The 144,179-nt window shown below is 34.1% G+C and overlaps 11 protein-coding genes and 7 pseudogenes across 20 annotated transcripts; 11 read left to right on the forward strand and 7 right to left on the reverse strand.

Annotated features, from left to right (window-relative positions):
• Positions 1-8,329: 8,329 nt before the first annotated feature.
• On the forward strand, positions 8,330-19,601 carry LOC120218934 (protein ENHANCED DISEASE RESISTANCE 2-like). The gene is made up of 22 exons (XM_039215817.1): positions 8,330-8,694; positions 9,202-9,276; positions 9,537-9,590; positions 10,382-10,447; positions 10,566-10,624; positions 10,899-10,975; positions 11,545-11,670; positions 12,095-12,129; positions 12,436-12,536; positions 12,617-12,712; positions 13,039-13,103; positions 13,203-13,274; positions 13,636-13,806; positions 14,720-14,892; positions 15,053-15,119; positions 15,267-15,448; positions 16,064-16,165; positions 17,198-17,245; positions 17,770-17,913; positions 18,005-18,095; positions 18,555-18,661; positions 19,183-19,601. Exons 1-22 carry the CDS (start codon positions 8,428-8,430, stop codon positions 19,273-19,275), a joined length of 2,271 nt encoding a protein of 756 aa, XP_039071748.1. The 5' UTR covers positions 8,330-8,427; the 3' UTR covers positions 19,276-19,601.
• Positions 19,602-38,500: 18,899 nt separating this feature from the next.
• Positions 38,501-55,237, forward strand: LOC120218695 (leucine-rich repeat receptor-like protein kinase TDR). 2 transcript variants are annotated; one of them, XM_039215594.1, is made up of 3 exons: positions 38,501-41,156; positions 41,261-41,805; positions 55,224-55,237. In XM_039215594.1, exons 1-2 carry the CDS (start codon positions 38,636-38,638, stop codon positions 41,572-41,574), a joined length of 2,835 nt encoding a protein of 944 aa, XP_039071525.1. In that variant the 5' UTR covers positions 38,501-38,635; the 3' UTR covers positions 41,575-41,805; positions 55,224-55,237. The 2 variants fall into 2 exon arrangements, with proteins under 2 accessions (XP_039071525.1, XP_039071526.1); XM_039215595.1 differs by having other exon boundaries at positions 38,502-41,156; positions 41,264-41,805.
• On the reverse strand, positions 41,960-45,843 carry LOC120218884 (annotated as a pseudogene).
• Positions 47,957-48,665, reverse strand: LOC120218698 (60S ribosomal protein L39). The gene is made up of 3 exons (XM_039215596.1): positions 48,554-48,665; positions 48,291-48,394; positions 47,957-48,185 (listed from the first exon to the last, which is right to left on the reverse strand). Exons 1-3 carry the CDS (start codon positions 48,554-48,556, stop codon positions 48,137-48,139), a joined length of 156 nt encoding a protein of 51 aa, XP_039071527.1. The 5' UTR covers positions 48,557-48,665; the 3' UTR covers positions 47,957-48,136.
• Positions 51,098-54,546, forward strand: LOC120218697 (annotated as a pseudogene).
• A 9,536-nt stretch (positions 55,238-64,773) lies between the features above and the next one.
• On the forward strand, positions 64,774-68,036 carry LOC120218699. 4 transcript variants are annotated; one of them, XM_039215597.1, is made up of 9 exons: positions 64,774-64,945; positions 65,046-65,096; positions 65,491-65,512; positions 65,878-65,992; positions 66,148-66,180; positions 66,540-66,665; positions 66,991-67,097; positions 67,174-67,245; positions 67,513-68,036. In XM_039215597.1, exons 1-9 carry the CDS (start codon positions 64,802-64,804, stop codon positions 67,869-67,871), a joined length of 1,029 nt encoding a protein of 342 aa, XP_039071528.1. In that variant the 5' UTR covers positions 64,774-64,801; the 3' UTR covers positions 67,872-68,036. The 4 variants fall into 4 exon arrangements, with proteins under 4 accessions (XP_039071528.1, XP_039071530.1, XP_039071531.1 ...); XM_039215599.1 differs by having other exon boundaries at positions 64,869-64,945; positions 65,491-65,607; XM_039215600.1 differs by lacking the exons at positions 64,774-64,945; positions 65,046-65,096; positions 65,491-65,512 and having other exon boundaries at positions 65,903-65,992; positions 66,148-66,302; positions 67,513-68,033.
• A 2,088-nt stretch (positions 68,037-70,124) lies between these two features.
• On the forward strand, positions 70,125-71,631 carry LOC120218885 (annotated as a pseudogene).
• Positions 71,632-77,586: 5,955 nt separating this feature from the next.
• LOC120218700 lies at positions 77,587-81,092 on the forward strand (annotated as a pseudogene).
• Positions 81,079-82,070, reverse strand: LOC120218706 (annotated as a pseudogene).
• Positions 82,071-82,834: 764 nt separating this feature from the next.
• On the reverse strand, positions 82,835-83,819 carry LOC120218886 (lysosomal Pro-X carboxypeptidase-like). The gene is made up of 4 exons (XM_039215784.1): positions 83,637-83,819; positions 83,371-83,528; positions 83,016-83,168; positions 82,835-82,897 (listed from the first exon to the last, which is right to left on the reverse strand). The coding sequence occupies exons 1-4, from the start codon at positions 83,815-83,817 to the stop codon at positions 82,835-82,837; spliced, it is 555 nt and encodes a 184-aa protein (XP_039071715.1). The 5' UTR covers positions 83,818-83,819.
• Positions 83,820-83,924: 105 nt separating this feature from the next.
• Positions 83,925-85,284, reverse strand: LOC120218887 (lysosomal Pro-X carboxypeptidase-like). The gene is made up of 4 exons (XM_039215785.1): positions 84,880-85,284; positions 84,454-84,634; positions 84,153-84,286; positions 83,925-84,041 (listed from the first exon to the last, which is right to left on the reverse strand). The coding sequence occupies exons 1-4, from the start codon at positions 85,255-85,257 to the stop codon at positions 83,925-83,927; spliced, it is 810 nt and encodes a 269-aa protein (XP_039071716.1). The 5' UTR covers positions 85,258-85,284.
• A 2,313-nt stretch (positions 85,285-87,597) lies between these two features.
• On the forward strand, positions 87,598-88,398 carry LOC120218705 (temperature-induced lipocalin-1-like). Its single transcript, XM_039215606.1, has 2 exons — positions 87,598-88,042; positions 88,125-88,398. Exons 1-2 carry the CDS (start codon positions 87,671-87,673, stop codon positions 88,293-88,295), a joined length of 543 nt encoding a protein of 180 aa, XP_039071537.1. The 5' UTR covers positions 87,598-87,670; the 3' UTR covers positions 88,296-88,398.
• A 3,399-nt stretch (positions 88,399-91,797) lies between these two features.
• Positions 91,798-95,956, forward strand: LOC120218703 (trafficking protein particle complex subunit 5-like). 2 transcript variants are annotated; one of them, XM_039215605.1, is made up of 9 exons: positions 91,798-91,835; positions 93,129-93,203; positions 93,508-93,596; positions 93,767-93,830; positions 94,197-94,274; positions 94,469-94,545; positions 94,647-94,713; positions 94,797-94,904; positions 95,723-95,956. In XM_039215605.1, exons 2-9 carry the CDS (start codon positions 93,132-93,134, stop codon positions 95,750-95,752), a joined length of 585 nt encoding a protein of 194 aa, XP_039071536.1. In that variant the 5' UTR covers positions 91,798-91,835; positions 93,129-93,131; the 3' UTR covers positions 95,753-95,956. The 2 variants fall into 2 exon arrangements, with proteins under 2 accessions (XP_039071536.1, XP_039071535.1); XM_039215604.1 differs by having other exon boundaries at positions 91,814-91,835; positions 93,085-93,203.
• Positions 95,957-96,494: 538 nt separating this feature from the next.
• Positions 96,495-98,156, forward strand: LOC120218707 (40S ribosomal protein S12-like). Of its 2 annotated transcripts, none has more exons than XM_039215607.1 (5): positions 96,495-96,617; positions 96,726-96,762; positions 97,239-97,527; positions 97,698-97,763; positions 97,923-98,156. In XM_039215607.1, exons 2-5 carry the CDS (start codon positions 96,755-96,757, stop codon positions 97,974-97,976), a joined length of 417 nt encoding a protein of 138 aa, XP_039071538.1. In that variant the 5' UTR covers positions 96,495-96,617; positions 96,726-96,754; the 3' UTR covers positions 97,977-98,156. The 2 variants fall into 2 exon arrangements, with proteins under 2 accessions (XP_039071538.1, XP_039071539.1); XM_039215608.1 differs by having other exon boundaries at positions 96,496-96,607; positions 96,723-96,762.
• A 1,535-nt stretch (positions 98,157-99,691) lies between these two features.
• Positions 99,692-102,153, forward strand: LOC120218701 (NADP-dependent glyceraldehyde-3-phosphate dehydrogenase). Its single transcript, XM_039215603.1, has 9 exons — positions 99,692-99,928; positions 100,021-100,214; positions 100,300-100,428; positions 100,524-100,643; positions 100,735-100,871; positions 100,962-101,117; positions 101,201-101,579; positions 101,663-101,779; positions 101,868-102,153. Exons 1-9 carry the CDS (start codon positions 99,784-99,786, stop codon positions 101,979-101,981), a joined length of 1,491 nt encoding a protein of 496 aa, XP_039071534.1. The 5' UTR covers positions 99,692-99,783; the 3' UTR covers positions 101,982-102,153.
• A 2,548-nt stretch (positions 102,154-104,701) lies between these two features.
• On the forward strand, positions 104,702-107,314 carry LOC120218702 (annotated as a pseudogene).
• Positions 107,315-110,112: 2,798 nt separating this feature from the next.
• Positions 110,113-122,626, reverse strand: LOC120218708 (cytochrome c oxidase assembly factor 6-like). Of its 4 annotated transcripts, none has more exons than XM_039215612.1 (4): positions 122,445-122,625; positions 112,300-112,437; positions 112,097-112,172; positions 110,113-110,334 (listed from the first exon to the last, which is right to left on the reverse strand). In XM_039215612.1, exons 1-4 carry the CDS (start codon positions 122,526-122,528, stop codon positions 110,324-110,326), a joined length of 309 nt encoding a protein of 102 aa, XP_039071543.1. In that variant the 5' UTR covers positions 122,529-122,625; the 3' UTR covers positions 110,113-110,323. The 4 variants fall into 4 exon arrangements, with proteins under 4 accessions (XP_039071543.1, XP_039071544.1, XP_039071541.1 ...); XM_039215613.1 differs by lacking the exon at positions 110,113-110,334 and adding an exon at positions 111,170-111,701 and having other exon boundaries at positions 122,445-122,624; XM_039215610.1 differs by lacking the exon at positions 110,113-110,334 and adding an exon at positions 111,877-111,971 and having other exon boundaries at positions 112,004-112,172; positions 122,445-122,626.
• Positions 122,627-138,106: 15,480 nt separating this feature from the next.
• On the reverse strand, positions 138,107-139,835 carry LOC120218714 (annotated as a pseudogene).
• Between the last annotated feature and the right edge of the window lie 4,344 nt (positions 139,836-144,179).

Here is a 144,179-nt window from a genome sequence, read left to right on the forward strand (position 1 = left end):
TATGGAAAAAGAATACATAACTCATAAGGAGCTGAATGATTTATAAGACTCTGAGCATCTGTTTCTAAAATATAAAGAAAAAATTCAGTGGATTAAAGAAGGTGATAAATGCTCTAAACTTTTCCATTTTGCCATTGCTTCTAAAAATAAAAGAGATTGTAACACCCCCAACCCGTATTCGAACCGGATCCGAGTCCGAAGTGTCACATTGACTTTTCCAAAACTGTTACTTGTATAAAATAATGAGAAATTTAAAATTTATTAATACATATAACTTATTCAAAACCTTTACCGAACTATTCAGAGCTTATACAATATATTATTTTGAATATATACCAACTAGAACTTTATGTATTAAAATACATATTATTCACCTTTCTTCTGATCTGACCTTTGGTAAGGAGAACTGACCTGTCTTGCTTCACATTTCTCTTTACTCTTCTCACTTCGGTAACCTACGTGTGAAACAATCACACGCTAAGTCTATGACTTAGTGAGGCAATAAACATAAAATATAAAATCATAGCTTGTAATCACGCACGAACAATTACTACTATTACTCATACTCTTACTCATGTAACAAATCCCTATAACACATATACAATATATCATTACATATAAAAACATATATTCATCACTCATCATGTCCATCATTAGCCTTATTTCATTATCAATATTATTATCGTTTATATCACTTAATACATATCCTCTTATACCTAGCATTTTAACCAATATTTGACTCATTTAATCATACAATCCATATATCATCATATAAATCATATAATACCATTCACAGCACAAAAACATACAAGTCATATGTAATATATTTGTTGTTATTTCTTTATTAGCCCATGTACACATGTGAGAACTATAGATATGTGATTCTATAGAGGTTGTGCACTAATGTTATCACCACAGCTCGTATAAATGCACCGAAGTGCCACGTAGAATTACACCGTAGTGCCGCGTATAAATGCACCGAAGTACCATATAAGGTTGTCCCTAAGGACCACGTAGAAAATTCCTTAAGAATCATATACCTATGCCAAGGATCAAGTATGTGTCTCAAAAGACCTCACACATGTTCCAAAGAATACATATATGTCCCGAAGGAACGCGTAGACCCTCGACTCTTAGCATGCCAACTATACTCTAGCTCTCATGACACATAACATGGGCATCATCATTTATGTCATTTCACATTTTCACATAAACACGTAGTTCACTTTCACATAGCACGTAGATTATGTCACATAAGTTGAATCACATATACGTATAAACACGTAAATCACTTTCACATATCACGTAGCTCATATCCACTTTTCATACTATTTCACATTTCTTGTCACATTGCTTATATCTTATTGTCATATCTTATCATATATATATATATATTCACATGTTCATATAATCCATCATTTCATCATCTAAATGTGTATTCATATAATTCATCTTCCTATATATATATATATAATTTTTCTTATACTTGTATTCACATCATTTATATTCTCCTTCTCATAATCTCATATGTCCTGATTAATAGCTTATATCATATATGTATAAAATAATTCATATCATATCATATAGCTTATACCTCATTCTATAATATTCACATAGATCATATCACCTCTGTCATACTCATAAACATATATCACTTTTATTATTTCATTTATATACTAATCTAATTTATTTACCTAATTCAATTCATATAGTACCTATAACTTTCTAATATGACTACGTAGATTTCCATCATACAATCCCATATATCATAATTTTATTTAAGCATATGTATCTTTCCCATCTAGCTCATCTTATATGTTCCTATTATCACTTATGTTCAAGTCTCCTATTTGATCTACTGTTCTCATATCATCATATAGGTCAATATTATCTATCTTGTTTCCATTCTCATTCAATGATATAATTCTATTTTACTATTTCACATAAATGTTCATACCACTATTCACTTGCTCAACCCACATTCTTATTATTTATATAACCTTTACCCTTGATTACTTCATTCCTATCATTTCTTCTAAACTCGCTTTTTACCATATTCCCATATTATTACCTAATTTATCCCATATCATGTATTCGTGTAATCATATATTCCATTTCTATATATCTCAAAGATCTTATCACATAACTTCTCTTTTATATTCATATAATTTATTATCATATCATATCGTTTATATCATCATAACATAGCATATATTCACATCAACCATGAGATACATAAACAATAACATGTCAACACATACCATAATATATAACTCAGACACTCATAACAAACACATGTTCATGTTCATACTTCATGCACAATACTATAGAAAATAGACTTGTCGCAAGTCTTATTTCCCATTAAACATCATATATAAAATAATGCGCACTCACCTTGGCCTCACTAAGTTCCAATCCATTTTTATAATTTCCTCTCTTACGATCAAATCATAACTTGATAATCGTTCCGGGACTTGTTCGTGCTCGATATATATATAATCATACATTGATACATATTAGTATCCAATTGATATACACTAATCTATCATTTCTTAGACCAAAAGAAAGGTATAATTCTATTTCCTTTGAAGTGCATCGATGCACTACCCATGCATCGATACACAAATCACCTTCGATGTTTTCATTTTAAGTGGGTGCATCGATGCACTAATTGCATTCGATGTTTCCATTTTTAATGGGTGCAACGATGCACTTCCTGTGCATCGATACACACTGAACAATTTCTGAAAATTTACCCTTGATGCATCGGTACACATTGAATGTGCATCGATGCACATAGCCCAGAATTCCAATTTATGCCGAAAATCCACTCTTTTCAGCTTAATTACTTCATATATCATCCCTTTTCTTATTCTTAACTTACATACTCATATTCAAGCTCATTTCTATTCATTAATCACCTTTTTAACATCAAAATCCTACTCTCCATATGTAATTCAAGATTTACACTAAATTTTCAACATGATCCAAATCCACTTCTAACACTTCATATTCCTTAATTTAACCATTGACAAGTCAAATTCAACTTCAAAATCTATTAACTCCTTCTATTTCACTAATTCACTTAAAAACTCTTCATATTTAATCCTTCATAACTCATCCATTTTGAAGTTTCAACATACTTTAATCTCTAAATAATCTTTCTTAGCACCCCAAAGAATCAAAACTAAGCTTAAAAATCAAGAATTAACCAACTGAAATTAAACTTACATTTGCCATGGAGCTTACGGGAAGAGAAGAGGAAGGAGATAACCCAAACTCCAGACTTTTCTTTCCTTCTCACCCTTTCCACGTGTTTTTATAACCTTAAAGAAAAATAAAAATCTTTATGGTCAAATGACCATTTTACCCTTTATTTCCTTTAATAATTATTAAATAACCTTCATCATATTTCTAATAAATCATTGAACTATTCAATTATCCTACTTTAATCACCAATTTTTAAAACTTTACAATTTGGTCACTAACCCAGTATTGAGGATGTTACAGAGATACTATTAGTGTAACATCCTCAATACCGGGTTAGTGACTAAATTGGAAAGTTTCAGATTTTGGTGATTAAAATATAATGAATGAATAGTATAAAGATATATATATAAATGATTGTTTAGGATTGAATTGAAAAGAATAAGGAATAGAAGGGCAAAAGAGTCATTTGTAAGGAAAATTAGTTAAAGAAAGGATATAGATGAGTACACGTGGGTTGAAAAGGAGAGAACACCACAGGCTTTCAGAGTTCTCTTCTTCTTTCTTTCTTTCTTGTACGTGTAAAGCAAAACAAATGTGAGTTTTCTGATTATTGAGTTTCTTGTTAAATTTAAGATTGGGTTTTGATTATTAGATGATAACTAAGCTTAAGGAAAGCTTAGGTTATCTTAAAATCAAAAGATGATGGAGTTATAAGAGATTAAAGATTAGAGGTTCTTGAATGAAATTTTAGAATATAGTTCATATATAGAATTAGAAGTTAAATTTGACTTGTCATCAATCTAGTTAAGACATATTAAGGGTTAGAAGTTGAATTAAATCATGTTGCAAAGTTGGTATAATTATTGGAATTCACAAAGAGGATAGGATTCAGAGGTTTAAGATGAAATAAATGAGTATAGATTGGTTTAAGTATGTATACTGGAGTTAAGAATATAAAAGGGGATGAAACATGAAAGATTTAAGCTGAAATGGATGAGTTTTCGGGTTCAAGATATGAATTCTGGGCAGAGTGCATCGGTGCACATTCAAAGTGTACCTATGCATCAAGAAAAAAATCCCAGAATTTGTTGAAGGTGCATCGATGTACTCATTTAAATTAATGAACATCAAATGCCATTAATGCATCGATGCATAAGGAGTGCATCGATGCACATGTTTAAAATACAAACATCGAATAGGATTTATGCACCGATGCATGGGTAGTGCATCGATGCACCTGTCAAGGGATGCATCGATACATGGGGTAGTGCATCGATGCATACCTTCAATAAGAAATGGAAATAGCTTTCTTTTAGCCTAAGAATTAATAGTTTGAAATATATCAATTCGTATGTTGATAAGTATCAATGTATTACTATGTAGATTTAGAGTGTAATCTTATTCCAAAACAATCGAAGGATTAGAATCGAGTCAAAGCAAGGCTAAGGTAAGTACATATTAGAAGTATGGTACAATGGAATAAGACTTGTGATAAGTCTAATTCCTATGTTGATTTTCATATCACAATAGTTATGAACATGCATACATGATAATTATTATGATACATGCATAAAGTATATATGTTCATATGATTTGATAAATGATATATGTGAATAGATTTAAATGCACATGTGACATGGTAAGTGATATGAGTTATATGATCACAAGAGAAATGACATGAATACATGAACATATGAAATATAAGAATAATGCCCATGATATACGATATGAGAGCTATAGGTATAGTTGGCATGCCAAGAGTCGAGGGTTCTACGTGGTCCTTCGGGACATATATGTATCATTTGAAACATTTACAGTGTCTTTTGAGACAAATTTGATCCACTGGAATATGTATATGGTTCTTAAGGAGTGGTCATTCGGAACAAATACAGTACATAGGTCATTCGGGACAAAATTTTATAGCCCCTAGTGGGACCCATACGAGTTGTGGTGATAGCATAGTGCACAACCTCAATGTACTCGAATACATTGAGTTCTAAAAAATGTACATGGGCCTATAAAAGGTTATCAAATGTAATTACATTGTTATAGTTATATGTTACCATATTATTATTATTTACATTGAATTGTATACGACAGGATTGAATGGATAGATTGCATGTTCGTATTCATACTGAATGCATTATTATTATATTTATATGCCTCACTAAGTCTATGACTTAGCGTGTAAGTGATTTACACGTAGGTACCAAGAATTAGGAAGAGCAGAAATAGGGTGGCAAGAACAGCAGCACTGCTAGAAGATCAGATCAGAAGTAACGGATAAAGTATGTCTTTTGTCGTGTATAGTGTTAGCATGTAAGAAAAGTGTCTGTTACAAATGCTCTGATCAGTTTTGTCTTGTTTTGGTTAACTTGTGTAAAGTAATAATGTTATTTTAATGAAAGTTTTAAATTTCCTTGATTTTTCGTCAATAGTCAAAGTTTGAAAAGTTAATGTGACACCTCAGACTCGTATCCAGATCGGGTACGGGTTGAGGGTGTTACACAGAAATCTTGTTAACAATGAAGGTAAAAGGCTAGAGTCTTATGATGATTTGACTTCTGAAATCATTGATTTTTTTAAACTTCAACTAGGTTCTTCTTATCCTAAGGTTCTTTTCTCTGAACATGCTTACCTAAAGAGCCTTCTGAACTTCAACTTACCTAATGAAGCTGCTTCTGACCTTATCAAAACTGTCACAAATGAAGAGATCAAAAAGTCTTGATTTAATCAAAGCCTCTGGCCCTGATGGTTATACCCCACTGTTTTTCAAGAAATCATGGTTTATGGTTGGTGAAGATGTTACTAATTGGTGAAGATGTTACTAATGCTGTCAAATTTTTCTTCCAAGAGTCTCACATTACTCCAACTTTCAACTCCACTATAATAGCCTTAATTCCAAAAATTAAAACCCCCAGCAAAATCAAGGATTATAAACCTATCTCTTGTTGTTCTGAGGTGTACAAAACTATCACAAAAATTCTTGTCAAACGATTAACTGTTGTGCTGCCAAATCTTATATCCCTTAACCAAACAACTTTTGTGAAGGGAAGGTTCATTATTGATAACACCTTACTTGCACAAGAATTGGTGAAAGGCTATGGTAGGAAAATTATTTCTCCAAGATGTGCTCTTAAGATTGACCTTCAAAAAGCCTTTGACTCTCTCCATTGGGATTTCTTATCTACTGTTCTTCAAGCAATAGGACTGCCAATCACCTTCTTAAAGTGGACTGAAGCTTGTTTTAGAAAAGCTAGATACTCCATATCCTTTAATGGAAGTTTGATAGGATATTTTAAAGGTCAGAGATGTATTAGACAAGGAGATCCATTATCACCAATTTTATTTGTGATAACAATGAATATTCTTTCAAAATTACTCAACATTGTTGCTGCTAGAGAAATATTTTGGTACCATCCTAAATGTAAAAAAATTGGCATTACCCATTTATCTTTCGCGGATGACCTTTTAATTTTAAGCAAAGACAATATGGAATCTATATTTGGAGTCATGACTGTGCTTAATCATTTTTATGATTTGTCTGGTCTTAAGCTAAATGTTAGCAAGACAAAATTGTATTATTCTGGCTCTTCTAGAAATCTGGAACTTATTAAATATGCTACTGGGTTCAAGCAAGGTTTCTTACATGTTAGATATCTTGGTGTTCCTCTTGTTACTAGGAAGTTAACTAAAAAATATTGTTTGCCACTTATTGACAACATTAAGCATAGGCTTCATCATTGGACTGGGAAATTCTTGAGCTATGCATGAAGACTAGAGCTTATTAAAACAATTTTATACAGTGTTGTTAACTTCAAGTGTAGGCAATTTATCCTTCCCCAGAAAGTTGTTAAACGACTTGATCAACTCTGCTCTAGGTTTCTTTGGAAATGTTCTGATAAGGCAGCATCAGGTGCAAGGATCAGTTGGGATAAAATATGATGTCCCAAATCTGAAGGTGAACTAGGTTTAAAAGATATTAGCTTTTGGAACAAAACTTGCATGGTTCATTTTATTCGGAAATTACTTGATGGTCAGGGATATATTTGGGTTGCATGGATCCACTGCTATGTTATTAAAAGCAGTAACTTCACTGACATTAGTGAATGTTCATCTTATAGCTGGTGTTTCAAGAAACTTATTAGATTAAGGAGTGAAGCCCTTCCCTTTCTTAATTATGGTATATCGAAGACAATAGATTTATGGGAGGAACTGAGAGTTCACAAAACTAAGGTTCCTTGGCACAGAATTATCTGGTTTCCACTCCATATTCCTAAGCTCAGTATTATTTCATGGATGGTCATACTTAACAGACTTTCAACACGGGATAGGCTTGCTAGAATGGGGATTATTTCTGATGAGTTATGTATTTTATGTAACGAGTCTCTTGAAACAAGAAATCATCTGTTTGTTAACTGCTCATATGCTACTTCATTGTGGAATTCTATCTTGAGTATTTCTTTATTGAGTAACATGCACAACACTTGGGAAACAAGGATTGATTGGGCTGCTATGGAATGGAAGGGTAAATCCCTGCTTATCACCATATTTAAATTAGCATGGACTACTTTTATCTATTCGATATGGGAAAAAAGGAACAGAAGAATATTCACAGGAGAGTCAAGATCGTCTGATCAAGTTCTAAAGATCATAAAAGACTTTGTTCGAATCAAATTTAATGACAGGAATTTTAATAGAATTGACAGAGTTAACATTAATCTTTGTAATTATTGGGATATAAATTAACATTTTTGTTGTAAATAGTGTTTATACTCCCATTTGAGACATATTGTTGATGTACTTCTTCTTTGGATAATAAATTATGCTTATAAAAAAAACGTCGCCAACAGATATCGCCACGTTAAAGAAAATCAACGGTATGCCAAGATCGTTTCTCATGTGACCCAACGTTCGAGAGAGAGGTTCCGAATTTTCTTGGCTACGTTGACCACTTTGGAACTTCTTATTTTCTTTTTGTTCTTGTTAGAAGAAGAATTGACCCCCAATAAAATAACCGTTAAAATGGACCCCACATTCCCAATGTCTATAAATGGAAAAAATAAATGGGCTAAAACGAAAATATTCCTTCCTTCCCGCCCAACCACTCACAGTCAAATCATAATCAAATTCCTTTTTATAATTCTTGGGGGATAGCCTATGAATCTAATCGATCTACGATAATTTGAATTTGTAATTGGAACAGGAAATTTAGAAATGGATTCGAAGGCGGGATCAGGCGAGGGAGGAACCGAGTCGGAACTTAGCCGTGACAACAGCTTTAACCGTAGCGGCAGTAAACATAGGTATAGACGCAGCATGAGCTACGGCGAGGACGAGAAGGCGCTTTTGGTATTTTCGGGGTGGGTGTACCATGTAGGAGTCAACTCGATCGGCCATGAGTATTGCCATCATCGATTCCTCTATATAAGAGGAAAATACGTTGAGATGTATAGAAGAGATCCTCAAGAAAACCCCGGCTCTGTACGTAACGTCATTTTCCTTTTCCTTATTTGGTTTCAGTTTATTGCAGACTGTGATTATGTATCCGTCTGAATATTTTGTTCTTATTCCGTTTTTAAGGATCAAATACGGCGAAATTTTGATATATTTCTTATTGAAGGTTGAAACTGATTTAGGTATTTGCAATTCTTAGAAAGACAAATGCATTGGAGTTTGAAATTTGTAGGAAGCTGATTAAAACTGTAAATAACATTAAACAGGATGCACCTAATGTATCAAATGATTGCAGTTTCTTATAGAGTTTAACTTGCCGTTACATGGTTATGAAATTTGGCTTTCTAAAATGGCCTCTTAACTAAACTTTGGGGCCTTTGACAGTACAACTGAAAGAGAGTCCTTGGAATAAACTATTATATGTGTTTTTTAAAGCATGTTCTTGCATTTCTTCATTGATCGCTCTTGCCAATGTGAACGAAGAAACAATTACTTAATTGTTTTTTATGGTTGCTAACATGTTTCCTCGTCCAGAAACCTATTAGGAAGGGTATCATAGGACCCACACTAATGGTGGAGGAGACAGGGGTTCGAAAAGTTGGCAATGAGGTAAACCTGTGTTAGTTACTATCATTTTTTACGTTCATATTTATTATTCACAATTTTTTTCCTTCAAAACTTTGCTCTCAGGCAGTACAATGTGGCTCTTTTTCCCCCACTTTCTGGTGTTTGTTTGTGTAAACTATTTGATTTAGTTGAATCACTTGGCTTGCAGCTCGACCGGATAATCAAATGTTTGTATGGTTAATCAATAGTGAAGCTCAATCATGTGATTGACAGTGTTCTTTTTTTCTGTTAACAATTTGTAGGAATACTACACTATACAGTTTTACAGTCGATTGGATGAGACCAAGAAAGGAGAAGTAAGTTTGTTTCATTTCACACAATCCAATTGACAAGGATTGCTAGATCCTAGCTTTTATCATGCATGACATGACATTCTGTTGCTATGTATAATTCTTCGAGTTTGTTGACTTATTGAATATTACCTTTCAGGTTATACAAATGTTTGGGTCATAGTATGCTTGTGTTGGCCCACTTTTAAACTTCTCCCAATTATTAATTTTGAAATATGTCAAAAGATATTAAATGCTTCGGTAGACCTGACCTAATATTTCTATGGGTTTTCTCGTAAAATTGTAACTGGTTGACTTTATCTTTACCTTTTTGGTTGGCTTTATTTTTATCTTTTAGAGTTCAACTGGATCACCTAGAAAGTTTACGTTACTGGTTAAAGCTGACTTTGTTCTTTTTGACTTTTTCAACTTCAAACTATCACGAGTGTGGCAATAATCCATCTTTAAACCATGCTGATCAGAGAGAGATAATTGTCCCCAGTCCCCTACAATAGTCAAAAGGAAAATCTCTTCTACCATGCTGCTCTAAAATCATGGTTACCTTTCTCGCATAGTTGTCATTGTTTCAGTAATCTAAACCATAACTTTTTTTTGGATGAAAATCCTTCTTGCCTTCAGTGAATGATGATGCACTTTGTTGGTTCTCCAATGACGTGTCCTCCATAGCATCTCGCAAATGCCAACTTTCCATTTTTGTATATAGACGATTAACTCTTTGAATCACTTATCTTATTGATGGACATATAGTCTTGTGCTTTGAAGTGGGTCATGACTAACTTAGATTTTCCTGCTTCAAGATTGCTTGTACCACGGCTGAAGAATCGAAAAAATGGATTGAGGCATTTGACTATGCCAAGAACCAGGTACAAAGAAGTCGCATAAAATAGTTTGACTATTATAATTTGGTTGCTTTCTTAGAAGATTTGAACTTCTTTTACTCTTTCTGATTTTTTCTTATTCGCTTGCTACCTATTTTGACAGGCTGAATATGAGCTTTCAAGAGGAGGAGGTGCCAGAAACAAATTAAGCATGGAGGCGGAGTAAGCAATTCTCCTCGACTATCTTTATATAGTAGCCTTGATTTTACTAACTGAGCATCAATTTTAGACAAATTTATGTATAACCGGTCAAGGAGAAAGTTCCATTGATAGGTTTGAGAAGAGACTATGAATGGAAGGATACTTATCTGTGAGAGGAATAAAATGAAGTTGCTACCCGTCACAAAATCAAGTTGATCTCTACATGCCTGTCTTTGTTTTATCGACATTTCCTTCTTTCCTGATCCAAATATATATATCTCATTTTTTTCTGAAGCATTGATTTGGAAGGCCATCGACCTCGAGTAAGGCGATATGCATCTGGATTAAAAAAGCTTATAAGAATTGGCCAAGGTGAATTGGAATTTATCTTCATTATGGTTTTGGTCATTTCTTCTTTTAAGGTTCTAAAGGAGAAGTTTGGTTCGTCAGTTCTTCGAAATTCTTAATTTTCAAAGAATATTATTTTGTGTCCACTTTGTGGCATAATTATGAAAAGCATTTGAAATGCAATTGACTGCAAGAACCTTTCCGCTATTACCAATAAAAGTAATGTTGAATTATAGTAAGTTAACACTTCATGGGTATTCCTAGTCAATTGGATAGCTATGAGAAACTTAACTTTGTGACATCGAAAATCTTGAACATACCTTTTGGAGAAATTTGATAATTTTGAGTAATCCAAAAAAATTATGTTACTTTTAAGAAAAAAAAGTGTTGGGATATTTGAATTTAAATTAAGGAATGAACTTATATGAAGGGCCTTTCCTTTCCAAAATCATTTTTCCACTTGTTCTTTCTATTTATTTTAATATATAACCTTTATGATTATAATAGTACATAGTAATGATTTCTCAACTTACTGTGATTAGTTTATAGTGCATATAAGATTTACAATTTTCTTTTATTTCTGCTGTTCATAGGTGGTCCAGATATGCTTTCGCGGCAAGGCTCAAGCTTGGGTAATAGTGGATCATTTGGGGACTTTGAAGGGGAGTTTGGAGATGCAATTGAAGCACATGAATGGAAATGTGTTCGTACGATCAATGGTATACTTCTTATACTTTTATTTTTTTTTGGGGGGGGGGCGGTGGTAAATGAAATGGATTAATCCAAAAGAAAATGGCAAGCTAAAAAAGCATAAAGAGTACCACTGGAATTGAACTTTTTAGCTTGGAGAAATGATAAATAAAAGCAACACAGACAATAATCCATGCATAACTGGAAAACTTGGAATGGTTGATTAGACTCAAATCCATCCTTTAAGCAATCCTTTTTGTCAGAATATCTCTAGCTTTATCATGCATCGGTTTCTGAGCATGTCAGAATAAGATTTGAAATTTTCCTCTCTTTAAGTTAAGTAAATGAAAGAATTCATTGTTTGTAAAGGTATGTTAAGAGTCTCTCAATATGAACAGAATGGTCCTAATGGAAAAGGTTATATAACCAAATAATTGTTCACTTTGGTTTCAGGTGTTAGAATCCTTGAGGATGTGTCTGATTCAAAGGTATTTATGCCATTATACTTGTTGTTTCTTTCCTTTTTTTATTTTTTTTAAATATAGGACAAGCATAATGATAGAATTTTCCATGTAACTGGAACTTTTGCCGTATCTCGTTCTCTTTGCTGTCAAATATATGTACAGAAATATTTAAAATATCTAAATCCTGTGCCCCTGCAGCTTTCTTTCACCTTAAATTATTACAGAAGTCAATTTTCCTCAAATTACCTAACAGCATCAAAGTTTTGCAATTTCTCTTCATCAGATGAATTACTCAAGCTCTTCCCTAAATGTTCTTTAAATTATCTGTAGAGTGGAAAAGCTTCTCTTGTAAAGGCTGTCGCTCTTGTAGATGCAAGTGTAGATACTGTTCTAGAAGTAATCTTAAACACGGACCGCCAAAGGAGATACGAGTAAGTTGTTCCGCCTATGTTCCATGATTTCATATTTCCTAGTAATGGAAGTTTGGTTTCCCTACTAACTATCTTCACAGGTGGGATATGCTGACAGGTGACTTGGAGCTAGTAGATTCTTATGATGGAAATTATGATGTTGTCTATGGAACATATGATCCTAAATATCTTACTCGGTATGTTTTTCAGAACGGATTACTTGTACTCTTTGAGGAACCATTCCCCGACAATGTGTAGTGCATATATCGTAAAAGATATCAAGTGGATTTCATCGTGCACTTCCAAAATTTTCACTTTGCTTTAATTTCTCCTCGTAATTATTCTCATTAAACGGATAATTAGAGGTCGATGTATCCTCGTAATTTGTTTTTCTCATTGGAAGGATAATTAAAAGTTGAACAGTATTAGGTTCCTCAGTCAGACATCAGCTAGTTAAATTAGATCGAGTATGTCTTTTTTTTGTCATTGTCCTGCATTCACTTTTCATGTTACATGTTTGTAGATGGCAATCCAAGAAAGATTTTGTCTTCTCTAGGCAATGGTTTCAAGGGCAGGATGGAGCATATAGTAAGAGAACCTGCAAATAATAATTTTAATTTATTTATATGGAAACTAACATTTTTCTTGCCTCCATTTCACTCACATTTGACAAGTATTTATCGCCAGCAATTTTGCAGTTTCCTGCTGTACATAAGAAGCGTCCTCCAAGAAATGGATACCAACGTACAACAATTAAACGTAAGGATCTATACTGCTAGTTGGAATAAGCATTTTCGTCTGAAGCATTTATAACATCTATAGCTTGAATGCATTGGACCTTTAACATAAGAGGCAATGCCACTATATTTCTTCCGTAGACTCCACACGTTCCCTAGGTACTTCAATTTTTTTTAAGGGAGTTGATCGTAAGTATTTCTATATTCTCTAGTTGTAGCAAATGCTCTGCTTTTAGAGGACAAGTTTCCATTCTGTGGAACTTTAATTTTTCATACGGTAGTGATTGTCACTAAACGATTTCATATGTTTCTTATGGGACCTTTTGATATAAATACTTTTTATATCCGTTCATAATTTGCATGTTTATTTCCATGGATTGCAGCATCTACTTGGGAGGTTAGAAGTTTAAATGGACCCGACGGTTCAAACACTGAAAAATGCCTTGTAACACATATGTTGGAGATTCATAATGCTGGATGGGGTAAATGGAAGAAAAATAACTACTCAAAGTTTGAAAAGACCATTCCGTATGCATTATTATCCCAAGTGGCAGGTTGAGTTATCTAATGAAGTCTTTATTATCTGTCTTTTGATCTGATGCTAACAGTTAATGTCTCAGAAAATCAGAGCTGGTATCCCTGTTAGATAGGTGGGATTTCATATATTTTGTGCTTATTAGAGACTTGATGAACTAAGACAAATTAACTTCACTGATCTCCAAAATGCACTGCTGTCCTTTCCTATCCATAGGACTTTCATGATCAAGGGATGATAGACCTCTTTTATTTATCTTTGCACTGGCAGTAATAGGTTCTTTCGGACAGGATTGATTTTTTTCTCAGCCACTTTCAGGTTTATTCTGGGTTTACATTTCTTGATTTTCTGAGAATGTGACTAGAATATAGAACTTTCCCGTCCTCAGATTTCACACAGACACAGATACTAGCAACAATAAGAAAATAAATGCCTACTTTTCAGGAAATATTTAAACTGGATCAAAACCTGCAGGGTTTTGTCATTGATATCATATGTGCCAGTCACTTCATTTTGTCATGTCAGTAATGTTTCCTTGATCTGCTGAAACAACCTAACTTCACTGATATCCAACATCTGTATCTTCTCTTTCATATGATCATATACTCAGGACTTTCATGCTCAAGGCAGGATGGACCTATTTCGTTTACCTCGGCAGTGATAGATTCTATTGGACAGGATTAATTTTGTCTCAGCCACTTTTAGGTTTATGCTGAATATACATTGTTTGAGTTTCTGACAGTGTCAATATAAAGGAGTACTTCCACATATTTCATACAGACTGAGACGTTTGTAACAATGAGAACATACATGACATTTTCAAGAAATATTTAAAGCCGAATCAAAACCTGCAGGCTTCTCTTGCTGATATTATTTACTTTATGCCACAATCACTGCAGTGTCAGTTATGTTTTCTTGTTAATGTGTTTCAGGTTTAAAGGAATATATCGGTGCAAATCCATCACTCAAATGTGAATCTTCCTCCATGGGTGGGCATTCAAAACATCCTGATGGCGAGCTGCCAGATGAATTCTATGATGCAATTTCCGGTGCCTCATCTTCAACCACAGAAGACGAAGAGAGTGATGATGAACCAGAAAAGGAGGTATCCTTTCCTCTTCACCTCATTGAAAAACACAAGTGCCTTCCTCTCCTCCAAAAGAAGACTTAAAATTTATTGCTCTATTTGTGAATTGATGTAACCTACTTGTTAATCGTTTTCTTGAAAAATTCTATTGTCGATGATTAGCTCTCAACTTTAGCAGGAAAAGCCAGTTAAGGAGAAGCATGCATCTTCGGCCCTCTCAAGCTCATCTTTGAAGCAAACTTTAGGTTATTTCTTTTATTAAATCTATATTTGGAAAGATTAACCTGCTTTTACTTTAATTTGTAAAAGTGTAAAGACTTTATCCAGGAAATATATATATTTTAATATTTATGCATTCTTTGTTCATTTTGTTTTTGTTTACGTCACTGCAGATGCAACTCAAGATGCAAATAAGGAACTAGATCCCAGCGTACCCCCTATCCATGTTGATGCAAGTCAATTCAATGGTTCCCTCCACAAGGGAAAGGATGATGCTGATACAAATTGTTGGACTTCTCCTGGTGGCGCGGGGTTTATGATTAGAGGAAAGACTTACTTAAAAAATAGTGCCAAGGTGAGATTTTCCTTTTCATTGTTTTATTTGTTCCGAGTGCACTCTTCTCATCATCTTATATCATCAAAGCATGAAATTAAATTGGCTTATTATAATGGAAAAAGAGATACAAATTGGAATGACAGCTGTTGTCTGCTTGGTGTATCTATTGATACATATGCTTTTGTTGGCCAGTTATTAATTCTGTTAGCAATTCGTTTGATGCAGTTTCATTACCTAATCTTGCCAGGTCTGGTTTATAAAATTGATTAATTAACTGAAATTGACTTTATGTTTGCATGCATTAGTGGGACAACTATAGCTTCAAATACTGTGATTGAAAAACTGAAACTCCAGCATCAAAATGAAAAAAACTTTTATAATATTTTTAAATTTTGAATGATTTTTCCGATGCTTTTAACTGCACTTGCTTAATGAGTTTTCAGCTTGCACAACAACAGGTTCAAATATAAAAACCGAGGAAGCATGGTTTTTCCTGTGATGAAAATTTCCCTTTTATAGTTGACATCCTCTTCCTATGTTTTTTTAGTATATCTGTAATTTTTGCTTCGCATTCCTTGTTCTTGCCGATATTCTGCAAGGAATCAATTGAGTAACCCACAAGCTTTTTTGCAGATAACTGGTGGAGAACCCCTTCTCAAACTCATAGCTGTTGACTGGTTCAAAGTCGATAAAGCCACAGATAAAATTGCACTGCATCCAAAGTCTCAAGTTCAGGTATTGTACTAGGTTTCATACTTTGTTCCCATTTCCTTTCAAGTGTGGAGTGTGTATGAAAGTCATGTGAAAGTTGCTTCATTCATAGCAAATTTGCTGCTTTGATTGGATTCTTTTGGTTTTTATTTTTTTTCAAACACTTTCAGCAATCGTTGCGTAGATTAGTAAAACTACTATAAGTTTATGGAATCCTTCTCGATATGTGCATTTTACATTCTGAACTTTTTAGTGCTAAAATCTATAAGATGAACTAGTGGCTTTCCAGGTTTCACAATTTTTCATGCTATGCCAAAGCATTCTTATGCTAAAAGAATACTCTTTTATATATATTATATGCAAAATCTAATGTATTTTCTTGGTTTTGCTTATCATATGTACTATTATTCCTAGAAAATCATCTTTAGCCTTGCTTATGTAGCAGGAAGTCAATTTGTATGCTTGTTTTTTTTTCTCTGTACATTTACTTTATGACAGTTCTGATCTGGAATTAAAAGATGCATTCAGTTGAGTTTTTATTAATTTTTCCTAACTTGATTAGCATTTTAAACTGATGAATCAACCATTGAACCTACAATGGAAAGTTTCGAAGTCTTGAGTTTTTACGGTGATCTCAATAGTGTGTAGTTTCTTCAATTTCTATTTTCTCAAACCATTTATGTTTTTTTGTCTAACAATAAGAAACAACTAAAAGTTTCAAAGTTTTTTTCTGGTGATGTAGACGGTATTTAGTTTTTTCAATTCCTATTTTCTCAAACCATTTATATTTCTCTGTCTAACAATAAGAAACAAGGCCCTTACCAAATTTCAGCACATCTCCCTCCCCTTGTCCTTGAAATCAGTAACCCCATTTTCCCCTGTTTCTTGTCCGGTCTTTTCTGGTATACTCACACAGCCATTGCAACATCCTCATCTCAACTGCAAACATCTTTTGTGTATCATGAGACTAATTCGAGAATATTGGAGGCATTCTGCGTTATTTTGCCTGATTGAAAAACAGCTTTATGAGACCTAACTGCTATTTTTCATTTTCAGTCTGATGCCGGGAAAAAACTTCCGTTTGTCCTTGTGATTAATCTCGAGGTACGCATGTGGACGAATTTCTACCTACTTTATTAGCACGTGTTTTTTGAACAAACCTGTCAGAGACTGGAAATTTTTACAGTTGCAGAAAGTTGGTTATGAAAATTGTTTTCCTTTTTAAAAGCTTAAGCCGGCAGAAGCCTTACTATTAAAAGCTGAAAGATGCTTGCTTGGGACATATAGTTTTGAGATCATTAATGGTAATGTTTTATTTCTGAACACAAAATGATGTGATCATAGAAAGAAATTCTAATCCTGAAATACGCATGTATATAGTGGATGATATGAAGACTAAAGTTGTAAATTTTGAACAAATTTTGTTGTTGTCGATGGTCAATGAAGATCATGCTCTGACCTTAAATTCACTTCCAGTTTCTACTTTTCTCCGAAGAATACCGACTTTGGTGGTTAGTAACGGGAATAATTGCAGGGGGGGAGAGTTTTTATGGAATTAGTTTTCACTTTGCAACAACTTTTACTTTGGTCTTTCAAAGAGGATATATGTTTTGGTGCCTTTCTTTCAGATTCCTGCAAAACCGAACTATAGTTTGGTCCTCTACTATGCTGCTGACAGGCCTGTGAATAAAGATTCTTTGCTGGAAAAGTTTGTGGAAGGAACAGATGCATTTCGTGATGCAAGATTTAAACTGATACCAAGCATTGTTGAGGTATGGAATGTTATATTGTAAACATATCAACTGGTTTTTATCTACTGTTCTAATGCCAGTGAAAAGCTTAGTTGTTGCTAAATGCACACAGGGGTATTGGATGGTCAAGCGTGCTGTTGGAACAAAAGCTTGCCTACTTGGGAAAGCTGTTGCTTGCAAATATTTCAGGCAAGACAATTTTTGGAGGTAATGCAATCTAAGATTTTTTTTCTATTTTCTTTGCCTCGGTAGGCAAGCTAGTATTGTTGAATCTACAATTTATTTTAGGTATGATATTGATGCACTTTGCCCAGAAACTACAAATATACGAAAACAGAGAATTTCATGGTTTATCTAAGCATGCATTATGGGATCAAGTGGGAGCTTGAATCTGTTTTATTCCTTATACCGGAAAACCAAGTCAAGGAATTTATTGCAATCTTTGAAGCCCACATATTATCAGGATCAAAAGTCTTTTGATATCTCTATAATTTTAGTTCCACGGCAGTGATATATGCTTCAATGATCTTTAACATATTTAAGTTATTAATGCCTCTTCTTGTAATTTTCAAAGTTGACAAGCAATTCTAGACTGGTATGAAGTTTTATTGATTTGTTAGATGAGGTCTTTCTGATCCCAACTGTTGCTGAATCTTCCATTATGCAGATTGACGTGGACATCGGGTCATCATCAGTAGCAAGAAGTGTTATTGGCCTTGTCCTTGGATATGTCACTAGTTTAGTAGTAGATCTTGCAATTCTAATGGAGGTTTGTGCCCTGTTGTACTGTTCATCTGAGTAATTACGGTCTTCTAAAATGCGGGTCTGGTTTTGCATTAGAACTGAGCTAGTTAATGGTAGGGACTTTTAACGGTTATTATCATGCAATGTCAAGTGAATTGTATGCGGAATTAGCTGGGAAACTTTTGGGCATGATTGAGAACTATCTGTTGAATGTTCTCTTCTCAATATTCAAGATTGTGTTCTGGGAACAAAAAAGAAAAACACAAAAGGCAGTCCTATAGTAATGAAGAGTAGCTATTTAAAGTCTCTCGGACTCTAATTTTCTTGAGGTACCCGTGTCCGACACACGACTATGGGAATATTAACCTCTAAGCATCCTCCAATACATGGAAAACTTTAGAAAAGTCTATCTATACCCATGTCCTATACATCCATATCCGACACTCACACTCAAGTAACATAGATTTAAAGTGCATTGTAAGTTTGAATTGTCCCCTTAACAATCCACATCTTAAGCCTGGATACTTATACTTTCTCCTGCCGCAGGCAAACGTGGAGGAAGAATTGCCCGAGTACATACTAGGCAGTGTTCGACTGAATCGTGTGAGGCTTGAATCTGCCATTCCACTGGATGGGTGAGGATTTCCACTTCTACTCTGCCTGCCTTTAAGCATCTTGTGCTCCAAGGTTGCTACAACTATGAGTAACCTCGAGTTTTAAGCATTTCATGTGGTGCAGTACAAGACTTATTCGATGAGTTGGCTTCCAAAAAATTTGGTGACATTTTCTATCCCAAATTCTGTATCTTTTAAGTATGTAGTCTTGCTTGTTTCGAGAAGACCAGCATTTGGTAAAATCAGTGGCTAAAGAAGCCACCTGTATTTACGTTTGAACAATATCATTTTTTTTCCTTCGAAAGCTTGAACAATATTATATTATTTTGTACAAAAAAAAAATCCCACATACAGTGAAATTCTTTTCAATGCCGTTTGGGTTCATTGTAATTCTTTAATCCAAACTCATTTGCTACAATATTTTGTTGAGAAAGAGTTGTATTTTTCTAGGATTTGAATTGGAATACGATTGTTTGTTCATTTTGCCAAAAGCTAAGGAGATTGAATTGGTGAAACATGAGTTCTTTTCTCTTAGAAAACAAATGACTATACTATTCACATCTTTCTCTTTACCGAACTTATATTTGTTACATATTTTATTTAAAATAATTATTTGATATATTAATAATAATATATCATAACTCGAAAATTGAGAAGAAGATTGTATACATTAATAACGCAGTTTGTTTTCTTGTTGAATGTTTATCCGTTGTGTTGCCTCATTTGTTTCAGCACCACCTAATTTTTTTTTATTTTTGACCAAATGTTCCCCAAGCTTTCTCTTTAAGGAAACCATGGAAATTCAAAATTACCCCTCATTCAAACCAACGCCATGCCCCAACTCAAGGCTAGCCAATGGTCATATTTCAATTACATGGGTAACCCTGAAATTGCCCTACCGTTGAGATAAGCAGAGATGCGCTATTAATTGGTAAACATGTTTAGTTGTACTTTACATTAAGATATCAAATCAAATCAAACATGAACCTAACTATGCTCCTTTCTTTGACTACTTGAGTGGGAATCTAATTCATTTCAACTTCAATACTTTCTTTTACCCTAAAAAGATGTGTTCTTTTTCCACATCCCACGGCCATGCATGCAGTAGGTGCAGGGTCTTTTTCAATCCTGTCAGGGTGAAAACTATTTGTTCTTTTTTTACATCAAACTTTGACTACTAATCATGGTTTATAGCTATTTCATACACAGTAGTTGATTATCCCCTCGTGTGAGTTAAATGTCATCTTTAAGAAATCATCAGTTAAAACTAGTATTATCTAATTCCCTCCCATCCTACGAATTTTATTTAAATTTATTCGTTTTAACTTAAAGTTCGTTCGCATTCTAATTCTTTAAAAAACACATGTTAAAACTTAAAAGGATTAAATTAACGTGCCAAATATTTTTTTTTGGATAAGTAGAATTTTAATACCCAAATAGAAATGGTTCATCATATAACTGTCATCCCAATTGGGAGTATAAACACATATTTACAAGAAGTTAGTCTATACCCCAGTAATTACAAAGTCTAGAATTAACATAGTCTAGTCTATTAAACCCCTTGTCACTGATTTTGATTCGAACAAACTCCTTTATAGCCTTGAGTAGTTGGTCTGCTGTTCTTGTTCCTCTATTGAAAATTCTTCTGTTTCTCTCATCCCAAATGAAGTATATGAAAGTAGTCCAGGCGATCCGCATTACAGTAGAAAGTAGAGACTTGCCCTTCCATGTTTGAGTAGCCCATTGAAGCCTTGAATCCCGAGACATGTGAGTATCTCTCATGCTAGATAGATTCATAATAGAATTCCATAGTGAAGTAGAATAAATACAGTCAACAAACAAATGATTTCTAGATTCATGGTCCTCATTGCACATAATACAAAGACTTTCAGACGCAATACCCATTCTAATAAGCCTATCTCGAGTAGGAAGACGATCCAGAATTGCCATCCATGAGATAATGCTTAGCTTTGGGATGTGAAGTGGAAACCAAATCACCTTTTGCCAGTAAACCTTATCTCTATGAACTCTTATATTTTCCTATAGTTCTTTAGTATTCGTGGCACCAATAGCTAAAATTGAAAAGGCTTCACTCTTTATTTTCATTAGTTTTCTGATGGTCCATGTAACACCCCAACCCGTACTCTACCCGGATATGAGTACGAGGTGTCACATTGACTTTTCAAAACCTTTACTTGTACAAAATAGTGAATAATTTTAAAACTTTTTCTGAATACAACTGACTAATTTGAATAAATTATAATCCTATGAGTTTACAAAAACTCAATTAGAGCATATCGAATTTAAATCTTTATTTACATGCCAACCATAATTTGTATTACAAAAATACATACTATTAATTCTTTTCTGATCTGATCTTCGGTAAGGAGAACTGACATGTCTTGCTCCTCTCAGCTCCTTAATCTTTTCAGAACCTACGTGTGAAACACTCACACGCAAGTCTATGACTTAGTGAGGCATTAAACTTATAAAAGAACTCTAACTATATAAACATGTATGAACATATCCTCTCATGACGCTACATCGAAACAATACCACATTATATGCAATGTAATATACACATATACATATCACACCCTAATTTCATCTCTAACCTTATTTCACTATCAATATTTTTATCATTTATATATATTCTTTTAATCAACATATGATTCATTTAACCAATCAATACACACATCATCATATAAATCATATAACATCATTCATCTCACAAAAGAATATACATTACATGTGATATATTTATTGTTATCTCTTTGTTAGCCCATGTACATATGTGAGAACTATAGATATGTGAGTCTATAGAGGTTGTGCACTAATGCTGTCACCACAACTCGTATAAATGCACCGAAGTGCCACGTAGAATTGCACCGTAGTGCCGCGTAGAAATGCACTGAAGTGCCATATAAGATGTCTGTAAGGACCACATAGAAAATTCCTTTAGATCCATATACATATTCCAATGACCAAGTATGTGTCTCAAAAGACCTCATAGATGTTCCAAAGGATACATATATGTCCCGAAGGACCGCGTAGACCCTCAACTCTTGGCATGCCAACTATACCCCTAGCTCTCATGACACATATCATAGGCATTATCTTTTATATCTTTTTTCATATTCATGTAAACATATCACATATTCATATAAACTCGTAGCTTCATTCACATATACATGTAATCACGTAGTTCATGTAATACATTTAACTTATACACTTTCTCATATGTTCACATAGGTCACATCATATGAATCATATATTTTCATATAATTTATGTTTTATTCTCTTATGTTCACATACATGTAATACATATCAGGCATGGTTACACAACTCATTTCTATATAACTTGCATATACTTATATTCTTTTTCATATGATCACATAGTCATATAATATTTCATATGATCTTATAGGTTATATCATATAGATACATATTCAATACTCATAGTCACATATCTTATCTTTTGTTCTAATAAGTTCATATTTATCATTTAACACATAGATTCTTATTGCATATTTTATATCATATTCTTATACCACTAATTCATAATATAGTTTAGGTTAATGTCGCTTAACTTATTTTGCTCTTTCACTTATTCATATAATTTCATTACACCAATTTCTATAATTTATTACAATATTATGTACTCATTTTCCTATAATTGATACATTAATGCCATATAATTTATATTTCTAATTCCTATAACATCCTCACGTGATTTCAAGTACTTTGGTACTATACTTCATATAATATAAAAACCTAACATTTTTAGGTCATAGTTCATTTAACATATCGACCTCCCTCTATTACTTATCTAACATATTCATATACTCATATCACATAATAATTTCACCTGACTATATCTTATGTTCATTTCATGCTTAAATTGTATAATATCTAAGTCACCTATATATATAGTTTACGTTACATATTCAAATAATCTTATTTGAATCTTATTTAAATCTTATAGGTAATTGCTACTTATCTTATCTCATTTCCCTTTTACCAACTTACATGATTTATTACACTAACCTTTACAATAACATATGAATTATATTACTTATCTCACAATATTTAAATACTAGATTATTCTATTTATTTAATTCAATTTCATATAACTCTTATAATCTTTATCACATTGTTTATATTATTTCTCATGTTCTTATGTAAGCACATATGTCATGTCTTGTTTACTTATGTTCATATATATATCATATAGCTTATGTGACATATATGTCACTTATATCAATTCCTATGTTTTATCACACTAACATATATTCATACAAATCATATCACACATACAATAACATATAACTCATAACAAACATATGCTCATGTTCATGAATCCATACATAATATTATAGGAAATAGACTTGTCGCAAGTCTTATTTCCATTAAATATTATATACTATCTAATATGCACTCACCTTGGCCTTACTTGCTATCAATCACTCCTATGGCTTTCTTTCTCTTCTGGATCAATTCTAATCTTTCAATCATTCCGGAACTTTCTCTCTATCAATATCTACACAATCATATATTTATACTATCAGTATCCAATTGATATACTATAATCTATCACTTCTTAGACTAAGAGAAAAGCTAATTTCATCTTTTAATGAAGGCATGCATCGATGCACTCTACAATGTATGGATGCATTCCTTAACGGGTGCATCGATGCATTCCTTAACGGGTGCACCGATGCACTACCTGTGCATAGGTACACAAATCTCATTCGATATTTGTATTTTAAACGGGGTGCATCGATGTACTCCTTATGTATCGATGCACTATTGACATTCGATGTTCAATATTTGAGAGTGCATCGATACACATTCAAGATGCATCGATGCACACAACCCAGAATTTACATTTTAAGCACGAAATCCACTCTCTTTCAGCTTAACTCTTCATCTTTCACCTCCTTTAATATTCCTAACTTTCATATACATACTTAAACTCATTTCTACTCCATAATCACTTCTTTAAACTCAAAATTCTATCTTCCATATGAAATCCAAGAATCATACTAAATTTTCTACTTGTTCTAAATTCAATTCCATCACTTCATATCCCTTAATTAAGTTGATGACAAGTCAAATTTATCAACTTATCAACTCTTTTCCAGAAATTCATCTAAAAACTTCTTCTCTTTAATTTCTTCTATATCTTTCATCTTGTTGTTTTAGAACAAATTAAGCTTTCCTTAAGCTTAATTATCATCTAATGATCATAGCCCAACCTTAAAATCAATAATTAATCAACAAACAAACAAACTCACATTTGAGTCAAGCCTTCACGTATGAAGAAGGAAGAAGAGAATAGAAGAGAACTCTGGAACCTTTTTTTCTCTTCCCACGTGATTTCCTTATCTTATAAGGAAAATAAAAATCTTCCTTGTCAAATGACCCTTTTGCCCTTCAATTCATCTTATAATTACTAACAACTTTTATGATTTATTTCCAAATAAATCATTGAACTAATCCATGGTTCTACTCTAGTCACCAAATTCTAAAACTTTACAATTTGATCACTAACTCGGTATTGAGGATGTTACAAATCTCGCCTCCTTTAAAGAAAATTCATCATCGAATTTTCACTGAACATATTAATAAGAACATATCTTCTAATGTTCTCATGTTGCCTCCTATACTTAACATTTTCTTCCTTTAGTTCTTCAAATTCTTTTTTCCTTTATACATTTATTTACTGTCACTTATTATATACACAGTAACCAGTAACCTCAATCCATTCATGTCTTTTCTATCCTTCGATGCTGCATTTTCCTCTGACATTTCTAAACTTCCATATAATGTCACTTATCACGTAGACAATAACATCCATATCTAATTACCTTATAACCATAACCAAACTCTTTTTCCATCATTATTTAACCAAGAACACGACCTTAAATCTTCTTTAAATACGATTCAACATACACTTTTAAGAATCTTTTCGCATCACCTTGCACACTTTTCTTACTTCTATATCAAAATTATCGTCTATTTTTCCATATAACCTTTATCGTATCTGATCCTTTAAACTCAATCATTTTCATTATTTATTCCCTTATTTCTTTATTCATTCATAATCGAAATCTCTTTATACACAAATCGTATCTTTCCTTTCATGTTCACATATTCTTTTTTGTTGAGTTAATCGATTGACGAATATGGCCAAGAGGGGGGTGAATTGGCAATTAAAATTTTGGTCGAAGCTTTTGCAGAAAATTAAAAGAAATTTGCACAGCGATTTAGAGTGGTTTGACTTTCTCAACCAAAGTCTACGTCCACTACCTTAGCTATCCACACTAAGGATTTTCCACAAATTCACTAATTTATATTTCTTTTGAGGACAAAGAGTAACCTTACAAACCCTCAAGAATTATACCCCAAATTCTTGATAACACTATCTCCCAAAGAGAACAATACAAATTTACAAACTTACAAGGAAATCCTCACACGATAAATTGTTTGCACAATTCTAGAACAAAGAAAAGAACACTCAAGAATGAATACAATTGAGCACAATAAGTGTTCTTGAAAGCAAAATGAATATTGAATGAAAAATAGGCTTGAAATGCTCAAACTTGAGGTTTGATGCTTTCTCTTTGATTCTCTCTTGATTCTAGTTGCTTGACGTTTCTTGTTATTGATCACTGGCTTCTAAGCTTGCTTAAATACACTTTGAATCACTTTTGAATGTTGGGGATGATTAGTGGGGTCAATAGAGCCGTTTAAGTGTGAAAACAATTAATAAAATTAGTTAGGAGCGTCTCATGCATCGATGCATACCCTAGGTGCATCGGTGCATCAAGTGTAAAATTCAAATATTTTGACCGTTGGACTCTCAGTGCATCGGTGCACTAAGAGTGCATCGATGCATATAATGCATTCGATGTTTTGAAAAAGCCTGAGTGCATCGATGCATGGTATGTGCATCGATGCATCAAATGTATTCGATGTTTAATTAAATCATCGGTGCAGCGATGCATAGTTTGATGCATCGTTGCATGCCTTTGAATAATTGAATTTAAGGCTTGATTTTGGTTCAAAATACTTTGTGAAAGTTGTTTCAAAAATATATTAAGTATAAAACACAATTTTACACATTTAGTAAGGTTTAAAATTGATCTTGAAAGATTTGGAGTAATAATTTGATATTCGATTAATTGAATCAAATATACTTAGAAAATCATTTGTAAAAGCTTAAAATTCATTTAAACTTAATTTTTTATATCGAAACATCAAAATGTTTTCAACAATCTCCCCCTTTTTGATATAACAAAACATTTGTGTTATTTTAAGATTTTCTAAAATTTGAAATCAATTTTGAAAAATAATTACTACCCCTTACTATAACACTTCTCCCCTTTAAAAACATTTCAACACTTAACATTTCTCCCCCTTTTTGTTAAATCAAAAAGCTTCATATTAAAAATATAGCCAATTGATTAAAAATATATGTATATATAGCTTAAGCTGCTAAGATCACAATCAAAAGAGAGATTAACCATTAGTTTCATAATTAATATTCATAATAAAATGTGAAATTGTAAATTGGTCGTATTTCAACTAAAAAGTAAATGATGCATATATTGAAACAAACCAAAATATATATGAAATAAAATTTCAAATATCCATCAAACAAACATCCAACAATCAAAGAAAGACAATCCAAAATGTTTTAACAATTAAAATTAAAGTTCAAAGACGATCCTAAACCAAAACAAAATCTACTCGTCCATAGAAGGATCGGGAGGAGGCGGAGGAAAACGGGCTTGCATCTCAAGCGAGAGAGTATCCATGCGTGCAAGCATCTCCCTTTGAAACTCCATCTGTCGAGCTTCCAAAGTGTCTAAGCGTTGATTTACTGCTTCGTGAGTAGCAGTCAAGTGTGATTCGATGGAAGCATATCGTAGATCAAATGTCTCCAAGAACGATTGAAAATATGGAGGCATTTGATCCTCTTGTGGAGCTGGTTCTGGTGCAGGCTCGTCATCGGGTACGTGATCATCGATGTCTTGCATAAACTGTTGAAATTCAGGATCATCTTCATCAGCTGGAGCCGGAGGAGGAGGAACACGAGAGGAGCTAGGAGCAGTTCGTGAGGAACTAGCTCTCGGAGTTTGCTTGCCGGGTCTAAAAACCCATTGACCGGTTACCGCGTCTTGTTTCCAATCCGCTTTCTTCAAAGATGTGAGATTGATTGGGTTTTGGAGAGGAATAGGATTGTCAAGAGAGACATCCAGACCGATTTTGATAAAAAGATTGCTAAGAATACCACCATAAACTAGTGTTTCAACGTGTTTGGATGGGATAATGTTTACGGTATCGACTAGCACACTAAAGATAATATGTGGAAGATTTATTTTGATCTTATTCTTAATACAATACATCCACCATAAATCCCTAGCCCGAAGAGTGAAGTACCTACCCGCGGATGGTCGAAACCACCACGAGATCATTAAGTGAAGAAAACGATCGTGATGAGATCGGAGGGTAATAACCCTAGCATTTGGGAGATATGGATATTCCACAGTTTCTTTTCCGTCATAAACACCATCGTCATCTAATCCAAATTTTGAAGCTATAGTTGTGGAATCAACAAAAATATATTGTCCTAGAAGATAGGATCTAATTCCTATAGTTCCACATTGAGTTTCGTTTTGAATACAGACCACATTAGAATAGAAAATGCGGACTAATTGATGGAAAATGACAGGTTGAAGACGAAACAAATTATCAAACTTCCAAGATTGAAGAATCGAAAGGTATTCAAAATCAATACCTATCATGGCTTGAAGTGAGGGAATACGTTCTTCCCGAATTCTATTGGATTGGAAAGAATTTTTGTACCTAGAGTACAGTTCGTCTCTACGACGCTCAGACATATTAAAACAAGATCCTAATAGACTAGTTGGTGGAGGAGGAACAGGATTTTGCGGTTGGTTTGAACGAGATCGACTAGACGAAGTTCTAGGGCGTTTGGGATTAGACATGATTAAAGGAAATCAGAATAAGGAATATCACCTGCAATTTGAAACACATGTATGCATAATCAATCCCAAAACTCAAATGAGTCCTCAATAATTCAAGGTTCTCTAAACTATATCCTAATGGGCATGTTTTGAAAACTATTTAAAAATAATATTTGATAATCATAATATAGTTTTCATGAAAACAAAACAATTAAATCAAAAATATTACTAATTTTCGAAATCATAATTTTTTTTAATTTCGAAATTCAAAGAAAAATCTTGAAAAATTGTTTGTTTTTGACAAAATTGGTAGTAAAATCTAGTTTAGAACCAACAAACAATCAATGCCCAACATAATGTACATTCTAGAACTAATTAAAACTAGTTCTAAAATCAAAAATTAGTAAAATATAAGTTTTTAGAAAAATGCCTTGAAAATTCGGATTGAGATGGATGAGTAGTTGTTTTGCACGATTTAATGATTGAAGCAGGTTTCCAAGTTGAAAAGCTTGAAGATTCCGACGAAAAATCGTTGATTTTTTAGCAAGAGGAGGATTTAGAGAGAGAGAGGGATGAACGTCGGGAGAGTTTTAGTTTTAGGTTTTGAGAAAATGAAGAAAATGAGGCATTTTAACCCAAAACCCGACGGATGCATCGATGCATAACCCTGTGCATCGATGCACATTCAAGGCGTGCATCGGTGCATCAACATGATGAATAGATACACATTCAAAGGGATGCATCGATGCATTGTTAAGTGCATCGGTGCATGAAGCAAAAGTCAAAAATTCGTTTTAAAAACTTAAAATGCTAAATTAATTAGCTCTAGTGGTATTAGTAACTCATATATTAAAAATTAATCATGTTCAATCAATCAATTAATATTTATTTGAACATAAAATTAATTTTCATCAAGAATTATAAACTCCCCCTAACTAATAGTAATGAATGTAATCAGAAATTACTATTATAAGCATTTTTTTTATTTAATCTTAAAAGTGCTAAAATTATTTTAAACACTAAGTGAAGATAGGTCAGTTAAACCTAATTCTCTCCTAAGTGTCCAAAAAAATGTTCCTTGTCTAAAGGTTTTGTAAAGATATCCGCTAATTGATGCAAAGTATCAACAAATTCTAGAACTACATCTTCCTTAGTGACATAGTCTCTAATGAAGTGATGTCTTATTTCAATGTGCTTAGTTCTAGAGTGTTGGATGGGAGTTTTAGTGAGAAAAATAGCACTAGTATTGTCACACTTGATAGGAATGGTACCTACTTCAATTCTATAATCAAAAAGTTGTTGTTTCATCCATAAAACTTGTGCACAACAACTACCAGCTGAAATGTATTCGGCTTCAGTGGTAGATAATGCAACACAATTTTGTTTCTTTGAAAACCAAGAAATTAGCATATTTCCAAGGAATTGGCAAGTACCGGAGGTGCTTTTCCTATCTAATTTGTATCCTCCATAATCCGCATCAGAAAAGGCATGCAAGCTAAAGCTAGAGTCTCTAGGATACCAAAGTCCTAAACTAGGAGTGTCCTTAAGGTATATAAAGATTCTCTTAACAGCTAGTAAATGTGATTCCTTAGGGCATGATTGAAATCTAGCACATAAGCAAACACTAAACATAATGTCAGGTCTACTTGCAGTTAGATAAAGTAGAGATCCAATCATTGACCTATATAATTTAACATCTACACATTTACCTCCTTCATCTAAGTCAAGCTTTGTTGAAGAGCTCATTGGAGTGTCATGAGGTTTGCCATTTTCCAGTCCAAACTTCTTGAGCATATCTTTGACGTACTTAGCTTGATTGATGAAGATGTCATCTTTTCTTTGCTTGATTTGGAGTCCCAAGAAAAATGAGAGCTCCCCCATCATGCTCATGTCAAACTCACTTTGCATTAGCTTAGAAAATTCTTGGCAAATAACATCATTAGTAGAACCAAATATTATATCATCAACATAAATTTGAACTACTAATAAATCTTTACCTTTATGCTTTAAAAAAAATGTAGTGTCAACATTCCCATTTGAAAAACCTTTTTCAATTAAAAAGTTTGACAATCTTTCATACCAAGCTCTAGGAGCTTGTTTTAAACCATAAAGCGCTTTTGTCAATTTAAGAACATGATCCAGAAATTTTGAATCTTCAAAAGCTGGAGGTTGTTCCACATACACTTCTTCCTTTATAAAACCATTTAAAATGCACTTTTAACATCCATTTGATATAATTTAAATTCATGAAAACATGCAAATGCTAATAACATTCTAATTGCTTCCATCCTAGCTACGGGAGCGTATGTTTCATCATAGTCTATGCCCTCTTCTTGAGTATACCCTTGAGCAACAAGTCTATCCTTGTTTCTCACTATATTACCACTCTCATCAAGCTTATTTCTAAATACCCATCTAGTACCTACAGTAGATTTATTACTAGGTCTTTCAACTAATGTTCATACTTTACTTCTCTCAAATTGATTTAATTCTTTTTGCATAGCCATAATCCAATGTTCATCTTTTAATGCTTCTTTAATATTCTTAGGCTCTATGCATGAAATAAATGCAACATAATTACAAATATTTCTAAGAGAATATCGAGTTGTTACCCCTTTGGATGGACCACCTATAATCTCACCATCCTTGACATAGTTGTACTCTCTTGGATAAGATACTTCCCTTTCTTCAATGGTTGGATTCTCAAGAGGATCATGAGTTACCTCATATTTTGTTTCTTCCTTTGATGATGGTTCTTCAACGTCACGTCTAACTTCATTTGTATTTATAATACCTACATCATCATTCACACAAGAATCCTTCCTCGGAAGGGGATTATCATCGAAAATAACATGTATAGACTCTTCTACAACTAAAGTTCTTTTATTAAATACTCGATAAGCTTTAGAATTTAAGAAATAACCCAGAAAAATTCCTTCATCACTTTTAGCATCAAATTTGCCAAGGTTTTCTTTATCGTTGTTCAAAACAAAATATTTACATCCAAAAGGATGAAAAAAAGCTAATGTTAGGCTTTTTATTTTTGAAAATTTCATATGGAGTTTTATTTAAAATTGGCCTAATCATTACACGATTTACAACATAACAAGCGGTATTTGTGGCTTCCGCCCAAAAATATTTTGGCAAATTATTTTCACAAAGCATGGATCTAGCCATTTCTTCTAAAGTTCAATTTTTCCTCTCAACAACTCCATTTTGTTGAGGGGTTCTAGGTGCTGAAAATTATGACTACTACCATTAGAATTACAAAACTCAGTAAATCCAAGATTTTCAAATTCAGTGACATGATCACTCCTAACAATAGTTATAGAGTAACCTTTATTGTAACACCCTCAACCCGTACCCGACCCGGATACGAGTCTGAGGTGTCACATTGACTTTTCAAACTTTGACTCTTGACAAAATTCAAAGAAAATTTAAATCTTTCATTAAAGTAAAAGCGGTTTAGTTACATAAATTGAACACAATACCCAAAATCAATCAGAGCATAACTAATTCAACCAATTAGTACATGCCAACTATACTCAAAATAACCAAAAACATTTAAATCCTCTATTTTCTGATCTGAAATTTTGTAAGGGAGGTGTTGACCTGTCTTACTCTTCTTCTCTTCTCTTCTCGCTTCTGTAACCTACGTGCGAAACAATCACACGCTAAGTCGATGACTTAGTGAGGCATAAAAAACACATATAATGAAATTCATACCCACTAATCAAGCATGACTGTTTTATGCTATCAAATCATATAGCTCATTTACATATACATCAACATATATATACACTTGTACCATGTCACGAGAAACACATATATTATATCAAAACATACATATTTATGTACAATCATTTCTATTATTATCAATTTGTACATTAGTCCCTTATAATTTTTTACTTATCCATAATATCCTTAATTATCACATCATAACATATATCAGTTCACAACGAAATAAACATATAATCATACCAAGTTATTTATCTTATTATTTTTATTAGCCCATGACACATGTGAGAACTATAAATATGTGAGTCTATAGAGGTTGTGCACTAATGCTGTCACCACAGCTCGTATAAATGCACCGAAGTGCCACGTAGAATTGCACCGTAGTGCCGCGTAGAAATGCACCGTAGTGCCGCGTAGAAATGACCGAAGTGCCATATAATAATGTCCATAATGACTACATATCATTCCTTAAGAATCATATACATATACTAGGGATCAAGTATGTGTCTCACAAGACTTCACACATGTTCCAAAGAATATATATATATGTCCCGAAAGACCGCGTAGACCCTCGACTCTTGGGATGCCAACTATACCCCTAGCTCTCATGACACATAACATGGGCATTATCATTTATGTCATTTCACATGTTCACATATTCATATTACCTGGGCACGTAGTCTCGTAATTTTGAACATAGCATTATCACATTTCATATAATCACATAGTCACATAGTTCACTTACGTAGATCATTTCCATATAATTCACATGTTATATATCTCAGGTTCTTGTATTCATATAACATATAATCACATAGTTTACTTTCACATATACATGTTCTCGTATAGTTTTTATCATTTCTCACACAATCACATTTATTCATGTTTAGTATTTCATCTAAACCGTAATAATGGCATATACTCATATCACCGAATAAATTCACCTGAATATATCTTTTGTTCATTTCAATGCTTAAAATCATATAACATAAGTTTTCCTTATGTCATTTATGCTACTTATTCATATAATCTTATGTTATCTCCTAAGTAAATGCTACCTAACTTATCTCATTTCCATTTATACCAGTTTAATCTATTTATTTAGTTAAATTTTACTTAAATCTATATCATAATTCTCTTTAAATATACTTCTCTCTATAACACTATCTTATAGTTTGGCATCATCATTTTTACTCAATTCCCTTCACTAATATATTATTCTCATTATTCTATAGTCTAATCTTATTTAACTCATCACCCTTCTCTTGTAATCATATAAATCTATTATATTGATTCTTATAATGATCACATGTACTATGTAACATGTGGTCACCTATCACTCACCTGGCCTCACTAGTCAATTCCAATCTCTTATCTTTCCCCTTGATCGATCTTACTTGTCAATGATTCTGGAACTTGATTAGGCTCTGAATCTACATAATTATACATTTTAAGACAATTATTAGATACCTATACCTTGTAATTTAATACTAACAACTTAAATAACTTATTAAACAATATTCACAATTTTCCTTTAGGGGGAATCGGTTCCCTACTATGGGGGTATCGATTCCCTCATGTCATTCTGGAAATTTTTATTCGTTTGAAGGGGTATCGGTTCCCCTTGAATGGGTACCGATTCCCCTTGCCCAGAAATCATATTTTTAGCTCGAAAATCACTTCATTTTCAGATCAACACTTCATACTTCACTCCCTTTAATATTTCTAACTTTCATACACATACTTAAACTCATTTCTACTCCATAATCACTTCTTTAAACTCAAAATCTATTTTACATGGCATTCAAGAATCACACTAAATTTTCAACATGTTCTAAAACCCATTCTATCACTTCATATCTCTTTTAACCCTTGACAAGTCAAATTAAACTTCAAATCTATTAACTCCTTCTATTTCAAAAAATTCACTTAAAAACTCATTTTCTTAATTTCTCATAACTTGCTAATCTTTGAGTTTTTAAGCCACCTAAAGCTTGCTTAATCTTTCTTAGCATCCCAAGAATCAAAACAAGCTTTAAAACGAAAGAATTAACCAACTGAAGATCCACTTACCTTATACAAGGCTTCACGGTGGAGAGGAGGAAAAAGAAGACTAGAGAATACTCTGGAGAAATTATCATTTCCCAAATTTTTACTTAAAAAGAGAATAAAAAAAATCTTCTCTTGGAAAAGACCATAATACCCTTGTTATTTCCAAACTTTACTATTAAATCTAACATCAACTTTCCTCAATTAAATCCATGAACTTTTAACTTTACTATTAATACCCTTGTTATTTAGTCACTGACCCTGATTTAGGATGTTACATTTAGCGTTTTGGATTACTTTTGAAAACGTGATGAATTTTTCTAATGCTTCATCTTTAGTACTTAAGCAATAGAACCCAAGTATCTAGAATAGTCATCTACCAACAAACACATATTGTTTTCCACCCAAGCTAGTAGTCCTAGTTGGCCCAAAAAGATCTATATGGATCAATTGTAATACTCTACTAGTTGATACGTCATTAATGGATTTAAAAGAAACTCGCTTTTATTTTCCTTTAGCACAAGCATCACAGATTTTATCATTATCAAATTTAAGCTTAGGCAACCCTCGAACTAAATCACCTTGAATTAACCGTTGCAAAACACTCATACTAGCATATCTTAGTCTTCTATGCCATAACCAACTATCATGTTCATCCTTAGCAACTAGGCACAAATTAGTCATATCAATAGAATCTAAATGCACACAACCTAGAATTTACATTTTAAGCACGAAATCCACTCTCTTTCAGCTTAACTCTTCATCTTTCACCTCCTTTAATATTCCTAACTTTCATATACATACTTAAACTCATTTCTACTCCATAATCACTTCTTTAAACTCAAAATTATATCTTCCATATGAAATCCAAGAATCATACTAAATTTTCTACTTGTTCTAAATTCAATTCCATCACTTGATATCCCTTAATTAAGTTGATAACAAATCAAATTTGATCTCAAATTCAACTTATCAACTCTTTTCCAGAAATTCATCTAAAAACTTCTTCTCTTTAATTTCTTCTATATCTTTTATCTTGTTGTTTTAGAACAAATTAAGCTTTCCTTAAGCTTAATTATCATCTAATGATCATAACCAAACCTTAAAATCAATAATTAATCAACAAACAAACAAACTCACCTTTGAGTCAAGCCTTCACGTATGAAGAAGGAAGAATAGAAGAGAAGAGAACTTTGGAACCTTTTTTCTCTTCCCACGTGATTTCCTTATCTTATAAGGAAAATAAAAATCTTCCTTGTCAAATGACCCTTTTGCCCTTCAATTCATCTTATAATTACTAACAACTTTTATGATTTATTTCCAAATAAATCATTGAACTAATCCATGGTTCTACTCTAATCCCAATTCTAAACTTTACAATTTGATCATTAACCCGATATTGAGGATGTTACAGTCCAGCTGTGGGAAGAATTAACATTAATGTCGTTTAGATCATTATTTTTAATACAAAACTAAACAAAATCAATAATAAAAAGAGAAAAGTATCTAAATTCTACCATCACATCGTGTAGTGGCATCGAGAAAAAAATAAATAAATAACAAAAACTAAACAAAAAATAATAAGAAAAGAGAAAAAGTATCTAAATTCTACCATCACAATCGTGTAGTGGCATCGAGAAAAAAATAAATAAATTTAAGTTGAAGTATTACAGAGTTCTTCTTTCGTTTAATTAATCATGGAATCTATTTTTAGTCCATATATAAATCGGTCATCACCAAATATTCTACTCAACAAATTATGATTTCAAATTCATTTCAAATAAAATTATCTCCAACAAATCACAAATAGTAAAACTAATGATTATAGTTTCCTACTTGTTCGTAAATCAAAACAAACCACGAAATAAATAACACTGATTAAAATTTGTTAGCTGAGAGGATTGAAAACGCTTAGTTTGAAAGATTCCAGGCTGTGCCTCATGAGCCATAGCAGCAAAGGAAACGAGAAGGGAAGAAGTTATGATAAGTTAAGTTAGGCTTTTGATGGCACGTGAAAGCTCTCTCAAACTCGAGGGTACTTACTGCATTTGTTTCTTGTGCAGTTCATAATAGCTTTCACAACGCCAGATTATTTGGTTTTTTTTTTCATTTCTATTATCCAACCATTAATTGAAACCTAATTATAACACGCAGCTTGAATGGTTCAGCATCACGGGGCCACTGTGAAATTCTGCAGATTCTGTCCTGCCTTCTGTCTCTCGTGAATGGGTGTGGGTTCCAAGTATTAAACCCTCCCACTATCCTCCATTATGACTATGGACGTAAGCTCCCAGCATTCAGTGATGGAAAAAAGACCACATTTTTTTCAAGTAATGAACATAAAAGTCCAAATTTTGTTGTCACTGAAACAGTGCTCTTGTATTTCTTGTTGTTTTCCTTTTCTTTTAAATAAAAAATCACCCATTATAGATATCGAGAATCCATATATGAAGTAAAGGAGTAATTAACAAGCAAACCACAAATAAAGAACAATATATGATTATGTGGTCAAGTCAAGTACTCATGCATGATTCAACTCTACCCATGGTTAAGTCTATAGTTAGATGAGGAAAGTGAAGTGTGGTCAAATTTACCGTTAAGAAGAAGTTAAAAGGATTGATTAGGGTTTAGGGTTACTCAAAACTTTAATCTCATCTTAATCATAAAACCCTCCATTATTGTTAGATGCCACTTCCATCTATCCCCATAGGGATTCTTTCCTACTCTCTTTCTTTCTTCTTACTCTCTCCTTTGTATGTGTAATCATTGGATTGCATGCGGACCACAGAGACTAACAGTCACCGCCAGGGAACACGCATTGCAAGGAAGGATAGAGGTACAACCTTTGTTTTATTTTATTTTTCAAAATTTAATTAAGGTTAAATATGATTTTAGTACCTAAATTATTGGTTTTAATTCGTTTTAGTATCTAAAATTTTAATTTTTTTCAAAATCATACTTAATATTTAATTTTTATTTTATTGTAATACTTCACCGTTAAAAATATAACCACATAACTGACATGGTCTTTTTCAAATTATTTTCTTAATTTTTAAATTATTATTTAATTAATTTTATTTCACCAATACAAAGATAATACGTGTAACCACTTATTAGAAGTAGAATTGACGAAAATTCTTCTTAAAGGAGATATTGCCAAGATTCAAACCTGGGTACCCTTAGATGAAAAGTAATTGCCCAACCATCTGGGCACCGCCTTATCTTTTCTCTCATCTTTTCTCCAAGGACGTCCAAGTTCGATTCCTGGTAATGTCTCCTATAAGGAGATTTTTCCTTTGTTATATTTCTAATATGGTCGTAACATATGTCGCATTCTTATTGGTTGAATAAAATTAATTAAATAATAATATAAATAATAATTTTACCGCCTTATCTTTTCTCTCATCTTTTCTCCAAGGACGCCCAAGTTCGATTCCTGGTAATGTCTCCTATAAGGAGATTTTTCCTTTGTTCTATTTCTAATATGGTCGTAACATGTGTCACATTCTTATTGGTTGAATAAAATTAATTAAATAATAATATAAATAATAATTTTAAAATTAAGATAATAATTTTTAAAAAATACCATGTCAACTCTGTCGTTAAGTTTTTGATGAAGGGTACTAAAATGAAATAAAAACTAAACGTTAGGTATGTTTAAAAAAATTAAAAGTTTAAGTGTTAAAACAGATCAAAATTGATAGTTTAAGTATTAAACGTGTAGTTTACCCTTTAATTAATTTCCTTGATAAAAAAAGGGGTTAAGGTCATCGTAAATCAAGGAAAATTGTGTCGCTTTTTACTAAAACTCTCGTCTTTATCCTTACCTTCTCCGCACCTGCTCCTGTCTTTTCAACAATATGATATAATACGAAGATCCTATCAAACATCTTTATCTTTGTCCATGCATGTACGACCATAGCTTCCATGTTACAAACTAATTCAAATATATTGACTAGGATGTATCGTTATTATCATTATGTGATGTTATAAACCCTATCAAAGCCCGTGTTTCGTAATTACAAAGGGAAAGAAAAAAATGAATGATTAGTGATCGATTTAAGATTAATATTATTGATAATAAAAAATTTATTAAAAAAATTATAGTTATTGATGTTATAATGAATGATTAACAGTAACTGGTATGTTAATTGGGTAGTAAGTATAGAGTTTTACAATTAAAAAAATGGTTCACCTTTATCTATGATTATCCAATTTTGCTTCAATTGCAATGGATCATGAAAAAGGAAGCCCTGTTTTCTTTTTGTTTATTTAAGTGAATATGATGATTTTAGTGGTGGCCCCACAGTGTTTATATAGTAATCAAAATTAAGAACATGGCGACAAATTGTATAGGATTCTCTCCAGTGAAAAGTAAGGAAATTAAAGATGGCTCAAAGAAAGCTTTATTCGGTAATGGCAAACATGATCCGAATAAACTAAGGACCGCATGTCCCCATGCTGTACCCAAAGGCAAAATATTATTCTCTCATATCTCAACTAATCGCTATTTCCCATGCAACCAACTTCCTCTAACAAAAGCACAGGAAAACACCACTTGCAGTATAGTTTGTCTCTCTTCCTTCTTCCCCGCGAGTTCCAATGGAGATTTTCCTGTGGCCACACTTGAAACTCCTCTTGTCTTCCATACTAATTGCAGTGGTATTAGCTGCTGATCCTTATTCAGACGCGCTGTTGAGCTTCAAATCAGAGATTATCGATCATTTTCACAGTCTGGATGATTGGTTGATGCGTCATGGTGAAAACCGTTCGGGGAAAGTTCATGCATGTTCTTGGTCTGGTATCAAATGCGACAACAACTCCGCCGTTGTTATTGGTTTAGACCTTTCCACGAAGAAACTTGGGGGTAAATTACCAGGAAAGCAATTCAGTGTCTTCACTGAGCTTGTTGAACTCAACATCAGTCAAAACGCTTTCTCTGGAGAGATTCCCATTGAAATCTTCAACCTCACCAGTCTAAGAAGCTTGGATATAAGCAGAAACAATTTCTCTGGCCATTTCCCTGGAGGGATCAATGTTCTTCGAAACCTGGTTGTTCTTGATGCTTTCAGCAATAGTTTCTCAGGTCCGTTGCCTGTTGAACTTTCCGAGCTTGAATTCCTTAAGGTTCTCAACTTAGCTGGGAGTTACTTCAATGGACCAATACCATCTGCATATGGGTCTTTTAAGAGCTTGGAATTTCTTCACTTAGCTGGGAATTTCCTCTCTGGAAACATACCACCAGAATTGGGTAATCTCCAGACCGTGGAACATATGGAGATTGGGTACAATTCTTATGAAGGGAACATCCCATGGCAACTGGGCAACATGAGTGAGCTTCAGTATCTTGATATTGCTAGTGCGAATCTCTCGGGCTCGATCCCCAAGCAGCTCTCAAATCTCACCAAGCTTCAGTCACTTTTTCTCTTCAGAAACCAGCTCACTGGACTGATTCCATGGGAGTTCAGCAGAATCTTGCCTCTTACCAACTTGGATCTCTCTGATAATTTGATATCTGGGCCTATTCACGAGAGTTTTGCTGAACTGAAGAATCTAAGACTGCTCAGTCTCATGTACAATGTAATGAACGGCAGTGTCCCAGATGGCATAGCGGAACTTCCATCACTTGATACTTTGTTTATATGGAACAATTTCTTCACTGGATCACTTCCAAGAAACTTGGGCAAGAACTCGAAACTGAGATGGTTGGATGTTTCAACCAACAGCTTCATTGGCAGCATTCCACCCCATATCTGCGCAGGTGGTGAGCTTTTTAAATTAATCCTGTTTTCCAACAAGTTTACAGGCAATCTCTCACCTTTATCCAATTGTTCTTCGCTTGTTCGCATTCGACTCGAGGACAATTCATTCTCTGGTGAAATTCCTTTGACGCTCAGCCATCTTCCAGATGTTACATACATAGACTTTTCCAGGAATAGGTTTACTGGTGGAATTCCCTCGGATTTTTTTCAAGCTTCAAGGCTTCAATATTTCAATGTCTCTAACAATCCAGAACTAGGAGGAATGGTCCCAGAAGAAACTTGGTCTTTGCCACTTCTTCAAAATTTCTCTGCGTCATCTTGTAACATCTCAGGGAATCTACCTCCTTTCAGATCATGCAAATCCATGCTTCTTGTTGAATTGCAGATGAACAATATGTCAGGAGTTGTCCCAAAGAGTATATCCAATTGCAAGACACTTGAGATCATTAATTTAGCCAGCAATCAGTTGATTGGTCACATACCAGAGGAGCTTGCTAGTCTTCCTGCTCTAAGTGTAGTGGATTTGTCACATAATAATTTTAGCGGTTCAATCCCTGTAGAGTTTGGGAAATCCACGAACTTATTACTTCTAAATGTGTCATTCAATGATATATCTGGTTCCATTCCCTCTGAAAAAGTACTGCAATCAATGGATAGAAGTGCATATGTTGGAAACCCAGAGCTATGTGGTGCACCTCTCAGATCATGTTCGGCTTCAATGGCCATCTTTGGAAGCAAAGGCACTGGAAAGCTTAGGTTAGTTCTTTTGCTCTCTGCAGGAATAGCCATACTCATTTCAGCATTGGTTTTCTGGCTAGTTTATCTCCGCAAAGGAAGCAAAGGCCAATGGAAAATGGACTCTTTTATCGGACTCCCACAGTTTAAAGCAAATGACGTTTTGAGGAGTTTCGATTCGAGTGAGTCCATGGATGAACTGCCACCGCTATCAGCTGCCGTTTGCAAAGCAGTGCTACCTACTGGAATAACAGTTTTGGTGAAAAAGATAGAATGGGAGCCAAAGCGAATAAAGGCTGCCTCAGAATTTATTACACAAATGGGAAATGCAAGGCATAGGAATTTGATCAGATTACTTGGTTTCTGCTACAACAAGCATATGGCTTACATGTTGTATGATTACTTGCCTAATGGAAATTTGGCCGAGAAGGTAAGAATCCCAAGAGATTGGTCAACCAAGTGCAGAATTATAATTGGAATTGCAAAGGGACTTTGCTTCCTTCACCATGACTGCAATCCTGCAATTTCTCATGGAGATTTGAAGTCAAGTAACATAGTCTTCGATGATAATTTTGAACCTCGTATAGCCGATTTCGGGTTCAAGTACCTGATAGAGTTGACAAAAGGTACAAGTTATCTATTTACTTTCCTTGAATTCATTTATTCAAAGTTTCCCTATTTCAAACAATAAAAGTAACAATCTTGAATTCTCATTTGGAATTTGAAATAGGTGGTCAATCCAATGAAGATATCAAAGATGAACTATACATGGACATATACAAGTTTGGGGAGATAATTATGGAAATTCTAACTAATGGTAGGCTGATAAATGGTGGAGAAAACATTCAGAGCAAACCAAAGGATGTTCTTTTGAGAGAAATTTGTAATGAAAATGAATCAACTGATTCCACCAATTCATTGCAAGATGAAATAAAACTGTTTGTTGAAGTTGCTTTGCTTTGCACCAGAAGCAGGCCAGCTGACAGGCCATCCATGGAAGATGTATCGAAGCCTCTGTCAGGATTAAAGGGACAAGGTAAATGATAGTAAATACTTCTGAAGTCGAGTTTCGATATTTGCTTCACATTTCAGTGGAAGGAGAAGGACCTCAGCATATATATATATATATATATATATATATATATATATATTTGTATTTTGATTTGGCTGATCGGCTTGTTTATAGCAATGAATGTCTGTATTTCCCGAACAATTCCTTCAATTTTAAATTACATGAATGTAAGATAGGCATGAAACAAATTCATATAATGATTAGTGAGTGTCACTTGAAATTTAAGCTTACGAAAAGTTACAAACTACTCTTGTGAACACCGATTTGTATACGAACAGCGAGTCTGAATTTAAATGTCAACATCAAATATGACTTAATTTGGGAAATTCATAAATTCCAACTACGTAGTACGTTCCTTCACTTATCGATGTCTATTCCCTTTAACTTAACCACTGATTCAACATGACCCTTGAGAGTGTGGAGCTCCCTCAGCCCTCCAAATCGATGTCAAACTTCATTAGTTTGTCGGGGGAAAAAGATAATAATGTTGAAAGCTTGCATGCTTCTCAATAATGGCGGCAGTGGAGGCAACTGCTAAACAAATTACCTTGCAATCTCAACACGCTTCTTAGCCTGCTCAGCTATTTCCGTCACCTCGCGGTGGCTCTTCTCATTGGCCCAGCTGATTTCCGGCGGTGAAAGGCCGTGAAGGGTACGTTGATTTGCTGCCCATTGTGCCTCTCTCTTCCTTTCCATAATGCTTGTTATTCATGAATGCAGTCTTAATTGATTATCAGAGAAGAAGAAACATAAATTTAGTCAAAGCAAAAAGTCTTCAACAAAGACAAAGAAAATGTATTGACCTTGCTCTGAAGCAGATTGTCCCAGGCCTTGCCGGTCAAAGTGGAGGGGATGATGAACTTGAGGATATCAAGAGGGATGTACGTAATTAAGCTAAATAACCAGATAACTCCTGCCCATTCCCATCGAATGGCTTGGATTTTGGCGAATCCCCAGTTTGCATAAACCGCAATGCAAGTTGCCACCTTTATTCAACACAAATATAAGTGAAATTTTGAATTAAAATATCTATATATGTATATATATGATATATGAATATGCTGACCAGCTGTGCTACAAGGAAGGCGACAAGAAGCAAGAGACCAGCTCCTTGACCTTGTCACAAGGATGAGTGCTTGACTGATGATTCTCGCTTGAAGGTATAGAGCTGAAGTCAGCTCATACGTGTTACCATTAGTCGGCTTCACCCCAAACTTTTCCTGCAATAATGGAAGCAAATCTTCATTTTTTGGTCAGTAATTTGGTTGATTTTTGGTCAGTGTGATTCACTCACAGTGAAGAACCGAGTGTCATGAACAAGCCAGAAAAATATCTCCTCACGATCGCCATGTAAGCCCCAAGGACGATGCCGGTGGCGAAGATTTCTTTCAGGTTCCATGAGTCGGGCAAAGGAGATGGTTTGAATCGATCCTTGGAGATGGTCATGATGGTTCCATCGTTGAGGATGGCAATGATCAACACCATGAATGGTGAGAAGTCGAACTGCCAGATGAGAGCAATCAGCATGAAACCCAACACGATACGAATTGTGATGGAAACAGCATAAATTGTGTAGTTCTTCATCCTCTGGAAGATGGCTCTGCTCGTCAAAACCGCATTCACGATCACGCTCAATCCTGGCTCGGTTAAGACTATGTCTGAGGCACTCCTTGCAGCATCGGTTGCACCTGCCACTGCAATACCGATATCAGCTATCTTAAGTGCCGGGGCATCGTTGACATCGTCTCCTGTCATGCCACATATGTTCTTCAATTCTTGGAGCCTTTTAACAATCTCGTACTTGTGCTCTGCATACAAAAAAATGTAAGTAATTAAGTAATAGACCTTACACATTAAATCTACTATGAATATTGCTGGTTTGTTTAGCAAATTTGAGACTTGAGATGATTATTCAATTACCAGGGAAGACTCCAGCGAATCCATCAGCCTTCTCGATGAGCTCATCAATAGGAATGGTAGCAAGAGCTTCATCCTTACTCTGGCCAAGGAGGGAGGACAATGGATACATATTTGTCCCTATGCCAAGTCTGCGACTGGTCTCTATTCCAATAGCAAGCTGGTCACCGGTGATCATCATAACATTGACACCAAGGTCAAGGGCATGTCGAATAGTCTCGGCACTATCATGCATTGGAGGATCAAACAGAGGCAAGAGGCCCACGAACTCCCATGGTCCTCCAGCGCTTTCCTTTGTCTTCTCCGGGATTATCTATGGAAAGACCAAAAAATTTCATTAGAGAAGTGGTCGTTCTTAATAGACAATCATATAAAATCATTTAGCATTACAGTCACCTACCTGTCTAGCTACTCCCAAGGCCCGGAGACCACGGTTGGCAAAACTGTCAATGACATCAAGCGCCTTTTGCCTCAAGTCTTACCTGCTCAATAGATTGTAAATTCAGAAACCGAACTAGTGTAAGCGACGATTACTCGAAGATGAGAAATGAACTACCATTGAAATTCAGTTGATGTAATCAATATCTTACCTGCTCTGGAGCACCCTTGCTACAATGATGCCACTCGCCGTTTCTGTCATTGTAGGTGATAGCAGTCCGCTTATCCACGGAGTTGAATGGTAAGAAGTGTATCTCAGTGATTCCAACTCTTTCCAATAGATTGATAAGTAGCAAAATCAGCAAGTCTTATTCTGGAGGGGAATAAAGACATGCAATAGCATTGCAATTGCAGGCCATATGAATGAAATGTGGACTGTATCAGATACCTCTTTGGGGTCTCCCAACATCCCTACGGCTACAATTGAAGCATCAATGGCATCCTGGTTTTCAACCCTGGAAGCTCTTGCAGCAATCAGCATAAGGGTGTCGGCATCCATACCACTTATGAACACTTCAATGAGACTCTTGTCGACTGTTAGCTTGTTGAGGGCGAGAGTCCCGGTCTTATCGCTGCACAAGACATCCATCCCTCCCATTTCTTTAATGGCAGTCGTCCTTTTGGTGATGGGATGGCTCCTTGTTGTGCCAAGCGGTGAGACCCGATAGCCATTGTTACCAACGGGACAGTAGGCATGGCAATTGGGATTCCTCCGATGAGAAGCACCAAAAGATTGTCAATACCATCTCTATATATCCTCTGTTGGATCGGGTACATCACCAGGATCCCAATGAGCATTCCGACAGTAATTGAGCAGATACAGAAGTTACCAATGGCTGTCAATACCTGTTCCATTAAGGTATTTGATAGCAGTTGATTATTATTACATAATTAAAATATGATTGATTTGCATCATCACATAGAGAAACGAACACAATTATAATACCTGTTGAAAGTGACCAACATTGTTGGTGTTGTCAACAAGGTGAGCAGCCTTACCAAAGAAGGTGTGAACATCAGGGGAGATGATAACAGCCTCGATCTCACCGTGTTAGCAGGTAGATCCCGAGAAGACCTTGTCACCTGAATTATTGGTAACAGGTAGGGACTCACCAGTGAGGGCAGATTGATCTATCTTAAGTGCATCGCCTTTCAAAAGACGAACATCTGCCGGTATGATATCTCCCAATTTGACACTAATTGCATCTCCTGGTACCAGAATTGCAGCTTCTTGTTCACCTTATGTCCCATCTCTCAAAATCTGCAAAGTGAACCAATCAAGTTGACGGAACATAGGAAAGGAGCTCTAGACTAGCAAAAGACAAGCAAATAAACGTATCTTTGTTTTGGGAGCAAGACCAGCCATCAAAGCAGCTGCAGCATTCCCGGCGTGTTTTCCTCGATGAAACTGATGGTTGAGTTTATGAAAAGAAAGGAAACGATACCGATAAAGTTAGGCCAGTCTGGAGGCTTGCCACCTCCATTGGTCAAAACAACGGCCATGATAGCAGCAGCCTCCATCACCCAAGACATAGGATTCCACATAAAGCCCAAGAACTTAAGAAGTCTGCTCTCCTTTTCTCTTCAAGCTTGTTAGGGCCAAAGATATGAAGCCTTTTCTCTCCTTCCGCTGATGTCAAACCCTCTCTCGTGCATTTCAGATGCTGAAAAACCTCCTCCACAGGGATTTCTTGATCTGCTCCAAAGAGATGTCACCATCGGAAGCCATGGCGATGTGAAGATGAGTTTAGTTGTTATTGAAAGAGTGCACTTCATTTGGCTTGAATCAACACTTTATATAACCAAGTTTCGAAAGCAAAGGAGAGAGGGAGACAGTAACGCCATTGAAGTTTGGATTAGGTTCTTGGAGGCTTTGTGGTATGCCATAGGTTGCGGTGTTTCTAGTCTGCATGAACCGTTTTTCATTAAATCATCTGACAGCCTTTTGTATTACAGAGCTGACTTGTCCATGCAGTTTAGAGCAAAGTTTTCTTATGGTTTGTGTCATGGAAAATTTGCCAGAGCGAGGTTTGAAGTTAAAACCAATGTTTACTTTTTATAGGATTCTACTGACTGCTCATTAAAGTCTACAGAATGACTAAATTTAACGTAATATTCCTAGCACAACTGAAAGGGGGTTCATGTTTGCTTCCTCTCTAGTTAACACTAGATCAGTATACGGACCAAACCGGGCCATATTTTCCATCTTCAAGCTCATTTTGACTAGATCCACAAGCTTGAATCTATTAATTATTCATTAATTTTAGAATTGAATATAAAAATATATCTTTAAATTATTAAATTGATAATTATGGTTATCAGCTGAATTGGTTGATTGAAGTAAGAGTGATGATTCGTTCACTAAAATCAATGGAATAATTAAAATATGCAGATTGTTGTGAACCCTAAAATACCTATGTTCAATTGATTTCTAATTTTTATTTAATTATTATTAAATCATAATTCAAACAATTAAACCGAGAACCAATAGTCTCATTGGTTTAACTACTTGTCCGATGTTTACAACAAATAATAAACTCTTCAATAGATCTTTAAATCATTAAAATTAGTAAATACGATTGCTAAAATTGGATCAGACATGTCGGTTGAACTGATTCGCTGAGATAAAATCAAAATATTAGAACCGTTGTTAACCCTAAAAAATGCAATGATTCAGCCATTTTTAATATTAAAAAAATAAGATACCAGGTATTTATTTAATTATTGTTTAATCATAATTCAAACGAAATAGTTCCCTGAATTGATTACTTGTCCGATGTTTACAACTAATAATAAACTTTTCAACAGATTTAACTCCCAACCATAAGGCTTGAGACTTTTAGATAAAGGTTATGGTGACGTGCTAACTTTCAGTCAATTTCTGGAAATTACCTAGTTTAATAATTGATTATTATGATTGATATTCACTGATATTTGAATCAAAAATGCCTTTGGGCAGTTTTCGGGAAATTTTTTAATCTAACGAAACATTGAAAATATTGGTTTCATCACTTAAATCTGTGGGAAAACATCATTTTGAAGACCAATTCAAGACAGATGCTGCATTTTTCCTACGTGAACATTTCCGATGCAGACCGCTTAACTATCAAAAAACATTATACGCCTTAAAGAATCACACCACATAACACCATAGTCAAGCTCAAAAGTTGCTTCAGATATTTCAAACATGCTTCGTAAACAAGGGCATATGAAAAAAACATGGGCCAAAATTTAGTAAACAAGGGCATATGAACATTGCTTATTCTAAAATAAACTCATTGGTAATCATATAACAACTATACCTGTGGGTACAAGTATTTGCATTGGTAAATCATGTCCATAGTGTAAGATTTACTATTCTTTCTATAACTGAACTGTTCCTCAAAACATTCCGAACATAAGTTAGTCAACCATAACCGTTGTAATCATGCCCATCATGTGATCAAGAGCAGTACAACTCACAAACTGTTAGCCACCTTAAGCTTTCACTCGGTCACCAGTTTGCATAACCTTACTTTTATGATAAGTGTCCTATGACTGTAAACATCCCTAATCAAATAGTTCCCTCAAATGGATTTTCATTGAAAACTACCTATATGATCCACTTGTCTAGTAACAAGGCATTCGTGCTTTCCAAACACAATTCATGATAACCTTAAATGCAGTAATCCAATGTACAAGACAACGTTCTCTTCCTATTCTAAACTAAACTCGACGTATTAAAATAACCAATCTTAACCACAAGGTTTTCACTAGCATATGACACTGCTCCCTATAAATTAATGCTTCTAGGCATGTCACCCAAACTTCTAGCTTAAAGAAACACCATATAACCTAATTTCAAGATCATTAATTCCTAATACCACAAGGTCCACGACGGTTCATCTTTATATTAACTTAATACAGCCACTCTTGAGCACACACAGATCATCAAGATGATAAATGTTTTTGACATATAAAGGTAAATTAAATAAACCAGTCGAGCTGAATATACTAACAAGCAATAAAATAAAGATTAGATAATATAAAATCAAACTAAACCAAAGTTGCTAACAATGTCATCAAAAACTCTAATAGAAAAGATCCCTCATTCAAAATATAAATCCTTACATAAATTAATTCCGAAAATGAACTTAGAAGACTGAAAATAAAAGCTTGAATCACAATAAGCCATCGAACTTAGAACCCTAGCTTGGTGCGGCGCCAGTGTCTACGCTTAGCATTATACCTTCAATCCAAAAAGAAAGAAAAAAACAATAATACTCTGAAAAGCCTTAAAGTTAGACAAAACAAGAACTCGTAAACATGAACAAAAAGTAAAAAATGTAAGAACCTAATGGTGTTGTCGGTGCGCATTCGGATCCAATAAGGAATAGGCCTGTTCTGCCTCATCTTCTTGGCCAGTTTCTTCTTGATCCTGAAGGTCTTGTGCGAAGGCTGTCAAATTAAACCATTCAAGACTCAACACTAAACTACTTTTTCTTTGGATAACAAATGTGAAAATAAAAACAGGAACTGTCGGAATTCAAGCTTAAAATTAAATAGCTCTAATATTATCTAAGGTAGAAGTATCGAAGGAATAAGAAGAGGTGTTACCATTTTTGGCACTTCCGCTGTTCAGATGAGCGCGGCACGAAGGTCCTCAATTTGCTTGGTGAGAGCTTTGGAAACGGGGACCGAAAACCTAATATATTTGAGCTGAGAGTGAATATGGGATTTTTAGGGTTTGCCTTGTTAGGCCTTTCGTGGACTACAAATATTACTTATTTGCAATGAGTTTCGGCCCAAATGATGCTGGGATTTGCGATCCACCGGATCGCTTCTTCTCATTGTTCGGCTCTTTATCCGAAACTTTTTTATGTTGAGATTTTTTAATTTTATTTTTATATTACTATTTTATTCGATATATATATATATATATATCAATTGAATATAATATTAATTTGTCATTATTATTATTATTATATTTATAAACATAAGTTGAGAGTAGACATAATATATGTTATATGATATTTATTATGTCATCATTTTAGATGTATGAGTATTATAATATTATTTTAAATATATAATAATATCATGTCATCAATTTTCTTTTGCAAAAATAAACACTGTGTTAATAATGGACATCTCTTCTTCTCAAGGACCTCATATCAGCAGTGATAATGTTTTGGACTTCAAGAGGCTATTGATGGATCACCAACAGTCCCTGATTCCCTCCACGACCGAGGTTGACCATTTTGTCCGCAAGCTCGTTCGCATTCCTGGGAATGTAAGGTATCTTGGTGTTTCAATCCCGGTTGAGAAGACTATGGATCCTTCTGATTAAGGCAGATTCATGAAGCAGGGAGGATGAGTTCAGACATCGCACGACTTCAGGGTTATCCGTCTCCACCTCTAGCTGGTATATATCGCTATCCCAGGCCACCTGTAGTTCGTCAAGGAGCGCCCAAAGCTCTGCCTGGAGCACTGAACAACAACTGATATTCTTTGTGTACCCTCTTTTCCAAGCTCCGATCGTATTGCGTATAGCTTCGATGCTAGAGGCCCTCCTCGTTGAAGGGACTGCTGCTCCATTTGTGTTGAGTTTAAAAAACCAGCTCTCGGACATTGCCACCTAGTTATTTTTTTTGCGGTTGTTAGTTAATCAACAATTTTCATTCAATCAAATAGTATTTTACACTAAAATAAAATGTTGACGATCAAAATACTAAAAAATAATAAAAATTAAAATGAACATTTTATCAAACATTATGAATAAATTTTGATATTATGTCCTTAATTTAATATATTTATAGATACCATTAAAATAAATATAAATTAATTTTTTTAATAAAAATATGTATACTTGTCCTATGAACTCCTACCACATATGTAATATTATTCTAAGGGGCTATTTGGTTCAAGGTATAATAAAATTTCTATGAAGGTTAAATTATAAATTTATCTTTAAACTATTTTAGATTTACAAAAAAAATCTATAATTAAAATTTTATATGAAGTTCAGAGGTTAAAATAAAATTTTACCCTTTCATTAAACCTATTTATCTTTTCAATTTGTAAAAAATTATATAAATTTTATGAATTTAAAATTTTTAAATAAAATATATAAATTAATTATAGTAATATTATATTAGAATTCAACTTGTTAAAAAATAAATATATAATAAGGAGAATTTGGTAAAATATACACTCTAATAATCTTTTATTCCTTTAACCAAATACGGTAATCTTACATTTCTGTTAAACCAACCAAACACAAAATACAACATTCTCAATAATCATATTCCCTAGTAATCTTTTATTCTCACTGGTAATCTTACATTCCGTGAACCAAACATACCCTTAGTGTTTGTGTTTTTATATGGTAAATTACATATTTAGTTACCTAATTATTTGTAAGGTTTTATTTTTCGTCATTTTATTTTATTTAAAAAAAATCTAATTATATATTTTGGTCACACGTCGTTAACAAAATTAACAATAATACTTACATGTTATCATAAAATAATGTCATGTCATCATTAAAAAATGTCAAATCAATAATAATATTAATTTATTAACGATAAGTGACCAAAATAAAATCAAAATATAACGTTAGATAGTGATATAAAAAATAATTGAGCGACCAAAATGAAACTATACAAATAGTTGGGTGACTAAATTTGTAATTTACTTTTTTATTTTTATAGTTTCTTTTTCTTTTTTGTGAAGATAAGTAAAGGGTTTATGAATAATGAAGGAAAATTGATGATGGGCCTGAGGGCAGTCAATAATGGAGTCAAACGCATAAAATACAGTACAGCCCATTGTAATTTTGAAATAAAATATTTTTTTTAATTTCTCCTATTTTTCTATCTCCAAATTTCAAATCCCTCTACGCGCAGAAGATCCCGCGTGGCGCGTCCACCTTCCATCGTAAAATTACATTCTAGGCTTTTTATTCTTCGATCTCAAACGCTACTCCAAGTATCTCTTTCTCGATATATAGTCCTCTCTCAAAAAAAAAAAAAAACTTGTGTAGTACCGTGTCGCTCTGCCTCTCTCTAAATTTTATTGGATCTAGGGTTCTGGGTTTCTTTTTCCACTCTAGTCAATTTGTCATCAAATCAAGTGGTTGTGGCTGCTCCACCGTTAGCTTCAATCCGATCTCTTTTAACGGCAATGCCTCCTCGCGCATCTAAGCGAAAATCTGCCCCACCCAATTCCTCATCCGTCACATCATCCGACGGTCGTTCTGGTACATCTTCCTTTTCTGTTTTCCGTTTCTTTCTGTGGGAGAAAAAAACGAATTGATTTTGCTATGTTTTTAATGTATGCTACACGAAAAAGCGCGGGAAGAAAAAAGATTAAATGAATTCCTTTAAAAAAAGACGAGAATTGTACAAGCCCAACATGCCCCGATTAATTCTTTACAGTAATTGCCGTTCTTTTTCTTTTGGGTTGCTGGTGTGTGAATTAAGATTATTCTATTTTGATTGGTTTCTCAGAAACCGCGGGAAAAGTGAATATATTAAATTGAAAGTTTGAAACATCGTGCTCTAACTAATAAAAATATTCATATAATAAACGTTGGTTAAATCGTTTCTATTATAGGTTTTTTGGTTGAATGTATATTATTTTGCAACTTATGTCTACATCTCCGCTGAAATTTTGTAATATTCCCCTTAATTGAATTAATGTTATAATAGATATTATAGGGTCAAAATTTTTCACAAGTTTGAGAAATTAGCAAGTAGGAGGGGATAATTACGTCAAAAATTGGGTCTTTTATAGCATTATACCTTAAAGTTAATGCTAGGGGTGAGGAGTTAAACCTATTGAAAGGAATTTGCCTTTTATTTATGATAGTTCTAAATTGGCTATAACCATTTAACATGTAACAAACTTAACCTGGTTTTCCTGTTGTTGGTAAGTTTTGTCTTTTTGTTCTGCCCCTAATTGGTGGTGTGGATAGCCTTATAGGGTTTTAGTAGAATAGCAATCTGACTTGAATGTTTTTCTGGTGAGGTATTCTAACTAGATATTATATTCTTTGTTTCAGTCTCAAATAAAGCTAAAACAAAGGGGATGGGAAAAATAGACCGCTTATTCATACGTATGAAAATAGTTCCTTAGGCATGATTGAGTAAGTACATTCTGTCCTCATTCTTTATATTTCTTGAGCTACTGGTATGGTGATTGGTGTTATCATTTATGAATACAAGAAAATAAAAGGCCAAACCAATTTATTATATTTATCCAAATCATGCTCTTATCATTTTTCAAAGTCAATATCTCTCAGCTTTTGGTTTGTAAAGGTGTTACATTTAATTATCATCTGCTTTAAATTATCTTGTGAACATAATGTCAATGAAAAGCTTGTGAACCTTGTTAAAATTGTCGTTTGAACATAATTTCTCGCATTTTATTGTACGATATGTAGATATATTTCATATCAAAGTATTAACACTAAATGCTTTCACTAAGAATTCATTGGGTGAAAAAGTTATAAGTTCCCTCGGGAAGAATGTGCTGTGCCATTTTTTGAAAAAAAATAATCCTTGTCTGAATTTGAAAGAAATTCTGATTGTTTAGATAAGAGGCTATTTGATTTGTCTGAAAAAATTAACATAAGCCCCACTGGAAGCACAAGGAGAGATTTTCTTTAGATTATAGTGTGCTTCTTCTTTTAATAACCTTAGTTTGCTTGAGCAGTCCAGAAGGTATTGAAGCACTATGTGCAGATCTAGGAGTGGACTACACTGATGTGAGGATATTGATGCTTGCTTGGTATGTATTCGGTGGACAATGATTGGACCCCCTGTTTGGTGAGAGTTTCTTCTAATAATATGTATTATGCATCTCTCAGGAAACTAAAAGCTGAAAAGCAGGGCTATTTTACACAGGTAAGTAGAGGCTCTACTTATATGACTTGCTACATTCAATGGATACCATAATAGAGAACGTGAACAGCCATTAGATGAATGACCTCTTTTTTCCTTCTCCTGCACTGAACCAGGATGAGTGGCAAACTGGCCTGAAAGCATTGGGGGTTGATTCACTTAGCAAACTAAAAAAGGCACTTCCTGAACTGGAGAAAGAGGTATTTGTATGTGCTGTAATGGTCATTGCCACCATTTTGAACTCATTTTCTAATTGACAAATTGATGTAGGAAACGTAGCATACAAAACATTCAGAAGTCTTAATTATTCTGAAGATTACAATCAAACTCATCAAATATAAAATATTGCTCTAGACAACTTAAATCTTCTAATTACGATATCTCTATTTTCCTTCAGAAGTAAGTGATTTGGTGGTACTGATCTTAAATTTTATGCATCTGAAAATAGGTGGAAAACCCATCGAATTATGAGGATTTCTATATCTACGCCTTCCAATACTGCCTGACAGGTTCCTATTAATTGAATGAAAGCATCCTTTTTTCCCTCCATGTACAGATGCACTTGATACTTGATAGGATTACCTTTTAATAAAAGTTTAACACTTACCCACTGCCCCAGAGGAGAAGCAAAAGAGTGTGGACATTGAAAGCATCTGTGAACTGTTGAATCTTGTTCTAGGGGTCCAATTTCGTCCTCAGGTTGATTCACTAGTCGAATATCTGAAGGTAGGCAGCTAAGTTTCTTTATGAGGCTGTTTTTCTTTGATCTTAAGCAAACAAAATGCCTGATTAGATTCTCTCTCTTTTTTTTTTTGAACATACATTCCATGTTCTCTTATGATGCTTGGATTTTGAATTTCTAGCAGATCCAAAATGATTACAAAGTAATAAATGCAGACCAATGGATAAATTTTCTTCGTTTTTGCAAAGAGGTAGGCCTTTCGAAAATGTACTAGTTTACTATTAGTATTTTCCCATTTGTCCTCAAAACTCAATAGCATAAATTTTCTTTCCCTTGCATTGGAAGTTTTTGTTGGCTGCGAAAAGGAATAATGAAGCAAAACTAAGAAAAAAATGAACTTGTAAAAGGAAAAATGATTCATCCTGGATTTGTTTTCTGATGGTTGACATACGTACTTATTTATATCACATTTGATAGAATTGAACCATTTATGATATTGGATGAAAAGGCAAATGTTATTTACCTTTCCATCTATCAATCTGAGGGGTTTATAATAACTTTGAATCCTTGCTAGCAGATTAGCTTTCCAGATCTGGAAAACTACGATGCAACCCAAGCATGGCCCTTGATTCTTGATAATTTTGTCGAATGGATGAGAGAAAACCAAAGCTAGTGAGGCATCTTTCTTGTGTCTTGCAAATTGCTGATTTCTTATGGTAAATGCTCTCTTTCTCAATGTGCACACTGATGCCGTTGAAAGTATTAAATGAAAGATAAAACTTCATTTTGTTCATTTGTCAACAGGACAATACCTTGTGGAAAGCCTAACCGCATCAACCTTGGAGCTGGCTCATATCATAACTGATTTTACTGAACCTTTTTCTCCTGGTTAAGTTAAAGCTAAAGCTACAATTTTGTTGTCCTGAGATGATTTATACATACTGCATTCATTAATATTTATTTCTTTTTTCCTTGTTAAAGCTTTTTTCTTAAGCAAAGAAGAAAAGGGTTCGTTACCCAATGAAGGATAATTTCATTACAAAATATCTTTTGCTTTAAACCATGTTTTCCCACTTCTATAGATACCAAGGAAGCTTCAATCTTCATTCACAAGAACCCATGCTCTTGAAGATGCAAAAACATCTATAAAAGTACAAGTTAAATTTTCAATCAACTAAACCACATCATTACCTAGTCTAGAGGTTCCACTGTGTATAAGAACCAAGGGCCCAAAAGAAATAGGCACGAATTCCAAGTGCTTAACATAAGTATATGTCGATTCACTATCCATGGCATGTTCTATAACTGCACCATTCTTCTTATTGAACTCCTCTACCTTTGAACTCAAAGAATGGTCCTAGTGATGAAGAAAATATTCTTCTCTCTCGGTAATCTAAATTCGAGTAGTTTTGTTTGTAGGCGTGTGTGAATTCATCTAGATTTAAAATCACACAGATTCTACCTTGTGATCATATTATAATCTTAAAGCAAAAACTTCTCTACCTCCATACAAGTTAACACCCCATAATAATCGACAGTCTCATCGGGGCTCCAATTGTGAAATCTGTGGATCATTGAATGACCAAATTTCTTGTTGTGATGCAGACGTATTTCCCTTCGAAAAGCTTAGTAATACAGAACTACCAGATGATGCTGAATAACGTGCATACACATATAGACATATATTTCCTTATTGGTTCAGATATCTATAGATTTTTAGGCTGAGCTGAGGTCCCATTGATATTTCAGGTAATAACAGATAGTATTCAGTTCAGATGGAAAATATTTGGGATGTTTAGGTTCAGGAGATCAGAATAGGTTTTCTAGTATGTTCCCACAAAACCATGTAAATTTTCAGATCTTTTTAAAACATATATATATTTTTTAAATATGAACACTACCTCCATCCATCACGAACAAAATGTGTAGGTTCCCCATAACCATACAACCCCATCACGTCCAGTAAGGCCCTGAGCACAAAGCCGAGGAACCTGCAAGTATTCTTCCTCCAACAATATCCCCCAATAAAACATGTTTCGTCCGTAAACGGGTATATAAAAAATCAAAAAATAATTTAGGTGATCAGAATCCATGTCATGTATCAGATCATAATTCATGTCAGTATCAGATCAGAATCCAGGTCAGGTATCATAACATAATTCAAATTAGAAATCAGATAAAATATTCATGTGATTAGGGAACACACCAGAGTTTACAGATATTATTCAGAGGTACTGATAATCTTAATAGGCAGAGAAACACGGATCTTCAATATACCGATAGAATGTCCGAATTTAGAATCACTATAGGAAGAGTTCAATAACTGACAGAATCATCAGTTATTCAGAATATGACTTGAGCTGATAAGGAAGAAATGAAGGTTCAGGATATTTACAGTCTATGTCGATTGATTTCATTATCAAACAACTCCAGATGAATATATCTCATAACTAATGCTTGTCGTTTAATATATTCATTGTCCTTCCATGGTATTTACTTTTTTTAATACCAAAAATTCTTATCCATAGATCATCTTCGAAATCATCGTTGAATAGTTCTTCCAATGTCTTTATTTCATTTCCACGCTTCCACAATATCATGAAATGCTGACGTACTTGATTTATAGTTTATGACCCAGAAGGACAACACATCATGTAAGTTCATTAGCATTCCCAAACTCATCCAGATTACTTATTTAATCATCAGTCATTGAGCTTACTTAGTTCATTTAGTAGTCAAGTCTATCTCGGTTACTGAAGAGTTTTCTAGAGTAATTCGGACACTTCTGAATTTCGGATACATGTTGTACTTCCTTTCAGTTCAATTTAGTCTTCATGGTTGATTTGTCTAACTAATATCCACTTTTTAGTACATAATGCGATCCAGAGTTCAGCTGAACTGGTTACTTCCAAAATTATCATCGATCCAAACTTAATGAGACGAACAAACATTTAAGATCATTCAGGTAATGATATAACACTAACGTTGGTTGACCACTTAAGCTACGTTCCATAACTTTTAAGAGCAGTACAACATCCATGTTTATTTAGATTTCTTAATTAATCCAAGACATTTACTTATTCTAGGCCATAAGGGTATTTTGGTCATTTTGGTGTTCGGTTTTATTCCTTTCTTTACAGAGCTCGAGGATATACAATCATTCTTGAGCTTGTTGATATTCTTGGGTCATTTCCATTACAGGGTATTTAAATCCTTTCCTTCTGTCCGATCTTATTACTAATTTAAACTCATCATCTATTCCAGTCATTTCGATCAATTCTTATAAAGGAGCACTCTCAATAATTTATTCTTCAAGTATATACTCTTAACTCGGAGATTTTCAAGTCCACTGCCTTCTCAGATGTTACAAACAGGTTATCAGGACTTTTCCATACAAAGACAGGATTTTAACAATTAAATCTGTAATTTATCGGGTTAAGTACGAATCCTCAAAGTATTTTCTCATTCAGGGTCAACTCGGACTATTTTTACCTTTCAAGGGCATTTTCATAATTTCTTAACCAAATAGTTTCGACATTAACTCTTAACGAAAATAACTAGAATTTAGAGATCATATGGTTAATTTATTTCCAGAACATTCTCTAATCTTGAAATGATTCCTTAACAGACTTCTAGTATCTTGCATAAATCCTTTTGGGGTTAAAACTGGTTATCCAAAATTTCTAAGCAAACAAGCATTTCTTATGCACATTTGTAGTTTTATCAGATCAATAAGTCTTTTCAGAGTTATTAATCAACTTTCAGGGACAATTCTTGTCATTCTACAATATAGGGGTATTTTCGTAATTTTATCCTATATTCTCATAATTTATCATCCAAGTACCTTTGACATTTAACCTTTGATGAAATAAATTATATGTTACATATCCATGCTAATTTATTTATCACTAATCACAGAACTCGTAATTTAATTTTAACAATCCCTCAATTTCTTATAATAATCCCTCAATTTCTTATAATAATCATCCGAATCGTATTCAGTTACCGAATTTTTACTGCATTCATATCGAGTATATGAATTAATTAATTACCCAAATGAGACCAAACATGTTCATTCATGCATTTACCAATACCAACATGTTCCATAAAATATGAAAAGGTAGTAATATATTACCTCAATTTCCGTGTAATACTGATCGACCATTAAATTCCATTCGAATGCCCTTGATATTTAATTCAACTTCCCATAATTCCTCAAATACATAACAATATAAATTTCATAAAAAACAGAGCTTAATTCCGAAAAACGGATCGAATCGGGTGATAAATCAGTGAAAAACAGCTTATCGGGTTCGAATTTGGTAAAACAGACCCCAAAAATGAACTCAGAACATCAAAAATACGTTAGAGTAAGTATTCTCAAACAAAGTCAACGGTAGTTCAATGGTCGGTCAACGCCATTTAAAGTTCTAGTCAACGCCGGTCAACGGGTCGGGTCGGTCAATCGGGTCGGGTCAGGCTGGTTTTCTTTCTTTCTTTTTTTCCTGCTGCTAGACGAAGCCCACTCTCAGGGGGTGGCGCGTGGGGTGCGTGAACAGTGTTACGGGGTTCGAAAAATTTCTAAAAATTATTTTAAGGCATTTTTAGACACTTACCAATCTCGGTTCAACGGTGGAGAGCTCGATTCCGAAACATTAAAAACTTTGACTTCCTTACCCCTCCACGCGCCGACGATAGAGACACAGAGGACACCGGTGGAATCGAAATGATGCAAGAAACACGATGGTGCGGGAGGTGTCGAAAATGGGTGGTCAGATCGACGAAAAACCAACGATACTTCCAACTGAAATTAACGACAAATGACGCTGATTCACAACAAGAGGTTTGCGAAGTTTTTTTCATCGGTCAACAACAAACACGATGGTAGTTTCGGTTCGTCGAACGAAGGTCAGACGGTGAGTAGATCGAAGTTTAAAGTGGGATGAGCGAAGAGATAAATGGGCAACAATGTGGAAAATCATACGGAGAAAGGGTTATAATTCTTCATATAAAAATGAGTAAATTATGAGTTTAGTCACTAAATTTTCTATATTTTTTAAAATGATATTCTAACTTTAAAATTTTACACTTTAATCCTTAATTTCTTCTAAAATACCACTCTAAATCCAATATTTTATAATTTATAAAATTTAAATTAGAGTGTTACAAATATTGGGCAAATCTGTGCTGTTAGGCCAAACCCATAACAAGTCTATTCCATGAAAAGCATAACGCCTAGCTGCTTTCATAGAGGAATCAATGAAAGACATCCTTGTAGAAGATGATGAGACCATTGAAGATAAAACTGAGTCATTAACCTTTTCACCAGATATAGCTTTCCCTGTTGCAGATATCCCATTCCAGACGGATAACAGTGGTTTAACCGATGGGTTTCTTCGTTTGACTATGGTTGCAAAAGTTGAGAAATATTGTTCAGAGGCAGAGGGGATAGAGAGCTGATAATTTGAGGCGTTCACTTCAGCAAAGGCACATGAAAGATGAGTGAACAAAGCAGAATTTATGTCTTGTATGGGAAATTCACCATTAGCGTAACAGTAACCAGCTTTAATCCAAGTTTGTGCACCAGAGAAGCGGAATTGAGAAGAAAGGAAGAAGATGATGGAAAGAAGGAAGAAGGTTTGGATGCCATTGAAGCTGCAGTAGAAGGTAGAAAAATCTTTCAATTTTCACATTTTAACAATAACTCTTCAATTAAACAGCCTTCCTCATTTGTGAGCCGGCAAGTACTTGTACTTAGATTCAAGGACACCTACCCTTACTTGAAAACGAAAACACTGCTCCATAGTCCAAACCAAAACCCCATTTTTTATACGCTACTGTATTAATTGGCCGCTCGTCAATGGAGCCTACGACGAACCCACTGTTAAATAGGCTCGGTTAGGTCTTTATCTTTAGTTCTTTCTGTCACAGCCATAGGCTTATCAAACTCTATGTTGAATTATGAGAGCCAGGGAGTTCTTTGATGATGGACACATGTATGGAAACAATTAAATAAACGTACCACATAATCAGTTTTTCTTTATTTTTTAGTAACATTTGTATACAATTTAAATGTTTCTTAAAAAATTAAATTAAAAGAAAATTTTATATTTAATTCATTTTTAATAAAAATATAGTATCAATTGTACAAATAATTTGAGTTGTTTAAAAACATTATGAACAATTATCATATTTGAATAGTTCAAAATTTGACTTTAAATGAATATATTTTTAAACGTTAAACGAATTTAAAAGGAAGATGGTTTTTTAACATTAAAATTGATATATTTATAAACATTAAACAAATATATTCGTGTTAATAAAAGAAACGAACAAGTTTGTGAATGTTAAATGAGCAAACATGAACACCTTGAAAAATAAATAAATGAACATGAACACGATATTAATAACTTAAACGAACTTGAAGTAAACATGAATATTTTAAAAAAAATAAACAAACAAATACAAATATAATTTTATTTGTTCAAATTCGATTATTTTACACACCTACTTCCTACACAAATCCGTTCCTTAAAATTCGGCAAAACTTCCACGTTAATGCAAATGGGAATGTTTAACAAATATAATTTTATTTGTTTAAATTCGATTATTTTACACACCTACTTCCTTCACAAATCCGTTCCTTAAACTTCGGCAAAACTTCCACGTTAATGCAAATGGGAATGTTTAATTCCCAAAATAATGTTGTAATGCGATTATTTCCCTAAATTGGATGTTTGCTACAGTTAAGTGTGATCTCCCGGCGTCTTCAGTAGATTGCTCGGTCTTTGCATGGAAGCTTGGAGATCTCGGCGTCTTCAACTTAGTCTTCATTTCTTGGATATCTAGACGTCTTCATTTGCTATGTTGGATATCTAGGCGTCTTCAATGCAAACTTGGATTCCATGCAACTTGAACGTGTTTTGGCAGCATGAAATTTGCATCAGGAAACCATGGGAAGATAAAACAAACAAAGAAAAGTTAAAGCAACACTTATTTAATTTAAAACAAAGCAAAAGCAAAAGCAAAAGAAAGTGGAGGATTTAAAACAAATCAAAGTTTTATTATTAATATTTAATGATTTAATACAAATGATTTGGTAATGATTTGAAATAATGAAATTATAATAATTACAAACAATGATTTAATAATTATTACTAATAATTATTTAGTAGTAAAAAACTCAATTTAATAGAAATAATATTTGATTCAATTACTTTAATTTGATACAAATAATTCGAATAATGATTACAACTATTGACGGTGTCGGGGTGTTGTTGAGTAATAATATCGAGGTGCACGTCGGTTTCGTTGTGGTCGTTGCACTTGTTCAGGAGTTTGTTCATCATAACCAACATGCTCATTCATCGAGGGCATATGTTCCGGTGTTATAAATATATGTCCACCACCATTATGCTCTCCCATCTGAGGAGTGTAGGGCGTAACACTAGAATCACCAACCACTTGACCAAATGATATTGTGTGATCAAAAGATTCTTGTGTGATCACCGTACGGCCTCCAAATAAACTATAAAACAAAATTATATTGTGTGATCCAAAGGACCGAGCTTAAACTCATTTGCCAACCAGGATAATCTCAGTCGTGACCCTTTTGTTAAATCTATATGTGGTACCTTTCCAAGGTAACGCTCACATATTGCAAACACGTTAAGATCAGTATTTCCATCCACTGCAATTTCATTTGTAGGTTTAGTGTCTTTCAAAATTGAACCAATTAAGCATACTAATACTAAATTCCAACATAGTATACCAAATTTCAATAATTTACATCTTAATCCTTAAATTACTCAAAGTTTGCAAAAAAAGGTCCCTATAACTTTACAATGTTTCACAATGGTCCAAAGCTTATTTCAAAGTATGTAACAACATATAAATCAAAATTTCACAGCATGACAATAATCATAAAATTACATGAATTTTTTAACCATAAACTAACAAAAGAATGAATGAACCGGTGGATGAAACACTAAACCTTTAAAAGAAGAAAAATATGAGATCTAGAGTTGTAGGTTCACGGCTATATGTGAGCGTGTTTGCAATATGTGAGCGTTACCTTGGGAAGGTACCACACACAGATTTAACAAAAGGGTCACGGCTGAGATTATCCTTGTTGGCAAATGAGTTTAAGCTCGATCCTCATTGTAGTGAGCAAGACATTATATATGCAACTCGAGCATATATATTACGGTTGATCGACGAAATCTTGATGCTGGATAAATCCAATAATCTTGTCCATATACAATATCTTCCATTTATGGATAATTTCTTTATGACACGTCAGTATAGTTGGGGATCGACAATATTGGCGTTTTTGTATCGCGAGATGTGCAAGGCGTCATTACTTGTAAATGATGTGTATACAACTGAAATCGGTGGATGCACGATGTTATTACAATCGTGGGCATGGTACAGAATTCCATGGTTAACACCGATTAGCCGAACTGCAGTTGAATTTCCTCTTGCTGGAAGGTAATTTTTTTTATTTAAAATATTTTATCTTAAATTAAATAAAAAATATTTTGTAAAGGAAAAACAATTACATAATTTTATTTTGATTGGTTTACAGATGGAGGCATAAAATAAAAAGAACGGGGTTGGCGCACAATAACGTGAAAGAGTTTAGGTTTAAGATTGACATCAAATGCAAAGTTGATGTATATATAAAATTAATTAGTGAATATATTTTTTATTATTGTTATATTATAATATTAGTATTTATTTATTTTGTTGATTTTTATAATTATTTAATTAAATAATAACTATATAATTTTGTTTTATAGTTTATTTGGAGGCCGAATGGTGATCACACAATATCATTTAGTCAAGTGGTTGGTGATTCTGGTGTTACGCCATACACTCCTCAGATGGGAGAGCATAGTGGTGGTGGACATATATTTACAACACCGGAACCTATGCCCTCGATGAATGAGCATGTTGGTTATAATGAACAAACTCCTGAACAAGTGCAACGACCACAACGAAATCGACGTGCACCTCGACATTATTACTCAACAACACCCGACACCGTCAAGAGTTGTAATCATTATTCGAATTATTTGTATCAAATTAAAGTAATTGAATCAAATATTATTTCTATTAAATTGAGTTTTTTACTACTAAATAATTATTAGCAATAATTATTAAATCATTGTTTGTAATTATTATAATTTCATTATTTCAAATCATTACCAAATCATTTGTATCAAATCATTAAATATTAATAATAAAACTTTGATTTGTTTTAAATCCTCCACTTTCTTTTGCTTTTGCTTTGTTTTAAATTAAATAAGTGTTGTTTTAACTTTTCTTTGTTTGTTTTATCTTCCCATGGTTTCCTGATGCAAATTTCATGCTGCCAAAATACGTTAAAGTTGCATGGAATCCAAGTTTGCATTGAAGACGCCTAGATATCCAACATAGCAAATGAAGACGCCTAGATATCCAACATGAAGACGCCTAGATATCCAAGAAATGAAGACTAAGTTGAAGACGCCGAGATCTCCAAGTTTCCATGCAAAGACCGAGCAATCTGCTGAAGACGCCGGGAGATCACACTTAACTGTAACAAATACCCCATTTGAAGAAATTATCGCATTACAACATTATTTTGGGAATTAAACATTCCCATTTGCATTAACGTATTAACGTGGAAGTTTTGCCCGTGTGTGTGGTGAAAAAAGGGAAAATAACTTCATTGATCAAAAATGTCTTATAATATACGATTTTAACCAACTTTTTTTGGATTTTCCAAAATAACCAACTAAATCGTAATGCGATCGATAATTCGTAACGTGATCTCCGGTATCGCAAATAGTTTCCAGATTCGCAACGCGAACTTCGACTATCGCAATGCGAACTTGGACTATCGCAATGCGAATATGTAAATCTCAATGCGATAGTCGACTATCGCAATGCAAACTTGGACTATCGCAACGCGAACTTCGACTATCGCAATGCGAACTTGGACTATCGCAATGCGAACTTGGACTATCGCAATGCGACGACTATCGCATTGCGATTTACATATTCGCATTGCGATAGTCGAAGTTCGCGTTACGATTTATTCCAAATTCGTTGCGATAGTCCAAAATCGCAATGACTGGTGGTATTGCATTTGTTTCTTAAGAATTTTCTCTAAAAAGATAGTATTCGCGCGGACGTGTCGAAGACACGTATTACCACGACCACGACCCGAGACGAGACGGACGGCGGCGGCGCACGAGAGTCCCCATTGTTCTCTATCACTCAACAAGGAAGTGGGAAAGCCAAGCCTTAAATATCATTCCCAATAGTGTTTCCAATACTATGTGGGATTGAGCATTACCAACACTTGTTTCCAATACAATGTGATTATTCAGGAAACAATTAACAATCATGCACCTTAAAACAACCGAATCAGCAACCAATTGCATTAGTATTATATGATTAAATATGTCATAATTAAAAGTCAATCTACAATCAATCGCGATTATTGCAATTTTAAGCAAAACATTCAAAAATAATATCACTATTTAAGGCTCAATCCCACATAGTATTGGAAACAAGTGTTGGTAATGCTCAATCCCACATAGTATTGAAAACACTATTGGGAATAGTATTTAATGCTTGGCTTTCCCACTTCCTTGTTGAGTGATAGAGAACAAGGGGGACTTTCGCGCGCCGCCGTCCGTCTCGTTTCGTCTCGTGGTCGTGGTCGTGATCGTGGTAATACGTGTCTTCGACACGTCCGCGCGAATACTATCTTTTTAGAGAAAATTCTTAAGAAACAAATGCAATAACGTCGTTGCAATTTTGGACTATCGCAACGAACTTGGAATAAATCGCAACACGAACTTCGACTATCGCAACGAACTTGGACTATCGCAACGAATTTGGAATAAATCGCAACGCGAACTTCGATTATCGCAACGAACTTGGACTATCGCAATGCGAATATGTAAATCGCAACGCGAACTTGGACTATCGCAATACGAATATGTAAATCGTAATGCGATAGTCGAAGTTCGCATTGCGAATCTGGAAACTGATTTGCGATACCGGAGATCGCATTGCGAATTATCGATCGCATTGCGATTTAGTTGGTCATTTTGGTAAATCCAAAAAAATTTGATTAAAATCATATATTATAAGACATTTTTAATCACTTAAGTTATTTTTTCTTGAAAAAAAGAGAAGAAATAAATATTATCTCATGAAATCACACTCCAATTTAAAATTGAATGAACGGTTGACCTTCTTAGAATAGTACCGTTAAAACAAATGCTAAGCGCGTTACTCCTCCACGCGCCTACTCTAAGTTTGCTTTGCTTTTCGTCCTCCTTTAAGCCTCAGCCAAAGCCCCGCCCTTGTCGCCCTTCCATGGCTTCCTCTTCTCTTGTTCGAATCGCTGTCGTCGGAGACATCGTAAGTTCACTCCTTTCCTCCGTCGGCTTTCTTTTTCATTATTTAATCTTACGTATCATATTGAAATTTCCTTTCTTTCTAAATTTGAGTTTTGTTGAAGCACGATGATTGGGATCTTGAAGAAGACACAAAGGCACTTCAATTTCTCAAGGTATTTTTTTGTTTGGTAATTTTAAATACTAATGTTTACCAAAGTTTGGATTTTGAGAGAAGAAGAAAACATAAGGGTTCTACTTTAATGTGAAAAGTGAAAAATAAACGAAAGTTAGTTTGCTAGATCGTTTTGGGTGCTTGTAATTAACTCGATGGCTCGGTTTTGGGAATTTTAATCTTAAATTGCATGATTACATGTGTTAAATAAAAGTGTACAAATTGCCTGATTACGTTTCATAAATCCGATTGATTGCTTATAAATATTCCACTCAATTAAAGATTCGTTTTTTAGTTTTTTTTTCCTTTTTGGTTCATGAACTCTTTTTGAAGTTTTGAAAGTTTGCATATAGATTTCGTATACCTATCTGATAAGAGATTTTGTGAAAATGCAGCCCGATTTGGTGCTTTTCACAGGCAGGTCCCTCTTTCCTCAGTGTCTATCGACCCAATGTGTGCTGTGAGTATTCGTCTTTGGAGTCTTCCCTCTAATCTTTTGCCGGCACCAATTGGTGAGTTAATTAGAAAGGAGATATGCATTGTAACGGTGTTGAGGCTAGACTTTATTGCCATTTTCCACTCCTGGATATGTCTGGTACACTCGAAAAATTTTCATTCGTTTAAAAGAAAATAGATAGCTGAAGATTATGTGCCTAATCCATGCGTCCAATGTCTCTCCTGAACAACTTATTACATTTGTTTTCCCAAAATCTAACCCTGTAGGATGTAAGTCTTTTGCCTCTCCTCTTTTTTCCTTTGTTCACATCTTTTCCTTTATTCAGGTGATTTTGATAATGAAAATGACAAACTAGTTCAAAATGTTGCTGTTCTCAAGCTTCCAAAAGCAGTTATTTTGGGAAATCATGATTCTTGGAGCACTCAACAGTTTTCTTCTAAGTATGTTACTCATGATTCATGCCCAATGGATTTACTAATATGTTTGTTGGGTGTATTCAGATTTTGATTTGGTGGTTCATGTGCATGTTTAATGTAGCTAGCTTTGTGTTAGACAATCTAATGATTTCTAATCCAGGACATCTTTTAATGATTAGGAAGAAGGATCGAGTTCAACTTCAGCTAGAATGGTGAGCTTTCCTGATATATAAAAAAGGAATTTTGAGAATGGATGCTTCAGTAATTTTCTCTATTCCCTCTCTTTTTCCATGTTAGATGCTAACTGTGAAAATTTGAGGCTTGAATTAGTCAGGTAAATTGTGTTTCAAATCCCAATACAATTCAAGGCTATAATGATCTTCTGTTGCCAGAAGTTGAATAATAATAGTAATAATAGTAATAAAATGTGAACATGTGGATGTAGGGACTTCGGCTACAGTCAGAGTTAATTGTATGCATCACCATATGACCTTTTGGCACATTATAATCATTTTTAAGTCGTAGAATTCGAAGGGCATCAGTTCATACTAATGTTACTTTCTTGGTATAGTCTTGGACAGGAGCATGTAGGTTATAAACGTCTGGACTTTCCTTTACTAAAGCTCAGTGGTGTTGGTGGACGGCCGTTTTCATGTGGGGGTCAGCAATTATTTCGGAAAAAGCTTCTGTCTGCAAGGTATTATTGCATAGTGGCAGCTATTTGTTAGTTCAGTATCTGTCTTTGACTTGTTTGTGTGTTTGGTCCTTTTACATTTTCCCCCTAATGACTTCCTTCTTTGCAATTTGAACCTATCTATTGTTTCCATTTCTAGAAACTGTTGTTTGGTTTATCCTTTAATTTTGCAAAACACTTGAATTGACTTTACTAGATATTAAATCTTCCGTAACCTAATGAGCTAACAAATTAAACTGGAAGTTCTAATGGGATTGTGATCGGGAAGTCTTGCTCGTCACAGAATTTTTATTCGTGTTGCAATTTACCAAATTGGAATGTCATTTAGGTATGGAATCCAAGAGATGGATGAAAGTGCCAAGAGAATCTATGAAGCTGCACTTGGGACCCCAGAAGATCATCTAGTTATACTTCTTGCACATAATGGACCTACAGGTGTATGGACTTGCCAATCAACCTTTATTTAAGATCAATTGGTTTTTCCTATAAAAATAGGTGTTACTTTTTGCAGGTCTTGGCAATGAATTGAATGACATCTGTGGAAAGGATTGGGTGTTTGAAGGTGGTGATCATGGTGATCCAGGTAATTTTATCCGGGTGTGTCTCCTTTCAGTGCAATGTTCTAACTTGCTTTCAAAGTAATTTAGGTATTTCACTCTGTCGTGTGCTTTAGCAAGATTGGTAGAAAAATAGGGTGAACTATAGTACTATACCTATGACCCTGAAGTCTGTATGCAGGAGCGTGAAAACTAATGTATCTAATGTCCTTCGTCATGCAATGTATTTGCCTATGATGAGATGGATCACTGGCCTCATTGTGTCGAGCTAACAAAAATATTTTCTGTTACAGATCTAGCACAAGCTATCTCCCTCTTGAAACAGACTGCTACCTTCTCTATTCCACTTGTCGTGTTTGGTCACATGCATAGAGAATTGGCACATGGGAACGGTCTTCGCAAAATGATTGTAGTTGGGACTGACGACATTATATACCTGAATGGAGCCATAGTTCCCAGAGTGCGACCTATAAATGAGACCTCGCTGCAAGCATCCAATTCCAATGGTACCAACCGCGCCTTCACTTTAGTTGAGATATCAAATGGGCAAGTGGATAAAATTTCCGAAAGCTGGGTGTCCGTTCTTGGGAATGAGACAACATTAGAAGAAGAGCATATACTCTTTGAATCGAACAGACAGTCTTCCCTGTGATTGGATTTGAGTTTGACTACTTACATGCAACAGAACTAGTATGCGAAATAACACTCTGAATCATGCATGCTAATCATCCTTACGTAGCAGGAATGTGACTTATCTTAACTGGTAAAGAATTTATATTCTTTGGTGAGAGTGGTGAAAGGAAAGGGAGAAATCATAAGGGAAATCAGGTGGCCATGGTTGACCAATTTGTTCTTTATTCAGTACTCCATAACCCTCTAACTTGGACCTATATATTACCTGAATAAAAAAGGTGAGCATGAAATATTGATATATTCAATCCCATTACCTAGATTTCTTCAATAATGATTATAGGTTCATAGCACTATTAAAAAATATTATTAAGGGACTCTTTTCCTTTTGTGAAACACCTTTTTAAACAGGTCACTTCCCTTTTTCCTGCTAGTTGCACACACCAACATATTTTCAGAACAAAACTTTATTCTTTTTGTCTTTGTGTCATATTACAGGATACCTTATTAACCAGCCACTTTCTTTTTCTATATTTATTTGTGCACCAGACTTATCTGGTATTCTATGCCCTTTTTGATTCATTCACTTCCTTTCCTTTGAACTGAAGGTAGATCCAGTTTTGTTTTGTGCTACCATCATAACATAACATAACATGTCATATTTGTTAATTTCATCATATCATTTTTCAGAGTAATATTTGCTTCTGTGTGGGACTGATGCAGTCCTAAGTGGTTTTAAATCCTTTAAAATCATTGAAACAGTAATAATAGATCAATTTACATAAAAGATAATGCAAAATTTTATATTAGGAGGTATGAAGTTTGGAACTTATGTTAGAAGTATATGGGGGTGTGGAATCATACAATTTTAAGAGTATAAAATTATATTATTAATCAAAAAATTAAATTAAATAAAATTTAAATTTTTTAAAGGTGGTACGACCTCATTTCAACATTCTCTAGGTCCATTCCTGATTGAATTAGTATTCTTTGATTAGCTTTCGGGGTTACCAAAGCTTGACGGCCATTGAAACGACGCAGCAACACCTAGTCAGCTTATTATGTTAACGCTGGATCGATAATGAAGGCAGTTGAAACTTTTTTTAATCATCAGTGTTAATTAGGTGGTAATGGGTATTTCGATTCAGTTTTAGTATAGTTGGTTGTTTGTGGAAATTGATAATTAACAAGGAATGTGGATAGAGCATCCCAGGAGGCTAGGGCCACTGTCTCCGTCCCTGCCAAGTGCCATCATCCTTTCTTTCATAAAGTCTCGAAGACAGGAAACTCAATTAATTTAGTTTCTCCCACTGCTACACCATAATTCGTATGGACACCCAAACTCTTAATTTCTGACATTAACTGTATATTTTACTGCTAAGTAAAACCCCTACAACTCTCTGGGGGGAAAAGTAAACCTCAAAACTTGATTTATTTAGTACAGTAATCTTTTTCCAGTAAAAAAAGGTGGGGAAATGTAAGTTTTTGGATGGTCACCAAACAGTAAAAAGGCTGCAGTGAAAAATGGTCAAAGGTGGAAGACATTTGTAACCAAAGTATAGGCTGAAACTGAACTCAACAAAGTAACGAATGAAAAGAATGTCGGATTCTGACGTGGTTTCACTAAAATCTTCTCTCCTTTCCAAAAGAGCCCGACTGCCTTTGACCGAATCTCAGCCGTCCAAATTTTACAAATTCTTTTTAAAACTTTATATCCAATCTTTTACTTTTTTTAGTAAATTTATTGGATTATATTCGAAGGGGTGCACTAGATTTTAGAAGCTACTTTTTTTTTTTTTTGATAAAGGGAACATTCAAATTTAATGAATTAAAAATCAAAAACACCCTTCAATCTGTTATATCCTAAACCCTACAAGTTGAGCATAAATTTGAGGCTAAATGCTCGTATAGAGATAACATTAAATCTTTATTTTCATTTAAAATAAGATAAAATTTTATATCTTAAGATATATTTAAAATTTATTCTAATTTTTATTTTTTTTAGTTAGTGAAATACCAAATTAGTAAAGGGTAAGATGGACAATTAGAAAATCCAAAACTAGGCATGGTCAATCAGGCAATGAAAAAAAATAGGAGGCAGATTATGATGAAGACATCCATGGCTTCTAAGTTCTAAGCTTCTTGAAACCAAAACCTTATTATCTAGCAATAGTATAAATATATTTCTAGGCATCTGTTCCTCTCCGGCAGGAGTTCCAGCTCAGCCGTTTCGATTGGAGCCAATTCCCTTCCATGATTTCCTTCGATTCATAAACAACCGAAAACCCAAAAACAAGTCCCCAACAAACAGAAAATTTGCCAAAAGCTCTTTGAGGAAACACAACCCTTTCTACCAAACATCACAAAATGAATTCTTGCCCTGTATTTTGATCATTGCATGTCTTATCCAGTTTCATATCTGAAAAAAAAAGAAACTGTGGCTTTTTGTTCTCTCTCGTTGTGTTGTTGCTAATGGGGAACGTGACGTCGAGTATGGCGGCAAAGTTTGCTTTTTTCCCACCAGATCCACCGGCGTATGATGTTCGCCAGGAAGAAGATGGGAGGCTGGCTACATCGGGGATAACAGCTGACATGAACATGGATGTTCATTTGCTCGACACCAAAAGCGGCAATAAAATCGTAGCCAACTTCTGGAAACACCCTATTGCCAAGTTAACCCTCTTGTATTCCCATGGCAATGCCGCTGACTTAGGCCAAATACATGAACTCTTCATCGAGCTCAGGTCCCACCTCCGCATCAATATCATGAGGTACCTTTCCTTCACTTGTTAGTTGTTTCATCTTTGTTTTGCGACATTTTTTTTTTGCTTGGGTTTTGATCATGTTCAACTGTTTTGTTTTTCCCATAAATTTTACATTTTTGGTCTTTGATTCAGAATCTCTCTCTATTGTTGTTTCTTTTTTCTTTTTGCAGTTATGATTATTCAGGATATGGAGGATCATCTGGCAAGGTAAAATAACATATTAACTTAAATCTTTATTCATCTGTTTGCCCGTACGTATAAATTTATATTTGATCATTTGCAATAGCCAACCGAGCTCAACACATATTATGACATAGAGGCAGTGTACAATTGTTTGAAAATGAGTACGGGATTCAGAAAGAAGATTTGATAGTATACGGACATTCCGTTGGAAGTGGACCGACCCTACATTTGGCTTCTCATTTAAAACGACCAAGGGGAGTCGTTCTTCATAGTGCCATCCTTTCAGGCATTCGAGTCCTTTATCCTGTCAAGATGACATTTTTGTTCGACATCTTCAAAGTAAGTTACTAGGTTTCCATTTTCTTTCTGCTGCAACAATAAGTTGCCTTGAAATTGACATATCACCTTGTCCAAATCCTTGCAGAACATAGACAAAATCCGACGAGTCAACTGTCCGGTTCTAGTTATACATGTAAGTATATCTAAGTACGTGGACTTGAACGAAGAACCTTGTGGTTGCAGGGCACGAATGATGAGATTGTGGATTGGTATCATGGGAAACGATTATGGGAACTTTCAAAGGAGAAGTATGAGCCTTTATGGGTGAAAGGTGGTGGCCATTGCAACTTGGAGACTTATCCCGAGTACATTAAACATCTTCGCAAATTCATAAATGAGATGGAGAAGATTCCGATTCCGATTACGAAACCAGCGAAAGAACTCGATTATAAACCGAGTCTCGAAGAATCTAAACCCAACGGATGCTTGAGACTTAAGAAAAGGGTATCTGGTCCCAAAAAAGACAAGCGCGACCAAGAGTTAGGAAGAGGGTAGTAGATGATATTATTCATTGTCTCCCTCCTAACATTCATCTAGCGCAGCCATGGTTCTTGAGCTGCTGTAAGCTGATGGGAACCGTAGATTTGAATCATTTGTGGGCTTTGTTCCATCATAATATCACAGAGAGACGTATGGTTCTTGGTCTAGGGTTTATTGTATAATTTTTACCAAGCGAAATATAGAATTTAAATGGTCCTCGAAATTTTCTCAGGTCTAAGTCCAAGCTTCCATTGAAGAGGCCCCATGGTGCATGAATTATTATGTTTATTTCTACCCAAATCGATTCATCGTTTCAGCCTTTAGAACAGGCTTAGGCTTGAAGACCAAAAGGGCCCAAATATTGAGTGCTACCTTAACAACCTCAAGAAATGGCTAAATAATTCAGACCTTTTTTCTCTTACATGATATGATTATTATTATTTTATTATTAAACCATAGTTAAGGTTGCATGGCTGGAATTGAGCTAAATTTAATAGCAAATTGAATAGTGACTCATGAGCATGTCCCCCACAATACGATGTCACAACTCACATATCAGCCACTATATATAGACTAGATAGACGGCTATACAGCAAAACCGTAAATCAAACATGCACTCCTTGTTAATCCAGTGGTTTCCCATTATAGTCATTGGGTTAGGGCGAATATTGTTGTTAAATCTGCTACTGTAAAATAAACATATTAATACATATTAGTAAATAAATAAATAAATCTTAAGAAATAAAATAAGTTTATTTTGTGTTTTAAAATCGAATTTTTTTCTAACCGGTGTAATTGTTAAATGAATGTCGTCTTGAAGGTTAATATATTGTTTATATATCTGTACATATTATTAATAAAGATGGAACTCGATCATCATAATTCTTTTTGGGAAAAAAGAATAATAATATATTAATAAAAAGGAAAAATAAGAATAAAAAAACAAATTATTACGATGTGTAAATTGAAGAATTGAAACCTTCATTTTATAGAAATATGAAGATAATTTTTTCAGTATGAATAATAATAATCTAAGTACAAGTACTTGTCATTGCAACTGCAGTAGAAGGTAGATTACACATTTAGTTACTTAATTATTATTCTGATTTTATTCTGGTTACTTAATTATTTTTTAAATCATATTTAACGTTATATTTTGGTATTCTTCTGTTAAAAAACCTATTGACTTGATCTTTTTTATTTTTTCAATGATGATGTGATATTATCTTATGGTGACGTGTCAACTCACAGTTAATTTTTTAACAACGGGTGACCAAAGCGTAACTTTTGATATGATTTTGAAAAAAAAAAGGTGGTCAAAACAAAACTAAAGTGATAGTTGAGTGAGTAAATACATAGTTTACCCTAATTTTTAATACTACATGGAACATGGTCTTCCTTTTCGTTTGCATTTCATCTAGAAACAACAATGACAGCTAGCTAAGCCAGATTTGCAATATCTACAATCAACAAGGTCTTACATGACAATTAATGTTTCAATAATTTAAACCGTATTTTAATTATTTTTATGCTTTTTTTTTTATCGTGCCGTAAATTATGTTGAGGTAATAGAGACTATTCTTGTGGAAAGGTACAGACAACATTAGGGCAGAAATCATTTTTTCTTTTTACAATTAAGTCCATTTTTAGAATCATTGATCCAAAAAATTGACGGTTACTGTAAGATATCTATTGCTAATGCATCACTTGTTCTTTTATTTTATTTTATATAATTCTGATACTAGATTATGTCATTAATCCCTTATCATGTGTAAATTGACAGTTTAATTTGTATGTTTTTAAAATTTTAAAATTTAAATCCTAACGTAAACTATAGATGAGACTAAATTATATAAATTTAAAATTATCAAATTAAAGAATATGTATTAAATGTACAATTTACACATAATAAAAGAATTAATAGTATAATTTGACTTAACAGGTTTTATGTTTATATTCCGAGATAAGATTGAAATTTCAAATATTAAATATATAAAAGTTAAAACGATGAAATTAAAATATATAGACATATCACTAGTATATAGAGGATTGAAATGGTACTCATGGATCAGCCATTAAATAAAACATTGTTGGTGAGATTTTTGAAATTGTGAAAGTTAGCAATTGAATTAATATATAATAATAATAATAATAATAAATAATATCACAAAGTGTATTAAAAAAATCCAACACCAGGGAACATGAAAGTTTGGAAAACATACGCAAACAAAAGAACAAAGAATCTTTGAATCAATGAAAACGAAACAAATGCAAGTCATAAAGCAAAGAAATATAATATCATAAAAGGGAAACGGAATATTTTATTTTTTTAATCCTAATTTTAATATTAAAACAGATAAAACCAACCATAAATAAATACTAGTGACATATAACTAATGATCTAAAAGTTTAGAGACCCACAAGTGTAATTTATCCTAATTTTAATAAAAAAAATATTTTTAGGACAAAAGGGAAAGGATCACTAAACTTTTTTATTTGGGGTTAATTATGATAGCTTCATGGATCGGTTTAATTTCCTTGAAGTGCAGCACTACTCATGTGGACCAATACAACTCTTTGCCTGTATGGTCATTGTATTGCTTAAAGTAAATTGAAAAATAAAGAAAAATCAAAATCTCCACCATTTGTCTGTTTTATTAATTTCCCATCAGTCCATTAGACAGAATGGAACTATGCCTGTGTTTGTTGCACGTCTAAAATAAATAAAAAAGGATGTGCGAGTCTCCCTGGCAAGATTGCTCTATGAAATTGAAGTCCCACTGTGATGGAGGACCCTCAATTCCCATCATAAATCATATTTAGGTGTCCTTTTTTATATTAAAAAAAACTATGTTTTTTTCACTAACAGGCCATTAAATAATATTTTTTAAAAGACCAACAACTTTGTAGGGTAAAAAAACGTATGTCAAAAAAATCAAATATCAAAGTAAAAATTCGTATAATTATTTTAATTTTAAAGTTTAAAACCCTGACTCTTAAATCTTAGTTTTTAGATTTTTAAATAATATATCTACATCCAAAATAAGATAAATAACATTAAAATAGATAAGATGTGAATAAAGGATTTCCATTATTAATATAACATGTACGTCACAATTACTAATTGTACTCATGTATTAATATATGGACAACAAGTTGTCTCTTGGTCATTATTTGTCCTCACTTGATGTTGCTATCAATGATCAAACCAAACAGCTATCCTGGCTTCCTAAATTGAAGGATAATCCAACCACCAAATATACAATTGCATTTGAATCCAAATTCGTCCACTGCTTAAACAATTCGAAACATGGCAAGGACTAACAGGCGAGCTTGAAAGAAAGACTTGACCCATGGGCTTCAAGAATAGCAATAATAAAATAAAATAAGATCAATCGAAGCATTGCTGTATTTAGCTGGATGGCAAACGAAGTTGTGAAAGATTTGTCATGGCATTAAAGAATTAATTTAATCATTAAGCAACTTGCTTAATCACATTATTCATTTCTCCCCTTCGCTGGGGTCGGTTATGGATTGTTAATTATTACGATGTCACCCTCATCAAAGCTTTCATTACCATTTTTAAGTCTCTTTTCCCCTGATATGATATAATTAATTTGTGGTTAATTTGAAGCTCACATGAACGACAATGTCAACCTTCAATAATTCATAGTCCACTAGTAGTTTGTTATGTGTTGGCATGTAATCAAGGGTGAGTTTGGATATCTAATTAGGACACTCGTGGTATTAAAATTGTTGAACTTAAATACATAAATAAAAATTTAGGTTAAACTCAAGACTTATGAGTGAAAATTATGTCCGTGATTTCATTAATTCTCAAAACTTGTGACAGTCTAATATGTGCATACGGATCCTTTTTTTGTTCAATATAAATATACGTGCATACGTGTCTTTTTTTTAATATACGTGCATATTTATCTAATACGATACATATACCTCTCATATCCTGCGACCGACGTGTATTTATCGAAGAAAGGCTGCAAGCGTACCAAGCATTTCCTTCTGGGAGGATCCCATATTACACTGTTTAGCCAATAGCAATTGTAAACGTGGCTCAATAGCAGGGCAAGGGCTACCCTTCTTACCTCATAAGACTAAGAGATCATCGGAAAATAAAGTGTACTTTTTAGGTACTTTTGGTTTTCGGAGGGCACGCTGTCCTATTCCCCCACGAACATAGGACCTCCCTTCGTTTCTTTTCTTCTTGGTAGAGTTCGTTCCTTCTCTTCTTATTGCGTCGGAATTGTCTCTATTCTTACAAAACAATTTCCAATATTTTACAATTAATATATATTTGGCAAAATAAGAAATATTTTTTTGTCTTCCAATTCCAAGGCTTCGCCTTGATTAATTTGAACCGACCCGGGTCACACACCTGGTTTTGGTAGGTAAATATTCCAGCAGGAACTTTTTGCATACATAAAGACTCGAACCTGAGACCTTACTTAAACAACATGAAATTGCTTATCACTTGAACAAACTCAGTCGATGGCAAATAAGAAAAATTAGTGATAGTCAAAGTCATCCACATTTATTATTAATAAATTTTATGAAGTTATTAACCGTTGTTGATGAATTTCATATTACAAAATATTAATTTAATTGGTACAATTATTGTTATAAATTGTAATATCAATAATATTATAGGTTTGAATATATTTCAATGTAATTATTCTTATTTTAAAATTTTAACAAGTACGAGAATTTAAGGATTATAATTTATTTAAAAATATAATATCTATTATTTTATAAAAATAAATTAATTTATAATGAATATCGGATTTAGATGATGAAATGCAGAGTGAATAATTGTAATATGTATGAACCAAATTAATTTAAAAATCACATTTTACATTGATGTATAAATATTCATCATTAAATGCTTGAAAGTCTTTCTAACCTATACACCATTGTATTCCCCTCGCATTAATAAGAAAAAGTACCTATTTGCCTTGTCGTGTAGCTGCTGTGTTGCTTCTTGATAAGGGGATTCTAATTCTAGTCTAATCGCGCTGCTGTTTAGGTTGTGTCACTGTCATTGTGTATTTTTACTGTCTACGTTAGCTCTTTGGTTTAATGTTTTGTTTTTCCTTTGATACGGGCTGTGGTCTTTAGGGATTTTCGTTGGAATTGTTTTTCATTGCAAATGGATTTCGTGTTCTGTCTTTGAATAATATTTTCGGACATTTTTTTATCTTTCGCTGTTTTGATTCTTTCGTTTCGATTCAATTAAATTAAAAAAAAAATTTAACGAGGCTCGTTTCTTTTTTTTAAAATAATAACTTGAATGTGAACGAGGTAAATTCTAAACAAATTAAAAAGGAATTATGTCAGAGGTTATAATTAACTTCTAAAAAGAATACTAATTAGCATTAAATATTAAATAATTACCATAAATTGTGTAGATCTTCATGCTAATATTTCACAATAAAAGCATTTAATTAATTTTAAATTTTAAATACTTAATCTCAAGCCAATGATGTTAATGCACACTTAAAAAACTATAATAAGGAAAGTGTGCCTTTAAAAGAAGTTTATATTAATTGAAAATATATATATATAAGACCGATAAATTTGTAGAGGCTAAACACAAACCAACGGTCTAGATTGCGTTATTGGATGAGTCGTACGGCAGATAAAGGAAGGTCTATCTATGGTATTTAGTAACGGTTCTAGCGAATTATTTCTTAAAGCGGGTAAAAATATACTAGAGAAATTAAAAAAAATTATAAATGCCGCAAAAATTTATCAAAAGAATTCCTCAAAAAATAATAAAGAAAATAAAGAAAAGATGCTCTGTTCTGCTAACAAGAAAAAGCTGAAGACAAATACAGAGTAGACAGAGGAAGGGGTAGAGAATTTGCTTTCAAACAGAAAAAAAAAATCTTTTTTTTTTATAGCTGAGGCTCTTAGTTATGTTTTGGCTATCAACGTCATTGTTTCTTTGTACAGTCATTGTTTCTTTGTACAGCTTTTACTCTCAAAGCTTGTTTCTTTTTTTTCACGGTTTCAGCTTGGGATTATCTCTCACTTTCAATCTCGTCTTTGTGCCTTTTATTGATTTTTAAGGGGGTCGGCTATCTTGCTTATATTTTGAAGTTTAAAAAAAGCAGTGGATAAAATTGAAAAGAGTGAAAGCATTGCCTTTTTTATCTCTGTTTTTGCTGTGTTTTCTCGTCTGGGTTGTTTTGATTGCTTATTTTATCAATGACTATGGAGGAGAAAATGGGTGGTTCCCATGGTGAAGATGGTGGCAAAGACCGGTTTCCAATTGGTATGCGTGTTTTAGCCGTTGATGATGATCCTATTTGCCTCAAAGTTTTGGAAAATCTGCTTCGTAAATGCCAATACCATGGTTAGTGATTCTTTTTCTTTTCGAGTTCTGTTGAAAATTTTCTTTTACTATTTTGTCACAGGTATTGTTTTGAACTTGAAATTTATTCCTAGATTCTGCTGATAAGTTACTTGTTCTCTGTTCTCTTATTCGGGAAAAAAAAAACTTTAATCCAAAAAAATTCATTTCTTGTTTTCAAAATGTTAAATAAATTGTCTCAAATGTGTTTCTATCAGGAAGATCTGTGTGTTGTGCATTGAAGTATGCGTTTTGATTTGAATCTTTGTGATTGTAGTATGTAAGGTTTGACTTTTAACATCGTTGAGACATTTAGCTTCTTTTTGACTTATCATTTATGGTATATTTTTCCTGCAGTTACTACAACAAATCAGGCAATTACGGCCCTCAAAATGCTGAGGGAAAACAGAAACAGATATGACTTGGTTATTAGTGATGTTAATATGCCAGACATGGATGGCTTTAAGCTTCTTGAGCTTGTGGGGCTTGAAATGGACCTACCTGTAATCAGTAAGAATTAACCCTTTTTTCCATTTTTATGCCACTGAATTATACTCATTTGTTTTTGTTCTTTTCCTTATTTTGTCTTTTTAATTGTTTGTGGAATGAGTGGTATTTGTTTCAAAAGCTTTAATAAACCCATAATTGTTCTGGATCTAAATTTGAGTAATTTGATTAGAATTGTTTCAGAATTATTTACCATATTGTCTTTCTGTTGATGAATTTCCAGTGTTGTCAGCTCATAGCGATACCAAGCTCGTAATGAAAGGTATTAGTCACGGTGCCTGTGACTACTTATTGAAGCCTGTTCGCATTGAGGAGCTCAAAAACATATGGCAACACGTTGTGAGAAAAAAGAAACCTGACTCGAAGGATCATAGCAATTCTGCAAATCAAGATAAGGCTCAGGGGGGAACCGGTGAAGCAGGTCCGACATCGAAGTGCATTTCTGACCAAAAGGTCAATAAGAGAAGGAAGGACCAAAGTGAAGATGAGGATGAAGACGATGAAGATAACGGACATGAGAACGAGGACTCTTCGACTCAAAAAAAGCCTCGAGTTGTTTGGTCTGTAGAGCTGCATAGGAAGTTTGTTTCAGCTGTCAACCAATTGGGTCTTGATAGTGAGTTTTCCACTGTTGAGATTAGAGTCTTTTGTTCTGATCCACTGATACTTATGCCACTGCATTTTTTTTTACCACCTTTTCTCTTTTCTTTAAATGCAGAGGCCGTTCCAAAGAAAATTCTCGACCTTATGAACGTTGAAGGGCTCACAAGGGAAAATGTAGCAAGCCATCTACAGGTAATCCCCTTTCTTCTATATTGTTTACATTCTACATTATGATTCCTATATTTTGCTGACTTATCTTATGTTGTCTTGCAGAAATATAGACTTTACCTGAAAAGACTCAGCAGCGTTGCAACTCAACAAGCTAACATGGTTGCTGCATTGGGCAGTAAAGATCCGTCTTACTTGCGCATGAGTTCACTGCATGGCTTTGGGGAGTTTCGCACATTGACCAGACCTGGAAGGCATTCGAGTGCTTCTCTATCGTCTTATCAGCCAGGTGGAATGTTTGGGAGACTGAACTCCTCAGCTTCTTTAAGCCTACGTGGGGTTTCTTCTGGCGCCATTCAACCGGGACATTCTCAAATATTGAACAATTCGATCAATGGTCTTGGAAAGATCCAGCCAGCTGTGTTATCTGCAAACCAGAATCAAAATGGAACTTTGTTTCAAGGGATCCCAACATCGATGGATCTCAACCAATTGTCACAGAACAAGTCCAGTAACCCCTTTGGGGAATTTGATCGTGTTAACGATCCTAATGTTTTTGGTGTTGGTATGAACTTTCCCGATGCCAGAGTGACGGTTGTTAGCTCAAGTAATACTGTACCTACTGCCTCAGGCAACCCTTTGTTGCTACATGGAAACACACAACTGACACATAGTGGTGCATTTGAAAATCAATCGGCTCTTGGCATGACATCACTGAATCAGGAATCGTTTGACATGCATGTTCGCGGTTCTAATTTTCTTGATCATGGTAGATGCAGCGAAAACTGGCAAGGTGCGGTTCAATTATCCAGTTTCCCATCAAATTCATTGTCAACAAGTGAAGCTTTCAAAACTGAGCAATTGCCAACTAATAATTTGCAAGGAAATATTTCTTGGGCAAGCTCTCACCTTAGTAACAGCCCTCTTGATCTTACTTCTCCCATGGAGAATTCAGCAAAGGACTCTAGGGGAGACATATCCCAATTTGGTCCAAAATAACGTCATTCAGAATATCGATTATACAACAAAGCAACAGTGGGGCGATCAGAGACATGATTACAATGGAAATATCAGTCGTTCATTCAGCAGAGTGGACTCCCTGGTTTCTGCAAGTGGACCTGTGGTGGACCAAAGCAATGTCACCAACGATAAACTAAATGACGTTTCTTTGTTCAGTGGTGACGGTGTTTATGTTGTTCCACACCTTGAGGGTGAGAAATCCACTTTTGACACAAAATTGAGATCCAACGAGGACTTCCTCTTTGAGCAGACTAAGCCACAAAATGGTTTCAGTCCGAATAATTTCGAACCCTTGGAGAGTATAATGATGTCCATGATCAAATCGGTAAGAAAAGAGAACTTCCATTACACCTCTTAGTTTCAAACTCTTGGAGAGGTTCCTTAAAAATGACTGTATTTCCTGTGATGCAGGACCAAAATAACGAGTCCCCATTGATGGATGCGGAATTCGGATTTGACGCGTTCTCGCTCGGATCATGTATATGAGAAAGGTTGATGCTGATTCTAAGATATACAATGGGTTGCTTTATTTAATTTGTTATTGAAATTGATGAAAATATCCTTTTTCCGAATTCTATCTTCATGTCCTGCATATTGATGAAATTGTAGTTCGAGAATTTAGTTTCTCAGTTATTCTTAGTTATAGTTTCATTTGTATTTTGTTTTTCGTGGTTTATTTGAAGGTAACACGAGTTTTTATGGGTTTATCGTGACCACCAAGCAACATGGATGGAACGTGGAAACCCTTAACGTGTGTATAAGAAACAGTGCTCGAATTATTCAAGGTGGAATGCTTCAATTACTACAACTATGAAATTTAAACAAAAAGTTTATTCCCCTTCCCAACCCTTTTCCGGAGCCCTATGCTCCCATACTGTTGTAAATTTCCTCTCCTTTATCAGCAAAGCCTGAGCCCGTTCTCTCGCTCCCTCACAGGTTTCGGTGGCGGCGATGCATTTTTCGGCTTCCCTTTACTGGGATTCCACCCTTTTATGCTTCACCAAAGGTGACGTTCATATGGCGAGCGTGTTCTTCAGCCACAGCCTCCTGCAATTTCAATTCCTCTGTTAAAAGGTCCACAAACTGCTTCTCCATCTCTTGCTTGAGATCAGGGTCATTGCTTCAACAATCTGTGCCATCACCATGATTCATACCAAGCAAAATGGATGAATTTAAAGAAACAAGGCAAATGGTTAACCAATGTGAGTTGTTCCAAAGAAACTCTAACCTGTGTCTGAGAGATTGGCCAACCCTACAAAACAATAACAAAGTACATAAAGTAAATAAATATTTCAGTTTTACACCACCATAAACAAAATTAGCAACAAAAGCATATCAATATCTTAAAATTTAGCAAATAGGTGTTCCTTAATCACACTTAAATAAACAAACAACCAATCAAAATGGAAGCATGGATAAAATAAAATGGCGTAAACAAGGGAGGAGTAAATTACAAGTGGCAATATTGACAAGGGAAAGAGGAGGAGGGCAATCGCAGATGCAAGGAGGACAAGATAATTTGGAATCAGCAGCCAATCTGAGGGTATTCTTGAATCTCCAATAAGGAGCAGGTCCACACCGCCCAATACTGAAATTACTGCAAACATTATTAGACATGACCTTAAACAATTCCCCGATCGCCGTGACATGTTTCTTTCTCGTCTCTCTTACAACAATTGTCCTTTTAGATTCTCTATTCCTCTCTCTGTGTTTATGGAAGCAGGGGATTCATTGAATGATGGCTCAAAGAAGATGAATCTACTGCTTCAACCATCTTTTTTTTTTAATGTCTGTATCTCAAATTCCTTTTCTTTAACCTTTGGTTTTCATTTCAATTCACATTTCCCCCACAATCTGAAAGGCTTGCATAGATATAGATTCAAAGATATAGATAAGGAAAGTTATCCAGGCCCAAGAACATACAAGTTAGTGTTTAAAAGCATATATTTAGCCATTGCTAGAAGTCCTGTGGGATTTGGGCTTCTTTTATTCATTTTATTTTATCTATAATTAAATTTAGAAGCAAAACCGTACTCCCCTGTATTGCTGACATTTATGTTATTTAATCTATGAACTGTTTCTGATATAAAGATACAAGTTTTTCTAAGATTGAGTGGACATAGTTTGTCATGCAACTTAAATGGAGGATTTCCGTATCAGTCTGAGGGGAAGAACCGACAATTAGATGAGAATTTTTGCAAATTAGAGTTCTAACTTCAAAACATTGATCGATTTCAACTTCTGTTAAATCCTTATTTTAAGCTTGTCTGAGATCTAAATAATACTCCTTCAACCATTTTTGGATGATCTCAACTTCTTGCCTCCTCAGTTCCACAAGCCAGTCAGGAGCATCTTTTGTTGCAGCCCAGAAATCGACATGGTGAGCTCCTAATACATAACGTGGTATTCTTGAAGTTCATAGCAGCTGACAAATGTGTCAAGAAAATGTAGCAGAGAAATGCTTAATCATAATTCACATACCTTTTTCTGTGACAAGAGCTATGATACTAACAGATATATTTCGCAGCACACTGTACATAATTCAAATCATAGATCAGTTTCATTATGATTGAAATTGCTACCAAATATCTTCAGTACTTTCTCAAGTCTCTGCATTCGAGAGAGACATTAATAGTTCTAATTGTGTACACTGGTAATAGAGACGGCATGTTTCTCGAACATGGTACATCTGAATAGAAAGGGACATGAAGGAATAAAATATACTCACTTCGCCACCAAATTCAGTTGTGATCCAATGTTGTCGAGGCGAAACTCCGTATTTCATTTGGCATTGTTCTGCAAACATTTTATAATCAAAGCCAGTTTGAGGAAACATGCTTTCACTAGAGCAAGTCATGGGCATAACCATCTCTGTGCATGTCTGCATAAATCATTTAGAGAATTACTTTTCTGTATGCTACGATGCATCAGGGGGAATAATAAACATGCGTTCAACAGATATTGATTATCGATCATTGATCACCATTCGGCTCCAGCATGTATCTCAAACATAACTACACGGAAAAGGTAAAGGCAAGCTTTGAAATTAGCACATTTTGTATTTGATACCAAAAAGAAGTTACCTGCCAGTCCCAACCATGAAGGCCGTGAGTGTTAACTTCATGTTCTACCTCAAAGCAATTTTCTGTTTGAGAATAGTTGTAATATAAGCTTGCTGCTGCGAAAGCCCGGCTAAGCTTTGTTGCTCCTGATGGATATTTATCAATTATCTTGCATATCTACATGTAAAGAATGGTTTAAATGCCGAAAAGAAGAAATCAGTAACAGATCTTCGAAAATGTTAGAACTTCGAGCTCGATGCAAAACAATTTATTTACAAGTCCTACTCGCTGCACGGGATAAGCAGGTAATGGCTTCAAGAAATTAGCCTCAGTCGGATAATTAACCATGGCAGTATAAACGAAAGCAGTCCATAGCCAACCTAGAACAGAAGCTGTTAAATGAAGTCTCCTGAACTTCGAAGAAAGAAAAAAGATTAATTGTAAGGAAGGAAAATAAGTAAAATGCATAACAAAAATCGCTTCAAAACATTAGCAATGCTAACTTACACGACAATCTAACAAACGGTAATCAAACTTAGCAAGCAAGTTTACTTAATATAATCTCAGTTCATGACTCACTTGCAGGTTCTGAAAGCTTTGCTTAGTTCAGCCAAGCCTTCTTTCTGAGTCGAAATTGTCTCCAGTTCTGCCCAGCTCCCCTTTATCACTTCATAGCAATTTTGGCTTACATCCTGAATTCCCCTTTTAGTTTTAGTTATAAAGGAGAACTGAAGAACATTGAGAAATGTACAGTTCAACTGTTTAAGCACAAAGTAATCTCTATGTGAAAACTAGGAATAGACCATGAAATCCTGGGAAACAGCATCATAGAAGCTCGACCATGGGATTATCTTATCAAACTGTAATATAGGGGCTGAAGAAGCCAATGCACCAATTGCTATATGAGGGTATTTAAGCCTAAACCATGCTGCCAGCACTGTGAAAAAATATATTAGTTTTTTTTCTCCGTAATCATAAGAAAATGATAGCAACAATATACCAGTAATAACTAGCAGAACTAGCAGAAAAGGATGTTCTTGCAAGTACTGCTACCAATATCAGAGCAATAACTTCTTGCTGTATGGGGTTTCTTTTTTAACTTACTTCCTCCATAAGACCCACCAAAGACCACTACTGGGGATGTTTCAGATGACAGATTCTGCTTCAAGCTCCTTATCAGAACAGCGAAATCACCCAAGGCTTCCTGTGAAGTTAAGTACCCCAAGGTCTTTGCTGACTTGTACGAGTCTTTCCCAAATGGCATCGACTCCCCATAAAATCTATGCTGCAAATTTCCCAATAGAAACAAACCCAATAACTCATTAATCTTAGGTACAAAAAGAAAGAAAGAAAATCATGTTTTGTAAAAGATTTGTGTTTCAGAATTTGCTTTGGGTATTGGAAAAACACCCACAGGGTTAGAACAGGGCAATGTATTTTATGGATTCTTACAACTGTGAGCTATTCCCCAAGAACCTTTTTTTAAACTCAGAAAAAAGAATTCCGAGGAAGTGATTAAGCAAACATTACTTCAATGAATACAATGAGATCTTTGAACTTGGGAGCAATGTCAAGCATGAACCCAGTGTTAGCAGCAAACCAGTCGATATGCCCTTCATTTCCAGTGTAGACAAAGATAGGAGCCCCTTTGTGCCAGTACTGAGTGTTAATTAGGTACTTTTGGTTGAAAATTTTATAGCTCTTGGGATGGAAAGTAAAATGGTCTAAAGTTTGAGGGAAGTAATGAGTCTTGAATGGAAGATTTGGTTTAGGAGCCTTGGCTTGTTTGATCAGAGACTGATACGCAGCAGGTGGAGGGAAAAATGCTGGCAATGAATTGGCTGGTGCTGTTAGTGTTACATAAAGAGAGATGATGAATAGAAAGAGAAGAGATTGGCAAGGTGCCATTGCTGCTGCTGGTTTTTGGCTGCCAACTTCTTTATACAAGTTAGAACAGTTTGGGGGAAGCTATCAAAATAGGATAAAATACACTCCGGTTCATTCAATTATATTTTTGACAATTTGTTTTAAAAAAATTAGGGTAAAGTACATCAATAATCTTCCGACTATAAAATATTATTTTATTGAATCTCTCTATTATTAAAATTTATAAAATAATTTTTAACTATAGGACATTGATTTGTTGACTTTTGACTATTAAAAGTTACAAATATGATCTCTCGACTATTCATGTATTTCAAACTCGTCATTTTTCGTAAAATAATTAGCGGCCGTCTGAGCTAGACATTAACATGTTGACTGAATACGATAAAATTTGATCCTAGAACTATTTGATTTGTATTTTATGGATCAAATCTTTATTTACATTATGTTGTCGAGTTAGTGCTTGAAAGTAACAACGGTACTAGTAAACATTATTAAAATATAATTTTATTAGATCTCAATAAACAAGTTAACGTCTAGCTCAGAAGACCGTCAATTTTTAAAGGAGAATAACGAGTTTGGAACATATGAATTGTCATACGATAATTTTATAACTTTTAATAGTTGAGAGATTTAACAAAACAACATTAAGTACTATTTTGTAATTTGTAATAATCGGGGACTCAATAAAGTAGTGCCTATAATTGAGAGGACAATTTATATACTTTACCCCCAAAATTATATATTTGATAATTAAAATTTCTACCCAAAAAGATAACTTGATGAATTTATGTACATGGATGGTTATAGCATGGACCATGTTCCATCCAATCCAATCCAATCCAATCCAATCAAATAATATCACATTGTGCCTCCATATACATAAATTCATCAAGTTATCTGTTTCCATGTACATGGTGCCCCCCATGTACATAAATTTATCAATTTTGATTAAATAAAAATATCAAGAAAAAATCCAATCAATTAAATAAAATTTCTACAAAAAGATAAGTGAGAGGTCATCTGTTTCCTTGATTCTCCGAACCAAGTCCCTCTCTTGTCCGCAGTGAGATTCTTGTCTTTAAAAAAAAAACAGAAGCATATTGTTTGTAACATAAAAGAATTAGACATACTGGTTTTGATTTAAAGGTGCTGCAGTATCTTATTCATAGTAAAAAAATATCATTAATGGTTTTTGCTTGGGCTGGATGAGATATGGACTTAATTCTGTGCTTTTAAGAGGCTAAACCATATATATATAGAGGTTAGATGTTTGATGAAATATTATTAAACCAGAGAAGAAACACAGCATTTAAGTTAAAATCAAAATAGATAGCTTTGATGTTTTCTGAGTTGACGCACCTAAATGGTTGAACTCTAGCTTGCCCCTCACCCACCCTATTTATTGACTTACAACACCTGTTGTTTAACACAGTTGTCCACCCACCTACTCATCGTATTTCATTTCTTTCTAATGAAATTGTAATTTGTAATAGTTGGTAGACATGAATATGGACAGTATTCAATCGCCACTTCACAAAAATCTAAGATTGGCCCAAGCTTAAGCAGGCCCTTTACAATCCCTGGCAATGGCATAGATTGTTGGATAACTTTAGTATCTAACTATTATTTTTATTTTGTTTTGATGATCTAATTATTATTATTTAAAAATTATACTTAACGTTATGTTTTTATTTTATTTTGTTCAACTCTTATTAAAAAATTAACAGGCTAATGTATCATTTTTTTTATTTTTTTACAATGATAATATGACATTACTTTATGGTAACACGTCGCCGTTGCTATTAATTTTTTAAGACCGGTAATCAAAATGAAACTAAAACTAAACGTTAGATATAATTTAAAAAAAGAGTTAAGCGATCAAAATAGAACAAAAATGATAATTAAGGTACTAAATATGTAGTTATGCCCTAGATTATTTATGGCACAAGGACGATTCTATGTATTGATGGCCAATGCTATTTCTTTTAATAATTAGAATGAATTATCCGAATTAATAATTCCTTAAATATAACAGAATTAATTAGTATTAAGTAGTAATTAAACTTCAATAAATCACAAAATCAAAAACATATTGCTTGCTTACAAGATAAGTAAAATTTTGAAATTTGAACTCATCTGAAATGGACCAAACATTGGACTGTTCTTACCATTATTTGCTTTTCTTCCTCCTAAAGTTTGCTTCTTCTCCAATCTTACTATCACAGAACCCAAACTTGTTCATACTTCCCATTTGCATACACGTAAAAGGCCCTTAGACCTCCACGTCTCACTTAAGAACTTTCTTTGTATTTCCCCAAATATTTTCTTGTCTATAAATTAGCTTATCAAGGTAAGCAGATTACAGAGACAAATCCTAAACCCCAACCCTCTTTCAATCTAAAGCGAAGAAGGGGAAGAAAAAAAACCAGAAACGATGTCGCAGAAAACAATGCAAGTGGTGAAGAACTTGGACATCAAGAGATACATGGGAAGATGGTATGAGATAGCTTCATTCCCGTCAAGGTTTCAGCCAAAGAATGGGATGAACACAAGGGCTACCTATACTCTGGAAGAAGATGGAACAGTGCATGTACTTAAGGAGACATGGAATGATGGCAAAAGAGGGTCTATAGAAGGCACCGCCTACAAGGCTGATCCCAAGAGTGACGAGGCAAAGCTGAAGGTGAAGTTCTATGTTCCTCCTATCTTGCCCATAATCCCTGTTGTTGGAGATTACTGGGTTTTGTACATTGATGATGATTACCAGTATGCTCTCGTTGGTCAACCTAGCAGAAATTATCTTTGGGTATGTATGTCTCTCAATCTGGTTTGTAGCAATGCGAGTGGTTCATGTGCTGATGATTGGTTTGGTGTCGAATATGTTGTAGATATTATGCAGGCAGACACATATGGATGATGGAATCTACAATCAGCTGGTGCAGAAAGCTGAAGATGTGGGCTATGATGTAATTAAACTGCACAAGACCCCACGAAGTGATTCTCCACCGGAAGGAGAGGACACCAAAGGCATTTGGTGGATCAAATCTGTTTTAGGGTGATCGAAAATCATGAAAATAGATATTGCATCAATTAAATGAGAAGCCATGCCATAGTTAGCAACTTACCTAAATTGCAATTGAATACACTGTCATTGATGGCAAAGCAAGAACAATTTTGCTCCCACTTTTCATTTTCATCAAATTCAAGTTTATGATATCAACATCAAACACATATTCAGTCATGATGGATATGATCCTCCAAATATTTTCTTTCACAAGTACAACTTTTTTACATACTAAAAAGGAATGTTCAAATGAGAGTTAGTTTTTCTATAGGAAAGAAATCTACAACGCTCGTCGAGCGTGGATGGGTATCGTTAACGATGGGCACCCTTAAATTAATTTATAAAACGTTAAATTATAAAGTACTAAATGTATAATTATAAATTAATAAAAAAATCTAAATGTAATTTAATTAAAATACAATATTTATAAAATATTAGTTTTTAGGGTAAATTATATCATTTACCAGCTAACTATTTACCCCTTTTACTTTAACCACCGATTTTTCAATTTTGTCAACCGAGTCACTTAACTATTTAAATTTTATCAATCAAGTCATCTGCCGTTAAATATTAACAGGAGAGATGACGTGACAGTTAATAAAATTTGTATAATTAAACATTTAGTCCTCATTACTTACACATTCTATTAATTTGGTCCTAACTTTTAATTAATTCAATAAATTTAATCCTCAATCAAATGGTGACATGTGTCACTATGTGATTGGATTTTTTCTTAATATTTTTATTTAATTTAATAAATTTTCCATCCAATCAAATGGTGTCACATGTCACCAATTGAATGAATAGAAAATAAATTGAATCAATAACCGCTGTTGGTGGAAGATGTGAAGAGAGGAAGCAAACGTCCCAACTACTGGGTTACACCATTCAAATGACAAACATATCACGACATAATATATATAGTTAATGGAAATAAAAAAAAGAAAATTGACCTAATAAGAACTCCAACATAAAATAATTGAATAATACGATAATATATATACTCAAATATTATAATTGATTAATATGTGAATATATCTTATTTATATTTTAAATCATTTTAATAAAAAAATTAAAAATAATTTAAATATATTATAATTGAAATATAACGAAGAGCTTCGTTGACTTAGAATTTTCTTGATAGTTGATGGTTTATCGTAGTAAGCATTTTAACTTATACATTAGCTTGTTTATATCCCGCTTAGAGTAAAAATTTTATATTTTATTACTTATTCATTATATATTTGAAGAAAATTTTAGGGGAAACTTGATTTTATTGAATTAGTATATTTTAATATAGAATTGTTAAATAAGATTAGAGTTCGATCGACATTATAATATTTTAAAATATAAGATACGACACATTTCAATTCAATAAAATTAGAATAATGAAGATAATTTATTAATTTAAAATACGTAAAATGACACATTTCAATTATAACATATTAAATTCACTTTTATTTTAATTTTTACATTAAATATGATTTAAAATGTAAATAAAACATATTTATTTATTAATCAATTATAGTATTTGCTTATATATATTTTATATTTTTCATACTATTTAATTATTTCATGTTTGAGTCCTTATAAGGTCATTTATTATCATTAACTATATTATAAATTATATAAATTATGTTTTTTATACTAGTCAATTTTAGTGGTTAGGGTGCTCAATTTTTTTGGCTTGCGTCCCAGGTTCAAACCCCACCGGTAGCGGTTATTGATTTAATTTATTTTCCATTCATTCAATTTGTGACACGTGACACCATTTGATTGGATGAATAATTTATTAAATAAAAAATATTAAAAAAACATCCAATCATACAATGACACTTATCACCATTGGATTGATGATTAAATTTATTGAATTAAATAAAAGTTAAGACCAAATTAATATAACATGTAAGTAATTAGGACTAAATGTGTAATTATACAAATTTTATTAATTGTCACGTCATCTCCTCCGTTAAATTTAACGGCATGTGGCTTGATTGACAAGATTTAAATAGTTAAGTGATCTGATTGACAAAATTGAAAAATCAATGGTTAAAGTAAAAGGGGGTAAATAGTTAGGTGGTCAATGGTATAGTTTACCCTAAAAACTAATGTTTTATAAATATTGTATTTTAATTATATTATATTTAGATTTTTAACTAATTTATAATTATACGTTTAGTAATTTATAATTTAACGTTTTATAAATTAATTTAATGATACTCATAATTAACGGTGCTCATAATTAATGGTGTTCATCTGTGCTCGTCGAGCATGGCAGCATCATCCTTTCTATAGAGTTGAAAATTGATTTTTTAAAATAATATTTCTTCTCCAAATTTGGGTTAAAAATAATTTAATTTATTTGTCATATCATCATTTATATGTGAATTGTTATTGTGAGTTATTATATTAATATCATAATAATTAATACTGATCAAAAGAAAAAAATTAATATAATTAAATGAATTTAAGAATAAATTTGATATAATTAAAAAGTTTGAACAAAATAATTTGTTTAGACCCCTTGAGCCTTTATTTTTATACAAATAATTAAAAGAATTTTAATAAAAAAAACCTTTCATAACTTTTAATCTCGAAGAAGAAAATTTGTCCCTCTAAAAAATAATTTAGTTTTTATCAATTTTAAAATTAAAAGAATAAATTATAATTTTAATGTGCTTCTATCAGTAATACATAATTTTAATGTGAGTTAATTGCATTACATGTCCTCAAATTATGATCTCTATTTTAAATCAGTACTTAAAATTTTAAACATTCCAATTTCATCCTTAAAATGTGATTGATATTCTAAATTAGTTTTCAAACTTTTGAGCATTTCATTTCCATCCCCAAACTATGACATTCATTCTAAATTAGTCCACAAACTTTTTGAACATTTTAATTTCATCCGAAATTATATGTATATACTAATTACACCCCTTTTCCATAAAATTGTTAGGCCAAATTATATTATTATATGTTTAAAAAAATAAAATTTATGCTAAATTATGGTTGAAACTAATTACATATTTGGATGAATTTGGGGATAAAATTGGAAGATTCAAAAGTGTTGGGACCAATTTAAAATGAGGGTCATAGTTTGAGCGATGAAATTAAAATGTTCAAAAGTTTAAGGACTAATTTATAGAATGAGAGTCATTGTTTGGGGATGAAATTAGAATATTCAAAATTTTAAGGAATAATTTAAAATAATAGTCATAGTTTAGGGATAAATAATGCAGTTAACTCTTTTAATTTATATAATAACAAAATCAACCTTTAAAGTTTGCACATTTTATCAAATTGTGAGGCCTAAACAAAGTGGTAAGGCCTAATTGTTTTTAAGTAATAAAGTCCAGTTGATAATAAATAAGACAGACCTAAGATTTTTCGAAGTGAGCCCAATTTAATTTCATATATATATATATTTTATCGCAAATTAAACCCTTTCATTTAGTTGGTTTTTTTCTTTGCATCTTAAGACTTCCCTTCCTCAGATTGTTGAAAAATCCTAAGACTCGTACGCTGTAATAAGGTAATCCTACAAAACAATTTGTTTATGCTTATCTATTTGTACTTGTTTGAAAAGACATCGTCACTTTTCTTTGCAACATCGTGGAGATTCTTAGAATATGAAGTTTTATCCTCGTACGAATTTATGGGTTTTGTTGGAATCCCAGAAAAAAATACATTTCCTTGCTAGATCGTGATGATATTAGTTAGATGGGCTGTCTTTAGTTGCGTTATTTACCATTTGATTGGAAAAGACTAATTGGCTTGATCTTGCTCTGGATCAGTGATGTGTAATTAGTGAACGTCTGAATTCTAGAATCAAGCTATGTTTGTTGTTGGGTTGATTTTACTGGTTTGACGTGATAACTGCGGCGCTCAAAGTGGTGTTTTTCATCACTGTGAACGCATCCGTTTCACATAAAGTACCTGGCGATTCATCAGTCTCTCTGTCTCCTTTGTATTCTATGTTTCCCTTTCAGTGGCCAGTAACACAAAGCTTAAATAATTAGTACTAAGGCCATGAACTGAGGTAGTATCCTTTGCGGCTTTTCCACTTCATTTAAGAGGTGCTTAATTTTCCTGCACTAAACATTCCCCACCTCCAACGTTACCCGATCCCTTCATCCCCCCCAAACCACAAAGTACACGCGTCAAACCTATATTCATTGGTTTATACATCTGAAACTGGAACCAGTGTCCAATGCATTCTGTAACTGCAGCTCATAAACCTTTTTAAAGTCTCCAGTCCGGACCAGAAAAGTATGATCTGATACCCAAGCCCTTAAGGCAAATAAGGATTTCCCTAAACAACAGGAGGTGCTTGGGCTTTTGTTCTAAGTTTCCAGATTCTTCTACAGATATGACAACCATTTGAGATTTAAAGTTGTTTTCTCTAAGAATAGAACCTGCTGAACCAACTCTCAGGGGAATGGTCCAATTGATGGAGAAATATTTATTTAGAGATTCCTTTTTTAAGAATGCAGTTTCTTTTTTATTCTTGTGATCTTAGCTATTTGAATTAACTTAATTAAATTCTTCAATCCTAAGGGAGAGATCTGAGACTGGACTAAATTGCTTTGGCCAAAGGGCTTTTCATAAACAAATGGTCAATGTACCAAATCACCAAATCTTTTTGGCAGAAGTAAATAAACCCAATCGCTAATTTATCAGAATTAAATTCTTCAATTCCTCAAAATGGAGTTAACAGCGAAGTGCATGCATACTTGCCATGCGTTTCACATACGTGATGGCTGATTCATTTTTTTCTGCAGTTTTCTAGCAGTCGAACAGAAAACAATATTTTATTTTCCTGTAGAAAATGATTGGAGCTGGGAAGATAAAGCAATACTCAAACATCCTTGAGAAGCCCCTCAGCAAGGGAAAACAAGAGGTTCCCTCCACTTCCTCTGAAATGTATCAAAATATGATATGAAGTTTAAACTAGAGACTTGCTTTTTCTTTTTTCCTTATTTTAATTATTTAAACAGTATGTTCATATTCTTAGCCATTAAATTAGTTGAAAAATCATGACCCAATTACACAAATTTTTCTCAGAATAATTAAAAAATAAGTCCATTGAGAAAATAATTTATACATAAACCAAAACTGGAGTAGGTTTTGTTGTGGATTTGTTTTATCCAATCCGGAATCAAAATTCAAACTGTTGACTGTTGTGTGTTGTGCTTCTGGTGCAGGTTAGCTTGAGTGCATTTGCGTTCTTGTTTTCTGAGCTTGTTCAGTATAATCAAGCACAGGTTGACAATATTGCTGAACTAGAAAGAAGGTATTTTTATATGATAGTTGAATCTTTTCATTGCTTACTGTTCTTAAGATCAGATTATTTATAGAAGGTTACAAAAATAGACCAAACATCCTTGCTTCACATTAAAGCAAATGCTGGGATGATGCTTAGTTCAGTCAATGAACCTAATATCATTCATGGTAATTGATCAGGCTGGAGGATGCAGGGTATGCAGTTGGGGCTCGAGTTCTTGAACTTCTATGCCATCGGGATAAGGTACAACACATTCATAGACTATACCTGAGACTGCTATAGCAATAAGGTTCTCTTTTTATTTTTCAGTAGCATTCTTGAGGTATTACTTGCAAGTTGTCCATCGACCTTGTTAAAGTAGTCTTGGTTCTTATAATTAATTAGGTGAGAACAATTTGATGCAATATAAGGATGCTGGCCTAACTTATCTTATTTGCCTGGTGCTGGTATCTCAATTAAGTTTGCTTTTATATTTTGTTTCTGGGTTTAACAATGTGTTTTCACACGTGTGCTTATTTGAACATGTCTACTCTTCTGTGGTGTCAGTACTAGTACTATGAACTTATGCCTTTTTTTCTTCATATGTTTATATTCTATTTTATGCCACAGGGAAACAGAAGGGAGACACGATTGTTGGGTATTTTATCTTTTGTGCACAGCACTGTCTGGAAGGTGTTATTTGGAAAGGTAACAATCTTGTCTACCGGTGAAACAATTTATAATTTGATGATATTTTCATACAGAATTTGTTTAGTCTCCAAGAAATTTATAGGCGTGATCAATCTAGCTGGCTAACACATATGGCATGTGCTTAAAATCAGTTTAGTCTCAAATTTAGTGCTTGTCTTACCACTTACCAACTCTTTTTTGTACTATACTAGGTGGCTGATTCACTTGAAAAGGGCACTGAACATGAAGATGAATACATGATCAGTGAGAAGGACCTCCTTGTGAACAAGTTATTTACTTTTCACCACTCATCTCTTATAATGCAATTGTTTCTGCCAAGTTGACCTCTAGTTCTATATTAAATAATCAACTGTTCTGTTTGCATTGTAGGTTTATTTCAGTTCCAAAAGACATGGGGACATTTAATTGTGGGGCATTTGTTGCAGGAATAGTGAGGGTAAGTGCTGCATTCATTTTGTGTATAAAATGACTAATCATCTGGTGGAAGTTCTTATAGGCTCTTCTTGTTTGTTGTGGAAGGGTGTTTTGGATGGGGCAGGATTTCCAGCAGTAGTAACAGCTCATTTTGTACCCATGGAGGGACTGCAAAGACCTCGGACAACTATTTTGATAAAGTTTGCTGAAGAGGTAAGGACTACTGTTATTTTCTTGCATCTGATATTCCCTCATTACTTGAAGTCTGGTTTGACCAAGTGTAGTTTTGATGTTTAATACACTTCTTAATTTGTTTAAGACCAGTGGTTTATTCAAAATTTTACATCTCAATGGGATCAAAATACCAGCCTACCCAAAGATCAATATGAAAATACTGGTGAAGGGTCAAATAAGTACTAAGAGAGTTACTTGAGATATCAGTAAGAAAAAAAGAATAAATTTAGGCAGATAATACAGGGTTTGGTTTTCAACACTTCAATAAAATACAATATATTTATGTCCATGTTTGCTAAATAACATACAACTGGTTATGCAAGCGTCCTTATCTTTTGAAGAACTTGTGGCACCGCTGCTGGCCATTTCCACAGTAATCTACTTCAAGTCCTATCATCATCATAGGTGTGAGAAGGATGAAGGTCCAAATATATTTCTTTTTGTTTCCCCTGCTATATTTGAAGAAGGCTGTGTCGCTTGGCCACAAAGGTGACTGGTACAGGTGTATGTCAGATATATTTATGTTTGAAAACGTGTCGGACACGGTTGTTGGACATGAATACTTTATAGAAAATGAAGAGTGAGAAGTCAGAACAACATAGTAAAAGGGAATCCAATTTGCAACCTGCAGCTATTAGTTTCGATCAGAATATGCTATTCACTGCTTGTTTTGCTTAACGTTCTATGTTGTTTGCGTAATAAAATAGCAATAAATATATAAAATTAGAAAAGATTCTTATTTATGTATATACTGGATTTAAAGATTAATACTGCTCCTTTGTTTCTGCTTTAACCAGGTTTTGCAAAGAGAAGCGAGGTTAGGTTGATTCTTGTGCCTGGGGCCATCTCAAATTGTCCACGTCTGCGACACTACGATGTGAACAGTGAAATTCAGATGCTTCCTTAATCTAACATGGATTAGCCGATTGTGATGGTTTGTGTATAAATTTTGAACGGCACAGTGATTGCAAAAGATTCCTGCAAAGCAATGTAAAAGTAAAATGTCATCATCAGCATATGGATCACTATGGAGGAGAATACGAGTTTGTTTGTTTCATGGAATTTTTTTTTATTGATTTCTAGAAAATGAATTTATTTATCTTTGAAAGTTGATTCCAAATAATCTTTTGTATTTTTTTCCGAGAAGTAGTGAGTGATATGAAAGTATCAATAGTAAAGCTGCATTAAATTAAAAAGAAGAAAAGGCCATTGCTTGCTATATATATAATTGTCCTGAAAAACAGAGTATAATTGCTTTTTATGGAGTATTTAGTATTGCTATTTGCTAGGAGGACAAGATAACAGTAGCAGGCGATAAAGGTTGTAAGAGAAAAAATTCTGGCTAAATATAAGTTTAATAATTATTTATACGCGCACTCTCAGCATCACTTTCGTAGCTCAGTTGGTTAGAGCACCCGTTTAGTAAGCGGGAGGTCTTGAAATCAACTCTCAATGAAATGAAAGGAACTATATAAATTTTCACTTCATAATATTGTGGGCTGGGCCTAGCCAATGGTCTTGGGTTGGATCGTGGCAACAATCCCGACTTGAGCTTTTAAATTTCTCCATTTTAATGGTTTCAGACCCCAAAAGCCCTAGAGTCAGAAAATAACTATATTTGTTCCACACTTTGCATCCCTCCGCCACCCAGCAGATTAGCTCTTCAATCTCTCATCGGGTCAGCTACCCTCCCCCGCCCGCTTTATTTGGTATTTGTTCTTTTATGTAACTTTCAGTTTTATATTAGTTGAAAAATTCATTGTTTGACTTCTTTCTTTCTCTTTTGCTACCTGGAAGCAGGACCTCCGATCCCATCTTCAGCTTAAAAAATGTCAGGGTAAGTGACAACTCTGTCAACATTCAAGGCCATTTTTAGCTGAATATCCGTGTTGTTTCCATGAAATTTGATTTTTTTGTTGGTTTTGTTTTATTATCTCCCTATGGATTCAATTTGCTTGAATTTTCCCGATGTAGACTTCGGGTTTTGTTTGATTTTTGTGTGGGATAAAGTAGTATGGTATCTACTGCATGCTAATTTGGATCGCACTGTGTGCTCTTTTAGATAATTGGTTACTATTTGACTTCTTGTTTGTTAGAAATACAAAGTATCTTGAGATCTTATTGGGTATTTGTTTTTGCATCGGTAGGAAATTGAGATAGAATTTCAATTGTGCATCTTGAGATAAGTCTAATTTAGAATTTGAGATTCCATTTTGTTCCGAACTCATTAGTTTAACAACCAACTTTTATTTCTTCTAAAGATTGCTTCCTCTGCCTCTACTTATTTCGTGCTCTTGCCTATGGCATTTGCAGAGAAGAAGTTGCAGTTGCCCAACCTGAGGCACCAGCTGCTCTTGGTGAGCCAATGGACATTAACACAGCCTTGCCTCTTGTGGTGAGGAAGTCAAAAGCTCACGGTGGACTTGCTCGTGGCTTACATGAAGCTGCCAAGGCAATTGAAAAGCACAATGCTCATCTTTGTATTCTAGCAGATGACTGCGACCAGCCTGATTATGTTAAGCTGGTCAAGGCACTATGCGCTGACCATAATGTTAAAGTGCTACGTGCACCTAGTTCAAAAACACTTGGCGAGTGGGCAGGTGTAAGTAATTTCATTGCTCGATTATGTTTTTTTTTTAAATTTCCTTGCATTTGCTGACATGCTGAGAATACCATCTGATGCTATAAGCTTGTTCCTTGTTCTTAGTTTTGAAAGACTGATTGAGATGCTAATTGTACTTAAATTGAGATGCTCTTAACCTCTTCATGCAGTTGTGTAAGATTGATTCTGAAGGGAAAGCACGGAAGGTGGTCGGTTGCTCTTGTGTGGTTGTCAAGGTATGGGCACATTACATTAAAGTACATTGTCGCATAAATATATTTGTTTCATCGATCCCTTTTTTTTCACTTCATATTTTCCAAGAAATGTCTAGAAAATTCGCCAATGCATGCTCTGTATTTATGATGCTTGAGATTTTATTTTTCTTTTTACTGTAGGATTATGGTGAACAACACGAAGCTGTCGAAGTTGTTCAACAGCACAAGGATTAAGTCAAGTGGATGGTTTCATGGTAGAATCGGAGTTTTTTTTTCCAGCCAGTCAAGATATTTGCTTGAGCTATCTTGTTTTCTGAAGGCTAAACTGGTTGGTGTTTCTTATGTATGCGACCTGTTTCCTTTTAAATTATTGGCAAACCTTTTCGATATCCAACATTTTTTATATATTCTTTTGACCTCTAAGATAGTGTATGTACCAATAATTTTCTTTTATATAACCATATTAGAGTCCTATTATAAGGGTGATCTTTTTAACTCGGCTTACTTCATTCATGTCGGCAAGCCTTGAACCTACCTTTGTGAGTTTCTTTTGATGCTTTAACGGGGATTGCAAGGGCAATAAACAATTTCAACATATGTTTAAGTCTTAAAAAGATTTTATGTGCTTTTGAGAGGCGTGATTGGATTATCAAAGTGGGTGAATCGGCTTTATTACCAATACCACGGTGAGGTCTTGTGGTCCACGGCCATTATTCAGATCATCTGCTCACCGACTCTTAGTTTGTGGCTTATATCATAAGTTGATCTACACCAGACACCAAACATGGTTTTCCAACCACAACTATGAATTCAATTTTCAATGTTCCAGCTAACTTTTCCATGGTTAAAAGCCAAAGCTACTCTTTTCATTTACCAATTTCCATCATGTTCCGCATGGCAGATAAGACTCTTTCCAAGCATACACTATTCCATGTAGTTTGATAAGTATTGAAAATTGTATGTGCTCTCTTACTACTAATTAGCCTCACAATTCACCATAAATGTTTAGCAACAGTGCTGAAGAAGGTTCAAAAGTATTAGCAAATGAACACCACTTTTCCACCAATTTATAACTAAAAATGGACATTTATTCGGCGAATCCAATTTGTCCTTACCCCTCTGTAATCATATATATCATGTTTGAGTTCCGTACCATTAATAACCAGCTTGAACTTCATCTCTCTCGGGAATTAATAATATCATGAAGTCTAAGTCACTGTAAAACAGTTCAGGAACAAGAAATTAAATTAAAAAATACCAATATTTTCATTCATATCGGCTTTTTTTAACCTCTGCAGGGTAAAAGAAGAGTAAAAAGAAGAAGTTGGAGCTGGGTCAAAGTGAAAACAAACTCGAGGCTAACTAATGTGTGGTCGGAAGAAAATGATCAGAACCATCTCCTTCAAACTTGGCAGAATCTGAACCACCTAAAAAACCAAGCTTTCTTTTGTCGCTCTATACTTTTTAAGTATAATATCAAATTTCATATTTAACTTTTGATAAAATAATTATTTTAATTTTTATTATCTTTTTTTAAATATAACTCTCAATGTTTCATGTTTAGTTTCAATAATTATTTTCAATAAATCTGTAAATTAACTAACAATAAATGTGTTATTAATATGATATTTTTTTACATGTTTGATTGCTTAAGTAATATATGATAATTTTTGGTAAAGAGACGTATACTATGTTATTAATTAAGCATGTGTGAAAATGTTGTGTATAAATGTAGAGTCATTTGATCAATTAACAGTTTTCAATTAAAATGAGTAATTTTAATCAAAATTGAAACGTTAAAGATTAAAATACTTTAAAACAAATAAGGATCAAAATGAGTATTCAGTCAAATCTTTAAGGGTAAATTTTAACAATATACCTATTTTTTAAGCCTATAACATCAGAAGCAACACCAGACACTCGTTGCCTCACCTTTCACCCTACTCTGCACGCTTAGTTCGTTTGTAGTCTGCCCTTGGAGTGAGCAAATCCAAGAAAACAGGTAGGTTTTCTTTGTTGGGCAAGTGAGCTTTTTTTCACGATGGCAGGGACTGGAGTATTTGCGGACGTATTGGAGGGAGATGTTTACAAATATTATGCTGATGGAGAATGGAAGAAGTCTTCTTCTGGAAAAAGTGTTGCAATTATCAACCCAATGACCAGGAAAACCCAGTACAAGGTTCAAGGTTGAACCAGCTAAACTTGTAGAACCACTGTATTTTGCTATATATATATGCATGCTTCTGTTTTGTTTTACTTAACTGTGGTGGTGAAACAGCTTGTACACAAGAAGAGGTGAACAAAGTTATGGAATCAGCAAAAACAGCACAAAAATCATGGGCTAAGACACCACTCTGGAAGCGAGCTGAGCTACTTCATAAAGCTGCTGCCATCCTCAAGGAGCATAAAGCACCAATTGCTGAATGCCTGGTTAAAGAAATTGCAAAACCAGCCAAAGATGCCGTTACTGAGGTGCATAATCTGCTCTAACTTATTTCCTATGCAATTTTTTTTCAAAAGATACTAAGAAAACTGGTTTTGATATGATTCCATGAAGGTTGTGAGGTCTGGGGATCTGGTTTCTTACACTGCTGAAGAGGGGGTAAGGATTCTTGGTGAAGGGAAATTCTTGGTATCTGATAGTTTTCCTGGAAACCAAAGAACCAAATATTGCCTCACCTCCAAGGTAATGTTTCATTTACTATTGGATTGCAACAAACTATGGTATTGATTCATTTATTGCTTCAGCAAATTGAAACTCCATGTCTTTTATGTATACAGATTCCACTTGGAGTGATTCTAGCCATTCCACCATTCAATTATCCAGTCAACCTGGCTGTTTCGAAAATTGCACCAGCATTGATTGCTGGAAATTCGCTTGTTCTCAAGCCACCAACACAGGTATGTTCTTACATACATAAGTGGGTAAGACAGTGTCTTAAAATGATTTCTAGAAAAAAAATCTAAAATCTCTCCTGTAATCTTCTTACAGGGTGCTGTCTCTGCTCTTCATATGGTACATTGCTTTCATTTGGCCGGCTTTCCCAAAGGGCTCATTAACTGTGTGACGGGGAAAGGCTCTGAAATCGGCGACTTCCTCACCATGCATCCTGGGGTTAACTGTATAAGGTAGTTCCAGGTCATAGTGGACACTCTATCAGCTGTAGTTTTACTATATATTTAGCACCCATGTATAATGTTCATCCTCTTTTCCATTAGTTTCACTGGTGGAGACACCGGCATCGCAATCTCAAAGAAGGCGGGAATGATCCCTCTTCAGATGGAACTGGGAGGAAAAGATGCCTGTATCGTGCTCGAGGACGCAGATTTGGATTTGGTTGCTGCTAACATAATCAAAGGAGGATTCTCTTACAGGTAACAACATTAGCTGTTTTCACTTGTACTAGAAATTAACATAATGTTAAGTGTAAAATCTTTTGTTTGTATAACTACCACAGTGGTCAAAGATGCACGGCTGTTAAGGTCGTGTTAGTGATGGAATCGGTTGCTGATGTCCTGGTGGAAAAGGTGAAAGAAAAAGTGGCGAAATTAAAGGTGGGAGCACCGGAGGATGACTGCGACATCACTCCAGTAGTGTCGGAGTCGTCGGCGAATTTCATCGAAGGATTGGTGAAGGATGCCAAAGAGAAAGGAGCTACATTTTGTCAGGAATACAAGAGAGATGGAAACCTCATATGGCCATTGTTGTTAGACAATGTTCGACCCGATATGAGGATTGCGTGGGAAGAACCATTCGGACCAGTTTTACCGGTTATAAGGATCAACTCCATCGAGGAAGGTATCCACCACTGCAATGCTAGCAACTTCGGACTCCAGGTATTTTTAAATGAAAAAAAATGTTGAAGAACATCTCTGTTGCTTCCATTACAGTAGCTTAAAGAATGCATACAATAATGCAGGGATGTGTGTTCACCAAGGATGTTAATAAAGCAATATTGATAAGTGATGCAATGGAGACAGGGACGGTTCAGATCAATTCTGCACCAGCTCGTGGACCGGATCATTTCCCATTCCAGGTATTCAAAACCTACAAGAACGAAAATCCCAGATTTGGATTACTTTGATGAGCATTGTGAAATTTTGAGAGAAATGGTTTGGAAACAGGGTTTGAGAGACAGTGGAATCGGGTCACAGGGGGTTACCAACAGCATTAACATGATGACAAAGATCAAGAGCACCGTCATCAACTTACCAACCCCATCTTATACCATGGGTTAGTATCGCCAGTTAAGGAATCCATGAAGAATAACTAGTTTATCTTTGTTGAATGGTAAATCTGTGTTTAGAGTTTACTGCAACAAATAGATGTTCGTGAGTTTCAGTGCGTTTGAACATAATTATAATTTGTACACTATAATTTGAGGGTTTAAAATTGTGAATAATTTAGATATTATAATTTGAAACTGGTATAATGATAAGAAAAAGCCCTAAACGTTTGATTAAATAGTAATTTTTTGAGTATTTTGGTTCTGAACATTTTATTTTGGAGGCAAAATAACTCATCCATAGATGAAAATCGTCAGTCAACAAACTATCAATGGTCTAAAATACGGGCTTTCTTGTTCTAAAATGAAATATTGAGGGTTAAAATACTCCTAGAAAAAAGAATAAGGGCTAAAATTATTATTAACTCAAACATTAGGGACTTCTTTACTCTAAAATAAAACATTGAAACCAAAATACTCTAAAAAATTATAGAAACCAAAATAATTATTTAATGAAATATTTTAAAAAAATTGATATTATGCCTTAAAAATATGTATTTTAAAATCCACAATAATTTAGTTTTCCATATATGCTTTACCACCCTATTAATGACTGGCCCAACTCGCTTTTTTTATTATGGGCCTTTTTTGTCCATTTAGGCCTTTATATGATATAATTATTCTTTTTTTTCTTCTAATTGATGGAATATTGATTATTGATAGGAACATAAACGAATTCCATCGACTTGGCATCAAATTCTTGTTTTGAATGATTGATTGAACGTAAATGGAAATGGAATTTTCTTTTTCTAAATATGAAATTTCCCATCTTCCACTCCTCATTGCCTGTGCTACATACCTTGTTGATTACAAGGCTGATTTTCATAATTAATTAATAAAGTCAAAATCTAAATAAATTTAAAAAAATCTGAAAATTACGTTGTCCCAGCATATGGGCTCAAAGAATTTCTTTAAAATTTGTTTTTAAAAAAAATATATGCATCTTTGATTTTAAAAGTTTACGATAATTTTATATCATTAAATGTTAATTATATTTGATCTTATATTTTTTGTATTTATATTAATACTATTTCTTTGTAAATTTTTTAGGGAAAGAAAAACTTTATAAAACTTGAATAATTAATTAGTTGAACTGTGGGCACACAATCAATTAATGCAAAGCCAAAAATAATTAAATAAGGTAGTAAAAGGGATTTCTTGCACATGGGATGCCACATGTATGGTCCAATTAACGAAGGGGCCAATATCTTTGAAAATTTAATTATTTCCAATAAAACATCTCAAATGTTATTTTATCAATGCATAATAGTCGTAATTACTTCGTTCAAATGAGTAAATTATTCTTATTAATACTATTTGATTATAAGATAATATTTGTCTCAAAGATTCTGAATTATTCTATACTGAGTGTTCAAACATCTTTACAGACGTTATATTTGAACCCAAAACTTCAAAAGTAACAATCGTACATTTAATAATTGAGGTTATTTGATTCGTGCTAAATAAATTAATTGTTAAAAATTAAATTATTATCGATCAAATTAATATGTCATATTAAAATAACATAAAAATAAAAAATATCTATAAAAATACACAACTAACTATTAATATTTAAAAATTAACAGAAACACATAGTATTTAATACATAAAAAATACTAAGGCCTAAACATTGTTTCTCTTTAGATTGGATAATTTAAAAAAATTATAGAAAACATGAGATGAAATATAAAAAATATTTTTAATATATGATACATATTCAAGAAATATTAAATATGTAAAATGAAATATTATATCATGAAACATATTTATAATATCCTAAACGCACGATAATAACACGGCCGATACAATATATGACATAGAAAATATGAATATTAGCAGACGACAGAACCAAACATAAAATAATTATTAGAATCCGTGGCTATAGGCTTATACACATAACTGAGTATAAATATATAAACTGCATTTACTCTATATTCAGAGCAATGTATACCATTACTAGCTGGAAATTTATTAAGGGCTTCCAAGAAAGTTCATGGGGACATTTTTTTTACAATGAATTAAGATTGCAGAATCGTATCATGATCTTTCTATTAATATCCCACATCGGTTGCTAACTTGATCTTGAGCTGAACATTTCAAAGGCTAATTTAAAATCAATACAACCAATTAAATAGCATGTTATATGTTACAAACAAAGCATCGGGATACATTGTAATACATAACATCAAACATAATATGCACATTACCGACCAACAAACAAACAATATAATCATCCTTTTGATGTTGTAGCTGTAGTTCAACGAACAAGGTTTGAGAATATATATATATATATGTTCCATCGAAATAAATTATTATTTAATTAATAGAAATTTAGTTTAATCGATATCATTATTGTTATAATATATAAAATGATGTGAACTTGAATGTGTTTAAATATTATATTATCTTTTAATTATAAGTGGAAAAGAATTTAAGTGATTTAAACTTCTCTGATCATGTAATGAATAAATTAAATTAAACTAATTATTTCAAATAAATTGAATAAAATAATTAATGTATAGGTTATTAAAAATTATAATAAAAAAAAGTGAATCCGATTCATGAAATAACTAGGCAAGTTACAAGTAGATGAAAATGATAGTGAGTTCATGTGTCGATATTTAGCTAATTACCTTACACAATGACGATGATGATGATGCATTTAAGTAATTAAACTGAAAACGACACCGCACAGGCCGCTCTCTCCCTTCTTTTTCTATATTTAATAATCCCAGCCCTTACAAATTCAAAGAGAGAGAAGAATCCTCCCTTCATCTTCACTCTTGGGCAACCACAAGAAGGAAATAAAACTCATTCCCAATCCTAAAAGCCCATCCTCTCCTGCTTCTTCTTTAAGTTTCCCTTTCTCCGGATCACAAACTTTAAACAGTTAAACAATTCCTCAAACTCTAATCTGTTTCTTCTTCAAGCTATTCTTTTTATTTAAAACAGTTGTTTGGGGGAATTATGCAGCCTTGTAGCCGTGAAATGCAAGCAATGGACTCTCTCTTAAACCCAACACAACAAATCCCTCTCCAAGACCTTCAAAGCAACAGTCACCAGCAGATCCAAAGCCCACAGTTCGATCCCACTTCCTCCCAGGATGACTTCTTAGAACAGATGCTCTCTACTCTCCCTTCTTGCTCATGGTCCGACCTCAAGTCACCTTGGGATCCTCCTAAATCAGATGAAACCGGAGCTTCTAACCCCGACAGGAATGTCGGCTTCCACTACGATGAGATTCTGGCATCCAAGCTTAGACAACATAAAATCAACGGCGGCGGAGGGTCTTCTCCTGCTACTGCTGCCATGAAAATGATGATGCAGCAGCAGATGATGTTACCCGGAAGAGGTGTCTCCGCCGCTGGTGGAGAAGGATTGACTATGCCTTTGTCTTTGGGTAGTACTGGTGCTGCTGGGTCTTATAATCAGAAGGATATTGTCGATGGGTCTACGTTTAACTCCTCCAATCAACAGGTTCACATCAGTTTTTTTTACCTCTCTTTGGTTTAATCTTTGGCTAGAGTATAACTGAAAATATATATTATATCAATGAACGATTGCAGGGTGGAGAGGGTTCAATGCAAGCTTTGTATAATGGTTTCAGTGCTGGATCTTTGCATGGGACTAATCAATCACAAAACCAGCCACCGCATTACCATCCTCAGGGAGGCGATATGCAGACGCCAAACTTTGGAGCAACAGCGGGGACAGTAATGAACCAGAGTCAGGCAAGTGGTTCAACGCCCGGAGGTACACAGGCTCAACCGAAACAGAGAGTTAGAGCTAGAAGGGGACAAGCTACTGACCCACACAGTATCGCTGAAAGAGTAAGCAAAGCCTTTATCTTTGTATGTTTTACCGTACAAGACGATATACAGTACCATACAAAGAAGCTCAAAAATGATTGATTCGATCCGTATTCTGAAACGATACGTGTTGGCAGTTACGCAGAGAGAGAATTGCAGAGAGAATGAAAGCTCTTCAAGAACTTGTTCCCAATGCCAATAAGGTATGTACACTTCCTCCCGTCTCCGGCTTGAATCTCTTTGATTTATCTCGTCGGCCAATGTTAGGGTACCAAAATAAAAGCACACGTGTCATTTAGTAGGATAAACTGATCATCGCAGGCCTGTAACTTGAATGTTTAGTTGGTCCCGATCTCGATCCCGATACTTCAGGAAAATAGTTGAGTAATTAGTAACTGAATGTATCAGGTTTTAGGATTTAAAAAAAATAATCATCATTTTGATCTTTAATAATTAAATTTTAAGTGATATATTATGAAAATAATTAAACCATGTTATTTTTATGGTTTTTAAGATTAATGAGTTTTTTTATTTTTATTTTTATTTTGTGGGTGTGGAATGACAGACAGATAAAGCTTCAATGCTTGATGAAATAATAGATTATGTCAAATTCCTCCAGCTCCAAGTCAAGGTTTTGCCTCTCTCTCCTTATTTTGTTTAAAATTTTATTCTGAAGTATTTAGTTTATTAAAAGAAATTATTGAAGGATTCCCTGAACTGGTTGACAATGTTTTTAAGATTATTAAATTATTTATACTTAATCCAGTTGTAATTATATGTATGGGCCTTTCTGACAATTAAATTCTTGCTGTTTCCTGGAAATTATGCAGGTTCTGAGTATGAGCAGATTGGGCGGTGCCTCTGCCGTTGCTCCCCTTGTTGCTGATATGCCTTCTGAGGTAAACCCTAATCGCCCTATTACGTGTGATTTTATAGGGGGGAATGTAGAACATAACGAGAGGGTTCTGTCTTGTCTTGTTTATATCATTCCGTTTCTCTCAAATCACACCACAAAACGACAAAACAAAAGCAGCACGCTTGCCCCCACTGTCATAAATTCCTCCTTTCCTCTCTCAAACTTTTTTTTTTTCTTTGTTTATTTTAGTTTTTAGTCGTTTATTTTTTGTAAAAGCATCTCTCTTTTGTAGGGAGGAGGCGATTGTGTTCAGACGGCCGCTAACGGTGGTGGGTCCATTCAGCGGAATTCTAACGGCAACCAAACGTCTGTGAACAACGACAGCATAACAGTGACGGAGCACCAAGTGGCCAAGCTTATGGAAGAAGACATGGGCTCCGCCATGCAGTACCTGCAAGGGAAGGGTCTCTGCCTCATGCCCATTTCCCTCGCCTCCGCCATCTCCACCGCCACGTGTCATTCCAGGAATCCCATGATCAACACTGCGAACCCTAATAAAGGCGGCGGCAACCACCATTTATTTCAGTCCAACGGCGGAGGGCCTTTCTCGCCTAGCATGTCCGTGTTAACTGTGCAGTCAGCTATTGTGGGTAATGGCGGTCTTGACGGTTCCGTTAAAGATGCTGTCTCGGTATCTAAGCCGTGATGACGGCGTTGACTGACTTAGAGAACAAAAAGGTAAATCAAAACAACAACAAAAAAGGAAAGAAAGATGGCAGCTTTAAGTCCATGAAAATAAGGTGGTCTCCCAACGACACCGTATTCACATAGTCTTTGAGTAAAAACTGGCAGCTAACCTAACTCCAACAACAGTGGACAAGAGGAAGAAGAGGATCAAACCCAATCTTGAGAAAAACTTATTATTGTTATTATTAAATAATTTTAATTGTTGTTTCTCTTGGCTTTTCCTTACTTTATTATTATATATGTTGTTAAATTTAAATGTAAAATCAAAATGAATGATATTAATATTTTTAATTTCATTCTAAGTGTGGGCGTGGTGATTATATTTGTATCAAATAATATTAGATTAAAATTGATGTATTATAAATACATTTTTCTTATGCATTATTGATAAATAAATAATGTATAAGATATATATATCGATGATTAGGGATGGGTAAGGGTTAAAGGAGTAAGATGAGGTAGTTTTTTTGGATTAAAATTTTTAAAGACATTCATTTTGTTTCTGATCTTATTTATTTTAGCGTTTGATTATATTTTACTTGTTTCAAATTAGTTTTACATTTTAGGATAAAAACATATCTCCATTGCATTCAAATATTTTTGTATTCAGTACGAAGATAATAAAAATATCTATAACAAAAGATTTTATTGTATATATATATATATGATATTATAATAATAATTTGATGGAATAAAAAAGTTTATCTTAAAATCTATGGCCAGGTCGAAAAAAACTGAAATATGAGTAAATATCGTGATTTTGAAATAATTATTAGATCCATCCACTTTGAAATAATTACGCAATTATTATACGTGGATGAGTCGGAGAGTTTTATATGAAATGGAGTGGGAGGCAGGCCAGCCAGGTTTGAGTAAGTATCGTCATTTTATCACCATTTTTTTCAAGGTTTAAGCAAGTGGAACATGAATTAGCTTACAAGTCAACGGGCAAGCTCTTCACTTTATTATTATTATTTTAATAAAGGTATATAGAAACAAATTATTGAATGGATATGATGATTACTATTGGTTGTCCAACCTTTACACGCATTCCGACTGCTTGATAAATTAATATACCTCTCTTTCCTTTCCTCGCTTTTTCATACATAAGCTTATGGGATTTTCACATTGTTTTTAAAATAAAAATTGATAAATGTTTTTTTTTCTAGAAGAAAAAAAAAGTTGTCCTAAAATACGCTAGTGTTTGACTCGATGAACAGATGAGAAGAAATTACGAAGCACTCAACCGAGGCAAACATATGATAAAGTCAAAGGGTGTTGACTTCGTTTGGCCTTGTTACTTTGTACTCAAGCTCGTCTAATCCATCATCTTTTATTAGATAATCTTCCCCGAGATATATTCAACCAGAACACAAAATCCAATGACGTCTTTCCAACCAAAATAACAATTACTACAAATTAGTTCGCAGTTAGCCAGCCTCGGACGGTGTTTGTTTTCTGTCGTCACCATAGATTTATAAAAGTGACGGTTAATTACAAATAATTTAATAATTAATTTAGACAGTTCATTAATTGTTTAAAATAAGGATTGTTAGGTCAAGAAACATAAAGGCCACACACTAGTAATTAAGGAAATGTTTGACAAACAGAATTAAATAAATAAAAGAAAAAGAAAGGTGGTGGGCATCAACTAAGGAGTGCCGGGTCAAAGCGCCTTATACTTGTATATGCCAAACTAATTTGTTTTTCTTTTGTTAAATGTAATCGTCAGCTGCGAGAAACAAACATTTACTTGGATGTGCCATCAGTCGCATCCCTCCAAAGAAGAGTACAACTAATGGGAATAAGTTGTACTGTATCCAATAAACACAACCAACAAGCATGACTCAGCCGGCATCGTCAAGAGGTTAACTGTATCCGATAAAATTCAACACGCTCGGTTATGTTGTTTTGGCTATTTATTTTCTTTGAAACATTATATTTTGAGGGTCATTTATTATATCCATATGTTTAAGAGTTAAAAACACGTATGGAAAAAGTTCAAACATACCCATAACCAACAACCTTGAGTCCGAGAAACGTAGGTTCAAAATGGAAGCCGGGGCTCATATTGTCAACAATAATAAAACGCTAGATGACCCAATTTTCCCCAGATGAAAGGCTTTCCACAAATAGTATCTACTTAGATTAGTGGTAGGTAGAGTTGAGAGGGTACACTGGTTACCTACAGCTTCTTCACATTGACTTAGACTCCGAACAACACTCGCACCAATCTCTTCATAATATTCCATTGCCTGCATGAGATAGAGAGAGATGTGGCGACTAATCTCGAACCTCAGTTTCAACACATCTTATTCATATCTAATAAAATTATACATCCACAAGAGGCACATGGGAGTAATAAGAGACATGAAACCCACTACTTTGTGTCAATGACATATTAAATGGAGTTTTTAACTACTATGAGCAAGATACAGAATATTTTTAACCCAGTCATCTGCTTCAACGAGCCAAGTTAAAGCTACTGGTCCATTGTCTGAATTCAATCGGGGAAAAAATAATAAATGAAAACCATAAAACAAGGAGGTAGTTCAGATTTCAGAATCATAAGTATTCTTCCGCAAGTACATTCAATAGTTTAAAATATTTATTAGCTGCCTTGAGAATTCACTCTCATTAAAATATTTAATAGTGTTACATGACAGACAGATACCATGTGTTAAACTCACATTAAATCTGTATAAAGCACATGTTAGGAACCCCAAAAAATGCCCTAAAGACTTCATTTGAGGCATGAATCAAATCCTTGTTGAAGCCAAATCGCAACTTCACTAGTTGCATAATGGGAACAGACACAAGCATGGTACTAGCAGGGACACATCCAGGTGACTCAGTCTAATGCCTCAGATAAGATATTGAGAATCAATGGGTTTCTGCGAATGCACGAGCAGAAGATAAGAATAAAAGAGTTCTTCATGCATGTTTTAAATGAACTGCTCAGACAAATGATATGCCTTGTGCTTTTCATAAGTACAGAGGGCAAGTTTAAGGGGAAGAAATCAATTATCACTATAGATTATTGCTGATTCAACAAGCCTTGCAACGACCTGTAATCCAACAGTTATATTTATTACTTCCTAAACCAGATAAGTCTTGAATAGAGTTCGTATAAATATAAACTCTTTCCATTTTACGTCAGCTTGGAAGGTTGTAGTAGTGGTCAATGTTACAACACAAACCAATGTTGATATGGGACAGCGGAGCAAGAGCGAAAGTAGATCAAGTTGTGGATTTGACTTAAAGCTCCAGATTGACCACCGGGTATGCACAAGGCACATCCTAGGCACTAGAGTCTAGAAGCCTTATATTGCCTTAGGCACAAACAAAGCCACTAGTAGCATTAGTAAAGTAAACTGCAATGCGAATGTGTTATTTTTTTAGTGTGTACATACCTATCAATATGTTGATATATATAACTCTCAAGTGTCGTATAGCTTATCACAAAACATGCAACTTTTTAGTGCCCAATTTGCTTGGTTCCCTTCTTGTGAATGTTTTTGAATGCTTAAATATCCAGAAGCATAGAGTTTGATCTCCGGCTGGCTTTTGTATGTATGCCTATTGCCTTACAAAAAAAAAGTGTACCTATGGATACCTGGCATGTGCCTGACAAAATGAACCTCGCTGAAATGATCTAAGGCACTTTTGTTGCAAAATGCTTAGCTGCAAGTGCAGCTAAAAACATACCTTGAGAGCAATGGAAAAAACAAATATCAACAACTAGATGGCAAAAGGAAACCGGAGAAGAATTCATACCAAAGGATAGATGAAACAGTACCGAGTCATTACGAAGAAAAATAACAAAGCAATGCAAGTCTTATACATAGAATAAGAGATAGTCTAAACTTAGAACAGGAAACATATGAAGAATAATTGATGACAAGTTTGATATAGAGTTGTGAACAGAAAGTTAAAAGAATTGAAAAAGAATAAATGCCTCTCAACATACAGACCTGCGCACGGTAAGAAGAAGAAAACTACTAGACATTTAAATGGTACAAACGCAAGTTTAATTGATATAATATGGAAAGCCAACAGTTGCATAAGTTCATTTCACAATCAAAACCTCAAACAGACATCTTCCTAGGTATGCCTGAATTAACAGATGGGTTATAGAATACAAGAAATTAACAAATCCCCAATGGTTCAGCAAATTGTAAATCCACATCATTGGGGACATCTCAGTGATAGACTATGATGGTCCAATCTTCATTAGTGGCCCAACCCAAGCCTTACACCCCTGCCAAAAATAAATAGACTTAACCTGATGAGTACTAATCACTTCAAATTCATCAATAATACCACTCGTTGCTCCTAGAATTGTAGCATCATTTATTAACATTTTTAGGAAGCATTGAGTCACTATGAACAAAAATCACCATGAATCACAAAATAAATGATATTATTGAACAAAAAGGCAATAACAAGCCAAATTCATAAACCAATATCACTTCTTTACCAGATATCCAGTTTCCCATCAAAATGAGTAAGCATTATGTCACTGTATATCCTAAACACTAAACAGAGTGCAATTTCATCAAGCTAAAGAATCCCCCAACAGTCCAAAAGCTTCTATAAGCATTTAAGAAGAGGTTGGGGGCTTGAAAGTGTAAGGCTGTGGAAGTAACAACGGACCTCTCCTCGTTTCCTTATCATCAAGCAGCCTCTGCGTCCGCTTAGTCTTACAATACTGCCTATCAAAATGCTTCACCTAAAAGCAATCCAAACCAAAAGAGAAGAAAAAGAAAAAGAAACCAAATGCAGCCAAAGATCAAAAACAGGGAAGGATGGAACAGAATTTATGGTTAAATAACTAAGATTAGAAAAGAATTAGTTACCCAAGAAACCCGGCAATTATTCACGTATTCCTCCCTGGATCTTTTGCATTCAGTGGGGTACAGGAGTCCCACTGATCCGATTTCAGTGGGTTTCTTGTCCGAGTGATTTTCCAAGCACGAATAGAAAGCATCGCGAGCCTTTTGCCACCCAAACCCAAATGAAGAAAAACAAGATTCAGATTATATTCTAAGGGTTTCTCGCAATAAATTAGAGAGATTGAAAATATAGGTGTCGCAACCGTCTTTCGGTTGGGCCCCGGAATTGGGCTTCGACTTGAAAAATGTGGATTGGAGTCGCCACCGATCATTTATTTAAAAATAAATGGGTTGATCGGATACCCTATTTCTTACCTGATCTGCGTCTTACCAGAAATATGTCGGGTTCGGGAGTCGGTTACGGTCAAGGAAGGATTAGCACCCTTGAACCGCCCTTTCGGTACTACGTAATTTCCAGTTGTCTTAATTAAGAAAAATAACAAGTTAAATTAAAAGGTAAAGTTTCGATCCTAATTACTTACCCTTGATTGATTTGAAAAAAAATCGAGAAATGTGTTAGATAAACAAGGTAAAGAAAACAAATAAGATACAAGGGAAAAATAAAATAAATAAAATAAGTAAGTAAGATAAGAAAAATAGTAAAGTAATAATTATATATAGTAATATTTGAAAAAAGGAAAAATATAAATATATATATATCAAAGTATTAATAAAATAAATAAGCTATATATGTACACCAAATACTTAAAATAGAAAAATACCCTCCCAATTCACCGAAAATGGGGGGCTCTAATAATAAATAAGACAAAAAAATGGGCCCTTAGGTTAGTAGTATATAATATAATGTTTAATAATGATAATGATAAAGACACAAGGTTTTTTTTAAAAAATAATAATATAATAATGAATAAAAAAAACGAAAATAATAAAAAATATATAAATATATAAAGTTATAAGATATTACATAAATAAAGAAATAATCAAATAAAAATAATTAAGAATATATATTTTAATAATATGTATATAAATAAACTATTAAAAGTATAAAAAATATATACGACTAGATAAAGATAATTAATATATATATAGTAATATTAGACTTATAAGTAAAATATTAAAGAAATATATATAATAATAATAATAAAATATAGTAAAAATCAAATGAAAATAATTTAATATATATATACATATAATAATAATACATGAATAATAAAAATAAATGAATAAAATATCCATATAAAAATAAAGGGACTAATAGATTTTTAAAAAGCTCTTTCCCTCCTTTAACCGAAAATCAAACCGGTTTTTAAAAATAAGCCTCGAGGTAGATCTAGGTTCGAAACTTCGAAACCCCACCATTTTGGTCATCGGCGCAACCCACGTTTTGGGTTATTCGAACCAAATCTCAAAAAAATAACGTGCACATGCAAAAGAAAGAAAAAAGAAAATACTACCTTTTATTTCCTTTTCGAATCCTTTACAATAGCTTTGCCTTTGTATCTTCCCGTGCTTTCCTCTATGTTTTGTGTATAAATCGTGTCTTACAATAGTGAGTTACAATGACTATTTATAGTGCTTGTGGATCCTATCTTTAGGAGTTTAAATCATAGTAGAACTCTATCATATTTTTTGAATCCTAGCAAAATTCTATCCTATCTTTAGGAGTTTGAATTCTAGTAGGACGAAAAGGTGTGTTGACAGCTGCCCCTCTTTGCCCATAGTCGTGTAACGGGGATAGGGCAAAGATTAAAAGACACACTTTTCGTTCGGTGGAGTTGAAAATTGACTCTGATGTTTCAATAACTCCCTGTCGAATTGAGTTACGGATGACTCCTCCGTCGTGAAGCCGAGTTCATCTTGGAATGATATGAAATTGAAGCCGTAGTTCGGAATTTGAATCAGAACGTGGCTTCTCGTTGCCCTTCGGTCTTCTTCTCGGTTTAAAGACCTTGGATCGGAATCGAACTCAAAAATCTTCATTGACAGATAGCTTTTTCTTGACTTAAGCTATGCTGTTTGAAAATGGTTGCTTGTCACTAAGGCACGGCTAACCCAGGTCCTCTTCTCGACTTGAAAACCTCGACTGCAATCGAAAAGTAGTGTGATTGATGTGTCATCGAGCTGAATGGAGTCGAACTCGACAATTTTGATGGTAGATAATCTTTCTTTGAGTTGGATATCCTTCGTCGTGAAGTTGAAATCCAAGTAAGTAGCATTGTTCCAAGTCCAATATCCTCCGTCGTGAAGTTGAAATTGGCTCTGGAACCGGGAAATTGTTTGTTGACAACCAGCCGTCCCTTCGTTGTGAAGTTGAACTTGTGTTGTCTCGAGTCAATATCCTTCGTTGTGAAGTTGAAATTGAATCTGAATGAAATTTTGTTGACAAGCAGCGGTCCATTCGTCGTGAAGTTGAACTTGCGTTGTCTGGAGTCCAATATCTTTCGTTGTGAAGTTGAAATTGGCTCTGGGATTGGGAAGTTGTTGTTGACAAACAGCGGTCCCTTCGTCGTGAAGTTGAACTTGCATTGTCTGGAGTCCAATATCCTTCGCTGTGAAGTTGAAATTGGCTCTGAATGAAATTTTGTTGACAAGCAGCGGTCCCTTCGTCGTGAAGTTGAACTTGCATTGTCTGGAGTCCAATATCCTCCGTTGTGAAGTTGAAATTGGCTCTGAGATTGGAAAGTTGTTGTTGACAAGCAGCGGTCCCTTCGTCGTGAAGTTGAACTTGCATTGTCTGGAGTCCAATATCCTTCGTTGTGAAGTTGAAATTGGCTCTGAGATTGGGAAGTTGTTGTTGACAACCAGCGGTCCCTTCGTCGTGAAGTTGAACTTGCGTTGTCTGGAGTCCAATATCCTCCGTTGTGAAGTTGAAATTGGCTCTGAGATTGGAAAGTTGTTGTTGACAAGCAGCGGTCCCTTCGTCGTGAAGTTGAACTTGCATTGTCTGGAGTCCAATATCCTTCGTTGTGAAGTTGAAATTGGCTCTGAGATTGGGAAGTTGTTGTTGACAACCAGCGGTCCCTTCGTCGTGAAGTTGAACTTGCGTTGTCTGGAGTCCAATATCCTCCGTTGTGAAGTTGAAATTGGCTCTGAGATTGGAAAGTTGTTGTTGACAAGCAGCGGTCCCTTCGTCGTGAAGTTGAACTTGCATTGTCTGGAGTCCAATATCCTTCGTTGTGAAGTTGAAATTGGCTCTGAGATTGGGAAGTTGTTGTTGACAACCAGCGGTCCTTCGTCGTGAAGTTGAACTTGCGTTGTCTGGAGTCCAATATCCTTCGTTGTGAAGTTGAAATTGGCTCTGAAATTGGGAAAATTGTTTATTGACAACCAGCGGTCCCTTCGTCGTGAAGTTGAACTTGCGTTGTCTGGAGTCCAATATCCTTCGTTGTGAAGTTGAAATTGGCTCTGAAATTGAGAAGTTGTTTGTTGACAACCAGCCGTCCCTTCGTTGTGAAGTTGAACTTGTGTTGTCTCGAGTGCCACGATATTCTCCGTCGTGGAGTTGAAATCGCGAATGGCCCCTTCGTTGTGAAGTATAGCTTCGAGCTAGATATCATTCGTCGTGAAGTTGAAATCCACTCTCGAGCAAATTGTGTCACTTTGAGTGCAATATCCTTCGCCGCGAAGTTGAATTGACTCTAGCTAAAAAAAAGTTATGCATATATGTGATGCTATGGATGCAATGCTCTTAGGTGTGCCTAAAATGCATATGCAACATATGTTATCTTGGGGCTCTGGAGAGAAATCTCGATCTCCAGTTGCCTGTCTGGAATCTTGATTCTTGAATCTTTAAATTTTGATCCCTGATCTTGAATTCTTCAAATGTTCAAATCTGATGTGCACATTCTATTTTTGATTTGAGAAATGCTTCTCGACCATCTCAAGTATGTGCCTGAGCTGAGTGTAACAGTTCAGATGATGCTTCAAAAGAAGTTGTCTTGAAAGAGATAGAATTCGTTTCAAGGGAAACGATCTCAAAGATATCTGTTGTTTCAAGGGAAACGGTCTTAAGGGAGACAAAATTTTGTTTTAAGAAAAACTGTCTCAAGAGAGATAAAACTTAGTTCCAAAAGAAATTGTCTCACGGGGAGATGAAATTAGTTCCAAGGAAAACATATTCAAAGATGACGCTTCAAGAGAAATTGCCTCAAAAGCGACATAATTCGTTTCAAGGGAAACGATTTCAAAGATATCTGTTGTTTCATGAGAAACGAAATTTTGTTTTAAGGGAGATAAATTCAAAGATTTTGTGTTTCAAGAGAAACTGTCTCATAGGAGACAAAATTTGTTTCGAGGGAAACAATCTCAAAGATTTTGTGTTTCAAGAGAAACTGTCTCAAAGGAGACAAAATTTGTTTCAAGGGAAATTATCTCAAGAAAGACGAAATTCATTTCAAGGGAAACTGTCTCAAGAGAGACAATGGTGAGCACGATTCCCTTCGTCGTGAAGTTGAAATCGTGGGTGGCCCCTTCGTCGTGAAGTTGAGCCAGGAATTGGATATCCTTCGTCGTGAAGTTGAAATCCAACTTGAAAATGCGAACTGGATCGATTTTGAATTATCTCTCGAACTCGTCTGAAGTTGATTCTAAGATCTGTCGATCTTTCAATATGTCAAATTGGTTGAAGTGTAGCTTCTTGCTGCTGAGTTAAGCAACCAACATAAATCTTTAAAGGTGCTTTTGATTCGAGTATCCTTCGTCTTGAAGTCGAAACTTGACTCTAAAATCTGCAAAAATTATGTATGTGGGAAGAAAATGATAGATATGACACTCTAAAATGTATACATAAGATGCATGTAACATGAATTGGTTATATTTATCTCCTGAAAAAGGTCTGATAATTCGCATTAGGATGATGAATCCCCAAAGATGCCTCAATATCCAAAAATGCCCCAATATTTGATGTTGAATCTTCAAAGATGCCCCAAATGTTCCTCATTTCTTGCTTCATCATTGATTAAGCATGAGCTTTGTGTTTGAGAGTCACATGTCATTTACCAAGATTCACTCTAGAGAGACTGTCTTGTTTGAAAAAAAAAATGTTTTTTTCTCTTTTATTTCAAAGTCATGAAAATATCAATTAAAAGAGTTTCAAAAATGTTTAATCTCAAGTTTTAAAAAATTGCCCCTATCACGGTTTTACAATTGAGACGAATCATAAAACTAGAGTTAATCGGATATCAAAGAATTAATTACAATGTTAATCCTTCAATAAATTATAGCTATTTGACAACTGCCAAGATCCAAGCTATCTTTGGGAGATAGTCAAGTAAGGAAAGGATAAAAAGTCTCAAGTTATTGGTTTGGTCAAAGGTTTGGCATTTGATGCTCAAAGGTTTAACATTTGATGCTTAAAGGTTGACATTGGATGCTCAAAAGATTGATGGGGTAGCTTGCATGCTCCTCTGCTGGAAGTGTTCCCTGACTCCCACCTTTGTTGTCACACTCGGATTGTGCGATGCCTTATCAAGGAATTTGTGTGATCGCCTCAGTTGCACAATTTTTATATTCGAGCCGCCTTTTCAGGTTTTCAACTCGAACCCTCCTTTGGTTTCAAGACGTTAAGGATGTACGTCTTGAACCCCCCTTTCTTATTTTTCTTACCATGCATTAATTACATTGTTTTTTGCAAACAAAGATTAATCCTGATGGGCGGGATGAAATCTGAAGATAGTCTCTTCTGTTTAGAAATCCATGTATGATTAGAAGGGACTTTTAAGGCACGTAATGTAGGCCAGGGTCGTGGTTATGAAAGAAAAGGATAAATAGGCCCAAACAAGTGTTTCAGGGTATTGAACCAAGGATCAATTCATTCTGATGCCTTCAATCATGTCTTGCTCAATTTGGATCTGCTCATATGTGTTCTCATGGATTTTCTGGATGTTCCATGATCTTCGAGTGAAGTGATTCAGAGATTCGGGAATGATTGTGCTTGATCAATCTTATAGTTTGAAGCTTGATGTGCCATTTGTCTTTAGGGAATCTTTGCATGTGCTTTTGTCCCTTTTCTTTTTGATTTTTGCTCTTTTTTCCTTTTGTTCTTGTTTCTCTTTTTTGTTTTTTTTGCTTTTTTGCTTCTTTTCTTTTTTGTCTTGATTAGATCTTCGCACTTGCCATTTGGTCCACCTTTTGGTGTCTCCTTTGATTGATGTCTTCACTCATGTGAGCAGATTTCTTCCACCTTGCCCCCAATGTGGAGGGTGATCCTTGGTTAGGGTTGGATCAGAAGAAAAATACTACAGGCTCAAAAGGGGACACAAGGGATATATATTTTCTCCTGTTGTGAAGGGATAAAGAAAGAAAGCCGTTCATCATTTCATACATGGAAGTCCTCACAGAAAAGGTATCCCCAGGGGGATAGATTTTCAGGATTAATTTATTCACATGAAACAGTGTAATTAACGCGTGATAGAATTATTAGGATAAATTCTTCTTTTTTCCCCAGATGTCTCAATGTTCAAGCTCCCCGCAAGATGCCCCAAGTTGTGTCTTTAGAATAAATCTCATGTTCAGATGAACAACTCAATGCCTTGGGTTAAAATGTCAATTTTGAGTCTAAAAAGGCAGTGGTGTGATCTTATTGACTCAAAGAAAAGTATGGGTGTATCAAAAAGATAAATGCAATGTTCAAGAATTTCAAAGGGAGGTTATGTCAAAATTTGGTCTTTTTGGTAATGATCAAGGTATTTCATTTTGGGGTTTGAGACATGATAAGAAAGGTCTAATCTTGTCATATGTCAAAAATCTATAATTCTTGAAGAGTTAAAAGAATCCTTAATTCATTTAATATTCGAAGAACTAAAGATTAAAATTTGTTCAATTGCTCCACCTTAGAAAGTAGCATAAATTCAATCCTTTAAAAGATTAAGTAAACATGAAAGATCAAAGACGTGTTCAAACAAAACAATCCTCTAAGTGCAAATGGTATATGTCATGCCCCCTTCGACAAGTGCCTTACAGTTTTTAGAGGAATGTTTGGGGTTTCTTATGTGGTAACAGCTAACAGCTTCAACATCGTAGCCCTTAGGATATGGAGATTCTTTAGATATTCATGGCAGGCTTTGTCCTACAATCAGCTGATCAGGCTCTATGTGTTTTCAGTTTTTTTCTTTAAGGTTACAATCTTGCTTCCATGTGGTTAAATCCACTTCATCGAATCATCTAGGAAGAAATTTCATGTTTATGAAAATGCTTAAAAATGTAGATGAAGATGAAAAAATGCAAGAATGCATGAAATGTTCGAGGCATTGATCCAAGAAATGTGCATGTTATTATGAATAATCTTTATTGGGGACAAAAATGTTTTATCTTTTAAGAGACAAAAATATCCTGACAGCTTCTGACATGTTGACTAGTCTTCTGCTTTCGTCTTTCACCGGTTGAATAACCTGTCGAACCGCTCCGGCCTCTGGATGAACCGTGAAAATGTTGAGTTATTTTTCGTATTGGTCTAAGAAGTCTCGAATGATCGCATCTCGAGCACATACTTTTGTTGAGCCTGTTCCCAACGAATTCGTCATTGGAGCCCTTAATTGATAGGAACTATGTGAAGTTCATTAATCTGTTTCTTGAATTCGCCAGCAATGGTCTCCAATTTCAGTTATCATTTTTCCATTGTCGTGTTCAAAGGGACTTCCAAGATACATAACCTTCATCCTGCCCCTGCAACCTCTGTCAGTCAGTTCTTCAAAGATAAGCTTTCATTGAGCTTGATGTAGACCCGATTCATTCTGAGTCCTTTATAATCCAGCAGAGTGATATACTCTTCAATTGTGGGCACCACGTCTTCTGGATTGAATGTGACACATAGTCGCCTTGTAGACCATCCTTTGTATTTTCATCTCTTGTATTACAACACCTTTGTTCATGGATTCAGATTATTCGAGTTTTAACAAACACGTTTTAGTGGATCAATACTCTTTTAAATGATGCAAGTGATGAAAGAAAAGAAAAGAAAAGAAAGATGAAAAGAGTTAGTGAGGAAAAATAATAAAAAACGATCATGAAAATGAAAAATCCTACCCCCATGATATCTACCCCACTGCTTATATTCCTACCGGACATGATCTCTATCCGCATGCTAATCTCAAACAAATCCTAATCGCATATTGTCTAGTTCGCATGCTTTTGAACATAAAGTAAGGCAGGAAATAAAGTCAAAGCAGCCTAAGGTTTGGAATGAGGTTTGGGGGTGGGCTCTAATTCTCATCATCTCCCGTTTTAGGTTCTAAAAAAACGGTACCCGAGTTCTCCTTGTCAGTGCCCCCTTGGGCTTGCCAGACCCTTAGTCCTAACCATCACAGGCTTGTATGGACTAAGTTAAACTCGAGAGGACACATTCCCTTATGCCCGCACGGTGAATAAATTCACACGAAGACATAAGGTATATGAATCCCGAAGGCTACTTGCTAGGCCGCACGGGAATAAATTCACACGAAGGCGTCGCTTTCACCCCACTTAAAATAGGGTTTGGGAGTTCGGGTATAGAGCTTAGATGAAAAAAAACTTTGAAGGCTGAAATCATGAGAAACGATTAGTCCAACTATTTACTCGAAAATATAATCAAAAGTGAGTAAAAGGATCGAATATTACCTTAAATTTAAACTTACCCTTTCGTTAAAAGACAACTGGAAATTACCTTAGCCTGACTCACTTACCTGTGTCCCCAGCGGAGTCGCCAAGCTGTCGCAACCGTCTTTCGGTTGGGCCCCGGAATTGGGCTTCGACTTGAAAATGTGGATTGGAGTCGCCACCGATCATTTATTTAAATAAATGGGTTGATCGGATACCTATTTCTTACCTGATCTGCGTTACCAGAAATATGTCGGGTTCGGGAGTCGGTTACGGTCAAGGAAGGATTAGCACCCTTGAACCGCCCTTTCGGTACTACGTAATTTCCAGTTGTCTTAATTAAGAAAATAACAAGTTAAATTAAAGGTAAAGTTTCGATCCTAATTACTTACCCTTGATTGATTTGAAAAAAAATCGAGAAATGTTAGATAAACAAGGTAAAGAAAACAAATAAGATAAAAGGGAAAAATAAAATAAATAAATAAGTAAGTAAGATAAGAAAAAATAGTAAGTAATAATTATATATAGTAATATTTGAAAAAAGGAAAAAAAGATAATATATATATATCAAAGTATTAATAAAATAATAAGCTATATATGTACACCAAATACTTAAAAATAGAAAAACTACCTCCCAATTCACCGAAAATGGGGGGCTCTAATAATAAATAAGACAAAAAAATGGGCCCTCTAGGTTAGTAGTATATAATATAATGTTTAATAATGATAATGATAAAGACACAAGGTTTTTTTAAAAAATAATAATATAATAATGAATAAAAAAAAATGAAAATATAAAAAATAATATAAATATATAAAGTTATAAGATAATTACATAAATAAAGAAATAATCAAATAAAAATAATTAAGAATATATATATTTAATATGTATATAAATAAACTATTAAAAGTATAAAAATATATACGACTAGATAAAGATAATTTAATATATATATAGTAATATTAGACTTATAAGAAAATATTAAAGAATATATATAATAATAATAATAAAATATAGTAAAAATCAAATGAAAATAATTTAATATACAATATAATAATACATGAATAATAAAAATAAATGAATAAAATATCCATATAATAAATAAAGGGACTAATATAGATTTTAAAAAGCTCTTTCCTCCTTTAACCGAAAATCAAACCGGTTTTTAAAAATAAGCCTCGAGGTAGATCTAGGTTCGAAACTTCGAAACCCCACCCATTTTGGTCATCGGCGCAACCCACGTTTTGGGTTATTCGAACCAAATCTCAAAAAAATAACGTGCACATGCAAAAGAAAGAAAAAAGAAAATACTACCTTTTATTTCCTTTTCGAATCCTTTACAATAGCTTTGCCTTTGTATCTTCCGTGCTTTCCTCTATGTTTGTGTATAAATCGTGTCTTACAATAGTGAGTTACAATGACTATTATAGTGCTTGTGGATCTATCTTTAGGAGTTTAAATCATAGTAGAACTCTATCATATTTTTTGAATCCTAGCAAAATTCTATCCTATCTTTAGGAGTTTGAATTCTAGTAGGACGAAAAGGTGTGTTGACAATAGGTATGAAGCGAAAGACCTTGTAGCAAGCTTGCCTGGCTTGGAAAAGTACGTCGTTGTGGACTTCATCTCGTTTCCCCGATGCATAAGCTTCTAGCGCCATGGCTTACCGGCGTTACCCACCAAAACTAGAAAGATGGCAACGATGCTTCTTTCAATTTCAGGCACCACAATTAGGATTTGGGCTAAATAGAACAATGGTTTAATGGCTTCATCTGGAACTAAACTGGGTTAGAATTCTTGCATCGAGTGTTATCTGAAGGGCCCAAGAAACTTCAAGACCGTGGTTTTAGTTACAGTTATTTCATTTTAAAAAATGATATATTCTTTTTTTATTATTTAAAACTAGAATGAAGATAATGTAAATTAAATCAACTCTGAATTTAGATTATTTAAACTTAATTGAAAATAAACTGTTTATTATTGAATTTAAAAATCATATTGATTGTAATATGATGTTAAACGATTTTATTAAAATATATCTATAAAATATCATATGTTTAATATAAGAAGTGATCATACGGCTCAACTCAATCAACGATTTTATTAAAATATATCTATGAAATATCATCTGCTTAAAATAAGAAGTGATCATACGGCTCAACTCAATCTTTATCTATCAGACTAGATACCCAATCTACTCAATTTATAAAATTTCACACATATTTGCTTTCTTTAATTAAGTAAATAGTTGACCCTTGTTCCCATATGTAATGTGATAAGGAGAGATAAGATAGTAAACTGTCCTCAACACCAGGTTGAGAGCAGCTTCCGTAGGAGACCTTGGGATCAAGTCCCATAGAGGGCATTTCATAATTCGGAGGTCTCCTACGGAAGTTGCTCTCAACCTGATGTTGGGGACAGCCTATTATCTTACCTCCCCCTTACCCCATTACATATGGGAACAAGGGACAATCATTTAATTAAGTAAAGAGATATTAATTTTTTTAAATAAATGTCAAAAATATAAATTTATATAAGGTGATACAATACGAGCATCGTTAACCAATTAAAGGATATGTGTAAGTACTTACTTTCTTTTACAACCAATCACGACTGAAAGCGCCATCAAAACACTTTGTAATATGAGTACATAGCAGCAGATGGCAGATGTTCCTTGTTGTTCATCTCTTTTTTTGCCCATTTAAAGGTTTGTTTGCTATATATGATTTTCATTTCACTAAGGGGATGTTTGGATCGAAGAATATGAGATTCTTATAGGAATAGAATCTACATTCTTTCGTTTGGTTAGTCGGAAATGTCATTTTCGGTAATGTTTTATTACCAATAGTGGATTTTTTTAGGTATATTACCGGGAATGTCATTACCTTCATTCCCTTAGGTATTGTTGGATTATCGGCGTTTTAAACAAAAATGTCCTTAATTTTTTTTCCCAAAAATATCCTTCTTTTGTCATTGAAAAATAAAATTCTAAGAAGGTTAAATTATAAATTTATCTTTAAACTATTTTAGATTTATAAAAAAAAACTATAATTAAAATTTTATATGAAGTTCAGGGGTTAAAATAAAATTTTACTATTTCATAAAACATTTTTATATTTTCAATTTTGTAAAAAAAAATTCATATAAATTTTATGAATTTTAATTTTTTTAAAGAAAATATATAAAAAATTTCAACTTGTTAAAAAAACAAATATATAATAAGGATAATTTGATCAAATATACATTTCAATAATCTTTTATTCCTTTAACTAAACACGGTAATCTTATATTCCTGCTAAACCAAACAAACACAAAATACAACATTTCCAGTAATCTTATTCCCTGATAATCTTTTAGTCTCACTGATAATTTTACATTCGGTAAACCAAAAGCACCCTAATTGTTTCATATTTGGCCCTTCACTCCAGGGTAGTGCAGTGCAGAAGACAGTGAGCTCAAGCGGGGAATTGTATGAAACGGCATACTTTGCTGGTTTGTGCTCACTTCTCTCCTGTCAGCCAAATGTTCTCAGCTCTGCACGGGTGTTTCCCTTCACAAATCACAGAATCATTATTTGTTTTTCTAATAACATTTTTATATATACCCTTTGTTTAAAACCCTCTTTCGTCTTCATCTTGTTGTTTTCATGGAGATTTTTCAAGGCCTTTGACTCTCTGTTTTTTTTTTTGGCGTTTTTACCATTGTATTCTCATCATCAAAGCTTTCATCTTTCTAAAACATGGTCCTTGTGTTTTTAAGTAGTAAATATGTTTGAATTTGTTTTTAATCACTCAGCACCTTGGTTGACAATGGGAGGAGATAACGAGCTGTTTGTGTAATTTGCACAGATTTATAATCATCCAGGTAACCATTTTGAACTGCCTCCCTGCTTGTGGTTTTAATTACAAAGCAAGTACCATGATAAAAGCTTGGCTCTCTTTGATCCATCACTACAGCAAAATTGTTCTACAGCGGCGTTTTTAGCGGCGTTTTGGGAGTAAACGCCACTAACTTTAAACATATAGCGGCGTTTACATAGAAAACGCCACAAAATGTTAACTTTAGCGGCGTTTTTATAAAAACGCCGCAATAGGTTAAGCCATAGTGGCGTTTTTTAAACAAACGCCGCTAAAGACACGTACTTTAGTGGCATTTTTTTAAACAAACGGCGCTAAAGACTCATACTTTAGTGGCGTTTTTATACAAACGCTGCTAAAGACTCGTACTTTAGTGGCGTTTTTATACAAACGAAGCTAAAGACTCATACTTTAGTGGCATTTTTATACAAACACCGCTATACACTTGTACTTTAGTGGCGTTTGTGTTTAGAAACGCCGCTAAAGACTCATACTTTAGTGGAGTTTATATACAAACGTCGCTATACACTTATACTTTAGTGGCGTTTTTATACAAACGTCACTATACACACTACATCAAAATAGGTATATAACAGTGTTTTTCGCATCGTTTTCAAAGCAAACACCACTAAATTTATACATATCCTGACATTTATATCCAAAATGCCACAAAATAGTAACATTGACGGCGTTTACCATAAACGCTGCTAAAACTCGTATTTTAGCGGCGTTTGTTTCACAAACGCCACAACATATAAGTACTTTATTGGCATTTTAAAACAAACGCCGCAAAAAAATCCTACTTTAGTGGCATTTCTAAACAAACGTCGCAAAAGAATCATTCTTTAGTGGCGTTTATAAACAAACGCCGCAATAGAGTACATATATTGTGACGTTTTTAGACAAACACCGATAAAACCTAATACTTTAATGGCGTTTCTAAATAAACATTGTAATAGAATCGTTCTTATTGGCGTTTTTCTAACAAATGCCGCAATAGTTTGGAACGCTTATGTTGAGCCGTTAATGGCGTTTGGTTTGAAAAACGCCGCAAAGTTTTATAAATAAAAAACCCCAATTTTTTCTGCACCCCAATCCCTAATTTCTTTTTCAGAATTACAGATTTCTGCTTGTTTGTTTTTCTTTTTAAAAAATTTTTGGGACCATAGCGAGGAAAAAAATCTCAAGCACTTTCGAAACATTGCTCCATTTATCTGTAGAAGAACTTAAGAAAGGGTAAGCTTTTCACTTCTCTCGAGTTCTTTTCTGTTTTTTGTTCAAGATCTCCCACACGCATCGAGCATTCTGTGAGGTTATTAAACTCATTTTGTTTTTCTTTCTTCAAATTATTGTTCTATAGAAGGAATTTTGATTGTAGTAGGCAAACCCTAACTTTACTAAAAGCTGAAACTGACCTTGGTTTGTACATTTTCTCCTTCACTTTTATCTCATGTTTTGTGTATTCCTGTTGCTTTCTAAATTGCTCGTTCTATCTTTTTATTCCAAAATGTTTTAGGTTGTATTCCGATTTTATGCCCACGGTAAACTTCGATTATGGAATGTGCTTAATTGGAGCCTGTTTTAACTTGTATTTATGTCGTTCTCAGTATTTCCCCTCTGTGTTGCTTGGAACTAATTGTTGAGGAAAAGGAATTGGTCTTCTATGTTAGTTTCGGAAATTATGGATTTGCATGTTCATTCAATGGGTCTGGAAATTCTATGCAAGAATATTTGATTTTAAATATATTTTTTTAAAATTAGTTTTCATGTCTGGGTTTTAATTTATTTTGGACTTTTGAGTTTTTGGTGTCAGGGTTTGAGTCGGGTTTTTTTAGCTGCTCATCAAGCTCCTCATCTTATTTTGTCTTGTATGTGTGCCCCTTACTTTTGATTCTTTCCTTATTTATGAACTTACTGAAATAAGTGTTAGTAAGTATAGCAACTTTGCTTGACTGTATTCATGGTAGGCACCGAATTTACCAATTTTGCTGATTAGATTTTTATCAATAGCTAGAAGTTATCTCGAGTTCCTTGACTGCTTGCATGCATTTTAGTATTTCATGATAAAGAGTTTTGAAAATTTCGGTTGAAATTTTTATGCTTTTTCTTAATTGATAGCAAAAAGCATAAATTTCGATTTAATTATTGTAAATCACAACAATGCTTGTTTTATTTGCTTCTTAGCATTAGTTAGGGTTGTATTGCTTGATTGGTTGGGAAGTATTCTAAATATTTGTCCCTTCAAGCTAAGAGACTCGAAATCTCTATCTATAATTTGCGTGCTTAGACATGAGAGAATATGAAGTATGCAATGTAAAACTGTTGTTGAATGGAACCAATAAATTGAATATTGAGTGGGTTGATCTGTTGCGTTGGCAAATAGGAAGGTGTTAAGGTGAGGCTTCATTTATAAATTTATGTTGTAATGCATTAAACAATGAATAAATTGAATGGTTTGGCTGCATTTATTGATTGATTGACAACCATGAAAATGTTTTTAACACAATTTTTTAGATGCCAACTTTATTGGTCTCAAAACAAATAGATGTATAAGAGCTATTGATTATAGCCATTTTGAATGAAAGGAATCAAAATTTGAGATTGAATATGCGTATGTTGTTCATCTTTCTTCCATGTGTTGATTCAACTGAGACAGATGATTTGTGATTCAATAGATGTTAAACTCTAATCCTAATTTACTCGTATGAATTTGCTAAATTCAGTGTAGGTTCCTATTTTTGATTAGTGTAGGTTTACATGAACCAATACTTAGGAATTATCTATGAAGACTTAGGAATTATCTATGAAGAGGCAAATTAAGGTAATGCTGAATAGAAAACCTTCATTTTATTGGAGAAAAATTGAAAAAAGTTTGATGACAATCCAAGTTCATTAGCCTTTTTTCACCATTTGTTGGAGGAATTGATTTCTTTAGGTTTAGGTTTACATGAACCAATACTTAGGAATTATCTATGAAGACTTAGGAATTATCTATGAAGAGGCAAATTAAGGTAATGCTGAATAGAAAACCTTCATTTTATTGGAGAAAAATTGAAAAAGTATTGATGACAATCCAAGTTCATATATTCATACGAATGTTAGAATTCTAAAACTTACAAATGACTCATTAATAACCTAAACTGAAAAAGGTACTTATTTCAAATTTCCTCTTTGAATAGTATCGGTACCCAACGTATAGTACCGATACTTCCTTTGTTGTTGTATTGATACCATGATTTGGTATCAATACTCGGTCAATGGTATCGATACCCTGGGTATCGATACTACGTTTGAGGTATCGATACCTGTTGAATAACTTATCTACTTTTGTATTATGGTATTGATACTGTTCAACCAGTATCGATACCCCTACTCAAAATATCACTTGTTTTGCCTTGGAACTATCGGTAGTGGATGAATCAGTACCGATACTCCTATCCCATAATGCAGTTGTTTAACCCATAATTTACCAATATTAACATAAACCTTTTTATTTCATTCCACCTATTTGAATCTAACAGTACAATGTAATATCCTCATATTCATGCACAAAGATATAATTTTAAGCTCACAGTAAGTGTGTTAACAGAATAACTAACTAATGTTAAAATTTTTACCATTTGTTGTTGTTGCTGCTATGATAGACTCGAAAAACGTATGTTTCAGTTGCTCTCTGATTTCCTACATTACGATAGTGTTAACATTCAAGACTAATTCAAATTTTATTATGGGAGGGTACAAGGTGGATTGATTTCCTACATTACTGTTATTCTGTATGATCTTGTTGGCAGAGCATGCATAATAAAAATAAATAGTTTGACACTACCCTATTGATGGATGTAATTGAGTATCAGTGATTAAAATCAATAATTCATATGTTTCTCTCTTCGTATGTGCTAATTGAGTTGAGCATATCGAATTTTATTCGTTTCTGAGGAACTCATTTGTCAAGAAACAAAGGTAATCTCTATCGTTATACTTTTGGGTTACTATTTTTCTATTTTCTGAACCTTTCTGACATGGAACAAAGGTAATGAACTTATTTGTAGTTCTTCATGCCTCTATTTTACATTGAAACATGAGTTTGTTAGATATAAATGCTTGATTTCGATGAAACATCTGTGAAAATGATTAGTTCTATACTATGTAGTTATATATTCACCCTTATATTTTTTATAAAACATAGATACACTTGCTCCCATACAATTTCAGCAATTTAAAATTTCATAATGTGAGTGATTTCTATATTCATCTTAATATTATTATGCACTAAATAAGAAGTTCAAAGCTTATGTTTAGGTTCTATTTGTATGTATAATATTAGCATTTAACATTTGTAATTGAAACTCCAGAAAGACGAAATGGAGTCAAACACTTGGATGGATTTCTCAAGGGTTAGTGTCGAATATCGAAATGGAGTCGAAAACATTCTAAATTTTGCTTTTCTGAATGCAAGCCAAGAGAATATGATTCTTTGCCCTTGTAAGCAGTGTGTTAACATTAATTGGCACACTCGTGAAGTTGTGAACGAGCATCTAGTTGTTTTTGGATTTGTTCGGGGGTATATAAAATGGGTCTTTCATGGAGAGTTTGTTTCAGATAGATCTGCTTCCACGAGTTATTCGACTTATCTTGCTCCTTCTCACCATCCAACTTTTAGAGAAGATGACATGGAAGGGATGTTACGAGATGCATTTAATATGCACAATTATCGGCCGTATGTTACAGAAAATGTTTGTCAGAATGATGTTAATGATTTCGTTGAGATGGGAAGAATTGGATATGATGAAGAGCCAAATGGAGAAGCGGCAAAGTTTTACAAGTTCCTGAATGAAATAAATTAACAACTTTATGACGGATCAAAATTTTCAAAGCTTTCTTTCTGCATTCATCTTTTCCACTTAAAATGCCCGGGAGGGTGGACTGGTAACTCTTTTACACAATTGTTGGAGTTACTAGGAGAAGTGTTTCCTTTCGCAAAATTCCCTCAATCATGCAAAGATATGAAAAAAATGATAAAAGATTTGGGTCTTGGATATAACAAAATTCATAGTTATCCTAATGATTGTATGTTGTATTGGGGTGATCGAAAAAATCAGGAGTCTTGTCATGTATGCAGAAAATCTCGATGGATGACTAGGGAGGCAGAAAATGTTAATGAGGATGAAGCTCAAGCACGATCAAGAAAGAAACCGGTCAAGATTCTGCGATATTTTCCTCTTATACCTAGGCTACAAAGATTGTTTATGTCCTCCAAGACTGCTGAGTCTATGAGGTGGCATCATGATGGCAGAACCGATGATGGATTATTACGGCATCTTGCAGATTCTTTAGCTTGGAAGTCATTTGACAACAAGTATCCAAGTTTTACGAGAGATCCTCGAAATGTCAGGCTCGGTCTTGCAACTGATAGGTTTAATCCATTCAAACTCATGAGTACTTCGTATAGTACTTGGCCTGTTGTACTTGTTCCATACAATTTGCCTCCCTAGATTTGCATGAACAATCATCTTTCATCTTATCCATGATAATCCCCGGTGAGAAATGCCCCAGAAATGATATTGATATTTACATGCAGCCGCTAATTGCAGAGTTTCTACAGTTATGGGAAGGGGTCGAAACGTACGATGTGTTGACGAAGGAGAACTTTAATTTACGTGCTACTTTATTATGGACAATTAATGATTTTCCCGCGTATGCAAATTTATCTGGTTGGAGTACCAAAGGTCGTTATGCTTGTCCTTGTTGTGCTGCACAAACATGTTCGAAGTGGTTGGTTAATGGAAAAAAGTTCTCTTATATGGGACATCGTCGGTGGTTACCTGATAATCATAGATTTAGAGCTCAGAAGAATATGTTGATGGTGATGAAGAGTTTCGAAATGCTCTGACCCAAACAACCGGCTCTGAAATATTCAGAATGTTAAAAAATATCAATTTTACTTATGGAAAGATGAATCAACCAGCTAGCACACGATCAAAGAAAAAGGCAAAACTGATCAATGAAGAGGTTGAAGTTGACGAACAAACTGATGATGAGTCTGATGAAGAGGATGATCCAAATGAGGTAGACTTGTGGGAAAAGATGAGTATATTCTCGAGCTGCCTGTTGGAAAAAGCAGATTTTGAGACATAATCTTGATGTAATACATATTGAGAAGAATGTTTGTGAGAATATTATCGGGACCATTCTGAATTAAGAGTCGACTTGTCTTAGTGGACATGGGAATTCGGCATGATCTTCATCCGTAATTACGTCTAAATGGAAGAAATTTCTTGCCGCCTTCTATTTTTTCTCTTTCGAAGAAAGAAAAGAAGTGTTTGCACGGTGTTGAATGATATAAAGGTCCCAGATGGGTATGCATCAAACATTTCTCAATGTGTTAGTGTTAAAGATCGAAGACTTTATGGTTTAAAGTCTCATGATTATCACATATTAATGCAAGATTTGCTACCAGTAGCTGTTCGCGGTTGCATGTCGAGTAAGGTGACGTCTTGTATCATTGAACTTTCTAATATAATGAAAGCCATCTGTGGGAAAGTTCTAATGGTTGAAGAACTTGATAAACTACAAGATCGAGTCGCCTGACTTTATGCAACTTGGAGAATATTTCCGCCTTCATTCTTCACAATTATGGTGCATCTGTTAATTCATCTTCCTCACGAAGCAAGAGTTGGTGGTCCCGTTTCTATCGATGGATGTACCCTATAGAGAGGTGTTAATTGAATTACATGTTTCAAATTACTACTGATATACTTTGAATAAAATGTATTACGTAGTATGTTGTTTTTTGTATAGGTTATTGGGCAAGTTGAAGTCTTATTGTCGTAATAAGCGTTATCCGGAAGGAATTGCTGAAGGGTATTTGGCAGAGGAATGTATGACATTTTGCTCTAGATATTTTGAAGATGTTGAAACAAGATGGAATAGACCAAATCGAAATGATGTGTTAGGTACTAATGACTTATCTCAACATTATTTGTTTGGAAGTTATGGTCAACCATTAGGGAAAGTTGAAATTGCACATTTAGATGACACGTCTTGGGTTCAAGCACACCGATATGTTCTTTTCCTTCATGATTCAATAGATCACTTTTGCACGTAAGTCTTTCGGACTCAATCCTAATGAAATCTCTTTATCTTTTATATTTATCAATTTTTAACGATATTCTATTCTTTATAGTGAGTTTAAAGAAGTATTGAGATCTCGAGCACGCTCCCGAAGATTAAATCAGCGACAGTTACATAAGTTATTCACAGAAAGTTTTCATGAATGGTTAGGCCAAATGGTAAGCAACTAAATCTTACGGAACACTTATAAATAATATATGTCTTGCTTTTTATATTGACATTAATGCAAATTAATTCACCATTCATGTGTAATAGGTTTGGAGTGGGAGAGAAGTTAGTGAAGAAGTTAAATGGCTTTCTCAAGGTCTGAATAGAATAGTTAAAAGCTATAATGCCTTCCTCATTAATGGGTTCAGGTTCTACACGGAATCTCGTGAAAGATTAAGGAGGACACAAAATTGTGGAGTCGTAGTTACTTCGTCAACTACAAGTTATGCTACTGTAAGGGACAATAATCCGCAGGATGGAGAGGTCGATTATTATGGAAATCTTACGGACATTATTGAGTTAGATTATTATGGAAAACGAAAGGTTGTGTTGTTTCGGTGTGACTGGGTTGATGTAAACAGATGTATAAAAAGAGATCAATTCGGGTTTTCAATGGTGAATTTCTCTCGATTAATTCACACGGGTCAACGGTTGATGGATGAACCATATGTCTTTTCCTCTTAAGTGAAACAAGTATTTTATTGTCACGATCCAATGGATGATGGTTGGTATGTTGTGCTTCGAAATACTCCCAAAGACTTGATAGACATCGGGGATGGAAGTAGAGATGACATTGAAACAAGATCAGAATGTTTACCTCTACTACCACAAAACTTACATGAAACTATTAGTAATACAACACAATTTCAATGGGTTCGGGAGGACGTTAATGAAGATATTTATGACAACTGACATTACATAAGATTTTTGTACGATTTAATATCTTCATTTATTTATTTATTTATAATGTTATAACCTTTAACATGTTGTCTTTCAATGTATTCATTAATTAAATCGTTTTTTATTACTCATGTTTGTTTATTACAGATATAAATGACGAAGAGAAAAATAACTGATTTGCGGGTTGTTCGAGCTACTGAAGACCATGAAGAAAGAAATAACGAGGAATCAAATGCACCACAGTCTTTCGACGTTCCTGAAACTGTTGAAGAAGTAGAAATTCAAGGTAATCTTTGAAACTTTATTTACTACTTTGTTCATTTTCAAAACTGACATTTAATAATTTCTTAAATAGTTGAAAATGCTGGAACGCGCAAGACTCGAGGACGTACAACTTTGAAGGAATTATACCAACTTCCTCCTGGGCATCGTGTCAAAGTTTCAACAAACGATGCCGGTCAACCTATTGGCCCAGAATCACGTCTTCTAGCAGGTTACTTAGGCATAGTTGGACATAATGTGAATCTGTTACCGATCAATTATGAGTCATGACGCAAAATGCCTAATAGTAACAAAAATCAAGCGTTGGATTTTGTTAAGGTAATAATGTCATTATAATAGATACTCTATAGAAATTCAAATACTAATTTATACTTACGGTGCACACTTATTTGCTGTATAGGAGAAATTTGTTTTAGAGGTCTCTGACGATTATGTGAAGCAAGCGTTAGGGAAGAGATGGAGGGACCGCAAGAGCTCCTTAAAGAAGAAATACTTCAAGAATGATCTCAGCCTTGAAGAGAAGTTGCAAACAGTCCCACCAGGAATGCTCAGGTACCAATGGGAAGATGCAGTCAGATTTTGAAGAGAAGTATTTTTCATAAATACTTGTAACGAAATTTAAATCATCATTATAAGTTGGTTGTTTGACATTGTAGGACCGAGAGCATGTTGGTGTTGCTAGCAGGCAACAACAAAAGTTTACGCACACGGCTGGATCGAAGAGCTTTGCTTGTATAGCTCATAAGGAGGTATTATAGATTATTGAAATAGTTTTTTTGTATTTCATGTACATACTAACTCATAGTAATGACATTATGGTACATTGTAGGAAAATACATCCGGTTCTAAAGTTGGTCGAATCCAACTCTTCGACATGACACATACGAAGAAGAATGGCACTCTTATGACTGCTGACGCTACAGAAATTATGGTACGTTTATTGGGTAGATGTTTTAAATTTACCTGACTTTATTTATATTTGTACCATGACATTTTTTATTTTAATTAATTATTTACTGTATTATTAGGAAAAATTGAGGGAGAAAAGGGCGGAGTATCATGCTACTGCTTCGAGTCAAGGTATTGTTAATGACGATGACATTGAAAACCAAGCTATTAATGACGTTTTGGGTCCTGAAAGATATGGCCGGGTGCGCTGTCAAGGATCATTCGTTACTCCCACCAAATATTTTGGATCCAGTTCATCACAGTACATGTCATCACAGTCTCGATCTTCCCAATTAGAAGTTGGTCGTTTAAAAGAAAAGTTGGCTGAGATGGATCAACAAATGACTAACTTGAAAGCGGAAAATGAAGCAAGGGAAGCCGAGAGAGCAGCAGCGGAAGCAGAGAGCGAAGCAGTGGCAGCACAGAGAGAATCAACATATCAGCAGAGATGTGAAGAATTTGAAAAACGACTCAATGATATGATGTTGATGATACAAAAAACGCAACCTCAGAATCCACCATCGTAACCTCATTTATGTTATGAGCATTATGTTAATGTTACTGAACCGTGTTTAACTTAACTTATATTACGTTAATGAATACTTTTATTTATTATATTGGATTTGGTGTTGCTTGTTATAGATATAGAGTTTGATGTTATTACTATTTTGTTTGTTGGATAATGGAACAGGTTGAAAAAATAGATTTGGGGTATTAAGCATAATTTTTAGAACTGTTAAATTTTGTGTTATTTAGCGGCGTTTGTAACAAAAACGCCGTAATATACCATACATTTAGCAGCGTTTGTATCATAAAAATGCCACTATATACCAATTTTTAGCGGCGTTTGTATTAAAAATGCCGCTAAACCTCAACGCCTATTGTGGCATTTTAGCTAAAAATGTCGCTAAATCTCAACACATATTACGGCGTTTTCGCTAAAAACGCCGCTAAATCTCAAGACATATTGCAGCTTTTGTGAAGAAAACGCCGCTAAACATCAAAACCTACTGCGGCGTTTGTGAAGAAAACGCCACTAAATATCAAAACTTTTGCGGCGTTTTAAACTTTTGCCGCGAACTTTAGCGGCGCTATTTTCAGTGGCGCTTTTAGCGGCATTTGTCATAACGCCGCTATAAGTAAAAAAATGCCGCAACAAGCCACTTTTACTGTAGTGCATACATTGTATTAAGTTACAGTTATCAATGTTGCAGACTTTACGTAAGATACAACGAACGTTTCGAACTTGATTTATTTCTTATACGATTCGGAAAAATTATTTCCTAAAAAGTTATTGTAGTTTCAACTGTGATTGTTTGATCTCCAACATGCCTTTTTGCACTTAGCAAAAACTATTACATTATGGCTCGGTTTGCATGGGCAGTAAGAAAGAAAAGGTTGGCTGCTCAGAAACAAGACAACACCTAATAACCATAACCAAACAACATGGTCCTTTTGTCTCTGGTCCAGCCCGATTCTTGAGACCCAATACTATCGTTCGTACATTTTATTTAATTATATAAAATTTGTTTTAATATTACCCAGTGGGGGGCCTGCCGTGTAATTAGACAACAACAGAAAAATTCAATTATTTTGTCATCAATCTAATCCAGTAAATAGAAACTAAACACCGACTCTTAGGCCTGTAAATGAACTGAACGTTCAGCGAACTGTTCATGAACCGTGCGGCGGGAAGTTCGTTTATATGCGTTTATTTATTAAATGAACGAACATGAACAAGATTTTTTGTTCGTTTAATTAAATGAACGAACATGAACATAGGTCTCGTTCGTTCATTTACGTTCGTGAACGTTCGGTTATGTTCGTTCAGTTATGTTCGTTTATGTTCGTTCGATTATGTTTGTTTATGTTCATTCATTTATGTTTAACCCAATCTTCTTAAATCAATTTTGGTGACCAATTTGTAAGTATCTTAAAAATATTAATTAATATGATATTCTGATGACCAACTCCATAATTAATCCAATTTTATTTGGAGATTAAATCCAATATGTTAACCTGTGAGGCACCTCGCACCTATATTCATTTCCCTTTTTTTTTCCCAAACCCTAGTGTTCACTAGAGAGTGGAGACGATCGCTGAAAGCTTCAAAACAAGTTATATTATAGTGCAATATAAAGTTTTACATGTTTGTTCTCTGTTTTATTTGGCTTAATAGTTGATATGTAAAGTTATTGCAGGTATCTTCACATCTAAAACTCAAGAAAACATCATACTTCTTTCTAGAAATAGATGGGAATATAAAGGTAACAATCGGAAGTATACGAGCATCAGTAAAGAGAAAAATATATAGAATTTGCCAGAAAACAAAACAAAGGTTTCTATGCAATTTCTGAAAAAGAGTGTAATAGGAGAAAATGATTGTTCATATGTAATCATGGACCACTAAGATAATGTTATAGCGTTAAATTAAAGTTGTGTGAATCTTTAATATCTTTAAAAGATCGATCGAAATATTTGATATCTTCAAACATTTCATCACTGCTAATCAACTCTTACGCTATTTATCACTGTAGATTTGGTTGATTTGCATTGTCGACTATTTTTCATGAAAGAACAATGGAAGGTAGGGTCTCCAACGTTTATGTTCGTTTATGTTCGTGTTCATTTATGTTCGTGTTCGTTTATGTTCGTGTTCGTTTATGTTCGTTTATTTATTAAATGAACGAACATGAACAAATTATATTCCTTAATAAACGAACATGAACAAAAAAAATTTTGTTCGTTTATGTTCGTGTTCGTTTATGTTCGTCTATTTATTAAATGAACGAACATGAACATACCTCCGTTCGTGTGCGTTCGGTTCGTTTACAGGCCTACCGACTCTCACAGATTAATTATTTTATAACCATTTCAAACAAACGTTGTGTCGTTGGGGGACATTTCATTCTCATTAACTAATAGACAATAATACAATAATTATTGATAATCTAATAGATGATTAAATATCGAATGATTGTAGTGGTTAAAAATAATGTTGTTTTCTTTGAGATTTTATATTTAAGTAGTTTACGAGATGCGTGTATTATCAATAGTTAAAAAATTATGAATAAATATAATCTTTGTAATAATTAACTATATCATTTTACCCGCAAACATTGGGTCTATAATTTTATAACAATATGCTTTGATGTGCATTTTTTATTTGATAATATTCTGAAATTTGTTAGTATTAATTTCTACCAATATTTAAATCATCAACATGTTTCAATTGTACCGGAGATAAATAGGACATAGGGATTTAGAATCATCTGTCACATTTTTTTGCTAATGTGAAAGGAATGAATTTATAAAAAGAAATATGAAAAATCCAATTTGGGGGAGTATAAGCCGTGTAAAAAGCATGAAGCCATGTGGGTGGTGGTGGGTTAGGAGCAAGTTGTAGTCACCCACCACAATGTGACGGATGCTGCTCTTCACATGAACCAAAACTCTGTTCTATATTTTACAGTCTTATTCCAACCAGACAGCGCCTCTTGTCTACCCCCTGTTGCTTTTACGACCACTTGCAACATTCAAGCTGGAACACCAAATCTTTTCATTCACAACCCCTCATTATACCAATATTCCATACCCTTTTCATCAGTTTCAAACATTGCAAACTCCAGATTTTTTTTTACTTTTTTCTTCCGGAATATAAGAGGGTGCATAATTCAGGGTATTCATTAACTAATGCTGAAAGAAAGATGAATCCTAAGCTTAAAGCGTCTTTAAAACAGGAAATATACTCGTCGGTAGGTACCAATACTGAATGCACAGCAAAAGGGTCTATAGTGGACCCATATTTCTTTTACTAGTTATAGATACGCAATACAGATCCTTACAAATTCGACACTAAATCCAATGACAAAGTGAAGTTTTATACAGTGAAACCAATACGGGCAAAGAGGCTGCCCTTGTGGTACAATAATTGAGAGGAAATTCAAATATTTTCGAAAACGTTAACGGATGAGGTCAGCGTGCTCAATTAGTTGTTAAAATAATGGAAATATGATATGAAATCATTGATGAAGATGTATTAAATTTAATTGAAAAAGATGGCAAAAAAAGAAGAAACAAAAGTTGAAGATGGGATAACAACACAAACATGAAAGTATTAGTAGAAAATGGATCAGCAAATACATATTATTCCTTGTTACCAAGTCACAATAGACCAAATCTAGAAAATGCATGATAGAAAATAATCAAGAACAGAACATCCTCTGTTCCCGGTTTCCATCTTAACAGTTAACAAAGACTAGAATGGATAAAATCAGGGGACTGTCGAGTTATCTGCGGGTGACGTCCAGACGATGTTCTTAAGCGCCGGTCGGAGCTCTTTAATGCAAAACTGGTTGTACTCAAGGGTGTCACCATGGTCTTTTTTAACTTCCACCACCAGAAACAACGGTGTCAATGCGTATATGTCAACAGCAATGGCTAATTTCCCTTTCCTACCACATTCCTGACCCTGCAGCCTCACACTTGATTCGCCCTTCTTGACGCTGAACTTCATCGACTTGGCCACCTCCTCCAGTCTCGATATCACACTGCTTGCCGGCTTTGTTGTCGCGAATCTCAACTCCTCTTTCTCTTCTCTCTTCTTCTCTTCAAACAAAGGTGACAAATCAAAGCCCTTGGATAAAGAAATTATGTGGAAGGCATTCAAAGTCTCGGGCTTTGATGATTTCTCGCCGGTGAAGGCTTCGAATTCTAACTCTTCATTGTTTCTGATAGTTCTGGGTATTGATTTCTTGAACCAGGATGACTCCATCACCTTCGAGATGGTGATTCGGGTATTTGGGTTGGGATCTAAAAGTTTAGTGATTAATCTTCGAGCTTCAGGGGAAAGCCAAGGTGGGCACTTGAAATCTCCTCCGTAAATCTTCCGATACATGGACACCAAATTATTGTCTTGAAATGGTAAGAACCCAGCAAGAAGAACATAAAGGATTACCCCACAAGACCAAATATCTGCCTTAGCTCCATCGTACCCTTTTTTCCCAATCACTTCGGGAGCCACATAAGCCGGTGTTCCACAAGTCGTGTCCAATAACCCATCTGTTTTCAAGTGCTCTGAGAAAGCACTGAGTCCAAAATCGGCGATCTTCAAGCTGTGCCATCTTCGTCTAAGAGCAAATTCTCCGGCTTCAAATCACGGTGGTAAACCCCGCGGCTATGGCAGAAATCGATGACGGAAACCAGCTGTTGGAAATAAAGTCTCGCCAGGTCTTCCATGAGCCGACCCTTGGCGACTTTCGAGAACAGTTCGCCACCATGAACGAGTTCCATGGCGAAGTAAATCTTTGATTTACTCGCCATGACTTCGTGCAACTCGACGATATTGGGGTGTTTCACCATCTTCATAACGGAAATCTCCCTCTTGATCTGCTCCATCATCCCAACTTTAATCACTTTCTCTTTGCCAACAACTTTCATGGCAACGCTCTTCCCTGTCTGAAGATTCCGTGCATGGTAGACTTTAGTGAAAGTTCCATGGCCCAACATGCGACCAAGCTCGTATTTTCCATGAAGCAAAGATGGGTGTTGATCACTTTTTGTTTTCTCCGACATTTTTATCAGCTCTCGAGAGATGCTATACAAAGAAGATGTCTAAATTATTGTATATACAAATACAAAAACGCAAGAGATATCATAGTAACGAAGTAGAACATTAAGAACAGAGATGTTTCTTTTTTCTCTCCCTTTGTGAATGGATCACCCGTCTTCGACGTGTTTACGGTGGCAATTCCTGCTGCCGATGGACCGCTTACCGTGCCCACACAGCTCAGGCCTTGTCAACGATGCTGCTCTCATCTCTCTGCATTCCCCGAGGGGATATTTTACCCTGTCTAGTGTTTGTTTTCCCCCTTTTTTTTGAGACTTTAGAACGTAAAATCTTTGCTGTGATATATGTGGAAATAGAAGCTTTGCCTTTCTTCTGAGTTGGGTGCATAAAGGTTCCATTTTATACAAGTTTAAACGAGTATCGATTTCCTATTTTATCCTTTCGTTCATCGGACGGTTGTTATTTATACGCATTGGATTGAAATCCATGTGTCTTGATCTTTAGGAGTGCTGGATTACTTGAAACAATTGGATAGCAACACGTATATATGACCAACGTAGGCGTATGTAATAACGCCTACTTTTTTTTATCAGAACATAACGCCTAGTACTTCGCGGCTTTCTCATGATATCACCTTAGGAAACCGAAAGACAAAATCAAAATATAATAAAAGCCATAAAATCGACAAAATCTAAAATAAATAAATTTAAGATAAATTCAATATTTTTTTCATAAATTTAAGAAAGAATAAATAAAATATTAGGTTAATTTTATAAATAATATTTTCTAAAATACAAAATTTTATTATTGTTGAGTTAAGAAAAATACATTCAAAAGTTATATGATAAAATCATAAAATTTTGAAGTTATGTGACTAAAAAAACACAATAAACGTTAAGTGATTAAATGCATAATTTACCCATATATATATATATATATATATATATATATATATATATATATATAAACTCTACACATAAATGCGTAAAATAAATAAATAATAGCCATTCTCAGCTTTTAAATATGCTTAGGCTCTCAATAATTCCGCGGGGTCCACACTGTAGGAAAGTTGATTGTTACGTGATGATGAATGATAACTTATTACGGCGCTGGATTACTGATAATGGGAAGTTCAACTGTTCTACCGTCTTAATATAAGATTAAAAAAAGTATTATTGATTTTATTTTTTTTAATAAAATCGATAAAAAAATTATATAAAATATTATTATTTTTATTGGTTTTATTATTATTATTAATTATTGATATTAGTGAATGCGGTAGAAAAATTCGGTAAAAAATAATATTTTAGGTAGCGTTTTGCCAAATATGTTACCAAAATCGATAAAGCATCCAATAATAATAAAACGATAGAAATAATAATGTTTCGACCATTTATTATCGGTTTTGTTATTTATGCATTTTTTTAGTTATATATTAAGACTACCGCACGTGAACATTTCCAATTAATACGGTGACGGTAAAAAAGAAGAGATGTCTTTGGAATCCACTTCCGTCTATTTTTTCGGAAAAAATAACTTAATATTTAAATAGGTGCCTAAGCTATATTTTTTCCATGAATAAGTGCATTTATATTTTTTGACTCATGTCTAATGTTACAAACGCTACTATTTTAGATGTTCAATCCGTCAACAGTGTTAATTTCTTTTGTTTTCTTCTACATATATTTTTATTTGATTCTAATATATTAATAATTGATTAAATAATTAAATTAACATAAATTAGAAAAATGAATAGCTTAATTAAATTAAAATAACTGAATAAACTGAATTATACCTTTTAACTTCTTAATAACTTTTATATATAAAACGAAAATATTCATAATATTAAATTAAATATATATGTAATTAATTAATTGGATTGAATGGTTTTATTTTAATTTAATATTAAAAATAAATTTGAAATATATATAATTAATCACTTTATTCAATTTAAATATTAAATTTGATAATAAAGTCTATATTAAATGTTTAAATTGAATAAAAATAATTAATTTTATTTAACTGATTATTTTTTTCATTTTTATATTGTATGACTTTAAATTAAATAAAAATAAAAATAATATTTATATCTTATACAATACTTAAATCACTCATTATTCTTTAAACTTTTAAATGGAATGTAATTGTATTTAAAAATATCAATTTATAACAACGAATCATTTAATGATAAACACTCGAATACGCTTACAGATATCATATTCGAATCTAAAGCCTTTAAGAATGATAATCATGTCTCTCGCTTGATTTATACGTATGTATTTAAATTTTCATTGCATTTTTCTTCAAAATATACGTTATTTATTAATGGTAGGGCTTTCACATGCATACATGATGATTTCTTAGATAACGTGGAAGTGCGCATAAAAATGGTTTTATTTGAAGCACATGGGGTAGATCTAGATCTCTCGTAAATTCACATAGGCGTAAAATACTAGTAGGAATTTGCATCTCCCAATCAAGTACTTCCGACATACCCAAGTTGCATGCCATATGTATATATGTAAGGTATGACTCATAAATATATGGTACATGGTTAATTTTGTAATTATGTACCAGAGTTTTCTATTATAAATAGAGATGTAACCTAAACCTATTATCATTGTGTCGGAACCGTCTTTCTGGTGGGCCCGGAATTGGGCTTCGACTTGGATTGATTGGGTTAGAGTCGCCACCGACCATTTTAAAACGGATTTAGGTGGGTCGGACACCATCTTACCTGATCTGCGTTGTACCAGAAACGTGTCGGGTTCGGGAGTCGGTTACGGTCAAGGAAGGATTAGCACCCTTGAACCGCCCTTTCGGTACCAATTAATTTTCTGGTTGTCTTAATTGCGAAAATTCAAAACTTAAATTAGAATTTAAAAGCATTCGATTCGAATTGTTTACCTTTGATCAATTGAAAGTTCAACTGAAATATAAAAAATGTTAGATGGTAAAAAAAAATGGAAAAAAGCTAAAATAATTAAAGGTTAGTAAAAAATAAATAATAATAAACAAAAATAAAGAAAATAAGAGGAATAAAACAAAAGGTAAAGGGTTAGTTAAGAGATAAAAATGAGAATAAAATAAAAAAATGAAATAAAAAGTTTAAACTAAAAATCGTGAAAGATGGGAAAATAAAATAAACAAAAGTAACTGAATTAAAATAAAAACAAAATAGAGGGCCAAATTGCAAAAAAATGTAAACTAAAAGTAGGGACTGAATTGAATAAATTGAAAAGTCAAAGGCCAAACTGTATACAGTGACCATATTGTAAATCGATTCAAAACACCAGGGACGACGGAGAGAGTTTAACAATCCTATAATTGCACATTAGTCCTCGGTATATAAATACCCGAAATCACTCTTCTCCCCTTCATTTTCACAATTCTCTCCAAGCTCTCATTTCTCTCAACCAGAGAACACTATCGCCTCCTCTCCCTAGGCGATTTCCGGCCACCGCGCCGGCTGTCGCCGACGGTGGCCGAGCAAACCTAAAACACCCAAAGCGCTCTCCTTACCCACGAGAGCCCGGATCCGAACCCAAAACCACTTAAAATTGCTTTCTCCGACGTAGATCTAAAAAATAAGGTTTATATTTTTACCCCTCTTTCGTCGTATGGTTCGTCTTCCATTGGTTCCGTCCTCTCCGGTACCGCTCTTCGCTCTTATGGACGAGAGAAAGGCTTCGGCCTTTGTCATTTTTGTTGGTGTATGTTATGCTTTGTGTTTTGCTTTGATATTTCTGTTGTACTTTGCTTCGGTTTTTTTGTGGCTCTGACGGTTGATGTTGTTTGTGTTGATGGTTGTGGAATCACTGTTTTGCTCTCGGTTGTTGATGATTCTCGTGTTTTGTTCCTGTGTTCTGTGATCGTCCCCATGGCAGTGGCTTGGTGGGGGGTATTTATACCCCCATCGGAGGCCTGTCGGTTCCGAAATAAGGGTGCTCGAGGCCGTTGTGGCCGGTCACCCCGGGATGGGTCAGTCCCGGGGATTTCGGCCGGTCGTTGGCACTGTTGACCATCCATCTCCCTGGTTTTGCGGTGCCGTTGAGACTGATATCATTCAGGGTTTCCAAACCCTAAACTTACCAGGTTGGATCAGGCCCATCTGTGTTTGGACTCTGACCGTGACTTGTTGGACTGGACAGTTGACCCATTTGGACCTGAAACGGAAAAAAATAAAATAAAATAAGTAATAAAAAATAATAATAAATAATGATAATAATAATAATAATAATAAATATAAAAACTATATAATATACATTTTTAAAACTGTTATAGAAATTTAAAAAAAACATTTTAAAAATCTATATAATTTTCAAAAATGTTTTTTTAAAAACCATATAATTTTTAAAAATGTTTTAAAAATTACATATTATATATGCTTTCAAAATGTTTTTCAAAAAATTATATATTATATATTTATTTTCAAAACGTTTTAAAAACTATATAATATATATATTTTCAAAAATGTTTTGAAAACTATATATTATATATCTTTTCAAAAACGTTTTAAAACTATATAATATATAAATGTTTTTAAAATGTTTTAAAAACTATATATCATATATTTTCAAAATGTTTTCAAAATTATATAATATATAAATAAAAAAACAAATAAAAAAAATGGAAG

Source organism: Hibiscus syriacus, unplaced genomic scaffold, assembly GCF_006381635.1.
Source record: "Hibiscus syriacus cultivar Baekdansim isolate YM2019G1 unplaced genomic scaffold, ASM638163v2 tig00110201_pilon, whole genome shotgun sequence".
Classification (NCBI taxonomy): Eukaryota; Viridiplantae; Streptophyta; class Magnoliopsida; order Malvales; family Malvaceae; genus Hibiscus; species Hibiscus syriacus.

Coding starts and splice junctions, on each gene's coding strand:
- LOC120218934 (XM_039215817.1), top strand. CDS start 8,428: ATGGATTCGAAGGCGGGATCAGGCGAGGGAGGAACCGAGTCGGAACTT. Junction 12,713..13,038: donor GATCCTAAATATCTTACTCG/GTATGTTTTTCA, acceptor ACATGTTTGTAG/ATGGCAATCCAAGAAAGATT. Junction 18,096..18,554: donor TTTCAGGCAAGACAATTTTT/GGAGGTAATGCA, acceptor AATCTTCCATTA/TGCAGATTGACGTGGACATC.
- LOC120218695 (XM_039215594.1), top strand. CDS start 38,636: ATGGAGATTTTCCTGTGGCCACACTTGAAACTCCTCTTGTCTTCCATA. Junction 41,157..41,260: donor CCTGATAGAGTTGACAAAAG/GTACAAGTTATC, acceptor AATTTGAAATAG/GTGGTCAATCCAATGAAGAT.
- LOC120218698 (XM_039215596.1), bottom strand. Junction 48,186..48,290: donor CGCACCGACAACACCATTAG/GTTCTTACATTT, acceptor TTTGGATTGAAG/GTATAATGCTAAGCGTAGAC.
- LOC120218699 (XM_039215597.1), top strand. CDS start 64,802: ATGCTAAGCGCGTTACTCCTCCACGCGCCTACTCTAAGTTTGCTTTGC. Junction 65,513..65,877: donor CGATTTGGTGCTTTTCACAG/GCAGGTCCCTCT, acceptor TCCTTTATTCAG/GTGATTTTGATAATGAAAAT. Junction 66,181..66,539: donor GTTCAACTTCAGCTAGAATG/GTGAGCTTTCCT, acceptor TTCTTGGTATAG/TCTTGGACAGGAGCATGTAG.
- LOC120218886 (XM_039215784.1), bottom strand. CDS start 83,817: ATGCATTTTACTTATTTTCCTTCCTTACAATTAATCTTTTTTCTTTCT. Junction 83,169..83,370: donor TTCATGGTTGGGACTGGCAG/GTAACTTCTTTT, acceptor TGATTTATGCAG/ACATGCACAGAGATGGTTAT. Junction 82,898..83,015: donor CAACTGAATTTGGTGGCGAA/GTGAGTATATTT, acceptor TCTCGAATGCAG/AGACTTGAGAAAGTACTGAA.
- LOC120218887 (XM_039215785.1), bottom strand. CDS start 85,257: ATGGCACCTTGCCAATCTCTTCTCTTTCTATTCATCATCTCTCTTTAT. Junction 84,635..84,879: donor ATCTCATTGTATTCATTGAA/GTAATGTTTGCT, acceptor GGAAATTTGCAG/CATAGATTTTATGGGGAGTC. Junction 84,287..84,453: donor TGGTGGGTCTTATGGAGGAA/GTAAGTTAAAAA, acceptor ATTTTTTCACAG/TGCTGGCAGCATGGTTTAGG.
- LOC120218705 (XM_039215606.1), top strand. CDS start 87,671: ATGTCGCAGAAAACAATGCAAGTGGTGAAGAACTTGGACATCAAGAGA. Junction 88,043..88,124: donor CTAGCAGAAATTATCTTTGG/GTATGTATGTCT, acceptor AATATGTTGTAG/ATATTATGCAGGCAGACACA.
- LOC120218703 (XM_039215605.1), top strand. CDS start 93,132: ATGATTGGAGCTGGGAAGATAAAGCAATACTCAAACATCCTTGAGAAG. Junction 94,275..94,468: donor GGAAGGTGTTATTTGGAAAG/GTAACAATCTTG, acceptor GTACTATACTAG/GTGGCTGATTCACTTGAAAA. Junction 94,546..94,646: donor AAGGACCTCCTTGTGAACAA/GTTATTTACTTT, acceptor TTTGCATTGTAG/GTTTATTTCAGTTCCAAAAG.
- LOC120218707 (XM_039215607.1), top strand. Junction 97,528..97,697: donor CACTTGGCGAGTGGGCAGGT/GTAAGTAATTTC, acceptor CTCTTCATGCAG/TTGTGTAAGATTGATTCTGA. Junction 97,764..97,922: donor GCTCTTGTGTGGTTGTCAAG/GTATGGGCACAT, acceptor TTTTTACTGTAG/GATTATGGTGAACAACACGA.
- LOC120218701 (XM_039215603.1), top strand. CDS start 99,784: ATGGCAGGGACTGGAGTATTTGCGGACGTATTGGAGGGAGATGTTTAC. Junction 99,929..100,020: donor AACCCAGTACAAGGTTCAAG/GTTGAACCAGCT, acceptor GTGGTGAAACAG/CTTGTACACAAGAAGAGGTG. Junction 101,780..101,867: donor CGGATCATTTCCCATTCCAG/GTATTCAAAACC, acceptor GTTTGGAAACAG/GGTTTGAGAGACAGTGGAAT.
- LOC120218708 (XM_039215610.1), bottom strand. CDS start 122,528: ATGGCGCTAGAAGCTTATGCATCGGGGAAACGAGATGAAGTCCACAAC. Junction 112,438..122,444: donor CCAGGCAAGCTTGCTACAAG/GTCTTTCGCTTC, acceptor GGGTGGCAAAAG/GCTCGCGATGCTTTCTATTC. Junction 112,173..112,299: donor ATAATTGCCGGGTTTCTTGG/GTAACTAATTCT, acceptor GATTGCTTTTAG/GTGAAGCATTTTGATAGGCA.